Source organism: Electrophorus electricus, chromosome 14 (genome assembly GCF_041902795.1).
Source record: "Electrophorus electricus isolate QZ-2024a chromosome 14, ASM4190279v1, whole genome shotgun sequence".
Lineage (NCBI taxonomy): Eukaryota > Metazoa > Chordata > Actinopteri > Gymnotiformes > Gymnotidae > Electrophorus > Electrophorus electricus.
Genome location: NC_137510.1, coordinates 13048056 through 13187787, shown reverse-complemented (window position 1 = coordinate 13187787; position 139732 = coordinate 13048056). Strand labels below are relative to the sequence as shown.

General features: G+C 38.8%; 12 protein-coding genes and 1 long non-coding RNA gene across 28 annotated transcripts; 8 read left to right on the top strand and 5 right to left on the bottom strand.

Moving 5' to 3' along the window:
* The first annotated feature begins 159 nt into the window (after positions 1-159).
* pogzb (pogo transposable element derived with ZNF domain b) lies at positions 160-15850 on the top strand. 2 transcript variants are annotated; one of them, XM_035531022.2, is made up of 21 exons: positions 160-258; positions 850-943; positions 1120-1241; positions 2622-2729; positions 2824-2999; positions 3124-3223; positions 3340-3600; positions 3805-3987; positions 4398-4480; positions 4569-4846; positions 5020-5174; positions 5537-5637; positions 5769-5915; positions 6099-6233; positions 7613-7818; positions 8466-8606; positions 8797-8850; positions 8929-9041; positions 10802-12442; positions 12694-12727; positions 13253-15850. In XM_035531022.2, exons 3-21 carry the CDS (start codon positions 1124-1126, stop codon positions 14940-14942), a joined length of 5724 nt encoding a protein of 1907 aa, XP_035386915.1. In that variant the 5' UTR covers positions 160-258; positions 850-943; positions 1120-1123; the 3' UTR covers positions 14943-15850. The 2 variants fall into 2 exon arrangements, with proteins under 2 accessions (XP_035386915.1, XP_035386920.1); XM_035531027.2 differs by lacking the exon at positions 10802-12442.
* Positions 15851-18853: 3003 nt separating this feature from the next.
* On the top strand, positions 18854-24087 carry selenbp1 (selenium binding protein 1). Its single transcript, XM_027002978.3, has 12 exons — positions 18854-18986; positions 21010-21066; positions 21168-21280; positions 21439-21624; positions 21801-21921; positions 22154-22336; positions 22468-22649; positions 22768-22846; positions 22931-23052; positions 23195-23287; positions 23507-23625; positions 23719-24087. Exons 1-12 carry the CDS (start codon positions 18983-18985, stop codon positions 23879-23881), a joined length of 1422 nt encoding a protein of 473 aa, XP_026858779.2. The 5' UTR covers positions 18854-18982; the 3' UTR covers positions 23882-24087.
* Positions 24088-30567: 6480 nt separating this feature from the next.
* On the top strand, positions 30568-47353 carry pi4kb (phosphatidylinositol 4-kinase, catalytic, beta). 2 transcript variants are annotated; one of them, XM_027002299.3, is made up of 12 exons: positions 30568-30694; positions 33159-34207; positions 37484-37528; positions 40541-40768; positions 40976-41203; positions 41286-41395; positions 43236-43340; positions 43420-43543; positions 43835-44100; positions 44473-44605; positions 44790-44910; positions 45401-47353. In XM_027002299.3, the coding sequence occupies exons 2-12, from the start codon at positions 33179-33181 to the stop codon at positions 45580-45582; spliced, it is 2571 nt and encodes an 856-aa protein (XP_026858100.2). In that variant the 5' UTR covers positions 30568-30694; positions 33159-33178; the 3' UTR covers positions 45583-47353. The 2 variants fall into 2 exon arrangements, with proteins under 2 accessions (XP_026858100.2, XP_026858109.2); XM_027002308.3 differs by lacking the exon at positions 37484-37528.
* Positions 47354-47524: 171 nt separating this feature from the next.
* On the top strand, positions 47525-61902 carry myo1eb (myosin IEb). 2 transcript variants are annotated; one of them, XM_027002440.3, is made up of 27 exons: positions 47525-47790; positions 49499-49636; positions 50196-50285; positions 50904-50998; positions 51101-51188; positions 51504-51593; positions 52777-52908; positions 53070-53204; positions 53338-53470; positions 53784-53980; positions 54470-54550; positions 54645-54731; positions 54849-54935; positions 55086-55253; positions 56380-56465; positions 56608-56689; positions 56789-56994; positions 57085-57229; positions 57647-57761; positions 57891-58060; positions 58234-58379; positions 58632-58778; positions 58944-59101; positions 59326-59400; positions 59491-59686; positions 59862-60037; positions 60176-61902. In XM_027002440.3, the coding sequence occupies exons 1-27, from the start codon at positions 47788-47790 to the stop codon at positions 60250-60252; spliced, it is 3303 nt and encodes a 1100-aa protein (XP_026858241.2). In that variant the 5' UTR covers positions 47525-47787; the 3' UTR covers positions 60253-61902. The 2 variants fall into 2 exon arrangements, with proteins under 2 accessions (XP_026858241.2, XP_081552841.1); XM_081696715.1 differs by lacking the exons at positions 47525-47790; positions 49499-49636; positions 50196-50285 and adding an exon at positions 50463-50615 and having other exon boundaries at positions 60176-61901.
* On the bottom strand, positions 50297-70747 carry LOC145651219 (uncharacterized). 2 transcript variants are annotated; one of them, XR_014117025.1, is made up of 4 exons: positions 70416-70747; positions 69799-69965; positions 67585-67695; positions 50297-50476 (listed from the first exon to the last, which is right to left on the bottom strand). It is a non-coding gene; the product is annotated as an uncharacterized LOC145651219 (long non-coding RNA). The 2 variants fall into 2 exon arrangements; XR_014117026.1 differs by lacking the exon at positions 50297-50476 and adding an exon at positions 57086-57655.
* An 8117-nt stretch (positions 70748-78864) lies between these two features.
* prune (prune exopolyphosphatase) lies at positions 78865-86597 on the top strand. Of its 2 annotated transcripts, XM_027002964.3 has the most exons (8): positions 78865-79056; positions 80774-80881; positions 81035-81228; positions 81543-81727; positions 82720-82878; positions 83053-83147; positions 83695-83853; positions 83976-86597. In XM_027002964.3, the coding sequence occupies exons 1-8, from the start codon at positions 79018-79020 to the stop codon at positions 84384-84386; spliced, it is 1350 nt and encodes a 449-aa protein (XP_026858765.2). In that variant the 5' UTR covers positions 78865-79017; the 3' UTR covers positions 84387-86597. The 2 variants fall into 2 exon arrangements, with proteins under 2 accessions (XP_026858765.2, XP_081553136.1); XM_081697010.1 differs by lacking the exon at positions 80774-80881.
* Positions 86598-86614: 17 nt separating this feature from the next.
* LOC113572529 (uncharacterized) lies at positions 86615-91819 on the bottom strand. Of its 4 annotated transcripts, none has more exons than XM_035531087.2 (4): positions 91402-91819; positions 89453-89514; positions 89173-89251; positions 86615-88951 (listed from the first exon to the last, which is right to left on the bottom strand). In XM_035531087.2, exons 1-4 carry the CDS (start codon positions 91658-91660, stop codon positions 88242-88244), a joined length of 1110 nt encoding a protein of 369 aa, XP_035386980.1. In that variant the 5' UTR covers positions 91661-91819; the 3' UTR covers positions 86615-88241. The 4 variants fall into 4 exon arrangements, with proteins under 4 accessions (XP_035386980.1, XP_035386981.1, XP_035386982.1 ...); XM_035531088.2 differs by having other exon boundaries at positions 86615-88948; XM_035531089.2 differs by having other exon boundaries at positions 86615-88912.
* Positions 91820-92448: 629 nt separating this feature from the next.
* Positions 92449-95987, bottom strand: LOC118242173 (uncharacterized). 2 transcript variants are annotated; one of them, XM_081697009.1, is made up of 4 exons: positions 95619-95987; positions 95210-95262; positions 94718-94841; positions 92449-94392 (listed from the first exon to the last, which is right to left on the bottom strand). In XM_081697009.1, exons 1-4 carry the CDS (start codon positions 95902-95904, stop codon positions 93347-93349), a joined length of 1509 nt encoding a protein of 502 aa, XP_081553135.1. In that variant the 5' UTR covers positions 95905-95987; the 3' UTR covers positions 92449-93346. The 2 variants fall into 2 exon arrangements, with proteins under 2 accessions (XP_081553135.1, XP_035386979.1); XM_035531086.2 differs by having other exon boundaries at positions 92467-94392; positions 94760-94841.
* A 455-nt stretch (positions 95988-96442) lies between these two features.
* ssr1 (signal sequence receptor, alpha) lies at positions 96443-102204 on the top strand. 2 transcript variants are annotated; one of them, XM_027003214.3, is made up of 9 exons: positions 96443-96598; positions 98157-98284; positions 98374-98470; positions 98618-98880; positions 99358-99434; positions 99573-99651; positions 99849-99942; positions 100391-100405; positions 100915-102204. In XM_027003214.3, the coding sequence occupies exons 1-9, from the start codon at positions 96529-96531 to the stop codon at positions 100980-100982; spliced, it is 891 nt and encodes a 296-aa protein (XP_026859015.2). In that variant the 5' UTR covers positions 96443-96528; the 3' UTR covers positions 100983-102204. The 2 variants fall into 2 exon arrangements, with proteins under 2 accessions (XP_026859015.2, XP_035386985.1); XM_035531092.2 differs by lacking the exon at positions 100391-100405.
* Positions 102205-105369: 3165 nt separating this feature from the next.
* Positions 105370-110982, top strand: twsg1b (twisted gastrulation BMP signaling modulator 1b). The gene is made up of 5 exons (XM_027003200.3): positions 105370-105528; positions 106210-106352; positions 108232-108331; positions 108744-109007; positions 109472-110982. Exons 2-5 carry the CDS (start codon positions 106215-106217, stop codon positions 109651-109653), a joined length of 684 nt encoding a protein of 227 aa, XP_026859001.1. The 5' UTR covers positions 105370-105528; positions 106210-106214; the 3' UTR covers positions 109654-110982.
* A 775-nt stretch (positions 110983-111757) lies between these two features.
* ppp4r1 (protein phosphatase 4, regulatory subunit 1) lies at positions 111758-125892 on the bottom strand. Of its 4 annotated transcripts, XM_081697003.1 has the most exons (21): positions 125876-125892; positions 125537-125592; positions 125260-125304; positions 123917-124052; positions 123496-123602; positions 122535-122677; positions 121986-122132; positions 121756-121863; positions 121540-121605; positions 121132-121290; positions 120465-120592; positions 119586-120331; positions 116911-117053; positions 116631-116726; positions 116285-116470; positions 115190-115351; positions 114799-114899; positions 114580-114700; positions 114182-114310; positions 113354-113495; positions 111758-112954 (listed from the first exon to the last, which is right to left on the bottom strand). In XM_081697003.1, exons 2-21 carry the CDS (start codon positions 125541-125543, stop codon positions 112791-112793), a joined length of 3036 nt encoding a protein of 1011 aa, XP_081553129.1. In that variant the 5' UTR covers positions 125544-125592; positions 125876-125892; the 3' UTR covers positions 111758-112790. The 4 variants fall into 4 exon arrangements, with proteins under 4 accessions (XP_081553129.1, XP_081553128.1, XP_081553130.1 ...); XM_081697002.1 differs by lacking the exon at positions 125876-125892 and having other exon boundaries at positions 125537-125869; XM_081697004.1 differs by lacking the exon at positions 125876-125892 and having other exon boundaries at positions 123917-124001; positions 125537-125869.
* A 700-nt stretch (positions 125893-126592) lies between these two features.
* vapa (VAMP (vesicle-associated membrane protein)-associated protein A) lies at positions 126593-133369 on the top strand. The gene is made up of 6 exons (XM_027003188.3): positions 126593-126781; positions 128282-128434; positions 128912-129015; positions 129428-129508; positions 132084-132263; positions 132414-133369. The coding sequence occupies exons 1-6, from the start codon at positions 126724-126726 to the stop codon at positions 132573-132575; spliced, it is 738 nt and encodes a 245-aa protein (XP_026858989.2). The 5' UTR covers positions 126593-126723; the 3' UTR covers positions 132576-133369.
* A 154-nt stretch (positions 133370-133523) lies between these two features.
* Positions 133524-139120, bottom strand: LOC113573082 (protein APCDD1-like). 3 transcript variants are annotated; one of them, XM_027003136.3, is made up of 6 exons: positions 138722-139120; positions 137856-138030; positions 137150-137678; positions 134505-134823; positions 133924-134250; positions 133524-133721 (listed from the first exon to the last, which is right to left on the bottom strand). In XM_027003136.3, exons 1-6 carry the CDS (start codon positions 138777-138779, stop codon positions 133690-133692), a joined length of 1440 nt encoding a protein of 479 aa, XP_026858937.2. In that variant the 5' UTR covers positions 138780-139120; the 3' UTR covers positions 133524-133689. The 3 variants fall into 3 exon arrangements, with proteins under 3 accessions (XP_026858937.2, XP_026858929.2, XP_081553134.1); XM_027003128.3 differs by having other exon boundaries at positions 133524-134250; XM_081697008.1 differs by lacking the exon at positions 137856-138030 and having other exon boundaries at positions 133524-134250.
* Between the last annotated feature and the right edge of the window lie 612 nt (positions 139121-139732).

Here is a 139732-nt window from a genome sequence, read left to right as displayed (position 1 = left end):
AAGCACTAAAAGTGTAGCATACGCAATTTAACAATATGTCCATTGTTCCAAAAATTACAGTTTTTCTTTCTGGGAGACAACAGCCAATCAGCATGTTTTGTTGAACCCAGGATATTACGTAGGCAGATATTCCACCAGTCGGATCTGTGTTCTTGAAAACGGAAAACCTTCATCACAGTGTCTCGTTGGTGACGTACCGGTGAAGCTTTTTGTTCTTGTGTATCGTTTAGAGGTCGTTTCGCAATAAGCTTTAAAATGGTGAGTATTACTCATAACGTTAAATGCATTCTATGATACGAAGGATGAGCACGCAGGTTATAAATTAGTTCTTTATCATATGCGCGTTGAACAATGCGCGGAGTGCCACAATGTAAAGTGGCTGCTATTTTCCGCCATGCGAATCAATTGAAACCGCCCAGTTTTTGGAAATACCATGTCTATTTCAATGAAATACTTTGTTAGAACAATAATTGACACCAACTATTTTCTATTGCACTGTGTACTTGGAAAAATACGTAGGCGTTTAAAGCCAGTTGCAACAGTTTGAGTCATGTCTTGGTTCAGCACAGGGACTACTTTTTTCTCCGCCCCTTTTCAGTTCACTGAAATTGCACCCGTTTGAGAATTTCTCCAAGATTATTTTAACGTCACTGTCATACGCAGCGTGAGGCTCGTGACCTTGTATATCCAATGAATGTTTTTGGTGTTTAGTATAAACTTATTGACAGTAAAAGCTGGTTTGCATACTTATTACCTTTTTCATTTTGCAGGTGCATGTAAACTGACCATAATGACAGCCACCAACGTTACCCTTGTTTGTACACTGGCCTAACTGAGTATTTATTTCAGGCCCTTGGAACCTGAGAAGGTTCACAAACGTCGTTTAGACTACAGGTCTGTTTCAGCGAGGTAATTTGGAAACTATTTTAAAGAAACACACCAGGTAATTTATTTAATTCACTAAGGATATTTTCCAATCACAAATGATCACTTTGGCATGTTCTAGGAGCAAAACTAAAGTATTAATGTATAAAAGTAAATGTGAGAATACAATAACCTTAAACTAATAACATTTCTGTTAAAATGAATATTCATTAACTGTTACAGTATTCATTGCAGTAATATGGAGGATGCTGATTTGTTTATGGAGTGTGAGGAGGAGGAGCTGGAGCCATGGCAACAGATGAATCAGAATGAGCCAGATGATTCACTAGCCACTGTTGAAAGCAAGACCTCCACTGGTAAATATTATTTTCAGCTAATTTACAGTGATGTATTACACACGGACATTAACAATAATTGTTTTCAGTGTAAGTTTTATTCCTATTTAAGGGTGACATTTTGTAGCGGTCTCACAGGTAAACAGCCTATTTGACAATACTGCATAAAATATAATTTGATGATTTGTAAGACAAAAGCCATCATTAAAATTCAAATGTAACGTAAGCTTGTTTTTGATGAGTAATACCAGGATATTATGTTAGAATTATTACATTCATGTATAATGCATACACCTTTGACCTATATGCTTGTTCTGTACCACTAGAGGTCAGGTTAGGAATATACACAAGCAGATGCCCTCTATGAATATAAATAGACACTTGACAGTCAACAGGTATGTTGAGTAAATGAATGCTGTAATTCTCAGCATTCATTTAGTCAAATACGGTGACTACTCAGTCACCGTAACGGGTGGTTATTAAACTGATAAAATGCACTACAAACAAAAATGTGATGAATATAATTAGAGAAATAATTATAGAGAAATTAGCATCTCAGATGCGGCATGAATAGCACATAGCACCTCTCACTAAAGAAACAGCAAAGCGGTTCTGCTAAGGGTACAACTAGCATTACTCTTTTGCCAGCAACCATCTGAATTTTAGTATTTTCTACTAATTTTCTTCAGTATTTGGAAAAATATGCTGAATTGGGAAATATTTCTGGGTCAAAAAGAGAGGAGCAGATGAGTAGAGAAGGCCAAATTGGACATTTTTGCATCCATCAAGAGTTCTTGCCACAATTTATGATTTCCTAAAATTTGGTAAACACAACTCACTTTTGGGATTATACTGTGTTGCAGTCTCCAGTCTGGAAATAATCATCATCAAGTAGGATTTCATCATGCTGCACACAAAGATTTTGTTTACAAATCTTACAGACATATGTTGTAACAATAGATGAAAACATTAAGCAGTAATTTTCAGTTTGGATTTTTTTTGTTTAGGTAACTACAGGAAACTGGTTTGCTTGCACAAATAATTACTAAATCCTAATAAAGTTCAGAGGGCCAGTCTGGCATTATCACATATCCAGAACTGAAGCAGAGTTAGTGTGGATACACAAATACAGAGAGAAAATAAGTGCAGCAGTGATGTATGTGTTTTTGTTTCCTTGTTTGTTAGTTTGTTAATAAATTAAGTGATTAAGTGGAAGATTACCAAATTGCATGAAATAAATACTAATAATTGACTCTTTGTTCCATGCCATTTTTGTTAATATGTAACAATGGTGACAGTAATTCCAGAGGCTTCCTGAATTATTTTTTGAAGTTGAAGTTTCTTTTTGTGTTTTTTGCACTGTTCTAAAACTGCATATTTGGCTTTATCTGCTGTCTTCAGGAGGTGTTCCTGAAGTTGAGACCCCACCTGTGTCCACACCAGTTGTGATTTCCAGCATGCCGGCATCCAGTAATAATGTGAACACTGTTCCCCTGCTCGCCAGTACATGTGAGTGTCAATCGTTTTCATCGTCCCACCCAGTCTGACTTTCTACCATGCCTTTTAAGCCTCTAGAGTCCAACATCCTTTCATTCTCTTTTAGTGCCTACCGCTATGCCTGCTGGGATACCTAAGGGTGCACCTGGTCAGCAGCTGATTCTAACGCAGGGTGCAGGGGGACTGGCACCTGTGGCTTTGTCCCAGGTTATCCTCCCCGGCACATCACCTGCTTCCAGTGCTGCTGGTGGTCAGCCCATCTACTTCACCACACAGATGCAGGCTGGTCGCCATTTACTCAGCTCAAATGAGATTCGGCGGCCATTCTCTTGTCACTGGCTGTTGAACACTGTACCATATATCATGTGATTTGTACTGCTGTCTCATTTATTTTGTGCCTTTACAGGGGATCCCTGTTCAGAATATCCAATCAAGCCAGAGCCCAATGGGCATTGTGTTAAACGTCCAGCAGGGCCAAACTGTTCGACCCTTCACTCTGGTCCAAGGTGCGGCAGTTCTATTACTAACGACCTTTTCGTCATTGTTTTGTTTCAACCAGTAGTGGGATTGGTAAATACTAGTATTTGTGTCTGCTTTATTTACCTATTTTTTTCTGACAAAGCTGGGACACCTGGCATTTTTAAACCAGGAGTAGGAGCAACTCAGATAATCACACAGCAAGCTCAGATGAGGCCTACGACTCCAGTTGTGAATCAGGCACAGGCACCCAGCTCCTTCACCGCTGTGCAGTTCCCAGCCACCCTTACCCTCCACAGCACTGTACCAACCAGCCAGCCCAGGGCCCAGCCTACACCTTCGACTGCAGGCCCCCAGCCTTCCACCCCTCCCAGGGTGCTCCCCGTTAACACAGCAACTCAAATAGGTGAGGAAACGCTGAGATAAGCTGAATTCAGAGTTTCAACAGTGAAACAGCATTGAGAACTGCAAATTAAAATTCTTGCATTTACCTTTTCATTGATTCTGATTGTACAGCAATAGAACTGAAAACAGTATTCAACATTTGGTATATAATGTTTGAAATCCTGTGTTGGTTACTTGTACATGGGTCTCATGTTGTCCTTGGCAGTGACAGTAAAGCCAGAAGGAAACCTAGATGTTCAGAACATGATGAGCATCGTGAAATCGGTCACCTTCCCTGCTGGTAGTCCGCAGCAGGCCTTTGTTGTCATGAGCAATCAAAAGACTGACAGTGCTTGTTCAGCTGCTGTCCAGGCAGCCGTTCCTATAACTCAGAGCAACACTGTGCAAGGTACGCTGAGAGATGGTAATGCATTTTTAAACAGTTAATAGTTAGGAGTTGACATGAATGGAAAGAGTTGAAGTTTTTGGTATTGATGACGTTGAGAATCAGAAGAGCTCACTTACAAATGATATGTTAGATTAGTAAATAATTATAATAATGATCTGTATTTATATAGCACTTTTGTAAACAGGCTTACAAAAGTAGAGGTGAAATGAAATAAATAAATTTAATTATGAAATATCTAGGCAAAATTGAAGAAAATGTGATGCAAAGTTGAAATGAAATGCATAAAGATAAAATGTATACAACAAAGAATAAAATACAGCACCATATATAAAAAATTGATGGCACAGAAAGAGAGAAATCCTAAACTAACTTAAACATCGTATCAGTAGGTCTTTCTTTTTTTTTTATAGCTGCTTCTGCAGTACTGTCCCACGTTTGCCCACGGTGTGGCGCTCAGTTCAAGATGATCGAGGCACTACGAGGACATATGTGTGTAAGTACATAAATACGTGGACACAACACTGATTCTATCTGAAACCATAGGGATGCTGGAGAGTGAAGTGTCTTTTTCTGTCCTATAGTTCTGCTGTCCAGATATGACTCGTACTGTGAGCACAAGCAATATTGCACCTGCAGCAAAACCTCAAACGGTTCAGGACAAAAGCTTCTCCATGCAAATAAAGAGCGAAAGCATGGATGTCGGTCCAGAAGAGACCCAGTCCAAGATTGTTATGTTGGTAGATGACTTCTACTATGGAACCTTTGAGGGAAATCGAGTTTATGTGCCCACGGACAACTTAAAAGAGCCTATATCATTCAAATGCTTCACCTGTGGAAAGAAGCTGAAGAACAATATCAGGTCAGGACCAAAACTGAATATTTGAATAACCTGTGCTCGTTATATTAAGTGCAGTACTTTATGTACAGTAAAGGTGATTAAAAGTTGAAGATGACACTCAATGCCACTCTTTAGAGTATCTCAGACCTGTTGGTTTGTCAGCTCAGTCTGGTTAATTGCTGCACCTTGAATAGGCTCATGAACCACATGAAGTTTCACATGGATGTGGAGCAGCAGACTGGTGAGGTGGACACACACACATCCTGCCCGCACTGCTTCCGCCAGTTCCCAACACCATTTCGCCTTCAGTGCCACGTGGAGAGTGTCCACAGTGCTTCAGAGTCGACTTGTAAGAGGCACTTGTTACTAAAGGACCCTTTTCAAGGCTTATGAAAAATTACTGAAAGCACAGAATAATGCTGAATGTTGATCACTTTCACATAGCTGGATACAAAGTTCTTAAGATTACTACTTTATGTTGCAAGCAAGATTTGCATTTCAGTTCTGTTTCACTGTATAGGCAAAGTTATGAGATGTTTTAAACTAAAGGTGCCTCTTTTATTCAATATATAAACTAATGCAGCTGGTGTAGATATTGTAATGTTTTACCTTGTATAAGTAAAATAATTTTGCATGTACTTAAGCTGTAATTCATTGTATTCTGTAGATTTTTCTTTTTGCTTTAATTTGGGTGGTACACTTTCTGTGCAGCGAGATGTAAAATCTGTGAGTGGGCCTTTGAGAGCGAACCTATTTTCCTGCAACACATGAAGAACACTCACAAACCTGGCGAGATGCCATATGTCTGCCAGGTGAAATACCTTACATTGAACACAGCACAGTTATTAAAAACATTAAATCTAGAAAATGTTTGCTTGACATTCTGTTGATGATGCAGATGTTTTTGCTTCCAAGTTGAATGTGGTTTTGATCACTTTCTCAGGTGTGTCAGTATCGATCTTCATTCTACTGTGATGTGCATAATCACTTCCGCACATGGCATGAGGATACACGTTATCTGCTGTGTGTTTACTGTCTAAAGGTTTTTAAGAACTCCAGTAGCTACCAGCTACACTTCAGTCGTCATCAGGTAAATGAGGTCCACATCTGTTTATTGTTGTCGATTTCAGACAAAGACTTAAGATTCTTGATGGAATGGAATGTAGCCATCATCTGTAGGTGTTTACATTTGTAAACAAGTATCAGACTGAATGTCTTTTACAGACACTTCTGCAACAAAATGTTATTAATTTGTTTTTGCTTCTATTTGCAGAATTCAACAGTCTACAACTGTAACAAATGTCGACTTCAGTTTCTCTTCACAAAGGAGAAGGTTGAGCATAAAGTCAATCACCATAAGACGTTCCGTAAGCCAAGTCAACTAGAAGGGCTTAAGGCTGGAACTAAAGTAAGTCTTCAATGCTAGTATCAGCTTAATCTCCAGAAAAACACATGAACTCTCAAAGAAACCTCATGACATTTTCAAAAGAACATTTTTCTGTTAATGTACATTGAAAATAATGTTAATATTCTGGCTGAAGTGTGTTTTAATATACATTTACTGGCCTTATTATTATTATTATTATTATTATTATTATTATTATTATTATTATTGTTGTTATTAAGAATACTTGCACACCTGCTCATTCAATTATCCAATCAGCCCATCATATGTCTGCAGGGAGATGGTAAAATCATGCAGACACAGCTTCAGTCAGTGTTCGTCAGATATCAGGACTGGGGGGTGGGGGGGGGGGTCTGATTTTGACCTTGATATGACTGTTGTTGCCAGACAGGCTGATCTGAGTATTTTAGAAACTGCTGACATTTGCCACACAGTAGTGTCTAGACTTTATACAGAATGGTGTGGGAGGAGATTTTGTGAATTGAAACAAGTTTAGAGAAGAATGGTAGACTGGTTCAAACCGAAAGAAGAGGTAACCTTAATCAAATCAAAAGAGGTAACCTAAACCACTCTTTACAACTATTGCGAGCAGAAAAGTATCTCAGAATGTATAGCACATTGAACCATAAGACAAACTTAAGTAGAAGACCCCACCAGATTCCACTCCTGGCAGACAAGAAAAGGAATCAGAATCAGAAAAGAAAAGGAAAAGGAATACAGTAGGCACAGGGTTACGAAAGTTGAAAATATTGCCAGTTCTGATTAATCATGATTTATGTTGTGCCTTTAAGATGGTGGGGTCAGAATTTTGCATAAAGAGCAGGAATCCATGGGCTCAACCTGCATTGTATATGTTCATGCTGGTGGTTGTGGTGTAATGGTGTGGGGAAATGTTTCCTTGGTACACATTGTGTTCCCCAATACCAATCATACTTGAATGCTACAGTTCATCTGAGTATTGTTGCTGACCATGTGTATCTTTTTGTGGCCATGGTATCTTACAATATCTACTTCCATGATAAAGTCACAAAGCACAAAAACATTTAAAACTGGTTTTGTGACCATGACATAGTGTACTTTAGTGGCAAACCCAGTCATGAGATCTGAATCCAGTAGAACACATTTGGGCTGTGGTAGAACAGATTCACGGTGTTAATGTGCATCTAACAAATCTTCTGCTATTGCGTGATGCAATCATTTAAAAATCTCAAAGTTTCCAACACCTTGTGGCATCCTTGCTGCCCAGAATTCAGGCTGTTCTGAGAGCAAACTGAGTCCTACTCATTATGGTGTACACTCACTGGTCAATTTGCTGGAAAGTTTTACGTAATCATTTTTGTGGGTGTCTCATTCTTAAATTTTCTGTATGGTTTTCTGTATAGGTAACTATAAGGGCTTATGCAGGGCAGAAAAAAATTGCAAGCCAGATGCCTTCTAAGGCCAGTAAAGATCCCTCTGAGAGGAACGTAAACCCTGCTCTGCATGTCCAAGCTTCAACACAGAAATTACTGGTCCCACAAAGCAGTGGTACTGGGAAGAAACAGGTCAGAAAGATGTATGACTTTCTATCCAAGTTCCAGGAGCACAGGTAAGTTCTTATATAAAGGGTGTGTCACCATTTTGTGTCTGCTTTTGCAATTTCTGTCCTTAAGGAGGCGCTGTGGCGGCATCATTTTAGCCCTTTACAACCACACTTTTTTGTCTGAACAATTTTAACATTTTTAGACACAAATTTGAATGTGTTTTGACTTTTTAAAAATGTTCCATTACGGCACTTACTCATTGGCAACTTTAGTCCATACAAATTGTAACGTCAAACATTAAAGAGTGAAACTTCCAATGGAGAAATGATATTAAAGTAAAACACTTAAAAATATAAGACCTGATTATAGCAAGCTAATGCTAAGGTCCTGTTGGTAAAAATATTTTATTTTACCTGTTTAATAATCAAGGAGCTCTACAGTTTTCAACACTGTGTATCATACCCAGGCTTAGTTACAGGCTAAGTGGATTTAAAATACGACACTAATTTTATCGCTCCAAAACTGAAATTACCTGTTTCTTTCTAACAGTAGTAGAAAGTTTGACTCTACTGTTCACAAACATTTAGAAATTTTAAATGTGATTGATTCATTTTGGGGTTTTTTCTCTAAGAACTGTTTTTAATTCCAAGTATATACTTTTGACCCAAACTCATGATTTTAAGGAACCATTTTTGTGTGTTTCTTTACTCAGAGCACTGTTGGGGAGACATAAGTGTGTGGAGTGCACCTTTGACATCCCAGACTTTGCCAATCACTATCCTACATATGTCCACTGCTCCTTATGCCCTTATAGCACATGCTGTTCCCGTGCATATGCTAACCACATGATCAAGTGAGTCAAGCTCAATTATAATAATTATTATTATTATGAAAAATGTACCTTCACATTTGACCTTGTAGCATAAATATTAATTTGCATTTTGTGTTTTAGCATTTACTTTTAACACAATGTTAATAAAGAACAGTGACCTTATCTAGGACGTCACTCAGTGGTGACTCAAATGTTTGTACTTATATTTTAGCAATCATGTTCCGGGTAGAGCTCATAAAGCTCGTTCAAAAAGGACATCTCTAAGGTAACGCGTTTTCTGTGTTCATGGTTTCCAGTTTATTTCCTCTGGTATTTTCTGTTGAGATCCAACTTTTTTTTGTAGCTGGTTAAGGCTTACATGTGAATGCTGCAGCTACAAGACCAGTCAAGGAGACTTGATGGCTAAGCACCTTGTCCAGTTCCCTAGTCACTCTTACAGTATCTTCACTCTGAAAGGTGAGTATGTTTTTAGGAATGACCAACAATTGGCATATATAGTGCAGTCTGTATATAACTGGACAGTGCATTTTAGTTCTTTATTCAAGCAGATTGAGGGCATATTTGATATTTATATCTATATTGGGTGAACCATATCCTAGCCCATTATATATATAGTTTCATAGTGAACTTAATCTTAAATACAGTTGTAATGTTTAGTACTTGTAAATAATTTGTATTTGATCCCTGCCTGAAGTCTGAGAAATCTGTGCCAGGCAGCATTTTTGAGTTCCTGTTTGTTTTGGGGGATTTTTAATGTCAGTTTTGTCTTCAGTAAGAGAATTGCATGGAACTTTGGGTTGGGTGATTGACCTGTGCTGCCTCTAACATTCCCCTGTTTGTCCCTGAAAAACGCTGTACTTGTATGAGTAGAGAATTTTTGATCACTGGACAATTGTAAACTAAAGTGCTATTTATTGATATTTGAGGTATTGTTTTGGATCAGAACAGATAATATAATATGCTTCTGCACACTTCAAAATCATCATGCTACTGTGGAAGAAAAGACTTTTCCACTTCTTATTCAAGTGATTTGCATCTTGTACTAAACCCTCAAAAGTCATGCTGATATTTTCTTCTTTATGGCAGATCTTCACACATCTATGGATACATCTTATAAAGCGTTTTTTTGTTCAACAGTTTTTCTACATGATTGAAAATATTAAATTAGCAACCATTTTACTCTTCTAGGGTCTGCCAGGGTGCTCTTGCTAAACTCACCAGTGTTCCAGGTTACAATACATCAAATAATTGATTTTGATGCAACTAATGTTGTGACTAAGGGATGGATTTTTTTTACCTTGTAATGGCCAGCTTGACAGGCAGTGACACTTTATTCCTTGTGTTGAGACAAAAGATGCCAGACTCTTGTGCATAAACAAAGGATGCAATGACGCAGCTTGTTGGGTAACAACTGAGTATCTATATGGTTCACTGAATATAGATTTAAAATTTTATATATACACTGTAAATGCACGTATAAAGTTTTATTCAAACACTAAAAAAGTCTAAAGTATGTAATGTATACCTATGGAAAATGTCCATCCAGACATCACCTCCCCTTCCAATTGAGTATCTTCACTTGCATTGATGGTAGTCATGCAAAGAAATTTGAGGCAGCCACTAAAATCAAGTGCCATTTTGCCTCTTTCTTTTTTCCTCTTATATAATACACTTTTTGTTTCTTTTCATTAATGGTCTGCAATGACTGTAAAGAAAAAAACACTGTAGATGTGTTGCAGGTTTTAATGATTCACCTGTCCCAAACACTTTCCACAAACTTGTACAGGACTATCGGGTTTATAATAAACTTGCATCACAGGATTTTATCTTGAGTTTTATATTCAAAAGACGTGGTTTTTTTACCTGGTGCTACTTCACAGAAATTATTGTTACGTCACAGCAAGTCTGTGTCAGAACACTGTGGGTGGGAGAAAGAGAATAAATGCATACACAATTCTCTCTGTGCAAAAGCTGAATGGAGATATCCAGGAGTTCTAACACAGAGAAGCTCTATTTTTAAAAAGACAAATCACTTTACGAAAGGACTGTAAGCCAAGGAATTGCCATCTACTTCTGAAGTCCTTTCAAAAAGCTAACTGGCACATGGGACCCACTTAAGCACTGAGCATATTATTATAAAGTGGAGTAGTATTGGTCATCAGACTCCAAAAAGAAGACTAACTGTGTATTCCTATGATCCCTCCCCTCCCCTACAGAGTGTCTGGAGACTGATATTGAGTTCTGCCAGGTTGAGGAGGAGGTGGAGGGTCCACAAGTGGAAGGAGCTAGTGATGTTGTGGCAAAGCCTGACTGGTTGTCCATGGAGCACTGGAGGGTTCCAAGTGATGGAGGATCTGTGCCAGAGTTCACAGACAGCTATGGGCCCCAGCATTTCATGGCCAAGAGCAGCGATGTCCTTGACTACTTCCAACTAATCTTCCCTGACAGCCTCATAGACTTAATTGTGTGTGAGACCAATATTTTTGCCAAATATCAACACTCTATTGGCAGAGGGCACCCCACCTGGCATCCTCTCACAAATGAGGAGGCAAAGGGCTTCATAGGCCTCTGTATCCTGATGGGCTTGCAGTCTCTTCCAGAGCCAGAAATGTACTGGTCTTGGGAGCATTACCATAACTGTTGCATCTTCTACAGAACCATGTCTGCCACACGCTTCAAGCAAATCAGCTCTCACATTCGGATGAGCAGCATGCTTGCAGAGGAGAATGATCACAGTATGAACAAACTGTCCTCCTTCCAGCCCCTGTTGAAAATTTTGGAGATGAACATGCAGATGGCCTACAAACCAAACAAATATTTGACTATTGATTGTGCCTTGCTGCCAGCCCAGGAGAAGGGAACCTATGGGGAAAAATGTAGAAACTCTCAGCCACAAATATGGCTTTTGTGTGACTCCAAGTCTGGTTACTGTCACAAACTGCTGATCCTGACCCAACAGGAAAAGAACAGAGACTTGGGAAGTTTGGTTGTGCCTAACCTCATGGCAGGCCTTGAAGGAAAGCATCATCAAATTTTCATATCCAGCCTGTTAGTAAGTGTCCCCCTCATGAAGGAGTTAGAAAAGAAGAGCATATACTGCTCCAGCTCCATCCCCGCTCATAGCCCAGTCCTTCCTAGAGATGTCTGGGATCAGCCTGCATTGGAGAGCCCTGGATCATTCGTTCAATTTGAGTACCCCCCACTGCTGCTTACCAGGTGGAAAGATGCAAAAGAGATGGTCTGCCTTTCAACAAATGCTGTGGCTGGCCAACCAGATACAGTTTGGAGGAGGTCCACCACAAAGGTAGGTGAGCTCTCCACCATCTCAAGACCTCTGGCTTTTAAGCTCCTTCAGGATAACATGCGTGGTGTGGACATTTGCAAACAGCTGCTGGCTTGCAACCAGCTAGGTGGCTTGGTCCTGGACACAAACTGGCGGCAGCTGTTTTGGTTCCTTGTCAACTTGAGCATCATAAACTCTTTCATTGTACTACGAGAGACTCGGAAAGGCAACCCACCCACGTGGCTTCAGGGTGGCCACTTCTCACAGGCCAGCTACCGTAGACGTCTGGGATACCAGCTTGCCAAATGTGCTGAAAGACAAGCTCTCCAAAAGCAAATGAACAAGGACCGATTTCATCAACAGAGATATGAAGGTAGTAAAGAAGATACCAGTACTTTTGAGGTGGTCAGGCACCGTTTAGCCAAAATTACTTTTAGGACCAGAAGATGTAAGAGTTGCAACCTAAAGAATCGGCGCCATGAGAGTGTGTATGGCTGCACTGCATGTCGTGTCAACCTGTGCAAGGGTTCCTATTGCTTCTGGGATTTCCATGGTTTCTCTGCAAATTTCAAAGGTTATAAGGCCAATTAAACCTTTGCGCGCGTGTGTGTGTGTGTGTGTGTGTGTGTGTGTGTGTGTGTGTGTGTGTGTGTGTGTGTGTGTGTGTGTGTGTGTGTGTGTGTGTGTGTGTGTGTGTGTTTGCATCGTAGTTACAAAGTTTCAAAGAACTTAATTTCTTTCTTCTTACTTAATTTCCTACATATGCCCACTTTGTAATAAAATATCACTGAATGTAATCTTACTCATTTCTCTTTTCTATTACAGGTAACCCCAAAACTGGATTTGTGGAGCATAACAGGTATATCTTTATGTATTTATCATTTACATATAAGTGTGGAGTTTGTCAATGCAATATGTCTTCACTGTGACTTTGAGTATGTGGAGAATGTTTCTTTAAATTCTTAAAAACAGCTAATGTAACTCTAATGTAAACTGATTTTTATCTATCATATATTTTCAGCCACTAGAACTTTTTGACAAGGTTGAGCCTTTTTCATAGATCAGAAATTTGTTACAAGAAAGTCATTGCTTTTTTTGTTTGCCAATAAATAATATTGGTATAAGCAGTATGTAATATAACACATCTTCCTGGTATCTGCCATTATTAAGAAATGAATATCAGTAATTAACATCAGGCCATGAAATCAATGGCTTCTAAATATCTATGGTCTGCCAAAGTAAATAAAATTACTCTTGTGAAGTGTTACTACTTAAATTATACAGATATGCCATAAAGAACAGGGCCCTATTCCAAATACTGTAAACAATAATCTCTACCTACATCTAATGTTTCTTAATATGTAAAGCTTATGGTTTTCTTCAGGCAATATCTTCAGCCTATCCTGAACTCCAGTACTTTCGGAAGCTTTCCCCATGGATCTTCAATGGATGTCTCTGCTACATCATTGGAGGACACCTCTAGAGTGGAAGAAGACCTTGATCAGGAGATGGCCCCCGTGGATTTATCAGATTCAGATTTGGAGATTGACGACAGTAGTCAGCAGAAGGCCCTTAAGACAGAAGATGGATACAAAGTCAGCAAGCCTACTCCAAAACCTAACTCAACAAAAACCACAAAGGAAAGAGAGGAGACACTGTCTGTGCGGCAGCTACGGATCCTGCTTTTTGCATTGTGCTCTGGGATCCATAAAGCAGCCAAAGAAATGGACACTAAGCCTCAGCTCATTAGAGCCTGGCTTCGTGACAAAGAGAAAAGACTGAACGATGAGAGTCTTGGCACTTACAGCAGTGGAGAGGCTGTTGACAATTTGGTGGAATGGGTGTTAGTTGAACGTGAGCAGCAACATCCCATTAGTGAGAAGAATCTATTTCAAAAAGCTTCAGAGATCCACAGTCAAACTACTCAGAGCAGTTCCTTCCGCATCTCGTATGAGTGGGCAGTGAACTTTATGCTTCGGCACAAGCTTGCCCTGCACAGTGTTATGTCCAGTTGCCAGCTTCCACGCAGCATGGAGGAAAGCTGCCTCCATTTCATTGAGTTTGTTCACAGACAGATTAAAATGCACAGTATTCCTCTTTCTACTATTGGCGCCATGGATGAGCTTTCTGTTTTTGTTGACTTTGATGTGCTTGTTGAAAGTTCAACCACATCCAAAGAGACAGTCTTTCGCTTAGAAGGTACTGGGAAACCTTGCATAAACATTTACCTTGCAGTACTGGCGGATGGCACGATGTTGCCAACAATGCTGTTTTTTAAAGGCACCCCTTTAGAGAATATTAGCAAAGAGCTACCAGACTCGGTTCTACTTGAGGCAAGAGCTGAGGGTTTTTCTGAAAAAGAAGAGCTTGAGCTGTGGACTGCTCGTGTATGGCGACAGCATTTACGCTCCCAGAATAGGGATAAGGCCATGCTAGTTATGGATGGCCATCATGGTCACATGTCTGAAGACTTCCTGTCTACTATGAGTGGCACCAAAACATTACCTATCATAATTCCATCTGGGTGCACTAGCCAGTGTCAGCCTTTGGAGATGTGTGTACGTCCTGTGCTGCAGAAGTTCTTGCTAGCTCGTTGGTCTCAGTTGGCAGAAAAGGGTAGAGTAGCAGAGGTCAAGGCAGCAGATCTGGTTTGGCAACTTGTGGCTTGGCTAGAGGAGGCTCTTGCTGCTTGTAGAAGGACTGAGCTGATTGAGTATTCATTCTTCTTTTCTCATGTGATTACTAAGCAAAAAGAAGATAAGAAGGAAGCTATTACACAGTTGGAGTTGATGAAAATGCTGACAGAAGCCATGCTTGGAACAGAGGCAGCAGACCCTAAGCCACTAGCAGAGGAACAGTCCACAGAGAGCAATGATGGTGTAATGGAGACAATGAAAAATGCATTATGCAAAGAGTCACACTCAAAGGAGGATGTTGAAGTAGCAGAGAGACAAATAGTTGATGAAATTCATGTTGAATCCAGAACAGTGACAGAGAGTAATAGGACTGAACAACAAGCACAGGAAGGGATGAATAAAGATTTGGAGACATCCAGTGAGACTTCAAAAAGTTGATTTTCCCTTCGCCCTTATGTCAGTCACAAGCCCTACCCAAGATTATTAAGAAAGCGAAGCATTTAGAGCCATATTTAGACCTTGACTGAAACCCAGCTAGATGTTGGACTCAACGGCTAGTCTGCTGTTTGTTTCTTCAAAAGGACATTACCATATCATACCGTATCACATTACACAAATGTAAAAGAATCAGTAAATGCTGTCTAAAGATTTAATATATCTGTTTAATTTCACAACAAGGCCACTTGCATGACTAATAACTTATCTAATATTGTAGGGTGAAATGTAATCTTTAAAACCTGAAAAATTTAGAAAATGTAGCTCTTCATTTCTTCACACAAGCTGCATTAACTGAAGATATTCATAGGTGATTGTGACTGGTGGGGGGGGGGGTTGTTTTTTGTTTATTAATTTATAATTTTAATAATATACATTCTTAAAGAAAAAAGACTCACTCCGAAATTGTTGCAATTTTCATTTGTGTTTATTAAATGATATGTCTGGTACATAAGTGTTTAATTTCATCCACTCAGGTAAAAGTGGTTGTCATTGCCTTTATGTCTCAGTGATGCTGAAGTGATGGTAATAATGGATTTGGATACATTTGTGTACTTTACAAAGCAGAATTTTACACTTGCCTTAGAATAACTACAATGCCAACTGCAAACTGGGGGAATAGGGAAGGTGGGATCCCCCCCCAAAAAATATGGTTTATGCTATGTTGAATTAAGACATGACATCTTAACTCATCTTGTTAGAGTTGAATTAAAATCTTTAAGAGCAGGGTACTAAATACTTTGCTCAGTTATGTGTGTATAAGTAGAGTTTTGGATTTGTGCTTTTCTGACACTTTTTTTATTCTTAATGCTTGCATGTATTTCTGAGTAAAGTAATTATTTTTTGAATTATTTACATTCGTCATTCGCGTTTAGTTACTAGTTCTTATGTGTGTTTCAGTATGTTCTGTTGAAGACACCACTTGGAGTGGTTACAAATGGTCACACCTCTCGCCTTTGAGCTTTATTTTACATTATACTATTACAAAAACCAAGAAAGATGCCTAACTACAGCTTCTGTGCTAATAGATGTTGGTACTAAGAAATATGTTTAAATTTCTTAATTTCAACATTAATAACTAAATTTGCATCGATGATTTTTATTAATCACTTGTATCGAATCTTCTTTTAATCCATATAACTATATACGATATTAATATGCCCCATTGTGCCTTGTGCGAAATATGTGCAAAACGGCCATGAGGCCGAAAACAGATTCAGTAGCTTAATACTAGGCTCGCTAACAACAAAAATGCGCGAACATACCAAAACAACATTAAAGCGAGGTGTTATTGTATTGCTTCTACTTCTAAGGACGAGAGGATAATATGAAGAAGCCAAATGTGACTTTTTTTAAGTTTGCGTATTTTCTCAGTAAGCGACGGGGAGGCTGTGAATAAGATCCCAGAAACCAGTATCTTCATAGCAGTAAGGTCGAGCATGTTCTATTGAAGACGGTAGACGAATATGTTTACTTAAAAGCCGACATCGAGTTTTGCCAGAGTCCGAACAGTCCGTACCATCATCCTTGGGTTATCACTGCAGTGACAGGAGAGTTTCACACAATAGGGTTATCGTGCATGACCCGAGAGGTCATGTAGTCCTCTCACTGCTATTTTACGGAAGGTTAGCTTGCAAAGTAGCTAGTTCACTAACCGTCAGAATGTTGAATTGTACTGGAGCGATTTCTCATGTTTATTGGCAGATACGTCGAATTTTACGTTTTTAATCTATGTAGTAGGCATTATAGTAAATGGACTGGGGTAAGATGCATTACATTCAGTTTTATTTGGAACGAATTAATGAATATATAATGAAAATATACTGTTAGGGGATAACCTGGAGAAATAATAAATTCCTCCAGATACACTGGAGAAATAAATTGCTCTGTGTTCTGATAAATCTATCGTTAGCTACTGTTTTCAAAAACTACTTTCACACAAATGTTGATGCCCACTGATTGTCCTGTAAAGGTTAGGGAAAGAAGCAAATTACTTGTTTGGTTTATATTTTTCAGTCTGTAAACACACATCAATGTGAAAACACATCAATAGTTTGGTGTATAAACGAAACTATTCTGTGTTTGCAATTCTTATCAAGAATCACTTAGCATCATTACACCAGATTTGTCAAAATTAACGATTCCGTTCACACACGGATGTTCTGCACGTCTTTAAGAAAAACACGTGAAAAATGTGGATATCTTTTTTTTTTTAATTTAATGTAATTAATTTATTAAATTAATATGGCACTAAAATATACTAAAGTATGTTTTGTTTTCTATGCAATTATTTACTGTATGCAATTTAAGCAATACAATTTGGATTGTTCTTAAATAATAAATTGTATATTTACTATTGCTCGTTAATAAAGCAAAAGTATTTGTATCCGATTACTCCATTAATCATTAATCGATTAATCATTGGAGTGATTGAAAAAATATTCAAATACTAAAATAATCTATTCTTGCAACCTTAAACATGAGTCTGGTTTTATACCGTATACCCACTGAACATCATTTTGATGAGAAAACTAATACAGGAGCAACATTTTTTTGCAAATAGCTCAGGCAGCAATGTTTCAGCATTGATTTAGTTTGCTGTGAGAAGATTGGATCCTATTGAAATGAAAACTATAGATCTATCTGTAACAGCTTCTTTATTCCTACATTCTTGTTTAAGATAACGTAAATGAAGCACATAGATCTCTTGGGGATGGAAAATAGGGAAAAAACGCCTTTTCTAGATAAACATGCATGTACAATTTTACACTTTGTTTTTGGTGCCTTCAATTAGAAATCTTAGAATTTGTCTATGAGCAAGAACTCTTAACTGAAATAACTCGATCTTCAAAGAAGGCTTGATGGTGGACCAATAGACTCCTCCTGAAGGTTAGTTTACACTTCTGGGAAGATCCACGTTAGAGGGTAGGCTTGAACCATAAACAAAATATTCCAGCAGGCTACTCTCGTGAAAGTCAAGGAGGTTATCTCGAACAAGCCTAATAATACATTCTAACTGTTTAGTAGGGCTATTCCAAACGTGTGTATAAACCTAAAGGTGAATGATTATTCTTTGATGTTCAGTTATTGTTCAAATGGCAAGTTGTCGAAATCGATATACAACACAAAACCCAAATCGACAGTGGCTTCCTTTGCCCACCCACTAAAATGTTTACTTATGGTGGGACGATGCTCAGCAGTGATTGTATAATAACTGGCCGGCCGGATTGAACTGTGTTGTTTAGTTCGCTCTATAGCTTAAAGACCGTTGAGTATCTTAATGTCTTAAATCTAACTACATGGCATTAAAATGTTTATTGTAAAAAAAAATGGTTAATAAATGTCTGTTTTGAAAATTATCAAAATTCGCTTAGTCTTGGTTCAGTCAGTCAACCTCCTGGAGTGTTGCAAGAGACTCGACCTCAAGGATATATAATTCATACATGCAGTTGTCAGGTCTTAGAATAGTTTGAGTTTAGTTTCACACCTGCAAGGTTATATTGTGCTTGACAAGCATTGTGGTTACAAACGTACAAATAACTGACTCCTCGCACAATTAAAAAAGGGTTTGCGGGGGTATCGGCCTTATAAAAAATACCAAAGACTAAAGTTTATCATAAAAGATGTAGTGAACTCATACCGTTTATGGTTGTAATAATCTTTCAATGAACAAAAAGCAGAAGCATGCTTGCTCAAACCATGAACAAAAAAAACAGAAGCACACCTGCACAAATCGTTCTTAATGCTTCTAAAGCACTGGCCGTGTTACACTGAACTAATGGAGATTAAAGTTATATGTTCTCTTTTAATCTGGGGAGAGTCCAGTTGCCTTTGGCATCCGCGAGGAGTCGCCACTGGTTTATCCTAATTCATTGTGTGGCGTCGTAAATTATGTAACTGCCGGTCCCCTCCAAGAGGGTTATATAATTGTGCACTGTTTCTTCAGTAGCTTATGCGAGACGGGTTTGATCGACTCGATCAAAATGGGTAAGTGCAAATGTTTTGTTGTGTAGGCTAATGTTCTTCATTTAGAGCTTTAGTGTACATATAACCAAAGAAGAGCGACAATGGCGACTTTCTGGTTAGGCAAGGCTGTATTGTTTTGTACTCTGTATGTTTAAGAGACATAAAGATGAAAGAGTTTAAATAATCAATTTTACTAATGTTGAATTTGAAAGAAAGTAACAACTGTAAGCAGTGGTGGCTGGTGAAAATTATTCTAGATAGAGCTGTACGTGACAGTTTCAGCAACAATCCCAATACAACTTAACACATGCTCTCTTGTACTTTAACCTCACAAAAACAATGCTGTTGCCCAACTGCTCACAGGCTACACAGCGGTTGTCTACCAAATCCTGGAAGCATAAGCCAACTCTGAGTGTTAGCAGAGTTTAATATATTTGAATATACTTGCCAGAAGAAACGGAAAACCGTATTCTGATAGCTAAGAGCTGATAGCCAGTCTTTTTTGATAACCATAAACAGTAGAGCATATGGCCAAAGAGTCTGATTAATCTCTGCAGAAGGTGTACTAACCCCTCTAAATCATAATGGAACTGAATTAAGACGTTTGAACAAAGATGGTGGGAAGTACTTATAGATTTTAGTCGACACAAAAGGCAGTCATTCAGCTTTGGTGGAAGATTTAACTAAACAATACTCTCTAATGGTTATTCTTATCACAGACAGGATGTTGCTAAATCATTGGCAATGCTCATTCTCTACACTGTTTGTGTTATTGTGAAATCTCATATGTTTTGTGCAAATGAAGAGGCCAATGTACTGGTTAACCGTCATGTATCTGAATAGTTAAGAAATTATGGATTGCAAACAGTTGGATATCTTGGATGTCTTTGTATTGTAACCACATCAAATTAAATGTACTCAGCTTTGCATGGTTGGACAAATCCACCTATCTGAAATTCTTATATGGCTTGCATAGCCCATTTTGCTTATTAAATTCCAAGTCAGTCTATTTTTAAACTTATTTTTAATAAAAGCTGGTTTGAAAATGTAATTGTTCAAAATCTTATGCAGTGAGTCACATGGAACATCCTCTTATTGAAACCTAAAAAATTTAATGTACATGCGCAGTTTTATATTACTAAACATGGGGTTGTTAAGGTGTCAGGATCAGGGTGACTTATAGCTATTTGGAATTAAGTAGCCTAATACAATCTAATATAACCTGTATAAAAAATAGAATTTTAATTTTATACAATTTCATTAAAATTGGCTTTAAATTTACATTTATATTTCATTGGAATTGTTCAATGGTCTACATAGATTCCCCACTCACTGTAGCATTACTAAATTGTGTATAAGCATCTTTACATGTGTAGCACCGCTGTCTTGAAACACCAAGGAAAGTGGACAAACTAAAGCTACAGGCTATGGGTTCATATGTTTATATTAGAAATACTTGGAGGATGACAGATACCACTAATAGTTTCTCAGTAACCATTTTGCAGCACAAATACTCTCGACTTCAGAAATAAAGTGGAAGTAAAAATGTGAAATGCTCATGTAAACTTAGTGTTCCAGATTGGTTTTAATGCTAATCTCATCATTCCTCTTGCATCTGATTGACAGGGTCTGTCGCCGCCTCCTCCATACAGACTCCCTCTTTCCCTGATTTTTCTCTAAGCCCTGCCCCCAACCAATGAAGTTGGAAGTTTTTGCATGGATACTGCATATACCCAATCGCTTTTTTAACCATTCACATGAGAAAATGTTGTCTCTCTCTTCTGAAGCTCTATCTAATGCAGCATTCTTTGGGTGACTGTACTTTAATTTATGAATTACATGTTTCTGAAGTACCACTATATGTGTGTATTTTAGATATGCATACTAGTTTATATTCATAACTATCTCTGATTTTGTATGTGTTCCTATAACGTCTGCATTTGAATTGATTTTTGTCATTGTGTCACTTGGGCTCTGGAAAATGTATTCTACCAAGTGTGGTATATCAGTAATAGTGTCTTTGTCTTTGTTTTTCTGCTCTCAGCATCTAACTGCTCAGGATGTGGGCCAGGATACAAAAGTCCTCTGGATGCCATGAATGGTGAGTGCAACATGGAACTTGATAAAATTAAATCTAAATATCAAGAGATTCCACTTAAAAGCCTGAACAACCTGAAGTTAATTACTTAATAATTCTGCAAGGGCCTCGAGAGAAGATTGTTTACCTGCCCTGCATTTACCGGAATACTGAAAATCGAAAACCCGACTATCTTGCAACAGTTGATGTTGATCCCAAATCTGCCACTTATTGCAAGGTAATTGACACAGAATAAAGAGTTGGATCAGACTGTTTTGTTTGCTTTGTTAATTCATTTAATATTCAGATAAACATTGGCGTATATAAAATTAGTATCCTCCTTAATTCTGCAGCATGCAGGGTGAATAATGATCACTCTGTTTTGGGTGTAATCAGGTCATTCACAGGTTGCCCATGCCCAACATGAATGATGAGCTCCACCACTCTGGCTGGAATGCCTGCAGCAGCTGCTATGGCGATACCTCTAAAAAGCGTAACCGTCTCATCTTACCCTCACTCATCTCCTCCCGCATCTACATCATTGATGTGGGCACAGATTCCCGAGCACCTCGACTTCACAAGGTAAGACTAAAATAGAGGGAATTCTTTATGCCCCAAATTATAGCCCTTTAAGAAACTGACATTATTTGGATGGATATCATAATCTTTATTTGTTGCATTTTGGTAAGACTAGTTTGCAGCTGACCACATTCTAAGCACAAGCATCACTTTTCCCCTTAATCTTTCTCTTCCACTAGACAGTGGAACCAGTGGAAATGTTCTGGAAATGTGGCCTGGCTAATCCTCATACCTCGCACTGCCTGGGCAGTGGCCAAATTATGATCAGTACTCTGGGTGATCCCTTAGGAAATGGCAAAGGTAAAATGAGACACATGCATACACTTTGGATGATTAGCTACAGTCTTGGCTGTTTCATATTGTGTATTACCTAATCTATATGGTCAAGTAGTCCCCTTTTTTTTTTTTTTTTTTTTTTTTTTTTTTTTTTTTTTTTTTTTTAAACCAACAACCATCTCTTACCAGTGCCATTTTAATAGTCATTATTAAGTTTAATAAATTTGCAGTATAAATTTCTTTTATATGTTCGTAGGAGGGTTTGTGCTGTTGGATGGTGAGACATTTGAAATAACTGGCAATTGGGAATTGCCTGGTGAAGCAGCACCATTTGGCTATGACTTCTGGTACCAACCACGCCATAATGTCATGATGAGTACTGAGTGGGGAGCACCCAAAGTGCTTGCGAATGGCTTCAATCCTGCAGATGTCAAAGCTGGTGGGTATGGGTGCATATGCTTATTGCATATATGCTTACTCTAATTCTCTAATGATTTACTGTCTTTTTTCAATGTGCAGTCATCGTGTTTCAATGGTGACTAGAAATATAATTTACACTTCTCTTTGCAGGTCACTATGGACAGCGCATCCATGTGTGGGACTGGACCACTCACAAATGTGTGCAGACTCTGGATCTGGGAGAAGAGGGTGCCATCCCTCTAGAGATTCGCTTCCTGCATGACCCTGCTGCAGCTGAGGGCTATGTAGGCTGTGCACTCCAGGGCACTGTCTTCCACTTCTCCAAGACTCTGGCAAGCAAATCTTATAGGCATCCAGTTATAAAATTCAGTTGTTGATCATTATTTAAAAGTTATAGTGTATGTTCTCAGAAACAGTTAATTGCCTTAAATATATGTATGGGTTTTTAAGAAAGGTGACTGGACTGCTGAGAGAATCATCAAAGTACCTACCAAAAAAGTAGTGGGCTGGATCCTACCTGAAATGCCAAGTGAGACTGTATTAGTCTGGAATTAACCATTTCCATAGTGTTTTGTTGAGACCCATTTATAAGTATAAACTTGTCTTGCTTTAGGTCTCATCACTGATATTTTAATCTCTCTGGACGATCGCTTCCTGTACTTCAGCAACTGGTTGCATGGTGACATTCGTCAATATGACATCACTGACAAGAGGAATCCCCATATGGTGGGCCAGGTGAGAACCCTGACAAACTTCCAGACATCAATATGCTTAATAAATCAGTAGATATCTTTGTGGGCGTTTACTTGGTTTACATATGTTTACAAAGTTTCATATGGTCTTGCTTCCAAGCTGTATAATAACTATTTGCTGTAAGGTCTTCCTTGGAGGCAGCATTCAAAATGATGGTCCTGTCAAAGTACTGGAGGACAAGGAACTGAACAGACAACCATCCCCAAGGATAGTGAAAGTACATAGTGTCTATTTCATTGTTAACAAATTCTTGCATCTGGGATGATTTTTAAATTAGCATTATGTGCCTGTTATTGAAATGGCTGTGTATGTTTTAATATGGAATGAGCTACCTGGTAAAATTATCAGCTCTAAAAATGTATTTGTGGACACACAGCTAATCAATCCACCACTGCTTGTCCCCAAAATTGATCGGTTGTCTGTTCTTGTCCATCAGGGCAAGCGAATACCAGGGAGTCCACAAATGCTACAATTGAGTTTGGATGGGAAAAGACTTTATGTAACCACTTCTTTGTACAGTGCATGGGACAAACAGTTCTATCCTGAGCTCATCAAGTCAGTCCCACTACAGCCCACTTCATTTTAGTGCAATTTACTGAACTATACGTTATCCTCGGATTCACAAATTCATTATTTTCCTGTCATTAGGCAAGGATCTGTCATGCTGCAGATTGATGTAGACACAACAAAAGGTGGCCTGAAGGTCAATGAGAATTTCTTGGTGGATTTTGGGGAGGAGCCTGAAGGTCCTGCACTTGCTCATGAGGTCCGATACCCTGGAGGAGACTGCACCTCAGACATCTGGCTGTAAACAGCGAATCACCTTGGATTATCTTACAAAATGATCCATGAAATATTACTCATAGTTATCCCTCTCACCTAGTTATTATATTCCTTGCACTGCCAGCCTTTTGTATTTCAAGTAGCCCTAGTATTTTTAAACAGGTACATTTTGTATGAAATTGCAGTACGCAGAAATTAAATGCAAAATAAATAAATCACTGCATATGAAAATAACATGAAGATTCTTACATGGCTCACAAATTATATATGTAAGAACTCTTAAATGAAAGATGTTTGGTACTTTTAACCTCACAAAAAACTGCTGTTGCTCACAGAGTCCACTGTAGGTGTAGTCAAATCCAGGATTGTACACAATTCATGTGGACTGTTTGAATAACATTTACCAAACTGGTGTAGTACCTACACTATCTTTGACTTTGATAGTGTAATCTACCTGGACCAAGAAAGCTGCATAGATATTATGCAATAACCTGAAACATGAGAAAGGATCTGTTCCATTGGGTGGCCTTACAGGCCCCCAAGGGGTGTGGACTGCCATAATGCTAAAACAGCATTCTGCTCAGTAACATACACACCAGTAGCCTACTGGAGGTCACTTTGTAAGGCTCTGGCAGTGCTCCTCCTGTTCCTCCTAACAAAGATGCAGATACCAGGCCCTGCTGCTGGTTTAATACCCTTCTATGGACCTGTCCTGTGATGGAGAAGAGCATAAATATATAAGGGGAAAGAGAAACATCCTGATTGGAAAACCTAACTCGCAAAGCAAGGCTATTTGGACAAAGTTAGGCTAATGGCAATAAATAACATCGATCCATAGGTGACTTGGCACCTTCTATTAAAGCCCATTCACGTAAACACACACTGTAAAGCGGCAGTTACCAACTTTTTTAGGAATAAGATTCTCTTTAGAAACGTGAACAAATCTACCAGCATAAATGTTCAAAAATGTAGCAAAAACGTGTAAGCCTTCATTTAGGCTACGTGAAACGTGCAGTGATACAGTTGTAACTGCAAGAGGCAATTTTCTCATATCTTATTTCATCTTTGTTTTTGAAGTATGTGTATGGATAAATAAGGAGTCAGCAGCAACCGCTATTTCCTCTTCTCCACCTGGGAACGGTTTTGTACAACACGTAAAGCTTCAGTGGGTTATATTTCCCCTCACCCCCTTTGTTCTAGCGATCTGGTAAAAGATTTCGATTCTTTAGCGATGGTGCTCCACATTACTTACCTCTTTTGGGCAAAGCTACACTTTCCATACGCTATCACGCAGTTTGGTCCTTAAAGGCCCTGAACGGTTGTTATTGTTTTTTTTTAATCGGGGAAAAGCAAATATTTCCGCCAATAATTATATATTTTCCAGTTACCTTCCATTTTCCCCTGAAACGACATTTAAAGGAGTATTTTGAATTTTCGTTTTTCTTCGTTGTCTTTTACCATTCTGCTGTGTGGGCGTGGAGACCAGAGGATTGATTGACAGCCTCGGTGTGAAACGTAACTGCCCAGTTAGTCAGTACAGCGCAGGCTGGAAATCGGATCGCAAAAGCACGGGTTTGCTTGTCTGAACCTGAAAGGTGGGAAGGCTGTTAGAGCCTCGGAATCCGTGCCGTGTTTAAATAGTGGCTAATACAATTCTCTGGTTAAATTAGAGGACGCCATAAAGACGTATTTATAACAGAATCGTGTACATTTCTTACATATTAATCAATGACTATTGGCAATTTCAAACATGCCAGTGTATCGTAACGTTATAAAAAATCATTTGTAGCTTAACTAAATTTCATAAAATTAACATACATTAGCCTTCACATTGTTATATTTTGCTTGCTACGTTATTGAATAAAGTGGCAAATAAAAACATTAACTGTTAATTAAAAATAAAGACTTGCCAAGTTATTATCCACATTTCCTTCAGTAAGTGTTCTGCATTAACCTTTAGTCGGCAGGCAAATCCGGCGGTACAGTGACCTCAATTTTCAAATAAATTTGCAGGAAAATGCCTGTGCGCAATAAACAATGAAAAACAGAGGTATGAAGACAATCACACCCTTACTGATAATATATCATTTGAGTAAAGAAGAAAAATACTGTGCAGGCCACTTCACAAAATATATATTAATAATATATATATTTTAAAAAACCTTCATTCTCCCACTCTGGGTGAAAGGAATATTTCTTTTTCAAAGACCTCTCAGACATTTTGTTTTCTGAATAAAGCTGGAAGAGAGAGAAAGAGAAAACACACTGTAGTTGGGATATGGGTAATAGCTAATAAGCGATTATGCCAAGGGATGCAGCTAGCTAGCTATCGAAATATAATAACGGCTTAGAAAATTAACCTGAAAGATTGATTGGTTGAAGACCACTATTATAACCTAGGAGTGTTGTGATATACCAATATATGCGGATAAACGCAATATTTAAAAAAATTATAATACACATAATGATAATATCGTAAATAATCCAGCGTCAGTAATAAGGCAGATGTTTGCGTGGTAAACATGGAAATGTACTATGCTTGAAAGATCATATGATTTTAATACAAGGTAGTGATAGTTGAGTCTGTTGTGGTCTGAAATAATAGAAGAAAGAACAAAACATTAATTATTTAGCGTTGGTTTGCATTAGCTTAGCATATTAGCCTACCACTTAATAACTAATATCAGCAAACAAATTCATGTAAAGAATTGTTTCAGTTATGAACAGGTTTTAATTATGAACACTATACATAGAAATGCTACTGGTAAATCTGAGATGAGTAGTGAACTTTCAATACCACACCATGTATTATAGGCTAATAAACATTTAACTCTAGCAACATACACTGATATTTAACTAGTAGGCTATGTATTAAGTAGACAAACATCAGTTACTGACCTTAGGTCATGTACACTATGCACAACACAAAAGTATGTAACATTGGCAAGCTGCAAGCGCACAGTCATTCAAAACGTGGCACTTCTCTATTTAGCCAAATTATTAAACCAAACAAAATACAAAACACCCAAAAACATTCAGAAATGTCATTTTAGAGAGTCATGGGCAGTGGGTTTGATCAATTGCATTATTAATAAAAAGATCTGCAGTTCTTGATGCAGCAGCACTGATCTACTGACTTGTTGATGTTTTATGGAATGTCAAGTGCTGACCCCCATTTTGGAAGTTTTTTTTTTTTTAATTCTCTAGGTCTCTGTCATAGCTACATGACTAAAAACTGTTTGGAGGAGTATTTCCCATAATTTCAACGTTTTGGTGGTTGACATTAATTATACCACTGAATCTCTTAAACTCATTAATAATTCTGATCATATCAAGTTCATAAAATAGTATGATCTTCTGGTATGTAACCATAATTTGTGAATTCTACTTTTTTCTGGTAATTATCTGTTCATACATCTGTCTATGTTCAACACCACATATTTTCATTCCCTTTTCATTGAAAAAAAAAAGGACTTTAGCCAGAATTCCTCAGTTGCTGTGTTTCTGAACGAAATAGACAAGCTGTGGCCATATGGGTTTGTGAATGGTACTAAGTGAATGGTAATAAGTACCATAAGGGTGTGTGCTATATTCTTAAAGGTATGGGGGGGGGGGGGGGGGGGTTACATTGTTTTTCAACTGAGTGCATAGACACTACTCAAGGCCTCCATCTAAAATATTTGGTCATTTAGGTTAAGAGAATTTTTTTCCTGTTTTTTTATGTTTTTACTATGTTACTGTTTGATTTTAATTATTGTAAGGAAAAATACCCTATTTTCTTGAACTTGTCCTGCTAGTCCCACCATATTCCTCGCCCTATCTGGTTGTCCTTCCTCAGGGCCCTGAAGCATGTATCTCAGTATAACTGACTCTGAGTTAGAGATGCTGAGAAGCACACACACTTTATACAGAGATACATGAGTATATATAGATGGCTAAGCAGATGTTTAAGATGAAATATGTATGATATAGCAAGTGCAACATGTTCAGACTTGATAAAATATGCAGTATCAAAAATGAGACAGCCATCTGATACTAGCTCAGACCATATTTGACATAGCCTTTCAATTATCTAAAAATAGAGAGAATAACATTATAGAGGACAGAACTTTAATATGGCTGGATAAAAAAGACTGTCCTGTACAGAAAAGGGAGTCCCATTGTAGGAAATTCTAACAATTATCTATGAGTGCTCCTGTCATAGACATTTTGACAGTTTTATTTTACAGAGAAATCCTAAACATATGTTATCTTACTTTTGTATGATTTTAGCTTTTTATACCAGTAGAATATTAAGAAGCTACTTTTGTCATCACTGTTCTTGCTGGGGTTTTTTTTTAATTATCTTTAGGCATAGATGATCAGTATAGTATTCTGTTTCTATGATGAATGTCTGCAAACAGATTTTCATTCTGATATAGCTTTGCCACCCCAAAATAATCTGATGTATGTGGGTGTAAATCAGGGAACACCAGTGAAGAGACATGCTTACCTGATGACCCCTGAGAAGAACTGGCAAGGCAGTGGGTTCTTAGTAGCTATTATGAAGTAAGTGAACGCAACCATATTTGAAACCCTAATGTTTTGGCCGATTATGTTTGACATCCTGTGTATACATTTGGAATAGCCACTGTCTCCAGCTTTGTCTTATTTTCATTAGTAACTGACCAGGCCAAAAGAGGCAATTATACATTAAGTATGACTTTAGACCCTTTCACTAACAGATAAGAACTTTTCCTTTGTTTGTAAAACTTGATATACCATGGCATTACTGATTAAGAAAGGGGAAAACAAGCCAGGGTCATTCTCTAGTGTTACTATTGTACAAGCTTTGAAGTTACTGCTGCTACTATCAGTTAAATCAAAATTTCCAAATAGACCTTTCAGGTGATGCAGATGAAACAAATTTAACAGAAAGAACGTTACCTGTGCTGTCCAAACAATCAGCCCTATGTTTAAGGTCTGCTTTCTTTTACTCTCTAATTCCATCATGTTTCATTTCTTCCATCATTTGCATACACATTTAAATGTATTGTATCCAAGGTGTTCCCAAAAGGATAGGACCAAAGCCTAAGGGCAAGATTGTATGCCTTTAAATACTAAACACTTAACCTTCCCAATCTGGTTTCCATCCCATGCACAGCACTGAGACAGCCCTTTTACAAGTTCTCAATGATCTTCTTCTCTCTACTAATTCTGGTGACCTGGGTATTCTCCTCCTTCTAGATTTAAGTGCCGCATTTGACACAATTAACCATAACATGCTCATACTCATGGTTCTCATCCTATATTTCAAATAGAATACATTTTGTTGTTTTACGTAAACACAAATAACACACTGATACCATCACTCAAGGTGTTCCCCAGGGATCAGTCCTTGGCCCTCTCCTGTTCATTATCTATTTGCTACCCCTGGTCAGATTATTCGCAGGCATGGTCTTCATTTCCACTGTTATGTGGATGACACTCAGAGTTATATTACTAACACTACCCTACCACCTCCTGTTTTACTCTCTTATATCCAAGATTTCAAACAGTGGATGAGCATAAACTTCTTAAAACGAAACTCTGATAAAACAGAATATCAACTTATTGGTGCAAAGTCCAAAATCTCAAATTTCTCCAATTTTAAATTAAATCTAGATGGTCTCTTGATCAGTTCCTCATCCACAGTTAGGAATCTTTATGTGCTTTTTGACTCCTCACTCTCTTTTGAACCCTACATCGAGTCACTGGTCAAAAATGCCCTTTTTCACCTCCGTAATATTGCTAGGCTTAGGGCCATGTTCCCTAAACAAGACGCTGAGACACTGGATCATGCCTTCGTCACCTCCCGTCTTGATTACTGCAACTCTCTCTTTGTTGGTATCCCAAACAAAACCATCTGCTCACTTCAATATGTCCAAAACTCAGCCATCAGAATCCTCCTTCATATAAGGAAATCAGCCCACATCACTCCTAGTCTACATCAGTTACACTGGCTCCCCATCCCTGAATGCATTCGGTTTAAAATCCTCCTCCTTACATTCAAAGTTCTGCATGGTCTTGCACCTCCCTACCTAGCTGAACTCCTACAGTCATACTGCCCCACCAGTACACTTTGGTCCTCTGATTCAGGTCTTCTTTCCATCCCCAAGTTTAGATTGGTCTTTGTATGAGGCAGATCCTTTAGTGTTATGTCCCCAAAATTATGGAACACTTTACCTCAGTTTCTCCGTCTCTGCTCTTCACTTTCCTCTTTCAAATAACAACTTAAAACGTACCTCTTTTCTCAACATTTCTCATAACTTCTCTTCCTATTCATAGTTGTTAATGTGTTGAGTGTGTCAATGTCTTTTATTCTCTCCATCTTTGTCATTCCACCTTTAGATTTTGAGGTATTATAACCGTTAATGAAAAGGTTATAAACTACAAGCCTTTACTGCCACATACACCAGACCCATACACGGACAACGCTGGTCCAAATTCACTTTCTTTTCACTTCCCCTCGTCGCTACTTTTTGGAAAAGTCCATTCTTCTGCGGTAAAGTACTTTCTGTTCAGAAAAATGTTGTTTAAAACTACAGTATATTGTATATAGAATAACTTGTATCTTACTATGGCTAAATTTATACTCTCTAACTATGGCCGCTACTTTAAATAAGTAAATAATTTGCTATTCGAAAGGGGTTTGTGCATGGACTTTACCAAGTTCGAGAGAGTAGGGAAAGTGTGCCTAGCTCACTTAGGACGTCAACTAGCAAGCCGGTTATTCGGCATCCGACGGGGAATTGTACCTTTCCCTAATGGGGATGTTACACCAGAGATAGACGGAATAATCATATCACCCAGTTTACATAAGGTAAAATAAGTTCATTGGTGTTGGTGTCTATCAGTTAATTGGGCTTTTACTATTTACTGACGAAAAATAGATACTTATTTTATGAGAGCTTTGTAGCTGCTTTGCTAACCAGACAGTCTTGCCTCTGAGCGAGCTAGCTAGTTAGCTAACTTAGCTAGCTAGCTCTCCAGCTATTTAATCCCTTTCGCCACCCACCTAACCTTAGTTAGCTAGGTAGCTAATATAATTTAATCGTACGTTACCTAGCTAGGCTAGCTACCTATCCGTCTTAGAACTTGCACTTGCTATAATCGTGAAACAACTGTCGCGATCCATGGTAATTACAGCTAGTTAGCTGTGATTCGTACCGACTAGCAGTGTTTAATGCTTAGCTAGCTAGGTTAGCGAACCCCGATCATCAGTGTGCTAATCCTAGCTAGCTAGGAAGATAGGTTAGCTAGCGTTAGCTACTTGGGTAGCTAACCTAGCTATCTGCCAAATTGTGGACTTTAGTTTGCTAGCTAGCTAGCGTTAGCTAACTTATTTTGTTCAGTGTCAGGGTTAGCTGTTGTGGCGAAATTGTGTATTGGAATAATGTGGATGATGTTTAATATTAGGTAACTTGTTCACTATGTACCTAGTTAAGGTTATTAAACATTAAGGATGTTCGTTAACGTAACGCTGATTTAGCTGCATTAAAATATTTGCATGTAAACTAGCAAAAGGTTAGACAGCTATCTATGATGTGTCGTTTAGCTAGGGTAAGTTAACTCGGGAAGCTATCTGCATTGAAAATTTCATAGTCCTGACATAGCTGCAACTACTTTAGCTCGATAGCTATGCGTGTTCTAATACATTTATTAATAAGAGATATGTCACATCTACAAAATCGTTTTAATCTAGGCCAAAAGACGGATAACGTTATTTCGGTCTATTGTCATAACCCTGCCCTACAGGCGTTATTGTTGCCCATCAGCAGAAACTTTTCTAGCTAGCTAGACTAGGAAAGATAATACGATGCAGGCTGTGCTCCATCGGTTCATTGTTTAGTAAGGGTGGCTAGCTAAGCAAGGTGGAAGTGGTGTCGCCTGTCAGTACTGGATCCAATTGAAGCTGTTTCCATTGCAATCGGAGATGCAAGTTTGCTTTGTTGCAACACCAATAAACAGGCTTTTGGTACCACAGCAGCTTAGTGTTAGGTAAGGTGAATCTTATGAGTTGGTGCAAATTAATGTCACAGACTTCACTGAATTTTTCAAGATGTATAGAAGGAGTTTGCCATTGGACTCAGAGAATGGGCTTGTGCTGGCACTTACAGCTAAATGGAAAATTTCATTTTTATGACTTTTTGTTGTGAAGTGTTGATTTCATTGCCAAAATTGTCAAACCTGAGCAGCTGCTGTCTGAAACTTTGATGTGTTCTCAGGCCTTTGATTCTTGTCAGATTTGTTTTGAACATTGCTTGCGGAACTTTGGATATGATGCTTAAAATTAACTATTTTATACTGTTTTTGTTAACGTTACTGCAGATTTTAATTCCTCCATCCACTTTTATGTTCACACTTACAGTGTAGCTTGAAGCATAGATTCCTCCCTTTATCTCAAGCTGGCCCTCTGATGGTGTAACCGGCTGAAGAAGTTGATGACTATAGGATGTAGCTGTGGCTGAGGGAAAGTGTCCTTCCTCAGTCATGGTAACAGACATTCATATGAAAGTTAAGATCGCATGGAACTTCTCTTTTCAGGATATCAAGGGACAAGGGATGAGTTTATGTTTAAAAAAACATTAGGTTTTCATATCAAAAGTGGTTGGCCTATAAAGTCCTCAATAAACAAATTAGACCTACACAATAGTTTAGAGCTTTTCAGAAGTGGTCCTTGGTACCTCACTATAATTTAGGCTAAACAACAGTTCTTTTCATTTGGGTTTGTAATCATACCATGTGGGGTAAGTTATTACAAATTATGAAAAAAATTGCTATGTAGGCTTGGGTAATACCATAGAAATTGCACTCCATAAATGCTTTGCAACAAAACAATGAACAAGTAAAATTAAATAAATAAACACTTAGTCTGATTTTTGTAGAGAGTTCATTTCTGTAAAGAGCATTTTGTTCCTACCCCTTTATAAGGCTTTTTGCAGGTGGCAAGTTAAATATGGATCAGTGAAATCTGCAGTTCTTCACCACAGTTTAAAATAGCACAAGGCTCTTGCTTTTAAACAATAATCAGCTGCCTCTAAGGATTGACAGTCTAGCTAAAGGTTATGGGTTAAATTGTCCTTGGGAAGTGCTTCAGTTTAATTGCTATCTGAGACGCAGATCTGTTTGTGGACAGCCTCTGTTTTGTGAGGAAAAATAGCTGAGAATTTACTCAAGAGCTGTGCAGAATGTGTCCATCAACAAAATCCAACTGTAAGTGTTATAGTATTGTTGATCTTAACACTGTCCTCCTCTTTTTCATGCTGTTTCTGTCTTTTGTGCAGTGGCCTGTGTGTATGTGGCCATGGGTGACACCGAGCTGGAGGTTTCCTCTTCCCAACAGGAGGAACTGCAGAAGAGCCCGTCAGCTTCCTCCACCTCCACTACCTCGTCTCTCTCCTTACCCTCCTCTCCATCCTCTGGGCCAAGGCCTCTCACCAGTTCCAGCCCCAGTGCCAGTGAGGGCCTGTCCACCTCCAGCCCGCCACTGGATGTGATATCTGAGGGTGTGGGAGAATTGAGCCTGGTCATAGATACTGAAGTAGCCAAGAAAGCTTGCCAGGAGGTGCTGCAGAAGGTCAAGCTCCTCAAAGGTGAGGGCCAATCAACTTTGGTCACCACTAAGCCAGGGCTGGTGAATGGAACCGGGCACATAGGTTCCTCAGATAGAGATAGCAGGAGGTTGTGCACATCTCAGAAGATTGGCGAGGAGGAGGCCCCCTCGGACACAGTGAAGAGTGCGCGCCGGCGCCAGAACAACAACTCCTCTAAGCAATCATGGCTGCTGCGGCTTTTTGAATCCAAACTGTTTGACATTTCCATGGCCATCTCCTACCTGTACAACTCAAAGGAGCCAGGGGTACAGGCTTACATAGGCAACCGTCTCTTCAGCTTTCGCTATGAGGATGTGGACTTCTACTTACCCCAGTTGCTTAACATGTACATCCACATGGACGAGGATGTGGGTGATGCCATCAAGCCCTACGTGGTTCACCGCTGCCGGCAAAGCATCAACTTTTCGCTGCAGTGCGCCTGGCTACTAGGGGCCTACTCCTCTGACATGCACATCTCCACGCAGCGGCACTCGCGTGGCACCAAGCTGCGCAAGGTTATCCTGTCAGATGAGCTGAAGCCTGCTGGCCAGCGCGCACGCAGGGAGGCCCTACAGCCACCCCCGCCCTGCCACCACGGGCAGGGAATGGGCGAGCACGGCCTCTCACCCTCCAAACGCACACACCAGCGTTCCAAGTCAGATGCCACAGTCACGATCAGTCTCAGCAGCAACCTGAAGAGGACAGCCAGCAACCCCAAAGTAGAAAGCAGTCAGGACGAGGTGAGCACCTCTGTCATAGCTGGAGTATGAGAGTTTGATTGCTGGTTATTGCAGAGGCTTTATTTTGTCTTATTCACTGCCAGTACTGTGTGCACTGAGATGTGCATTTTGATCATCTTCACTGCTGCAGAGCTCATTTAGGGGTATATCATATGTGTTTGTAATCTGCATATTTTCTAGCTCTGGTCATCTTATGATGGCATACTGTCAACTTTGCAAGCCACACTAATAAATGTGGCTATATACATGCAACTGCAAACTATTAGCTTGCAAACCCACACACTATATCATTAGTTATGTGTTTATGCAATATTGTTTTCAGTTTTCTGAGTGGGTTGCAGAATGCACCCTATAACAGATTCCAAACCTTTTTATGCGCTGTAAACATCAACCTCACAAGTTCATAATGAGTGTTTTGATGAATCAATTCAATTCTGTGACAAGACTAACAAGTTTTATTACCATTAAAAAATTATCTGATCGTGTTTAACTATCATATTAAGGATTTTATTGCAAGATGTAGCAATATATTAACAATATGATGTATTGTCCATATCACGCAGCCTTCTTTTGTCTCAAAAGTGTATAAAAGTGAAGGTCTACTTGATGAAGAGTAACATTTTGGCACATGTTAAGGAGTGCTCTGTGCAGTAACTGGGCTGTGAAGTTATATTCCCTGGTCAGAATGTTAATCTCATTACCTCTTGTCTGGCCTCAGTCTGTCAAATGTTTGCAGTACAGAAATATCAGTAGCACAAAATATAAAATATTGCTTTTTTGTAATGTATACACATGACATTTCTTATTCTTTGCTTTTCTTGAGTGACTAGGAATTGTCAGTTTACACCATAGTTACAGTGTATTTAATGCCAGGCGATGCTGATTTTGTGCTGAGTGCTCCTTTTTATGAGCCATATGGCCATATAAATACACTTTAATCCTGGTAAAGGAATAAGGCACAAGCCAGTTGGTCCTCGCCCAGTAAACTTCTTTCCACTCTGAAAACAGATCTTTTGTGGACCACTGAGTAGAATGACATCAGATGTGTCCATGGCATCTACCATTGTTGGGGTCGTGTACCTCACTCGTCCATTAGCTCAGTTATACCCCACATGCCACCTGTACTGTCCCTCTGTCATGCATAATGAGTCACCGTGCTGATAATGTAACATTACACCAGAAGGGCACCAACATAGTCAATTTTCTATTGGCTAGAATGCTGGACATGAAATATCTCTTCCTGTTTCTGACCTTAAAAAGAAATTCCACACAGAAATTTTAGTGCATGAGAGAATGACCACAATACCTTTGTCACTTAGGCCCTGCCTGACAAAGAAACAATGAATGGGGTTTTGTATTACCTGAACAGATCCCTATTAGATCCCTAATAGTCTCTATTTACCTACATTAGAATAGACAGCTTTCACATAGTCATATTCTTTTGTGCTTTAAGCAGAATATAAGTTCAACTAATCAGTCTCCTCCCATTTTGTGTAGGTGGGTTGTATAGTCTGTTTGTTTGTTAATATTTCTTATTATTTTTACCCTTAGCAGATCCACCCCTCCTCTCTCACAGGCATCTCACTGTGATGTGAAATTTGGCATTCAATCACTGGTCAAGATTATTACCTTTCATTATTTGTCTCACTATAGGATGCTCTTTGACCCTAACTCCTTTTTTATTTGCATGTTTGAGTTTCCATAGAATCAGTGGTAGCACTACTTATATTAAGAGCCTGTAGCTGTAACACATGGGCCAAGGATCAGTGAAGCCTTGTGAATATACATTTTGGATTCCTGAGAATTAACTGTGTCCTGCGAGAAAGACGCTTCAGACTGTAATGCTTATGGGCTTTATATTGATTTATATTAGGCAATAAAGCAGTTCAGATGATGCCTGGAATCCACTTTTCAGTTACCAAAAGTTAAATATTGATTTTATTTGTTGAGTTTGATGAATATTTTGGGTAAATGTATGTAGTAGAATATGTCGTACACTATAATGTGTACCATAATGGGGTGCCACACCTGGTTCGAGCATTGTTTTGTAGTGCAGAGTGTTTTATGTTTTTAGTATCTCAGAGATGGCAAGAAATTTGCAATCCTCTGAAACTGAACCTTCTGTTCCAATTCATGTTTTCAGTGGACTGCTAATGTTGTATTCAGTTTATTGTTTTGAAGCAGCCATAGTCATTATCAAGGAGGAATGCCTTATCTAACATTTTCTGTATAGCTCCAGCCGCTGTCATTTTAGGTATACGTGATTGGCTGAACAATTAGTTCTTCAGGAAGTGCATTTCAGTGTGTCAGATCCCAAACCTTTGTGTATAGCACAAGCGCCTGGGAATCAGGTTTTCCCAGAAGAGAATCATAAAAGTTATCACTGAGAAACAAACATGGTGTGGTTGTTGCAGGTTGTTTTTTCCACAAGATCCATGAAAGTCCAGGGTGACTGTGGGTTTCTGAATGGTGATTAGTCTTAATATGGAAGAGTTTGGACTTCTGCTTCTGTTTGCCTAACAGCCACTGCCTAACCACATGCTTTTGTAAACAAGCTGAGCATGCCTAGGCATCCTTCTGTTTCTGCTGTTTTGCCTGTCTCTAGTTTTTCTGTCCTATGTGTTTGGAAACAACTTGTATCATGTGAGAGAGTAGATGATCAGCAGATCTGAGGTATATGTAGCGAAAGGATGAGCTGTAAGGATTGCAGAAATTGTCAAGGGCAAATATTGGGCAGATTAGACTTTGCCTTTCTGTGTTATTTAACTGTCAGTGTGATAAAATATAAAGTGATGATTCTGTACATATTTCAGAATGGCAGACATTAAATGTTTTTTTCATGTTTAAACATTTCCTTTATGAGATCAATTCCATACTGCCAATAAGCAATGAAAATGTTAGAAGGTGGCCTGTATCTGTGCAGAGAGTGTACAGGAGAGGTTAAGGGGTGCTGTGCTGCACTTATTTATCAATCCCTGGCCTTGTTCAGCATGGTCATGATGCAAGATTGCTGGCCCTCCCATATGTCTCTGAGGATTAATCACAGGCTGCAGCCAGGAGTAAACATCAAATTTTGAGGCATGCTGAGTCATAAACAGGACCATGGAGTGGTAATGGATCTTATAACTGCAAGCCTTGTGTGTGTGTGTGTGTGTGTGTGTGTGTGTGTGTGTGTGTGTGTGTGTGTGTGTGTGTTTGTTTTTGTTTTGTCTTGCTACCCCCTCCCCTCACCACTCCCCCCTGTTCTTGTACCATAACCCATCCCCCTTTTCCCAGGACATGAGCTCCAGCTCCGACAGTCTCAAGTTAGAGGCTGGTACCGTAAGTGAACCACTGTCTAATAACATCCTTATCTGTGCATTGTGGGATGATGGCTGTTTCTGTTCGCAGTTGGGGTTGGACTCCCAGATTCCTTCAGATGTGTGCCTTTTTAAGCTTTGACATTTGCAAGCATGTCATCTCAAGTGACAAGTTCTGAGGTGTACTGAACCTTGTGATATTAAAGCCGACCTTTCCACAGTGACTTCTGCCTGTCAATTATGTCTATGACCTGACATGCTTGGAAACCTGAATTCTTTGTCTTTTCCCCTTTGATGCTACCCATTACTCAGTGAATGGGACAATTCAAGAAGGGTTTCTCCTTTCTGGTATAATGTCATAATTTGTTGCAAAAGCTCAGATTTCTGATTTATTGAATATGGATCATTTAAGGAGCATTAGCATATGCAAAACCCATAATTAAATGTTTGTTAACTGTGAAGTCAGTTTGGATGATACAGGCACTACTCGGGTAAAGAAATAAATGCCACCAATATTAATAAGTAAAAGTAGATTGAAGGAGGCCATAAATTCCAGTGAAACCCATGAATTTATTAACGCAGTTGTTGTCTATTGTATCTTTGGCAAAAGATGTAATCAGCTATGCATTGGAGAAACCAAAAGAAGGTTTGCTTATTGTTTTTTTGAACACCGTCAAAATTAAGGTATGATCTTGGCAAGGCATTTTAAGGCATTCATTGCCAGTTGTTACTATGGCAACAACAAAATTATGAAATGTAATGCAAAATAATTGATCTACATTCTTGGAACTTATGTTTAATCTCCTAGAACTTCAGAAGTACTTTGCTTGCACAGCTGATGAAGGACTTCTGTCTGAAATGATCTGTTTCTTTTGGAAACTGTGTGTGTGTGTGTGTGTGTGTGTGTGTCATTTTATTCCTGTTCAATTCCAACACAGACAACTTATTCTATGTAATGTGGCACTGATAGAGATCACCTGAACCAAATCTCATTTAATGAACAATGTGAAAGACTAGTGGAGAGCATGCCAAGACACAAGAAATCTGGGTTATTTTATCATATATTGATTTCTGAATCCTTCCCAGGTTAAAACATCATTTTGTTGTTTAAAAATGAATGTGAACCTTTTTTCTTTGCTTTACTTGAGGTCTGAAAATAGTGCCAGTTGGCCAGTTGTCATTTTCTGCAAATAAATATTATAATGAATTTTTTTATTTGGTATTTCAGAGCAATGTTGTCAGTAGTTTATTGATTAAAACATTGTATTTTACTCAAACATATACCAATAAATAGAAAAAAAAGAGAAAGTGATCATTTTGGAGTGGTCTGTCTATGGACCTGCATATATGTATGTATGGATGGATGGATAAAAAAGTACGCCCTTCATCAGCTTTACAAGCAAAGTACTCCTGAAATTGTAGGTGAAACCAGTTTATGTTCAGAACAGTAGATGTTTAAATCATAACATTCATTTCATGGGGTTCTAAAGTTTAGAGAATGTAGATTAGTTTTTATCCTTATACTTCTTTACTTCATTGCTGCGATAGCAGCAACTGGCAGTGCAAATGAATATGTCATTAATGCAGTGTCTATTAGTATTAAAATGCCTGTGTAAATGCCATTTTCTGTTGGTATTAAAATTTTGATGGTCCAAAACAATCAGCAAGGTGTTCAGCAAGGAAAAAATGATTTCCTGTAGGACACAATGCTATATTTGACATGACAGGAAAAAAACAATGCAAATTGTCAATAAATATGACAAATACAGACAACAGTGCAACCATAAGCTATACAATAAATTAAGCAACTTGTGATTAAACTACAGGTCACTACACATTATATTTCAATGATCATTAAACACAGGGCAAGACACTAAATCGTGGGGTCGGTTAGGTAAATGGGAGGATAGATTGCTGTTTTGCATGTGAATTCAGTGCGTGGTAATGGCTGGTAATATACAACAGCATAGAAACACAATGTCTACTGATTTTTATTTATATATATATAAAATCAGGAATTTATTGGCCGTCAAGTCATTTTATTTGGCATTCTTTTCTTTGTTTCTAAGTCTCTTTAACATTTAGTTTAGCTATAGAAAACCTGGGCATTTTTTTCAGTCTGACACCATGATCAGCAATTGAATATTAAATTACAGATTGTGCATAGAATGCTTTTTTAGGAGGGGGGGTAAGATGTAGCTAGGCTGTTCTGAATCTGTTCCTTGTGGGGTTTTTTCATTAAGTGAGCTCTGCTTTTTTTTGTCAGGTGTGTTCATTCATCACACATGTATTGATATTACATTGAGGATTTATCTTTTGTTATGAATGTTGTATCTTTTATTATGGTAAATTAATCACCATACAATAATGGGTGTGCATTTCACTTGCTAAATTAATCAGAGGGAATTCTCTTTGTGGGCATGGTGTACATGCTCTTGTTTACCCAAAGAGGTTTATGGTTTGACAGAATCTTTGCAAATTATTTGGTGGTTAGTCTTTCCAACCTCTTCTACACGTTTTTCAATCTGTCTCTGTTGGCTTGGGAGTGGTAAATAAACATGGTGATTCAACATGCGAAGAACACAGATGGAGGAGTTTGTAGAGTCTTACTCCACATTTGCCATTGTGGAATGGGCTTATTTGTTTGTGTAAATTGTCCTCTCATTTCAGGTGATGTTATTAATTTGTGTCTCACCTATGCCACCCTGTGGTCAGCTGCTGCTGCTAGAGAGCACTCTTTTTCCATTCATTTGTTTAAACTCTCATGCTTTGCTTTGATTTCAGTGTGATTTTGTCATGCATGTAGACTTTTTTTTAGTTCAGCCTATTACATCATTTTTGTTTATAGTAGTATTAATGACATCACTAGTACAAATAACTTTTATTACCTGTAGGCCATTTATAACTTCTTGATACTACAACTGATAAATCCACAGATATGAAATAATATCTGTGTATTCACATTTGTATTTCTCTCTCTTCTCCTCTTTTCTCCCATATCTATGGGATTTCTGTCCTCGTCTCCTCCTGTCAGCCTGTCCGCCTGACTCCTCAGCGGGAGTTCATTAAGTCTCTGATGGGTATTGGGAAGAGGCTGGCCACCCTGCCCACCAAAGAGCAGAAGACTCAGAGACTTATCTCCGAGCTCTCCCTGCTCAACCACAAGCTGCCTGCTCGGGTCTGGCTGCCTACAGCTGCCTTCGACCACCATGTGGTGCGGGTGCCCCACACACAGGCCGTTGTGCTCAACTCAAAAGACAAGGTGAACTTGGCTGTGATCAAATGAATAGACACAGGCCAGTTGCAGCATAGCTTCTTAATAAGTTTTGAGTTTGTGTGTCACACTGGATTGTTTTTATTTCTTTTAACAAACTGGTAAATATAATGTGGAGTTGGTGAGCTGACATTAATTAGGCAGCCTTGAAATGGAGACATCTCAGAACTTTCTCCAATTTTCTGCTATTTCCAGGCACCATATCTAATTTATGTGGAAGTTCTGGACTGTGAGAACTTTGAGACGTCGAGTGTTCCGGTAAGGATTCCTGAGACACGGATCCGCAGCACACGCTCTGTGGAGAATCTTCCAGACTGCGGCATCACGCCCGACCAGCGAGCCAGCAGTTTCTCCACCGTGCCCAACTACGACAACGACGATGAGGCCTGGTCCGTGGATGACATTGGCGAGCTACAGGTTGAGGTACCAGAGCACAGCTGTTGGCTTTCTTTGGGAGCATGCTTTTCTCACTGTAAATTCACCCATACTTTGTTTACCCCTTTAGCTGCCAGAGATCCACACTAACAGCTGTGACAACATATCCCAGTTCTCAGTTGATAGCATCACCAGCCAGGAGAGCAAAGAACCCATTTTTATCGCCGCTGGTGACATCAGGTGTGTATTTTGTGTGTTTGGTAATCTTAAACACATTAACATCTAAGGCTTTTCTGTTTGGGGATAAATCCATTGAGAGAACAGTTCCATTTTCAGGAGATCAGTTATAAAAAGAAATAAGGTAGCAAATTCAGCATGAAATGGTTTTAGAATAAGCTACTTGAAGAATGTACTTTCATTCATGAATTGGTCATCCAAAAGTGTTCTAAATTGGCTTGCTATCACCACAGACAGATCTAAAATATTTGCTCTTCTTGACTGGATTCCATGATTTTGAAAGTTAATTTTTAATGTTCTCATGCCCAAGCTCAGAATGATTGAGAACTTTTTTCTTAAAGTTGAGAGAGCTGCAGTTCTGTAGTAAAACTAAATGAACTGTAAGAAATATTGTGATGCAAGAACATACTTGTTTTTCTTTGGCTGTCTTTGAGGGTGATTTGCTACAGAAACATTCAAGTCTCGTTCTCAGTTCTTTGGATAGTTTTGCCGCATAGGTTTTGAATCGGTCATTCAAAACCTATGTTGAAGATATTAGTAAGAGGGGTCATTCTCAGTCAGTGCCTTTTGTAGGTGCTTAAACATTGATAATCAGTGGGCCAGCAAGAGCCGGTGAAGTGTGTAAATTGGTGCTTGGCAATAAAATGATCTAGAATCAGGATCGCAATGAATTTATGTCAATAATGATGACAAGCTTTTGACATTTTTACTCAAAAAGGATAGATGCAACAGCATACAGCAGAAATAAACATGACAACAACCAGTTATTCACTTTTGGCTTGCACATTAAATGATGTGCCTATTTCGTACTGCAAAGCATTGTATGAACTATTGGTGCTGAAGAAGGCTCTAAAAACTAGGAAAATGCAAGAAAGTGAACTTGCGGTATCTTCCAAAGCTGAGAAAATTGTTGAAAAAAAAGTTACCATGACACCAGTTATATGGAAGTGGTTTTGATATGTGAAAAGCAGTGAAACATTGATTAATTGCAAAATATGTCATTGGTCAGTGCAAACTAGTATGGGAAGCACAACAAATCTTTTTCATTACCTGAAAAGTTTCCATCCCAGTGACCACAGCAGTCACACCTACACCTTGAAAATACAGTCGGTCCTTCCTTATTTTATGTTGGTCCTTCCTTATTTTAGCAGCACTAGTCAGGTCGGTGCCTAAACAACAATAAATTGTTATATTTTGCAACCATTGATGTGAAAAGTGATTAAAAAGGTATAAGGATATAACAAACACAGTTTCAATGATATAGCTTAGCAAACTCAGATGTAGCATAATGACTGGTTTACAGTGTTTACATTTTGCACTTTTTTACACAGATTTCTATTTTTACACAGATTTAAAGAGATGTAAAACCTGTACATAACTAATATTACTTTTTGTTAAAATTAAGTTTTGTTAAATCAGATAAAGCATGCATAGTTAAATGTTTACATTTTACTATTCTATTTTTGGAAATAAACTAAAGTTTAACCCACGAACCCCGTGGTTTAATTAGGCTTCAGCCATTATCAGGTTACTCTTCAAACTGACAACATTATCATATTATATATTGTGATAAATATCGATATCGATGAGTGTGGGGAAAAAAATATCAAGGTCATATTTTTGCTATATCACCCACCCATAATGTAGATATAGTCTTCATTTAAGATGCACTGAAAATCAAAGATATCAACACTTCTGTAGCATGTATTACTGTTATGTGAGGATTCATACCTGGGCGTAAGCACATTATTGTCCATCTCCTGTCGTGACATGTAGCTTGGCCTTCCTCTGGGTCATTAGCTCTTTCGCCTCACCATATCTGGGTTTGTGTGCACTTATTTAGGCGGCGCCTGTCAGAGCAGCTTGCCCACACGCCAACCACATTTAAGAAGGACCCAGAGGATCCCTCAGCAGTAGCCTTAAAAGAGCCCTGGCAGGAGAAGGTTAGGTAAGTGAAGAAAAGTCACTTGCACTCTTACTTTTTGTTGAAGTATTCTGTTCTAATCTTCTCCCCTCTGCTGTTACAGACGAATCCGGGAAGCATCTCCCTATGGGCACCTGCCTAATTGGCGTCTTCTCTCAGTCATAGTGAAATGTGGTGATGACCTAAGACAGGAGCTCCTTGCCTTCCAAGTGCTGAAACAGCTTCAGGTTACCATCTTATTTTTATTAGTTGGTTTCAAAGACATTTCAAATGCCAGTTCATGACATTGGCATTGTAGGTGGTGTCACTATTTGGAATAATTTGTGTCAGTTCAGAGACTGAACAGCTTGATTATAAAAATGTTCCTGATATAGGATATAAAATGGCAAATATTTTTGTACGAAAGCTGTTAAGTCTCTTTCATGGATATAGATAGATTAACTTTTTTAACCTTCAACTCGAAGCTGAGATAGATCACTTAAATCTCATGATGACCTTCTTTCTCTTCACACCTGCAGTCTATCTGGGAGCAAGAGCGGGTTCCACTATGGATTAAGCCCTATAAGATCCTGGTCATCTCCTCAGACAGTGGCATGATTGAGCCAGTAGTCAATGCTGTGTCCATTCACCAAGTAAAGAAGCAGAGCCAGCTCTCGCTGCTTGACTACTTCCTGCAGGAGCACGGCAACTACACTACGGAGGCCTTCCTCACTGCTCAGCGAAACTTTGTGCAGAGTTGTGCAGGATATTGTCTTATCTGCTACCTGTTGCAGGTTAAGGACAGGTGGGATGGGTAGCCTCTGCCACTTTACGCTTTCTCACTGTAACTTTAAACTAGACATTATTCTCTGTACCTTTGGAGTTTGTCATTGAAAAACTAGAAAAGCCTAAATTCATTAATATTCAAAATTCCTAAAGATGACTAAAAAAAAAAAAAAAAAAAAAACTGCAGTTGATTAAACTACAAAAAGAAGCTTTACATCTGTTTGTACTATTTCTTAAGAGTGGTGCCAGTTGTGATATGCATTTAATAAATGGTCTCATTCAGTTTTAATGAAATATTTTTCCCCTCGTACCACAGATGTGTAATTTGAATGAACACACATATGTTCACCTTTTCAGTCCTTAGTTATTGTAACTCTCTTCTGCTTTCCAGGCACAATGGAAACATCCTGCTTGACTCTGAAGGCCATATTATTCATATTGACTTTGGTTTCATTTTGTCAAGCTCTCCTCGAAACTTGGGATTTGAGACGTCTGCCTTTAAACTGACCAATGAATTTGTAGATGTAATGCCATTTTATTTATTTCAGTATAAATAATGTGTGTATGTATATATATATAATTTACTTGTTTCAATTTAAATCAAATGTCTAATAATTTAATTTGTTAAGCACCTTGAATTGCCTCATGTATCAAAAGGACAACCCCCTCATGAAATTTTGGTGCATATTAAGACTGTTATTTTTCTAGGTAATGGGAGGTCAGGATGGAGACATGTTCAACTATTACAAGATGCTTATGCTTCAGGGCCTCATTGCTGCACGCAAACACATGGAGAAAGTCATCCAAATAGTGGAGATCATGCAACAAGGTACTTTCCACTTAAAAGCACCCTTCTCAGAGATCAGCATGATCACTGAAAACATTTTGTATTCAGGGTTCTCTCTAGTCATGAAATTTCTGGAATATTTATTCCAGACATGGAAAGTCAAGACATTTGATCTTTTCTGTGTCAAGCATCTAAATTGTAATTGCAATTTACTAAAATGTTATATTTTCACACATTTTCCATATTGTGTGAGTGCTCGTTATGGTTACTTGACAATGTAAAAAATATAAATAAAAATTCCTTGCCAATTTAACGAAGGGGGCCTGTTTTTCCATTCATTATAGGTCATGTCAAATTCAGCTTTTTAGTCAGTGAATGTCAGGGAATTAGACATTGATTTAGAGTGGGAACACTATGTATTGATCTTGCATGGCATAGGTATAGGAGTCCGTACCATTTCCCTCAGCTCACTTAGTGAAATTCTCTGTAGCAGTGGCTACATCATGGTTGCACTGTTATAACTGTTCTCTAGGCTCTCAGCTGCCCTGCTTCCATGGCTCCAGCACCATCCGTAACCTAAAGGAACGATTCCACATGAGCCTGACGGAGGAACAGCTGCAGGTGCTGGTTGAGCAGATGGTGGATGGCTCCATGCGCTCTATCACCACCAAGCTGTACGACGGCTTCCAGTATCTCACCAATGGCATCATGTGAATGAAGGCGGGAATCCTGGAGAGCGTGTCATGGACTGTAATGTTTGAACTGGAAAAGACTGTACCACTCTCAGAGGCCCCTCCCAAGCCCACTGTCTGCCATGCCCCTCTGCCATCCTGGCATGTTTGTAAAGCCAGACTGACTTTTGATCATGGAATTTATACTCTGACTGAAGAGGTTTCAGCTGTGAAGTTTTGCTTTGTCTTTTTTCCTCACTCTTTCCTCAGTAGCCTTCTCTCAATTGAGTCCTGTCCCCTTTTCTTTTTGGAGTATTGTGTTTCTCTGGATATCCTTTTGGAATCTTCTTTTGTCCAGTATCTTAATCCATCATTTGAAATAGTAGGCTGAGGCTCAACTGCTCAGTGTTTTTGTTTGTTTGTTTTTTGTTGATTTGTTTGTTTCTTTCATTTATTTGTATTCATCCATGTGCTCTGTACTTACTGTCTTAAATTCCCATGTGTTCCAGAGCAATTTTTGTGTCTGTAATCACTAATGATCTCTACTTTGAGTGAACAGCGTTCGGTTTTTCACATGTACACAATGCAATCACCGCTGAGACAACCGACTAGTGGTCAAACTAAGAAATGTTTTGAGGGATGTGTGCTTTGTAATATAAATGATAGGGGAAGATGGAGGGTAAACAGCACAGAGTCATAAGTGGGTTCTCCAGTGTGGTCTGATCAGTGTTATTTTAGCTATAGATTGAGAGAACCACACACTTTTCACAACTCTGAACATAATTGTTAAGATGTCGGGCTTTAACTGAGAGTTTCCAAAATTGGACCTCTCAAAAGGTGTCCCAGTTGGCTCAATAAAGCTTTATATTGGCTTTTTTTGATCTCCCAGACACTTTTAGCCCCTCTTATCAGTTGCAAGATAGTCACTCATAATTTGTCATGCTGAGGCACAGAAGCATGGGAAGGATACAAACCTAAATATGTGTAGTGACAATTGATTGGATTCTGTTTAGGGCATGAAAAAAATCCATAGATTTACCAAAAGTCCAATTCTAACCATTTTAAGTATTAAAAGTGTGAAACGGAAGACCAAGAGTCAAAACACTATTTATTTCCTATTTACAAATGCTTACTTACATTCTTACATGACAAGTCTGACTTGCTTTTACTCTTATTTCATTCTGTTGATAATTTCAAATTGTTTTGGGCATTCCAAGATGCCCCAGTCTGTATAAATGTCCATAACAAAAATTTAAAACTTACAGAATGTGCATGGTCTCTTGTCAGAATTATGGGGAGCTGTGCTTTAATATGTAATGTAGCCACTGAACACTTGTATTTTAATTGAGAGCAGAGGTTCAAATGTTGCTACATAGGGTGAAAGTGGCAGTTGTGTATATGATCTGATCAAATGATGGTAGCAAAACACAGCAAGGGCTACACATAAATGGAAGAAATCAATGCATTGTTAATATCTAGTTTTGGATAATTACATACCAGAACATGCACAGATTTAGAATTAAATTTTTATTACAACAGAAGGAAGGTATGACCCCTTTCTAGTAAGTTTTAGCTCACCTTTTTTAGATGAAGCCCAGTTCTTCCAAATTATTTGGACATATTTGAGTAAGCCATTTACCAGTATGTATATCTTTCATTACCATTTTATACTAGTTTTCTGTGTCAGATCTTTTTCCTTCCTTTGTAACTTGTAAGTCGGACCAGCTCTTACGATTATGTGAATGACCTCCCGTAACTTGTGAATGTTCCTTTGTATAATAAATTAAATGTCTGTTTCACACACTGAGTGCTAATGTTGTCCAATGTAACGTTGTTTCATTGTGTTGTGGTTACTTTTTGATAATGGAAATAATCAAATCTTTGAAAACACTTGCATAGACCACTAGCGGGCGATGTTGTAAGTTTTATAATACTCAAATTCTACCCACAATGCTCTCAGGACGAAGACGGAGGGGTGGAAAAAAAGTTCCTTACCTGTCCGCACTTGTCGCTTTATAGATTGTCAGTGACCGATTTTTCTTACAAGTCGGTTTTTCATGATTTTACATGTTTGCACTTAGTTTCGATGGACTTAAGGATACCTAAGGGTTCCAAAGCTATATAGTACAACAAATGGACACAGAATACTGATCACCATAAAATCTGAGTTTCACCTGAAATTTTCGATTTTCTTGAGTACTGGACTGTTGTTCAAGGACTGTGTTACAGGAAGTATCTCTATTTCAAGATGGTAAGTACGCTTAAATTGATTGTTGATTAAATTGGACCGGCCTGAAATGCATGCGTATTGTGCCAGTTTTATTTAAGAGTCCTACATGTGGGGGAACGTTTTCAGCAGTTTAATTTGGGAAATTTGGAAAGGAAATATTTACTGAAAGTCTGACATGTCATGAAAATTGATTTGTTGTGAGAAATGATCTCTGACTGGGTTGTGACAACTCCTTGAATCCGCTTGTGTCAAAACACCTTGTGTCAAAACAAGTATTTTTTATGCATTTGAATTATGGACATCTGGGTAATTTAGGCTACCTGCAATGTACCACTATATAAAAGGGTTGATGCTTGTGATGGGTGCGGCCTTACTGATTCGTTAACACTGAATTTTGAGTTGCCGTTAATGCGAAATATTTTTGTTTAGTGAAAGAGCTGGATATTTTGAAGGTCAAAATCCCCTGAAGTAGGGTACAAATCTCTGAAGTATTCGAAACATTTGCTTTAGAAGAGTGAGTTATTTCGTTAATCCTCGTGTTGCTGTTGGCTCATGTCAAACAAACCAAAAACATTAATTCATTCCTTCAGTGAGGCCCTTTCACCAAGGGTTTAGTGGCATTAGAAAACGTACTTTCCTAGAAAGTTTAGATCCCACATTACTATTAGACTTAAATCGCTGATAACTTGATCAAGTCCTCGATTAGATGGATCAGATGTGTTGAAACTGAATTTAACTTCATCTCAACTCAAATGTGGGGGTTGTAAATTGATGCCTCATGTTACGTTTTTTGTCTTTACATAAGCGAGCACTTTACTCACCTGCTTTTAGAGATAGCATAGTCTCCTTTTAAGGTTTTATGACTTCAGTACCAATATAAATGTGTTATTATACATTATTTTATAGTCAAGTTTAACCTGATTTGGTTCTGAACACCACATACCAAAAAATTTTCCTAACAGTACTACACTCTGTTGTGCATTTGTCTTTTGAGCCTTTTTAGTCATGATTCACAGGGGGAAAACAGAACAAAAAATAGATGTCTCAGAGCTCTTAGAACATAAAAATGTAAGTTAGAAACAACTTCACTTCTCTCTTTGTAAAGATAGTTGGAGTCCAACAAACACCATTACCTAAAAACCTTTTTTTTTTTTTTTTTAAATCTGCCTAGATAGGGCCCTACCTATACAGGGTTTAACAGGTATGTTTTGTTGTAATTTTTGGTACATTTTCCTTTGAGGTTGTATGTGAACACAGCTGTGATTGGTGTAAAAATAAACTTGTTGCTATCTGTTATCCTGCTACACATCTAAAGTCATTTTTGTCAACTTAAGTGCACATAAACCAGTGTGCAACACATGGTATCAGCATCTGGGAATTCCATTCCACAAGGCAAACAAAGATCAAATTAGCATCATTTGTGTTGAGTATGTTATTAAAGTGCTTAACATGGTCAGCTCAGTCATTTGTTTACACACTTTTTGAGCCACTCCCCAAATCTGTTTTTACTGGCTCAGAGTTAATGAGTGCACAAATACATTTATTAACCAGATGATGCCTCCAACCACATTCAGGTCACAACTGAGAAATGAAGGAGCACTAGTTTTTTTCTTAAGCAATGTGTTCAACAAGCATAAATTTCCATAAATATTGATTTATTTGTTAACCTTAATTTGCAAATAACATTTAGGTTACTCTAACAGACAATAACAAACGCTTACATTTTCAGGGCAGTAAGGAGCGATATCACTGGCAAACACAAAATGTAAAGGTCAGTGGGGTGGATGACATGGTCCTCCTCTCCAAGATCAGTGAAGATGCCATCACAGACAACCTCAAGAAAAGATATATGGATGACTTCATTTTTGTATCCTTGCGACAAAATGCATTTTGCATTATGTCTATGTCTGTATTCATATCTTATTTTTCCAAAGTGTTTCAATTTAAGTGCTTTCATTCAACATGCATGATATGTCTACATCAGGATGGTTTAATAAATAAATAAAAAATTGTTAAATATATGAAAATGCTATGAGAAGACTGTTCAAACATATACAAATTTTACAGGTATAGCTTTAAAGATGATTGGAGGGGGAAAATCCTTCTGTGGTGCTACTGTGTGACACTCATCAATATATGCAGGAAATTTATTACAGTCTGTATTACTGTTCAGTATTTAGCAAATATTAATTTGCTTTTTCAGTAGTAATTGTTTCTTAAGCAAATAAAAATAGTTTTTAAATGGTATGTCATGCCTTTGTTAGAAATATAATGGCATTCTCTTTAAAATTCTATTTTAAAAAGGTAGATGATCAGACAGCATTGCAGTAGCTATAGAAAAAAATGACTATCAGTATCTGTATCAGTTATCAATGTCTGAAAATGTATAACTATCAACTACCAAGTCCTTTACCAGTGCCTTTCAGACATATATAGGACCTGTGCTGATCTCTGTAAATCCTTTCAAACAGTTGTCATATTTTTCTGACCGGGAAGTGGAGCTCTATCAGGGAGCTGTGAGTAGACTCACCTCTTTATCTGGCTTGGCTTCTTAAGGGTTAGTGTTGCTGTCAGTGTGTGGATTAAGAAGTAGAGTGAGGAGCCAGGAGCAGGTTGCCATTCCTGCAGGATAACTCATTTAAGCAGGGATCGACTCAGATGAGATTGGCAGAGTGGTAGTGCAGCATGTTAGCACTTGCCATGGTGCCTGCACAGTGAGGGTAAAATAAACCAGTGTGTGTGGTTAATTTCAAAATCCGAAGGTGACCAAGGAGCTGCTGTTCTCTCTGAGTACAAATGAGTCTTGTGTCTGTCCCTTAAAAATATAGAGAAGAGCAAGTCTAACAGTGAGTTCCTGTATTCATACTAGTTAAACCCATCACATTGTACACTTTTATTGCATCAGAATTTTGTGTGAGTACCGGCATAATAGCAATAATAATCTTTACCCCTGAAGATTAATTTGATCTTTGTATTCTTACCATTCTCAAGCTTTGTCACAGCTAAGGTTGATGATCAGGGGTTTCACATTACATCAGAAAAAAAAGTTATTACTACTTCTCATGTAAATCTTTTTTTTTTTTTCATAATTTTGTAATGAACAATGTCTGTCTGTCTGAATGTTTCCATACTAGGCTCAATATGAGAATCCACCACACATTTATGCTTTGGCTGATAACATGTACCGTAATATGATGATCGATGTGGAAAACCAATGTGTCATCATTAGGTCAGGGACCTTTTAACCCATCTAATACATTTATATTTATGTGATGAGATGTTTATATGCTGTGATATTTGTGTGTTTAAAACCAAAGTATGTATTTTATAGTGGAGAGAGTGGAGCAGGAAAGACTGTGGCAGCCAAGTACATTATGAGCTACATTTCCAAAGTTTCAGGAGGTGGGCCAAAAGTTCAGGTAGGAACCTTTTTATTACTGTTATTTCTGTCAATATGTCCGCATGCACGCTGTGTGTTTTAAAGTATTTTTGTAGTAATTTTATTTTAAAATATTTAAACCATAGAGGTAATGGTTTATGTTAATGGTATTTTGAAAATACTTTCTAGTTTAGTGTGCACAGTAGACACTTTACTGATTTACTGTATTTGTGTCCTAATAATGTGAATTATTAAGATAAACAAATGGAATGTGTACTCTACATTAACACAGAGTGTTGCTCATGTCTCATTCATCTCTCATCATGTCCTCCAATCTCTTTCCCTCTTTGATCAGCATGTTAAAGATATCATCCTCCAGTCAAACCCCCTACTGGAGGCTTTTGGGAATGCCAAGACAGTGCGCAATAACAACTCTAGTCGCTTTGTGAGTTGAGCCACCAAAATATTTACTTTCCTTAAAAATAAGATTGAGAGGCTGTTTACACATTGTATTAACATGCATTTTTGATGATTGGATCAAGTTCGGATTTCATTTGGCCATGTGAAAAACCAGATAAACACCCCTCGGGAAGTATTATGATCAGATCACTCAAACCATATTCAGAGATGATTAGAGACCACAGGATCTTGATCAAATTTAATAAAAGTGTAAATGTCATGTGATTTGATATCCACATAAAGTTAAGTAAATGCAAATACCTCTGCTGAGTGCTGACAACGCTTGTTCTTTCTCACAAATTATACTGAATATTTGACATAGTACATGAAAGAATAACAGATACTATGTATCAGTGAAACCAGACCCAGTTCTGTCGCACCAGTCCTAACTCTTTTGTGCCCAATAAGTCCTCTGGCCAGTAATGTTAGTGGCACTGACCACAGCAGAAATGAAAGCAGCACAAGGACCATTCTCCTCCATAGATGCAAAGGATTCATTGCCTGCTTTGTATGGTTTCTTCCTATATTTGACAGCATATAATACACCGGTAATAGCAGATTAGGAGTAAGTAAAATGGAAACAATGTATGGGTGCTTTTTACGTGGGAGTGTAAATTCAGATTTCATCTGGTCATACTGGGGATGCATTTGCGAGAATCCATATATGGATCCATATATAATCCATATATGATCCAGACATGATACACATTTAATGTAAGGAATAAACATGCCCATATTAGTACTTATTTATACACAAATGCAGTAGAAAATGCCAGTAGGAACTTCACTGGTCTATAATGAGTTTTACAGATTAACAATTTTCTGCCATTGCATGCTGATTATTAGGTTGCTCATGTTTAACAGGCAGAATTACCTGTAATTCTGCATTTTCCTCTTGCTTCCACATACATTCAACTGCAGTTCATCTGTGGCCATTTTGTATGCATTCCTGTCCAATAGCCTTTAGGCTAGTGTTAACGGTACATGGTTTCTCAACAAGTGAAGACTTGTGGTGCTGGCTTTTTTGTGTATGTGAGTGTGTTTGGGTGCAGGCAAAGCTGTAAACTGCTGTGAATATGTAAGTCTGTAATGCTGGTTGTTGTACCTTTTGTACATTGGACCAACTTTAAGCTATCTTCTTGAGTCACTGTGTTTATTTCAAACCTCAGGGAAAATATTTTGAGATCCAGTTCAGCCGGGGAGGGGAACCTGATGGAGGAAAAATTTCTAACTTCCTGTTGGAGAAATCAAGGGTTGTGTCTCAAAACCAAGGAGAGAGAAATTTCCATATATACTACCAGGTAAAGTAATTGGATGTGTTTGTGTGCTGTAATAGATATGTTTTTAATGGGTTGAAATATCAGCGAGATGGAGTGTTTGTTTGTTGTAAAGGAACACGTGAACAGGTCTTAGTACTGGTGTCCTGTTAGATGCTGATCTCAAGTACTATTTTGTCCTGCAGCTCTTAGCAGGTGCAAGTAAAGAGCAGAGAGAGAATTTGGGAATTACCACTGCAGACTACTACTTCTACATGAACCAGTCTGGTACCTACACTGTGGATGACATGAATGACAAGAAGGAGTTCTCTGACACCATGGTGAGTCTCTGCAGCTTCAGAAAATGAGGAACTATACACACACCTTTACATTGTGACTAATGAACTGTTACAAGCATGCTGTTCGCAGCACCCTAACAGAGATTTTGTTTCATTTTCCCTACTGCATTTTTAGGAGGCTATGTCAGTCATTGGTTTGTCTTTGGAAGAACAAGATGCAGTGCTACAGATTGTGGCTGGCATTCTTCATCTGGGCAACATCACTTTCAGAGAGGAAGGCAACTATGCTGTGGTGGAGAGTGAAGACTGTGAGTAACTCTCACCCAGTTTATCATCATATCAGTCACATGTATTACATGTAACTCTCTAGAACAAACTGACTTGAAACAGTTGACTGAGTGAACTGATTGCTTGTCCAAATCAGGATATTAATTTTCATTAAAAACAATCTAATGTGCACCATACCTCCAGATAAAATAGCATTATACTAAAACTGAAGCTGTAGCTGTATGTTGTTGTGTTGATAAACAAAATAGGACTTGCTTAAAACTAGCTTCTTTGTGTACTTTGGTATAATTTTGAAAAGGCTTCACATCTTAGCCTTCCATCATTCCTGTGCAGTTCTCGCCTTCCCATCCTATCTGCTGGGTATATCTCAGGACGGCTTGAAGAAGAAACTGACAAGTCGGGTTATGGACAGTAAATGGGGAGGCAAGACTGAAAGCATTTCTGTTACACTGAACACTGAGCAAGCCAGCTTTTCAAGGGATGCCCTGTCCAAGGCACTCTATGCCCGACTCTTTGACTACCTCGTAGACGTACGTCTCCGGCTTTAAAACCGCATGTATCCTCTGCACATTTTGGATTAAATACAGGCACACCAAAAATTTACATTGCATGTCTTTTGTTTTGCAATCCACGAATCATATTAAATTACCATTTTAAGACTTCAATTCTTATTGTTTGATATATTTTGACCAGGCTCATCCCTTAGTTTTAATAAAGTTGATTGTTTGCTGAGGCGCTTTCCCAACGATCACAAATATATGCCGTCAATTAACATCGTAATCAGTCTCATCACTAAAGTTAGAACTAAATGCAGCACACACATATGGTGGTATGCCCTGACTGATATTTGCACTGAGTGGGGAGGATGAAGGAAAAGGAGTTAAGGGCAAAAGTGGGGATATTGTACACAAGTACAGTATCACAGTCCTTCAGTTAATGTGTGATTAGCCTAGCTCGAAACTTAAACAAGTGTGTACTTATTAAACATTTCCTTGTAATCTCTTCTGTTACATCTAAAGTCGATAAACAAGGCCATGCAGAAGGACCATGAGGAATTCAACATTGGAGTGCTGGACATTTATGGCTTTGAAATCTTCCAGGTAGAAATTTTTAGAAAAGCCCCTTTGAATTTGCACACTTTTTCTTTGCAAATGTTGCCCAAGTAAAAAAGTCAGGTTTGTCATTCACTTACAGCAAAATGGATTTGAGCAGTTCTGCATTAACTTTGTGAATGAGAAGCTCCAGCAGATCTTCATTGAGCTCACCCTGAAGGCTGAGCAGGTGAGCAGCTGGGATTCTACTTCAGAATGACAGTAGTAGTTTAGTTTTGTTTTCACTGTAGTTTAGAGGCAGCTCTGAAGCCAATGTGTCTGCTGTGTCTCACTTTTCTCTTTACAGGAAGAGTATGTGCAGGAAGGAATTAAATGGACACCTATTGAGTATTTTAACAACAAAGTTGTATGTGACTTGATGGAGTCCAAAATGGTGAGTGTTCATGTCCTTATGATTTTAAACGCTCACATTTATTTATATGCTACTTTGGAAGATAATCACGCAAGTGCTACTTTTCAAATCAGGAAATATTCCTTAGAATTGAAATGAGTAAAGTATTAAATTGGCCTGTGCTATTCCCAGAACCCTGTGGGTATTATGAGCATCCTGGATGATGTGTGTGCTACCATGCACGCCAAGGGTGAGGGTGCAGACCAGACTCTGCTTCAGAAACTGCAAGCACAGGTCGGCACTCATGAACACTTCAATAGCTGGAATAAGGGCTTCATAGTGCACCACTATGCAGGCAAGGTAAGGGGCAACACTAAAGCACCATTCACTTTGTGTACTCAAGTCATCATTTGAATGTGTGGACATTATATGATATTGATTTGATTTAGCATTTGTGTATGAAAATAAACAGAGGTGGCCTTAAATTTTCTTCAAAACCTGAAAATCCATACCTACCTGATAGGCATCCTGGATTTAGAGATCACCATCTCAAGGAGCAGGATGTTGTGCATTTGTGCATGTTATACTTTGTCCATTTTGTTGAATGGGATCAGTATCACCTTGCTGAGTACAGTGTAAATGGCAGACTTATTTCTAAACACAAATCGGTATGTTTTGTAGCCTAGACATCAGAGCATGTAAGAGCCTCATGACTAAGTCACCTATAATAATCAGCTTCATCACTCAAGAGTATAAAATGACTTTGTGTTCTAACAGGCCGTTGCACTTGGCCTGAGTTATGTGCTGAGGATGCATGAAATCTATGACTTAAAGAAAAGCTAGGAGTAACAAAGGAACAACTCTTCTGTAGCATAAGGACAAGTATCTGTGAGCCCACAGATTTTTTTTTTTTTTAATGGTGTGGATGTTTGTTTATTTTTACTCTTAACTCTTTCTCTGCAAACTGAAAGAAGGGCTTTAATGCCCTTTCAGAAACCTCTGCAACCTGAGGCCTTCAGAAAAAAACACAGCATCTTTGGGTCCCTGGTGAGATAAAACCCCTGACAGGAAAGAAACAACAACCACTGACACCCAGCAGTCTAGGCAGTATACTGATCCTGCTCTCTGCCTATACATTCCTGCTGTTTCATCACTCACTAAATGAGCAGGCAGGAATGAATACCACTGTTTCAGAAACACTTTTGCCCTGCTGCAGTGCATTCCGATCGCAGTCTGGCACGTTTGTGTTTCTTTTTCTCTGACACCCTTGATTTCGCTCATAGTAATTACCTTTGGAGGTGAATCAGGCTTTCACAGAAGCACGAAGTACAAGGTCGTGCATGGACACCCTGGAGCTGCCAGGGTGACCACCAACTCTGTGATCACCCCAACAACCAACCCTGTGATCATTTCATGTGATGTATAAATTAATTAATCTGCAATGTTCAGTTGACAGATACCAGTGATCCATTTTTTTTTTCTGTAGGTTTCATATATTGTTAATGGATTCTGTGAGAGGAACAGAGATGTGCTTTTCAATGACATCATAGAACTGATGCAAAGCAGTGAATTGTAAGTTCAGCATTTACCTCCTCTACCCCTTTATCAGGTTCTGCTTGATATTGGTTGATGGCATCTTCTAGCCAACTTGAAGTCTGAAGATTTTTTTTTAATAAATTACCAGTCCGTCTAAATTCTCTCTCTGTGTTGACAGTGCCTTCATCCGAAGCCTCTTCCCAGAGAATCTTGAAGCTGAGAAAAAGGGCCGTCCCACAACCGCAGGTGCCAAGATCAAGGTAAGGCACCTAACACAGTAGATAGAAATGACACAAGCATCTTACATTAGGTAGTGGTGTACCTATTCATTGAAACATCCTCTGCTGTGTCGCTCACAGAAACAAGCTAATAACCTGGTGCAGACACTGATGAAATGCACCCCCCACTATATTCGCTGTATTAAACCCAACGAGACCAAAAAGCCCCGGGACTGGGAGGAGAGCCGTGTCAAGCACCAGGTGGAATACCTGGGCCTGCGTGAGAATATCCGCGTGCGCCGGGCTGGATACGCCTTCCGCCGTGTCTTCAAGAAGTTCTTACAGAGGTGAGCTTGGAAGACCCATAGCAACAAGCCTCGCTTTGGTACAGTCCATGTGGTTTGCATATTGTTGTTAATAGATGCTCTAAACCACAGATATGCAATCCTGACTAAAGAGACGTGGCCACAGTGGAGTGGAGATGAGAAGCAAGGTGTCCTGCACCTGCTGAAATCTGTCAACATGGACCCAGATCAGTACCAGCTGGGCAAAAGCAAAATATTCATCAAGGCCCCAGAATCAGTGAGGCCATTTTGACTTGGTGGTGGTGATTTTCCAAATATTTTTCAACATACTCCACCTACAATACTGTTTCAAACATGATTGCACTTTTTGTGATATATGTAATATATACAGTATTTGTGATGTAAATTGTAAATACTTTGTAGTTCGGCAAAATGAGTACATGCCTCTAAGATATTGCTTTAGGATATAATTCAGCATCACAGTATGTAAATGAGGAGTCTTTGGTGGCAGGCCTCATGTGACTGCTCTTCTGCTCTTCTCAAAGTCATAGTCAAGGAAGTGATCAATTGAAGTGATCAGTGGATTTTTAGTCAGGGTGCTTTTCACAGGTGCTTTGGTCAGTTGGTGGTCTGTTCCATTTTAGCTTTTGTCTGTCTAATGCTGTCACTCATGGTCAGCCACTGTCCCCTGCAGCTGTTCCTTCTGGAAGAGATGAGAGAGAGAAAGTATAATGGGTACGCCCGGGTCATCCAGCAAGCCTGGCGCAAGCACGTTGCTGTTCGCAAATACGTTCGCATGCGAGAGGAGGGTAAGAGCCTGACCGTTTTACGCTCTCCAGTTACCTGCAATTAACATGTAGTGCTTCAAGTAATACTTAATGTAATGCTTTTGTACATAGTATGGGGATAGACTGTGAAATTGGGTTCTTGACTTTTAGCATCTGACGTATTGTTCAATAAGAAGGAACGGCGGAAAAACAGCCTGAACCGGAACTTCATGGGTGACTACATTGGCACAGACAATCGCCCTGAGATCCGGCAATTTGTGGGTCGCAGGGAGAGGATTGAATTTGCTGATGTTGTGGTCAAATATGATCGCAGATTTAAGGTAAGCGTGTTTTGTTTTTCCTCCTTTCTGGATGTGTGTGAGATGTGTGCAACACATCTGTTGCTCTTTGAGATTTAAAATTCAGTTAGTCTGGGACTATGAATTTATCTGACACATTTAACTTTTTTTAAAATCTGACATCACATTCTTGAATGTTTTCTCTCCACTCCCAGACTGTCAAGCGTGATCTCATCTTGACCTCCAAGTTTCTTTATCTGATTGGCCGGGAGAAGGTGAAGCAGGGGCCTGAGAAGGGCCAGATTCGAGAGGTCATCAAAAGGCAAATTGAGCTGGAGAAGATTCAGTCTGTCTCTCTGAGGTACATTTCTTCTGAAGATTAGAAAGTCACATCACAGCTTCACACACTATTAAATTAATGGTAAAACTAAATCAATATAATTAAAAATTCCATCATAATAAATGGTTTTAACCTGTAAAATGTGACCTGTCATTGATTGATAACATCATAGGACATATACTGGCCATGTATAGCTACTGCCATGAAGGCTGGCTTGCATCTCAACTCTTTCCTCTGCCAGGAGTCCGACTAACAACCTTCTACCTCTTTCAGTACGCTCCAGGATGACTTCTTCATTGTTCATGAGGAGCGCTACGACAGCGTGCTGGAGTCCGTCTTTAAAACGGAGTTCCTGAGTTTGCTCTACAAACGTTATGAGGAGAAGACTCGGAGGAAGCTGGCCCTGAAATTCAACAACCTGTAACTTGACTTTATATCTTCTGATTGCTTTCTAAGCATGTGGTTGTATGTTTATTTTTCAAAGTTATTTTCAAACATAGCAAGTAATAGAGTTCCTTTGTTTTTCATATGTGTTGTATTTAATGAAGCTGTATCTTGTGAAGTTTAATGTCTTGGTCTTCCCAGACTTGAATTTAAGGTGAAGAAGGAAGGTTGGGGCCCATTTGCATCTGCCGGCTCTCGGCAGATCCAGTTCCAGACAGGCCAGGGAGATAATGTGGTCCTCAAGCCAAGTGGCAAGACCCTTATTGTTGGTATTGGACCTGGCCTTCCAAGGAATTCTAGTAGGTCTTTCACACTTACCATGGATATCTACTATGAATGCTGCTTTTTGCCTCAAAAAAAATTGGGTTTTTTTGGTAATTTAACTGCAATTTGTTTTGATTTTTGGATAAGAATTAAAAATAATTTTAATTGTCTTAAGACAATAAGTGAGAACATATGGTGTGGGTGTGTGTACACATGTTAATTCTGTTTATTACATGAGTATAATGAGTGCTTCATTTAGGGCCCACTCGCCTAGACAAGCGAAAGAGCAGATTCATAGGAAATCCACATCAGGGCCGTGACAAGTATTTATGCGGTAAAGCCCGAGCATCCCTCAACTGATATGACACATTTTATTAAAAACAAAGTTAGAAAAGGTTGTTTTGAAAAAATTCTATGATGTTAGAGCCCTCCAGGAGTGCAGGTCGAGGAGTAGCTGACAAGGGCCGTCATGCCTCCTCTAGGGGCTCTTTGCTTCGTCAGCAGTCCAGTATGGATCAACCCATCCTACCCCGCCAACATGGATCTCGCCCAAGTCAAAACCGGAATCCAGTTAACACTGACATAAGTTTCATGAATGTGCCTGACCAGGGTGTATCAGGGTGAGATTAAAAGCACTCTTTCTTGTTTTTACTTTATGTACTATACAAAAGCTCCATGACACATTGGTGATGATGAATATGACATTGTGTACAAAGATCACGGCCTATATGCATTACTTGCAGCTGGATTGCAGAGATTGTGTTCTCACACTGGCCCTGTTGTCCCCAACTATAGCCTTCATCGACGACTTTCAAAAGAGGTTAAACCCATTCCAGGAGCAGGGCTCCCAAAACCAGCCCCCAGACCCAAGCCTCGATCCCCACAGTGCCGTGCCCTCTATGCATATGATGCCCAGGACACTGATGAGCTCAGCTTCAATGCTGAGGACATCATAGAGATCTTAAATGAAGGTAATAAACACTAGTATAGGACATTTATGTATAGCAAAGATTACATCCATTGTATATGTGAAGGTATTTGCATTTCTGTACATTTGCATTGCAAGGCAAATTGCATTAATGTTGTATCCCTGTGTGTTCTCTGTACAGACACTTCAGGCTGGTGGTGTGGCCGTCTACGGGGAAGAGAAGGCATGTTTCCTGGCAACTATGTGGAAAAGATTTAGATCAGTATGCTAATAGAAAAACAATCAATTAAGCAAGCACAGCAAAGATCAAAAATAAGTCCAACAGTATTAGGTAGAATCACTAGATATCAGAGGATATTACACTTAATGGCCACCATATAAATTTGAGAAAGACAAGATAAGCAACTTGGCTCATCCATTTATCTTGATAAATGGATAATTTTGTATTCGGCTTCCTGAGAATTTTTTATAGGACATTGAAGTTATTTTACATATTTGTAAATTTAAATATTACATTTTATTACATTCAGATGTACTAAAAAAAATCCTTTGATGTACAGTAACAGTCAGTTTGCCCAAATGGTGTTAAAATGCAGAAGACCTGAATGCAGCAATTTTGTTGTAATTTTTATCAGTTCCTTTTTTATTTTATATTTTAGTTCTTTTTAACTGTTTATTCTTTGCTGAAGAGAAGCTGGTATTTTGTGAAAGCTATTAACTTGTGACATCTGCTACTCCTACCCTGTGGTTTCCTTAGGGATCAATACAGTTTCTATCACTTAAGACACAAATATTATGTGGCTGATAAACATGCATTAGCTTATTACTTCATCTCAGACAATATGGAAGGGGACACTGAAAGAACAGATACATTGGCTTTTTTGACATTTGTTCATGGCCTGGTCTACCATTAGTGGAAAGACATAGTTTCACTTCATTATCATCATCTTTTCCATATTTTTACACATACACATTAAAGTTTCCTACCATTCAAACCATTCATATAATGCCTGGAAGAATATATTGATTTAAGTGCTTATCCTGAAAATTTGTGTGGTTTGCTTGTGAATGTGTGCTCTACAAGATGTAATCCCTACCCAAGGAGCATAACCGCTTAAACTGCAGAATCTGCAGTTTCTAGCTTTGAGAATTCAGCCAATCAAATTGCAGGAAACCCCTAGGAACATCATTGAAGCTTGAAATGTATGTGAACTGTTTTTTTTTTTTTTTTGCTTGTTTTGTTTTGAAGCAGTAATATCTGTATTAATTTTCTAAAGGACCTTTTCTAAAAGCCCCATTGATGTAAGTTTTTTTTTTTATTAGCTTGATAATGGCTTGATTTTCTTAATTTGCAGGTTTATCCTAGCAGGCTTTACATATAGTGTAGCATATTTTTACAACTTACTAACTTAAGCCCCAGTTAGCTTTTGGAGGTAAGAAAATGTTTCCTAGAAAATATTAGCTTCCTAACAGATGTTTATTTTATGAGTGACTGTTATAGTAATACAATTTGAGACACTGCATTTTTCAGGCATCTTAAATGTGATTTTTTTTTTCCCCAGGTTCTGTAGCACTATTAAAGGTAGTTTAAAGTGTGTGGTTTAGCACAACTGTAGCCTCCCTTGGACAAGTGGTTGGATGACACTTGGGCCACAATTTGCAAATAGTACTCAGTTTGATTGATTTGGACTTTGACCTGGCCCTTGTATAACTTTCACCTTTTTGTTATTCACCATTCCTGTGTTTCTTGGCCTTGTGCTTGGGGTCTTTGTCATGCTGAGAGATGAAGTTTTTTTCTTTTACTTCAGCAGATTAAAATAGATTGTCCTGCAGTATGTCATTGTATATGTGCCATCCATCCTTTTTTAATAGGAAGAAGGTACCCCATTGAAGAAAAGCATGGAATGAAATTTCCTGTTAAGATGGTAAGTGTTTAGAAGCAAATAAAGTTGATATTTTTAATGCTGTTCATTAGCCAAGGCCTCCTTTCAGGCTGTTTGAGACACATTGAAATACTTTAAATGTTCATTAGCCAAGAAAGACGTGCTTACAGTCAGACTAAACGAGGGTGAGGTAATATCAAATCAACTGCTAAGTGTTTACACCCTGAGAGGCAAGTACAGATGTTGAGTGCTCCAAGATATCTAGTACACAAGATTTCCTGCCAGGCTGATCAATAACCATTGTGTCAAATCCCCAATTAATGTAATTTTAAGTCATAATTCTTTTAACACTATAGTTTGGGCAAAATCAGAAAATGCATTTTAATCTCTTTTTTGCAAAATCTATTTATTGAATTTATTAATTAATCTTCATGTTAATCTATGTGGCAAAAATACAATAAGGGCATCTTAGAAATGTACAGCATAAAAGTTAAGTAGTATTAAAGCAAAACAAAAAAAAAAGTATAAAAAAAATACAATTTCAATTTTTAAAAAAAATGTCTTGAGGAGAGTGACAAAAGATGATATCCCAAACAATGTTTAAATCACACCCAACACACTCAATGCATTGGACAACAGATTTTCCAGTGGATTATTTCTAACCAGTAATACAATCTGATCTGGGTGGAAGTGTAAGAGCCCTGGAAAATGTCAACCAATACCCTTGTCTCCTATCTAAATCAAAAGAACAAGAAAACCAAGAAAAAGGAGTTGAAACTCATGGCTTCATGATGTTGGTATCAGCACTGGACATACAACTGTGTCAATTGTATTCCTTCAGTGACACATATCAAGAGTGGTTTCACTTAAGATATAGTAATATGTAATACAGAACATTATGATTGCAGTTTTACAAACCAAGTTGCATAGTCAGCACTCTGTGCAAGAATTACTACAACAAAAATGTGAAATATGCTATAATGCTTTGGTTGCAATTTATAACTACAGATAAATTAAGACATTTTGTTTTTTAATTTTATTGTACAAACTGAAGCTAGGGAGGGTAGCCTGGGAAAGGTAGCATAAGTTGCCTCTAACACCAAGTTCATGGGTTTGCTTCACAGGGACATATGCCAATATAGAGCATATTCCAAATGCTTTAAATTTGGTTATCATCTTTCCAATCCTGTTTGCTGCATGTACAGTTAAATAATACTTTGTTGCAGTTAGCCTTGCATGGCTGTGGCCTAAAATGTTCAATGTCCTTTGTGCACCTTTAGTCAACATAGCAAGTTGAGACTAACTTTTTTAATTAAAAACAAAAACCCCTAAATTCTACAGACTAAGACAAGCATACTATATTTAGTTACAGTTACTGTAGCTACATTAATTAGTGGAACATGATTAGTACATGCTGTTGGCATTTTGTTGGATTGTGAAATGTATTAATTTTTTATATATAGTTACACATGGTAATTTACAGCAATTTTAAAAGTTTTCTAAAATTTCCCAATTTCTTAAGGATTTAAAAAAAAAAAAAAAAAAAAAAAAAAAAAAGTCCAAATGGGATTTTTAAATTAACTCTAGCACAGTTCACATCTCTGCACAAAGGTTCTCGAATATAGTTTCACTGACAGTGACATTGACAATGTTACAGAACAGGAAATAAAATGTGATTGTGCACTACAAATTCCAGAAAGATGTAGGTTTCGCGGTTCCCATGTGGGGTTACCTTTATAGTTTCTGCCATTGTCTCGTGTTTTGTACATCTCCGCTATTCACTGGTTTCACCTATGTCTCGTTTCGCCTGACTTGGTTGTATGAATATGGCATGTTCTCCTGACTGCTTTGTCGGTCATTGTTTCTGATGTTAATTCGGTCATCATTGCTGCGATTGTTATCGGTGTTGTAATCCTCGTGTTTCGCTTTGTCTTTTGGTTTGCTTTGTTCGGTATGTTATCTGGTTTCGTTTCTCTGATTCCGGACACGACTATGGGCGGTAAGGATAAGGATTTGGGACTTGCCCTCACTAAACATCTCAAATGCAGCATGCCTCGCCTCATTCTGCATTACAATAGGACTTAATTTAAAACCTCCCTGTACTTTATTTTGCATCAACATTTTTGCGTTTCCCCCCCTTTTAATTTCTCTCTCTTGTCCAAAAAAATGTATTTTCTTTTGAATGCTCTGCCACTGTACTGAGTTAGTGCACAATTCTGAATTACTTAGGCTTGAGAGGCTCTCCTGCATCTACTTCCTCCTTGTAACAGATTTCCAACTGTTTTACAAGAATCAACCACACAAACTTTTCCATGACTAACAAGCCAGAGCATTGCATGTCCTCACATTTACTATGGCTATGTGGCCATCATTGTGCAACTGTTGATTTGTACATACTCAATTTGGAAATACAGGAAATTTGTCTGTGGTTGTTGTAACTGATTTACTTCTACCTGGTTGCTTACTAACATGTATTTTGAGAGCATGACCTACCCATCCTGGGCAACCAAGACCAGAGCATAGAACGGCTTAACCAGGTCTGGACTCACCTTGTTGGCTCCCCAAATCACCTTGGTAAGAGGTTTATGACTGTATGGTTCTTTGACCTCTCAAATGTATTTAAATGACCACTTGGAATGTGAGGATATAGTCTGCATTTTAAATTGTTAAGATTTACAATGTTTGTCAAAATTCCATATCCTTGGACAAATACCAGAGTATAACCTTCCCTAAGGAATGTCCCTGCCTGCCTACATCTCAGATATCAAACTCCACACTATTTGATCAAGAACTCTACAACAATACTACTGCTTAATGGTCTTTATTTTGTGAACCCACAGCAAGAGGCATGTAAAGAGAGCTTTATGGTTACACCTCTCAAGAGAGAGACTTCAGTCAAGTAGAGCAGGAATAGAATAAATGGTAGCCATGTGGCCTGGCTTGATATGGTCCAGTAAGGGAGAATATGACCAGCCCAAGCTGTGGAGAGCCATTCCTGGTGGCCAGACAATCCGAGGGAGAATATCGGATCGGAAACACAACGTCCTTATGTTGAACCCGGTAAATATGGTAGATGGAATTGGTAATGGTCCTAGGCTGCAGTTCACTAAAGTACACACACAGGGTCACTGGCATACCTGTAGAAATAGTGATAGGGCTGCAACACCGGGAAAAAGAAACACTAAGGTATATAATTATGATCAAGTCGACCACAAAGCAAACGTATGCCCTATGCTTGAGAATAAGTTTAGACTTTCATCCCTAAAAAGGAAAGAAGTGCTGAGCTAAAAGGAAAGTAGTATAGATGGCATGCCTGTAAAAAAATAAATGCATTTAAAAAAAAGTAAAAATCAATGCCCTGAGACTCGTTAGTGCCTATGATTTCAGTGGACTGTTTACAAGACTGAGGCGAACTACTCTGGTACAATAAGGGTAAAATGTATACATGGGGACGAGCAGGTTTATCCAGCATCTGATATCAGTATAGAAGTTAAGGGTCATACATCCTTAGGGTAGGGGTTATGCAGAGCTCCCCATATGCTGTCATTCTAGGAAGAGACATGCCAACCTTAGTAGATCTTTTAACTGAGCAACAGAGAGAAACTGATGTGATGGTAGTGACCAGGCTACAAACTAAAAGGGAAAAGGCTCAGGAAGAGAACAAAGCTTGGCTGAAGGAAATGCCATTCAGCACAGAGCATAGAATGAAGAATACTAAGAGAAAAAAGGCAGGACAAGGTAATGGGCACAGTTTTGGTTGAAAAAATTAGAACACCCAGACATACAGATAGAGGCTCTACCCAATATCGTGAAGCTGCAGAGCCAAGATGAGACACTGAAACCACTGTTTTAAAAATGTGGCAAAGACAAGGCAACATACAAAAGTGACAACTGTTTAGTTTTAAAAGGCATCCTCTACAGGGTTAAAGGTGATCAAGTATAGTTGGCAGTACCAAAAAGCTTAAAAGGTAAGATGTCATAATACTAGCACATTCAGAAACTTGGGCAGTACATTTAGGACACACAAACACTTGACAGAATGGCACAGATTTTACTGGCCCAGTCAACATGTAGATGTTTTAGAGTTCTGCAGGACTTGCCCAGAGTACCAACTTGATGGGGGGGGGACAGAACCACTGATAAACCTACCCATAGTAGAGACCGTTCACACGGATTGTGATGGATACAGTCGGTTGCTTACCCAGAAGCCAGTCAGGAAACCGACACATACTAGTAATCTGACTATGCAACTTGCTACCCAGAAGCATTTCCCCTAAGGAAAGTTAAAACACACAAGTTGGTCAATGCTCTGATGCAGTTAATTTCCAGAGTAGGCATACCGAACTTCAGGAAAGTATTTAAGCTACTAGGGATAAAGGGGATAAGAGACCGATGGCCTTGTTGAAAGATTCAAAAGATACTAAAGGGCATGCTGAATTAGTTTGTCGCAGATATGAGTACAGACTGGGATACATGGCCACAAGCATCCACTGGATTCTCTCCACTCCAATTGCTTTTTAGCAGAGAGGTTAGGGGTACACTGGATGTGCTGAAGGAGGCGTGGGAAGGTCACAACACCAACCAAAAACTCAACAGCCTGTCCCATGTCCTTAAGATGAGAACATGGCCTCACTGAGAGACAGGGTCCGTGAAAACATGGAGAAAGCCAATAAGTATCAAAAGGAGGAGTATGACAGCAGTGAAGAACAGAAAGCTTATTCCAGGAGAAAAAGCCTTCGTTCTTCCGCCAACATCAGACACCAAGTGGCAGGGACCATACAAGGTCTTGCAGCAGATTGGACAGACTTCATATGATCTACTTCTCCCTAACAAAAAGAGGAAGAAACAGGTATTGCACATTAACATGCTCAGAGCATGGAAAGAGCCCAAGGAGGATGCCAAAGAGTAGATGTGGACTAGAGCTTTGGTAGAAGAGGAAGAATCATGGGAACAATGCTTTCCATCAAAAGGAGGGGACAGCAGATCACTTGACCTGTCACACCTAGAGCCAGAACAGCACACACAGCTGGAGAGTCTCATTCCATCAGATCTCTTCAGAGGAGAGCCAGGCAAGAGATTTCACATGCTGGCACTCTGCAGTTTGTCTGTCTGATAGACTCGTCCTTCAGACAGTCGAACGGCAGCGTGCCAGCACAACTGATGGCAGTTCTGAAGAAGGAGGTGGATATGATGCTTGAGCTGGGAGTTATAGAGCATCACAAAGTGAGTTGTGTAGTCCTGTGGTACTGGTCCCAAAAACAAAGAGGTTTGTGTGATTCTGCATGGAATTCTCAAGATTGAATGCATTATCAGCTTTTGACCCATATCCAATGCTAAGAGTTGATGAGCTGATAGAGAGACTGGGTAGAGTGAAGCATTTGATAACATTAGACCTGTGTAAAGGTTATTGGTAAGTCCCACTCATGCCAGCAGTGAAATAATTGACAGCATTCTGCACACCAAGTGGTGTGTACCATTTCACTGTTATGCCTTTTGGCCTTCATGGAGTGGCAGTAACATTTCAGTGGCTAATGAACAAGGTGCTCAAAAGCACAGCAGACTTTGCTGCTGCATATATTGATGATGTTGTCATCTACAGCACAACCTGGGCTAGGGGTGATTAAGAGACCGGCCCCATCACTATGTCACCTGCCAGCAAGTAGAGATATTTGTTATAATATGCAGTGACTCAACTAAGTAGACTTACCTGAGAGCCTGGTTCCAAAACAAAATGGAAGCAGGAGCAGCTCAAACCTTTGTACATGACAGAAGGGCCCATGACCATACAAGGGAAGTGTGGAGCTGCTGAAGAGAACACCTATAGAGAGAAAAGGACTGAGTCAACAAATGTTCAGATTTACTGATAACTGTATTAATGTAATGGCCATTGAACTGTGCACAGGACTGACATTGAAATATTGTAATATATTGGGCTGATTTTATTGTTCTTCTGTAGAGCCACCTGCCTGAGATATTGGTTTAGCCCAGGGCGGGGCTTCCTGTATTTAAGGAGTTGTAGCACAGATAGTGGAGATTGAAGAGATGAGAGTTGTAGTCATTTAATGGCTGGTGGGCTGGCTTCACAATTTTTACTAATAAATTGAGAACACTAAACTTATTTGGAGGTGTTCTGTACTCCACCCTTGACACAAAATCCATGCATGATTCCTGTGGATTATACCATCTGACGATGGGGTGTCACAGTAGGCCGGTCATCCAGTAGGAGGGACACACCCAGTCTTGCTCAGAACTGCACCACACACCTGCCATGGTCCCAATCACCTGCATGTTAACTAGAATTGCCTGTTTCTTATTTTTCACTCTCACTATTAAAGCCCACAGGTTCCTGAAGTCAGCACTGCATGTTAGCAGACCAAAGAGCCATGCGCTTTGCCTGAGCTCCACTATGCTGATCCAAGCCAAATGCCTGTTTAGTTTACCTATGTTCCTGCATTGCTGCTAAGTGGGGGGCTTTTGATGGAAAATAAAAAAGACTTTATTCCAGTCTTGCCTCTCGCTCCCTCTGTGCCTCCACTGTCACATGGGGAATCTTTCCAGAATAAAAGAGCCTTTCAGAGTGCCTACAATAGTGTCTGTGTCACTCCATGCTAACTCAATAGTTTAATCAATCAAAATCAATTATCAAAACCAAACACTTATTCATTAAATTGGTCATCATGGAAAGTATATTTTAACCAACTGTATTAAGTCACTTCACATTTTAATTTCAGAATGAGACTGATTAGGTATTAATTAACCTTCAGTAATTAATTATTAATAATAAACAATAATTTCTATATGTTTAAGGTGGTACCCCTTTGTTAATAATTAATAGATTTTGCTACATTACTATACACCAAATATACCACATACCTACAGCCAAGTTTTATCTCAGTAGTGCCAATTTCACACTACATGATTTTTACTCTGATTTTCTGCCCACTGGTTTTGGAGGTCACTGAGAAAAGCTCCTGATCGGAGGCAAATCCGCGTTCTGTATTAAGCCTTATTATTAACTTGTAGAAATGCCACATTCAGTTCATTCATTATCTGATATAGACAGGATAAAGAAACAAATGAGTAGCCTTCAAATTAAAGTCCATGATCAAAAAATAGCATTATAGAAAGCAATAGAGCTGGCAGAGAGACAATAACTTAAAAGTGACATTGAGAAGAATGAAAATCTACACTGCAACCAACTGCAAGAGTTGGATGATGGTCTATAACAATCCTGCCACGCACGAACACTCATGGAAAAGGGAGTAGAGAACACTTATGGAAAAGGGAAGAGGCACAAAGATGAGAAATTAAACTTTTATCTAAATATGAACAATGGCAAGTTTCAGTCCAGAAAGCAAGAGAGGAGTTCAAGTCTAATATTTCCGAAACTCGGGAAACTTGGGAGTTCGATTGATGAACTTGAAAAGCAAAGAGGAAATTATAAGCATGTATGGAGAATTAAGACAATCTACTACTCCTTCAGATTAGACAAGTAGATGGATAGATGCATGTCAGGCTGTTACTGCAGATATTATAAAGGTGGCCTATGAACACATCTTGGGCATTGATGATTTTGATTTTTTAACAAGTTGCCAGTCCCAGAACCTTTCATATTTAAGGGTGATCCTATGCATAACCGGTCAAACACGTAAACCTCTTGATGGCAACCTTTATAGAAATGACAGCAATGTGTATCTAGTTGCTTGTCATCACTTAAATAAAATATGGCCATCCCTTTGTTATACAGAGGGCCTTTAGGGAGAGATTAGTCCAGTGACCTAAGGTCCAAGATAAGGATGCAATCAGATGAAAAGAGTTGATGGACCCTGCAAAACATTCTGTTTCTCTGGAGACTCTTTGTACTTTACTACAATTTTGAATATCTCTACACCTCTTACTATAGTACACTGCAGTTTCTCACCTGGAGTCTTATATTGTCACGATTGGCCACCCTCCTGGCGTCCCTGTTTCCATGGTTTCCCTGTCGCGTCTCTGTTTTCCTTTACTTCCTAGTTGTTCCGTTCCTTGGTTTCGGTTTGTCCGCCCCCTCGTCTGTTTTTCCACGCCTGTTATTACTTTCACCTGTGTCTGGTTTAGAGTTAATCAGTTCATACATTTAAACCCTGTCTGGTACTTTCTGTCTTGGTTGTTAATTGCATGTATGTTCGTTATTTATCCAAGTAAAACCGCTGTGTGTATTCCATGTATCTAAGGTCGTGTTTATTTTCACCTCGCCTTCGTTTATTCAAGCTCACCGTTACATATATGGATAGATATTCAAAGTCGTAGTGAAGTACACAAGGTTTCAGAGAAACAGGATGTTTCGGACAGAGATTAGGTTTTTTATACCAACTACCAGGACCATATAGCCTAAATAATGGTATGAGGGCGCCCGTAAGTAATTAGTGTTGTGAAAAATACTAACTTATGCTTAATCAAATTAACTTACAAATTAACTAACCATTCATAGGGACAACAATTGTAATAACTTTTTCAGTGGTAATGAAACTTTTATCGTACACATTAATGAATACATACTACAGTAGGCTCCAAATTGATGAGGAAGGTCACTTATTTATCAGAAGATTCAATCCGTGTTGAATTAGCTTGATCTTGTTCAACATTGTTCAGACAATGTTCAAATTTATTGGCTGACTATGCAGTTGGGAGTTCATTACTCTATTCGTAACGGCCCGAGTGCCGCAGGGCGAGGAGTAGGACACAGGCTCTCTTGACGTAGAGGGACATGTCGGCACGCACAGAAAACCAGGTAGGTGAGTACGGACAACAGGTTATAAACATAACATGCGATACTAATATGAACAAAGACCTGAACTTTCCTGCAACGGTTTAAATGCATGCAAACATGGGCGTAGTTACAAACGAAGAGACAAACTCCCACATCACGCGGCATGCCGTACCACGTGACCAGTGGGACTGGGAGCAGTCCGTGACACTATTAGAACGCCTCTTTTGAAAATGAAAACATTTATAATTTATGGTATTTAACAATGTTTTTAAATGTTTATGTAGGAACCCTTTAAAAAGAAAATGAGTGGGAACACTTTTTGTATCTGTTGTCATGCAAACTTCAATTCCCAGTGTCCTTTTCGTTGTTTTCGCACCATTTCACGGGTGGTTCTTGGTCAACCCCCATGGGAGTTCACCTATCAAGTGACTGACAGGCTACCAATCTAATCTAGGCTACCACATTTTATAACTACAAAGGGTTTTTTTAAAAGAATTGGGTGAGAAGCGGAGTTTGGAGTTAATTTCTTAAGAGCCGATTTAATAAGAAATAAGATTGGCATTAAGCTAAGCACAGAGTTGTGACTGAACAGCTATGGCGTATTTCACGTACCGACTATTTCACGTACCGCATCAACTTGCTGTTAGTGGTAGGGTTTTGTTTTTGTTCCATAATCTTGGGTCTCAAAATAAATATATTAGCCTCCCCTAGTTTTGGATTTACTGAATTAACAGTTCATTTTAAGAGTTGAAATTTACAAGCATTAAGATATTAATTGAATATTAGATTATTTGGAGGCACCATGCTAATTACTATATAGTGCATGTAATTTAAAGGAACACAATACAATTGCAGGATTACATATCTTTGAGATGTACTCCTGCCCCCCAAATGTCATTGGGCAGGGGTAAAAAATTTTGAGGCACCACTGGGATCATTTTCTCTGACTTTCTTTTACTAGATTTGTTTTCCCCTTGACATTGAGGTATAATGCTGACAACATGGACTTTAAGCTGGTGAATGGAGTAGACAAGAATATTAGCCCTTCCAATTCCATGGTGCTGAGTAAGGTTCCCATTGATGTGGCAGATTATTTCAAGTGTGTTGGGAAAAGTTAAATTGTTTGGGCATACTAGGATGAGGTCATTGTAAGGGCTCCACAGGTAGACAGGTATTTATTCTAGTGGAGAGCAGCATGGTTTCAGAGCATGGTACTGTGCCTTCTGAGGTTGGCATTGAAGGAGAGTTCGGGCCCTGGGCTGTGCTTCTAGTGAGTAGTCTATTGGGGGATTTCAGCTCTCCAGTTTTTCATACAGCAGGAAGGTAAATCTATGGACGATGTCCTGGCCATTGCCAGAGCTAATCAACCCCCTTAAGCCAACCTTAGTGTAGATTTAGTTAATATCAATGGCAAACTCATTGACAGGTGTGGCCAAGTACCTGCCACTGGGTTTATTTAAAGAAAATTAAGGCCATTTTCAGGGGTTAGACCAGTTCACCAAGGAGAAGAGGAGCATGATGCCTATATTACATTTACATTTATGGCATTTGGCAGATGCTCTTATCCAGAGCAACTAACAAAAGTGCTTTGTCATTTACTCATGGAATACATTCTAGCCAGTACAGTAGGTTAGAGTCCAAGATACCAATGAACTAGAATGTTGTTGAAATACAGGGATCAATGCTGAAGCCTAGAAGTGCAAAATACATAATACTTAAGCTCTGTTTCAAACAACAATTTGTGCAATAAACAACAAGGTCTAGAGTTGGTCAATATAGGAGCAGTCAACATCAGTGTAATAAACAATACCCTACAATAAGTAGTAGGGTCCATGGTCATTCAAATATTCCACAAACAGATGGGTCTTCAGTCTGTGTTTGAGTACTGCAAGAGACTCTGCTGTCTGAACAGCAAGCGGAAGTTCATTTCACCATCTAGGAGCCAGGACAGAATAGTCTCAATGCTTGTCTTCCATGAGATTTGAAGCATGATATTTCAAGCCAAGCCACACTTGAGGTACAGATCAGGCTTTGACCAACGATATCATGTATGGAGGAGCTGGTCCATTTTTGGCTTTGTAGGCAAGCATCAAGGTTTTAAATCTGATGCATGCAGCTCCTGGAAGTCAGTGAAAGGAGCGCAGCAGTGGAGTGACGTGAACTTCAGAAGATTGAAGACAAGTTATGCTGCTGTATTCTAGACAAGTTGTAGAGGTCTGATGTCTCTTAGACAGCAAGTGGTGAGTTGCAGTAGTCTAGCTTTGAGATTACAAGAAACTACACAAGTACCTGGGCAAATAAATTGGCAAGACTGGGTCGGATTTGAAACATGTTTAGAATGAAAACTGAATGTCCAAATTTTTATGCCCAGGCTACGAGCAGCTTCAGATAGAGATCTCGAAGGAAATTGAGGTCATGGGCTGGAAATTCCTGGGATGTACAAAAACTGTTTTACTGGGGTTGAGCTTCAAGTGGTGGGCTGTCATCCATGATGCAGTGTCAGTCATGCCTGCTGGAGGTTGGGAAAGAAAGAAATAATTCGGTGTCATCAGTTTAGCAGTGGTAGGAGAAGCCATATTGCATCACCAAGAGAATGAATGGCAGTGTATTGAGGCCACAAAGAAGCAGCATATTAGATAGAATTTAAGGGGACCAGCTGCTGACGTTGTTAGATTCCTGAAGGTTAGCAATCCGTTGGCTACTGCTACCAACTGTTTGGTTGCCCTTGATGCTGCATATGGCACTATTGAGAGTAGGGCAGATGTACTGCCTAAGTTTAGACATATCTACCAAGGGGGAGAAGCTCTCTGTCCTCCTATACTGGCTGGATAAACTTCATCAAGCACTTATGAAAAGAGGAATTGATGCTGAAAGCTTGAATAAAGCCTGTATGGATCAAGGGGCCCTTACCAGTGATATGGTTGCTCTTAGGCTCTGAATGACCAATACATTATGAGATCATCCTCCTTTTTCACAACTGCTTAAGGAAATTGGAGAAGTGGAATGGCTCATGGCCTGAGAGGGGGTGAGGGCAGTGGTTGCTACTGCCAGCTGAAATGCCTCAATGAGACAGTTTTAAAGAAAAAGGTAAAGGAACTGTCAACTAAAGTTGCTAAATTGTTGAATGTGGCAACTGTGACGTCTGTACTTTGTGGGGTAGTGGAGGAAGCTAGGACTAGAAGTCAAATAGTACCTGATGAAGTTGTTTCAGAGAAAAACAAAATCTAGACCCAACATGGCAGGAATTTTCTGTTAACAGTGTGGGGAAGATGGACACACCTGGAGAAAATAACACTCCTGAAGACTTGAGTAAGATTAATCAGAAGCTTATTAACATGAACCGGCAGAAGGGAAACTTCATGGGAGCTCCATGAAGGAGCGTCATAGAGCGCCAATTGATGCATGTTCCACTAAATATTCACTTACGGCAGTAAGCACCACAAAGATACCTGAGGGTTTAGTGGGTCCCATATCAGATGCAACAGTTCAGATAGAGGGGATTTATGCCAGGGCATGGTTTGCAGTTCACCATTTTGTGCAGGAGTTTTTATGAAGGCCATTTGAAGCATTTGTGACTAGAGCCAGTTGAGGACTTTGAAATATGGGGGTTGAGTTCTCTTAAGTATCCTTATGATGAGTATCTGTCAATTAAACTCGAGTACTGGGGGAATTGCAGGAGTAAAGGAAACCATAGACACATTAGTGTTTCTGAGTCCCATGTAGCCCTGTTAGTGGAAACAAACACTCAGATAGTGAGGAAGCTGTTTAATTCCAGTAGCAATCAAGGTGGGGGGGGGAGTACTCTGACTTAACAACTCATGATCAGGAAAGCTTATGAGTCTTTGAAAGAGACCAAAGAACCAGAAAAAAAGGAACGATGTGGTTTGTTCAGCATAAGCCAATTGCTTTGCAACCAAGTCAAGTTTGTTGTGTTGCTGGTGTGCTCAAGTTCCCTGGTAAACTTACCAACTCACTTTTACTGGTAGATCAGCATCAAGAGATATGATCTTCAGAAATACAAGACATGAAGTTCACTCAGCATCTGTCCTGTCTCAGAAGAGTGAAATTATCACTGTAACAATCATTTACAGCAAGCCTGTCCCAGAAAAGGGGAGTGCCTCTTGCCAATATCTTTACTATCACAATGGTTTCACTGCTGGAGACATAGCCTAACTCTAAACTGACAAATACATTGTCTCCTGATTCGTTTGATTTTAGAGACTCTCAATGCCAGAGGAGGACAAGCAATGTTTCTGTAAGATGACAGAGAGGGGAAGTGTTCTCTCGCCACAAGTGGGATGTTGGTTATTCTAAAAAATATTATGCATGAGATCAGATTGACTCACGCAAAACCCTTCAGAGAAAGATCTTGTCGCCTAGCTCCAGCATATATAGAGGATCTGCACAAAGATCTGTGAACTTCAAGAGAATGGGATTAACTCTGGGTCAAGAAGTCCCTAAGCATCCCTGATAGTGGATGTCCATAAGAAGTCTGGGAAAGTCAGGAAGTGTGTGGATTACCAGATACTCAACCCATGAACCAGACCAGTATACCATCCCGAGAATCGAGGATGGTCTCCATAGCTTGTCAGGGAGTAAGTGGTTCACAGTTTTGGATTTGAGAAGTGGGTATTACCAAATTCCCAGGAGTGAAGCTGATAAAGAAAAGATGGTTTTTATTTGTCCTCTAGGCTTTTACCAATTTGAGTGCATGTCTCAAGGAATTTGTGGAGCACCTGCAATCTACCAGAGAGTTATGGAACAACAGCTGGGGACATGAACTTTCTTAAGGTATTTGGATGACCTTCAGGTACATAGTCATACACATTATAACTCGCAGTGAAATGGTTTGAGAGTGCTCTGTCCAAACTGAGGGGAAAAAAACAGGGGTACATAAGGAAATTTTATATATATATATATATATATATTTGATATCCAAACTGCACAGAGTGACCTGTGTATTGGAGAAGCTTGGTCAGCTCTTAGTCAAAGGAAACCTGCTGTGAGTATTGGGACTTAACATCCAGACATTAGAGTTTTGAAGAGAGAATGGAAGAAATTGTCTCTTAACCGAGGACTATAGTACCAAACAGTTTAGCCCCATGACGAGTGAACAAAACAACAACTAATGTGTCCCAAGTAGTTTCATAGTGTTGCTTTAAACTCCTTGGACGATGACTGTGGACATTTGGGTTTTGACAACCTATGCCCAGGTGCAAGACAGATTTTTCTGGCCCCTGCATGAAGCGTGAGGTAGATACCTATTGTTAGACCTGTGATTGTTGCATAAAGAGGAAAATCTTACTTCAATGAGATGGTCCTTTATCCCATCTGAGTATCCCTGGACCCATGGACCTTATATGTATCGATTTTCTTACTATTGATCCAGACTCCTGCAATGTCCTGGTTGTGACTGATCATTTTATGAGGTATGCACAAGCGTTTCCCACCAGAGATCATAAGGCTGAAACTGTAGCTAAAATCTTGTGGGAGAAACATATCAGTCACTATGGCCTGCCCAATAGAATTCATTCAGATCAAGGAAGGGACTTTGACAGTAAATTAATTTGAGATGTTGACCATGTTGGTAGTAAAGAAATCTAAAAACATTCCCATATCGTCCTCAAGGTGATCCCCAGCCAGAAAGGGTCATTCAAACCCTGCTGGATATGCTGGGTACATTGAATCTACAGCAAAAGTAAAAATGGAGCCAGCACATTATTCACCTGGTGCACACCCAATGAGGCTACTGGCTATTTCCCTATGTTATCTTTTATTTGGACGAGAAGCAAAACTAGCCATTGATGTTTGGTGTCTCTGCTGATAGTGCATCACTCATATCATATATAAAATGTGTTAAGCATGAAGAAGGAAATGGAAGAGGACTATCACCTAGCTCTGACTATGGCTGCAAAAATTACCCAAAGAAACAAGGAGCAATATGATCAAAAAGTATGGTATCACTGTCTGAGTCCAGTGGACAGAGTTCTCATTAAAAGTCTTGGTCTTAAAGGTAAGTAGAAACTTGTTGATTGGTGGGGGTTAACTCCTTATGTGGTGGAGAGTAAATTGCCTGACCTGCCTGTATATCGCCTAAAGCCCATAGTTGGGATGGAGCCTGTGAAAGTAATGCACCATAATCATCTATTGCCCCTTGGACAGGAAGTTGGGTTAAATCCAGAAGTTGACTCTGAGCCAGTAATTTCAGTAAAGGCTCTCTGTTGGAGAATCGCTAAAGAAAAGAAAGCAAACACTGACCCAAAGACATCTAATTCAAGTACTGAGCCATTGCATGCAGCCCAGTGTATATCATGTAGTGATTCTGAATATGGGTGTTATGCTGAGGACATTGGCAAGAGTTCTCAGAAAGGTGAAGAGGTTAGGGAGGAACATATAGTAGAGTCTAGCCACTTAGCTGGTATGTGAGACCCGGAAAGCTTTACCGAAAACATCTATATTCTCTCCCGAAAGTGAGTGTAAGATGCAGTCATCTCATTAAAGAGCGTATAGGGGTAACTGAAAGTCTAAAAAGGTCTGAGAGTAGTAAAAGTCTGCTGAACTTTTAACCTATGATAGTTTGGGTGAACCTAGTAAGGAGCCTGTGGTAACAACTAAAAGGTGTGGTGCTAGATGGCTCCAAGTGAAAAGAGCCTGTCATCATGCATGGTGGTGTGATCCCCAAGCATGACTTGTATGAGTGCATCTGTTGGTATTGCATTTTCCAGTTGTTGTAAACTAAATATCATGATGAGATCCTTACGTTTTAACACTGAGGATTTTATTTCTGAGCAATGTGAGCCCAGAATGGTGTTGGAGAGCTTCAATTCCCAGTGTCCTTTTCTTTTTCATGCCATTTGTCAGGTAGTTCTGTCAGCCCCTATGGGAGTGGACCTATCAAGTGAAAGTTAAGATAGACAACATATCAATCAATCGGTAATGATAAAAATACGTTTTAAAAAATTGGAGAAGAAGCTGGAGAGGGAAGGGGAGTTTGGAGTTAATTTCTTTTCTCAGGAGAGATTTTTATAGGTTTTTTGACTGTTATTGTTTGGAGACTTAATATACAGTCGTGGACAAAGGTTTTGAGACTGGCACAAATTTTCGTTTTCACAAAGTTTACTGCCTCAGTTTGTTGTTAGATGTTTATATGGTATAGTGAATTACAATTATAAGCATTTCATAAATTGATACCATTCATTATTCATAGCAATGTTCTTAGGCAAAAGTTTTGAGCAAACCCTCTTTGTTAAAACCACAAAACCTTGCTTTTTGTGTCACAACTTTTGGCCACAACTCTACATGGTATATTGCCCCAAACTAAAACATTCCCTTTTTGATTTATGTGCTAAGCTGTTTGTCAGTGCAGCCACCCCACTGTTGTAGGTTTGTTTGTTTGTTTTTTATTTTCTCTGAAGTTCTGTAACTTTGAGGAAGTACTGTTCAGCAAAGGCTGTCTGCTGAAGTACTCAAGCATACACCTGAACTCCTCCATGTGAAAACTTCCCACTGGAAGAGCAGACTTCATAAAAGAAGGTTGACATTGAGCTAAGCATGGAGCTATGCACTGAGTTGTGACTGAACTGCTGACACATTTCACATACTGACTTCAAAACTCAAAATCAAAATGTATTATATAATGCTTTTTGCAAAAGATATCACAAAGCAGCTTTACAAATGTCCACGTCCAAGACTTGCTCAGATCTGCATAAATCTCAAGTTCATACTGCATCTTCAGTGAGTTGTGTATCATGAGGACAGACTGGGAGGACTGTTGCTCCATTCACCGTACTTGTGCTTCATGAATTGAATGTTTGAGTACTCTTCTGCTGTGCAGTTGGGGCGGATGCTACGAGGCTGCATTGAATGCTTTGTGGAGCTGTGAGTATTCCTAAACATCTCTACCTGGGATTCACCACTGTGCACAACAAAATGGGCCCTAACTAGTAAAAAAAAAAAATAAATAAAAAAAAAAAATCCAAGCGCTTGTGAACACTTTCAGATATCATTTGTCACATTCTTTGCATTACCAAGTACTTCTTTTGGTTCTTCTGTTCAGTCAAGTGTTCATTCACAAAGTAAAGTCTTTAAGCGATTGCAGGTGTAGAAAAAAAAAACATGCTGTTAGTGGTAGGTCTTTTTTCCTCACGAGTTTGAGTTCTGTGTTCTTTGTCCTTTCTGGCATTCCATATATAAATGTAACGTTAGCGCACAAACGCGTGACTTTCTGCGCATGTGCGGTCTAAATCGGGCAGGTTTGCAGATTTGACAAACGTTGGTACAATCAATTTTGTGAAGGGAGATTGTGAACTTGTGCAAGACAATTTTCAAACAATACTTTCATAAGCCGTAAGGATATTTAGATACTCGAGTAACCTCAGGTTCCGGGTAAAAATGGAGACATATCTACGGAGCTGTCCCGATGTGCTAAAGGTAAATACAAGGGACGTTAACGGCGAGGGTCACCCATTTTAGTTTGTCGAGTTGTTAATGTTAGTTCGCACGTTGTGCAGATTCTAGTTTTGTGTTATTGAAGCAGGCCAGATTTAGACATTTGTCAGAAAAATGTGTGCCTATAGTTAGATTGCGAGACAGGGTAACTACTAAAAAGTTGATGAATGGCGGTTGTACTGTCACCAGTGTTGTATGGCGTGGCGTATGTCGGTATGAATTGGTCTCGTGCTGACGGGCGCATTGAGAGTACTGAGCGGCAAATATACGGTTTCCTTGAATACGGTGGCTGTGTGTGTGTGTGGGGTTTTTTTTTTTTTGTTTGTTTGTTTTTTTTAATTGTACGTCGTAATGGAAATATCAATAGGCTGTTTATTGCGATGTTTCTCACGGTTTCATTATATGGCAACTTGGTACCGTATGATGTAGCTGTATGAATATGCATACATCTAGCAATGATGTATACAGATGTATGAATTTGCATGCATCAAACAAATTTAGATGTATACAAATTCTCTGGTCAGTTGGCTTTCGCTAACCAGGTAGCTTTTTCAATGGGTATGTTGGCCATAGACAATATACAGTCTATGATGTTCGCTAGCTAACTAGCTAGCTAAACGACTGAATTCTGGTAGCTCAGTGGTAGTTTAGTAGTTAAGGTTCTCGCCTAGTCATCATGAAGGTTGCCAGTTGGTCCACCAGGTTGCCACTGTTGGGGCCCCTGAGCAAGGCCCTTAATTTCTTTGAGAGATCCTTCACTATGGTCCTTAATATGATCAAATAACAGTACATCTTGTTTTTTTTACTTGACTACATTACTGTTGATTAAATTATTTCTGTAAATGCCTATGTGGGTGCAAAAGTCAAACTAAGTTTTAAAAAGTCCATCAATCCAAAGACTGTGCCTGAGCATTCAGCAGAGTGCTGTAGCCTAGGCACAACTTTGGTGCTGAGAGACGAGGAGCATGTCCCAGTGTGTATTTCCACTCTGCTTCACTTAAAATAATAAACACTTGTTACTTTCATTTCTTTGCAAAAATGTAGACAAACATGGAGGGGCTAAACCTATGAGCATCATGTGTTTCTACAAATTGTTGAAAGTAAATGTTTTGTTAATTATTGGTTATAGCAGCTATCTAAAGCATATAATTTAAAAATTGTGCAGAGGGCACCCATATGTATTAAGTATGACATAATATTCAAAACTGCTTAGGTAGTATATGACCATAGAATCATGCTTTCTTTGGAGAATTAGCAATCTATTGAGGCAAATGCTCTTATGGCAGTAATTTTCTATTCTATTCCACAAATTCACTGCATATATCTGTTGAGCTCATACCAGATATGTGGTAATCGGTTGATCATTCCATTTATAGTGGAAAAAGGGAATTTTTAATTGGCTTTGATTCATTAATTTTTAGGAAAGCAAGTTTAATTTCTTTATTAACCATTTCCAGTGGCAAGTATTTTTTGCCAGTTCCATGGTGTACTCTTGTCAACATTCTGCTCTCTAATTTTAAAATTCCTATAAGGGGATCTGAGTCTTGGTTTTCAGTGGGGATTTAGAATTAAAATTATACTAGATCACTAGAAAAAGTGTCTAAGGAAAGAGAGAATCAATGTAAGCACAATTAACAATAATATAGTGCTTAATAATAAATTGATATTAATATGATCCATTGTTCTACACTACTCTTAGAATCATATGAAGAAAAGCTCAGAGTTGCTGCATGTGGTGCTGGGAAATGAAGCATGTGATATTGACTCCATGGTATCAGCCCTCACCTTTGCCTATTTTCTGTCAAAGGTGAGTTAGACTCTTTTTTGTTGTTGCTGATTTGGACTAAGTGTATCAGCTTGAGTGCTCTATGTGCAGAGTACTTAGAATCTCCTATATTATTGCAAAGATGCTTTGAGAAGTTGTGCATTGTTTAAGGCCTTGGCCTTGTTCTGGTCCTAGACACTGGGCTCTGGGGAAGCTGCTGTCCCTGTCCTCAACATCCCACGAGCAGAGTTCCCCTTGCGCTCTGACAGCATTTTCCTGCTGAAAGAGAGTGGCCTGTCTCCGGACTACCTACTGTTCAGGGACGACGTGGACCTCCATGGCCTGCAACAGCTGGCTATCACATTAGTGGACCACAATGTGTTGCCTGAGTATGTTTCCTCCATGTTGTGCTTCACTACATAATGCACTGTCAGGATAAGTCACAACTGTTTGTTTGTTTGTTTATTTGACACAGGCATATTTTTGCTCTGCTTCAGTTCACTGCAAGTACATTTGGAATATATTTCAATGTAAATACAAATAAGGTCAAAGTGATTCCTTTTTGAAGTCATCCACGCTTAGCCAAGGTTATAACATCTGTCTAGGAAGCAAATGAGTGAGAATATTGTGATGAAATATGGCTCAGTAAGCATCCACTGGGCCTTTGTGCTCTGTGTTGTAACATGGCACCACTTTCCTGCAGAGCTGACAGTGCACTGGAGCCAGCTGTGGTGGAGGTCATTGACCATCACTATCTAGAAAGGACTCCTTCTCCATCCTGCCATGTCACCATGGAGACCGTAGGCTCGTGTGCCACTTTGGTGACAGAGCGCCTTGTGCAAAAGGCACCCGAAGTGTTGGACCAACAGGTGGCACAGCTATTATATGGTAATTAGCATAGTCTAGCATACACAAAATATAGGCTAATTGATTTTAAAGTGCACTGCTCATGCTTCTAAATATTACCCGAACAACCATTTTGTCCATTATTAAATAATGTATGTAAAAATGATTCATGCTAAACATGAGAGGTTGAAAATCATTTATCTTGTTTGTTTTTATTTTTATGTGCTGATGCTTAGTGATATATTTTCATGAAAAGAAAGAGCTTGCTAAGCAGTGCAAGAAATTTCAGGTTTTATTATGAAGACATGATTTGTTAATATCATGTGATGCAACTTGTTAAATTTGGACTTGTGCAAATCCCCAGACTGTTTGGTCTGTGAAGCTCACCACAGCATGGCCTTTTACCAGGCTAAGTGGCAGCAATTTTCAACATGAATGCGTGTCCTCAGAGCTCAGTATGTTGTTTACTTTGTGTGCAGCCAACTGGCAGTGCCTGGAAAGCTTGGATGCAAAACACAGATTTAATGTTGTCTTTTATTCATAAGTTGTTTGTGCATATATACAGATGTTTGTGAAGCTACTATTTTCAAACAAACTAGGTTTCCTGTAAGTAATGTAATAGTAACCAGTTTATTTTGTAAAAGCAGATGTATTTTAAACATTTATTTTGTAATTTTTATTTAATTAAATCAATCATACCTTAAATTAAAAAAGTCTATTTTCCTGAAATGTACAATACAGGAATGGACTCTACAAATGCACTTGAATGAATAGAGCTACTCTTGCAGTCTGCCAATGCAGAGACCTCCCTACTCAAGCACATGTGTGCACACAAAAACACAACAAGTTTAATAGATTAAAATGCATTCAGTGACACAATACTGTGTACTTTGCTAGTGGGAGTGGAGGGTAAATTTTGCAGATTTGCTTTATCCACTAGTCAATTTCTTAACCTCAAAATGTAACTAGGAGGAAGAGATGTCAATTTGATCTTTACGATTTAAAGATTCATACCTTTTGCTTTTTGTTGCCAGGCTCTATTATCACTGACTGTGTTAATATGGCACCCGAGGCAGGAAAAGTCACACCCAAAGACAGCCAGTACGCCGTGCTTCTAGAAACACGCTTTCCCAAGCTCCCTCCTAGGAGTGTTCTCTTCCAGTCCCTACAAAGCGCCAAGTTTGATGTATCAGGTAAGTGGGATGTGATGGGGAGAAAATCCTGCCTGTTTCTTGTCTCCAGGTGTTTAAATTACATGTCCCTTTTGCAGATGACTCATGAGTGAGGTTTTTTTTTGTTTGTTGTTGTTTTTTTTGTATAGTGTCTGCTGAAATTGTAAATAGAAAAAGTTTTGTTCTATGAATCAGGCCTCACCACAGAGCAGATGTTATTAAAGGACATGAAAGCTGTATCCGGGGGAGATCTGAAACTGGCTGTCAGTATTATCTACATGACACTTGATGTAAGTGATGAGAGAATGATTTCACTCTGGTTTCTGCCTATCCTTTTGCATTCTTTTGACCCAATGCCTTACTGGAAGATGACTGGATACCAAACAATACTTTGCATGAAGATATTATTTTATATGGGTTTTATTCCAAGATAATTATAAAAGATGGTGTGATAATTTGATTATATACAACACAAACTGTATAACTTCCTGTTTACAATAGCTTTAAAACGACTTTGTTGGGGTGTGTTTAAAACATGAGATTTATTCAGGGAAATATGTGCCCATTCTTAAAAAAAGTGTAAATTCCTTAGCAACCATAATCCACAAGATGCAATACAGGAAAAAGTCTGCAAATAGTCCCCTTACCTCCTAATGCTTGGAAGCTTTTACACATGCACTGATAACAATAAAACCTAACTCTGGAATTCCTTTTATCCCACATATATGAACTACCATAATAGGAAATATTTAAAAGACAGTAGACAGTTGCTTCTCCTTTATCCCAGCAGTAATAGTTTTTCTGTGATGAAATGCTGATAGGACATGTGTTTTATAGTCTTTCCTTCAGAGACGATGTTTACAGCAGGAGCTTTGTGAATTCTGTCATAAGCACAACTACAACCTGGTGATTGCCATGACTATCTCTTTCAAAGACAATAAGGAGCCTTTCAGACAGCTTGCTGTTTATAGCTCCAGCACACTCATCAGGGATGAGGTATCTCTACCCCTTCAGTTTAGTACATATGAACATATGAAAAGGAGTATGCATGAATGATTTATTTATTTTTTAAAACTCTTTATAGTAATCTTATATTTTATAATTGCCTTACTGAATAGGTAAGCAAAGTTCTGGAAAAAGCCAGAAACTCCCTTCTAAATCTTAGTCCAATGAGCACTCCGTACCCCGATGTGAAGACTTATGTTCAGGGCAACACACTGGCCTCTCGTAAGAAGGTACTGCCAATTATTTTGGACTTCCTTAAAGAGAGGGAAAGGAAAATGGCACATGGTTGCAACCTGGAAGACCTGGAGCTGGAGGAAGAGTGCCCACTGGAGCAGAGTGACTGTCAACAGTGCTTGGAGGATGCTGGCATGGAGGAGGACTCTGGTGTACCCCCAACTCCTATGAACAGTTTGGTTGAGGGCTGTCCTTTGGACAATGGCATTCCCAAGATCAATGCAGAGGTGTTGGTGGAAAAAGTCAGCAAGATAGCCAGTGAGGAAGAGGTGCTCTTTGAAGGACAATGATATTGTTACTGAACCTTATAGTCTGAGGATTTGGAAAGAAACAGTGTATCGTCTTATTCAGAAGTATGCATTGAATATACAGAAATTACAAGGTGCAAACAGGAAAAAACTTCTTGGGTCTGCAATCTGACAGTTTCGATGGAAAATGTATCCACTTATTGTATTGAGTATGGTAATTTAAAAAGACAGACTTGGTAGAACATGTGTTCGACATTTGGACACAATTACCTTGCTGAATAATTTTGGAATTATTTATAGTATAATGTTTCTCTAATAAGACATATTGTTTTTTATTATTGTTGTTGTTGTTGTTGTTGTTTTAAGTCCAGGTAGTCATGCTATAGGTTCTTCAGCACATAATCTTGTTGATAAAGTTGATAAAGCAACCTTTGCTCAGGTCTTTGTCATAAATTATGGTCTGAAATTGTGAAATGCAACTAAGTGGGAGGAGTGTAATAATGGGTTAATGAGAAAATATGCCATGGTGACGCGAGTGGCACTAAACAGATTTTTGGTCTTTCAGTGGCTCTCAAGGTTAGGCATGAGCTGTCTGATATTTATTTTAGCATGTTACTTGCAAATATGATCTTTCATACACATTTTACCTTGGGTTTGCCTAAATGCACAAATGTGATTAAAAAAAAAATGCATTTGAAAATCTTATGCAATTTCAGTATTATGGCTTGCATTGTGCATCAATGCAACTTTGCTTCTGCTGAATCACAGTTAATCACACACCTCATTTATATGTGTAGGATTTTTGTTTTGGGGGGGGGGCTATTGCTTGTTTATTGTTTTGTACAAATATAGCCATTGGTGTTCAACACTTCTCATTTCTCCCTGGAAAGAAATTTTTTTTTACACATGTAGCAATTTTACTTCAATCAGTCTTTAAATTTAAATTAAATTCTAAGTGGTTATGCATTGAATTCATGACTACATTGACACCACTGGCAAATTCTGTAACTTCTCCTATACTGGTAAAAAGCTGGTTTCTGAGATATGCATTAAGCCTAGTCTTGGAGTAAATTGCAATGCCTATAGTGAATTGACACTGAATTGGATTATTTTTATTTTTTAAATGTAGTGTTTGGTCTGGAAACGTGGCCTAGAAACTAAAACTGCTGCTAAACTTCTATTGTAGGTAGGTTAAAATTGACAACACATTTTTAGAATTATAAGAACTGTTAAATTTGTCTATATTACTTAACATCAGTCTCCCCTGAGAACCAGTACAATTGTACAAATGGGTATAAGTCATTAGTAAACTATAATGCTTTGATGCAAATTGTCCTTTTTATTACCTACTTGCATGTGATGCAGACGATATCTAAGAATTCTTGTGGTTGCAAAGAGATTTCAACATTTAACACCAAAGAGTAGTAATGCAAGCTTCAGCTGCTCCCATCACATGGGGTCCCAAATGGGAATCTGCTAAAGTTGATTTTTATGAAGCTTTATGTTAATGCTGTAGAATTATTTTTGGTGTTAATTCAACAATTGTTTTTTCGATTTTAGTGGACCAGTTGGCAGCAATTCAATATTTTGTAACTTTTGGTTTAAAAAAAAAATCAAGTATTACTAGCATGTCAAGAGTGATTCTGGCATAATCTAAAGGACCTAATTCTGCAAATGATTAAATATAGTAGTTGTAATTAAAGAGAACTGTGTGTTTGTTAGCCTTATATGATATACAGTTTAATGGTGAAAGCATTTCAGTAAGTTTGCAAGAACTTGCTGAAAGACCTTGGTATGAGTTGTGTTTTCTTAGTTGTAGAGGTACAGATATTAAATAGTTTTACATGATAAATTTAAGTTTTATCACTGTGTATAATTAAATGAAGACATGGAACTACTACTGTGTATGTATTTTGGTTAGCAAAATCTTTTAATCTGTAATGTATATGCCAAGTTCTCTGTGTATTGTGTTCTCCAAGTTCAGGAAGATTTGACATCTCAAGAATAGCATTCAGGTAGTTGATATGTAACATTAACATTAATAGAAAACCAATTTAGTTTATGATCAGAATTATACAAGTTGACTTTCACATGAAGTGTATTCATGAAATGAAATTGAAGCTGGACAATCAAGAGCACATGCTCCTTTATACTCATGCTCCATGTGGATCTTAAGGCCTTTTTTTACATTTAAGATCTCTTGAAACTTTGTAATGTAATTTGTTACCAATAAAAAGGTTTGATTTTACTAAGCATGGACTAAATTGCATGTTTGGACAGATATTATAAATAAGTTATATTAATCAATCTCTCTCTTACACACACATGCACACATATATAAAATTGTTATTGTATTAACATTTCTTAAATGTAAACATTTGAAGGCAAGAGTACTTTTCTTCAGGACATCCAGTGTATGTCAATGAACTGTATAGCCCCCAATTAAAGATCTGCCATATTCCCAAAACTCCATTTGTGTTTACTTTAACAAAGAAAACCTTGCAAACATAAGTTCGATATATTTGTTTTAGAACTGCAGCCGTGTCCCAGACTTACTGCATTCATTACTTATTGTTACCACATGGGGGCAGTGGTAGCTCAGAGTTTAAGGTACTTGACAAGCAGGTTGCCACTGTTGGGGCCCTTTACCCTCAGTTGCTCAATTTGTGATCATTCAGAATTGTAAGTTACTTTGGATAAAAGCGTCAGCTAAATATTTTCTTCTGTTAATGGCTACTTCAAGCAGGATAACACACCATGTGATGGCTCAAATGATCTCAAATTGGTTCCTCTAACATGACGAATTCACTGTACTCAAATGGCCTCTAAAGGAACTAGACTTTCAATCTAATAGAGCACTTTTTGGTAACAAGCAAATGCATAGAATGTTTGATAAACACACATTTAGTCAGAATAATTTACTTTTGGTGCATTTAGTACATTTTCTTACAATATAAAATGTTTCTTAGCTAATGTTCATGCATCAGTAACTTAGGGGGTAATAAAAGAAAACTAATGCATTTTCTTCAAACTACACACACACAAAAAGAAGCAAGAGCCAATATCAAATAACTAACCTAACCTTCCACCCCGATTTCTGCTATTTCCAACACCTACTCTATGAAAACTGATTCTCTTCATTTATAATCACATAGCACTTTGCCGAAAGCTTCAGTATTGAGAAACTACATGCCAACTATTTGGAAACGTATGCACAAATATGGTCAATAAACAAAAAGAAATATGACTATCCTCCAAGTTTCCTTAAAGTGAATTTCCAGAGACAATAGTTTTAACACATTTCACTGTACTTTGAAAATAATAGAAAACTTAAGAGACCAACAACTGCCATTAGGCTTCTGATTTATCTGGAGTTCTTTTCCATTCATAGCCAAGGACTGGGAATCATACTGAAATTATTGACTGTTAATAATACAATACAGTATGGATGCTAGAGACTGGGATTGGGTTGAAAATGTTGAGATACTGCTTTAGGGTTAATACCTGTTAACATTTTAAAGGATTCATTTGTTTACATTTAAAATGTTTGTGGTACATTTTTGTCTTTTTCAAATGGAAATGGAAACTACTGGGTACATTAGCTGAGGCATAATAACTTATTTAAACTCAGGTAGTGTAGTGATGTGGTTATGCTTCCTCTGTGGTAATTTCTGTTCGTCAGTCCTTTTGTTTTTAAGAAAGCTTAGGTTAGCATAAGACACTTGACAGAGAAATGCTAAATAATGTTTAGGTCCACTGTAGACATGGTAATAAATCTGTAGTGCAATTTTATGAACAAAACCCATTCAACTCTCTGCAGTGTGCAAATTAAAGAGTACTAAGTAATAAGTGAGTACTGTCCACATTACAAACATTCACAGTTATAGGTGTTCTTTTTTAGTGTGTTCTCTTATGGCGTCCAAAAGCACTGGGGTCAGCAAACATCTTGGGGCAGAGTGTACAGGCATAGGGTTTTGCTCCAGTGTGGACATTGTAGTGGATATCTAGGTTAAATTTCTTGGCAAATCTTTTTCCACACTGTGCACATGTAAAGGGTTTCTCCTTGGTATGCAATCTGTAGTGAGCAGCAAATGAGTATTTTGTTGAAAGTTTTTTGCCACATACATTACAAGTATATTTTTTTCCTTTCTGTTTCTCACACGTCAGAGAAATACTGGTTCTTTCCAGAAAATTTAAATGCTTAGCATTTGGAGATGTCACCATGAAATTAAAGTCTCTGGCTAAATTTAAGGACATTCTATAGTCTGAGTTTATCATTTCTGCATTAGTGTCTCTAAGCAGATGTGTGGAATTATGCTGCAAATCAGATGTCAGCAAGCAGGAGATGTCAAACTCTTCCTCTTCTCTTTTAGGCTGAGGGAAGTGTTGACTGCTTTCTGTTTCACACTCTCCAGTCAGCAATACAGTCTCCTCCGTCTCATCTTCACAGTAACCATGGACATCTGTACCACATGCCACTACAGAGTTTTGAAGATCATGTTGCACCTTCTCTGGTTCAGTCTTGAGGTCAGGACTGATGTCATAAAGTGGGCATCTTATTTCTGGTTCTATGCAAACAGGAGCATAAACTACATCACTGGATTCTGCTGAGAAAGGAGAATCAAGAAGGTTGTTTATACTGTGATTAAAAGCTTCCATTTAGTCAAGCATAGAAAATATACTGCAACACTGTAATACTGTGACAAAGTTACCAATGCCATACATGCATTACTTATTTTCTAAACAGTAATTTAAATAGTCCTTTTGAAATGTTACAAATGGTGGCATGATATTCTAAGGCCAATTTTTGTATTTGCTTTGCTGTTACCATCCAGGCTTTGCTCCACTCTTTCATTAGCAGATCTGTCCATCATCTCTGCTTTCACTCCTAGTATCAGGCCCAACTTCTTTACAATGATAAGAGCAGAGAAAAATCATGGTCAGAGTCAGAACAAATGTGCTATGTCTTATACTGAGTACTAACTGACAATCCTATAATAATATTATATAAATATTATACATGGATATAATCATTTACAATATGAATATTATAATTAGTTTATTTAATTAAATATAAATCAGTACCCCAATTATCTAAATTCACCCACCGAATGTCCTCTTCTGGGTGTTGCAGACTCAGCTGCTGAGTTTCTAGCCATTCTTTTAGCCTCTGCAGAATAGACAAGCAGTGATGAGTGAAAATCCGTTGATCAAAATAAAATGTTTAGCAGTCCACCAACAGATTTCATTAAAATGTGGCATGTGTTGTAGGGATGTGTATTAAATATGATTGGAGAATCTTTTGATTTTTATAATTTTCTAAAATTTCGTGCCATTCCGAATAATTATCACACTACTCGCTTTTGACACCATTCCTATGCATCTATTCTTCTGAAGGTTCTTACTACTAATGGTGTGATTACAAAAAGGACATCTTTTGGTCTTTCCATGTGCCTTTTCACTATAAATATACAGTCCTTAGTAGGAAACTTCTAGTGACAGAACGTACGCTTATAAGAGAAGATAATTATCACACTACTCGCTTTTGACACCATTCCTATGCATCTATTCTTCTGAAGGTTCTTACTACTAATGGTGTGATTACAATAAGGACATCTTTTGGTCTTTCCATGTGCCTTTTCACTATAAATATACAGTCCTTAGTAGGAAACTTCTAGTGACAGAACGTACGCTTATAAGAGAAGATAATACTTTCCCAATAAAATTTCCCAAAGGAAATTTTCCAAGTGTACTCAGAGGTGACCTTTGATTTCAGCAGGCCACTTTTACTTTAAAACGTTTTCTGGCATACATTTCACGCATGCTTAATGCATGAAGGTTTGTACAGCTGTCTAGGATAGGCATTCTTTAAAAAAAAATAAATTAAAAATTTGGGGTAAACTTTATCCGTTGATAGTCACGTCATATAGATTTTGAGTCAACCCAGTTCTTTACTCATATATAACAGCAAGACTGTCTTCTTTCACCATTCTGAAAAGTAATTTAGGTCTGTATCCCCAACCTTTTTTTTTTTCAGAAGCAGGAGCCAATATCAGATCATCCTATTGATATCATCAGAATATCCCTAGAACCTCAAGAGTGTTTCATTCAACTCTGACACTCCACAAGATCCTGTTCTGTTGTTATGTTATGACTGAGATTTACACGTCCATCTTAGCTGCTTAATCTACTACTTGTTAACTGATCACATCAAATCATGTCTTTATTTGTATCCTGCATGTACAAATGAAGATATGGGATCCAAGGTATACTAAGGAATTTATGATTGTTCATTGGAATTTTAAACAATCACAATGTGGTCACCAATAAGTTACTGCAATTACCATTGTAATATGCAGTCATATAACTACAACATGAAATTGTCCTGTTATATAGCTTTATGTACCATCTAAATGTTGATTCACTTCTGGTGCCTCTGCAGATGAAACCTTCCCAGTCAACTTTTTTTTTTTTAAAGTTCTATTACAAAATGTGGACAGCACAATAGCAGTGGTGACTGGAAATGGGAGCCATAAACATCGAAATAAAGATTTTACGTGAGTGAAAAATTCTTCAGTTTTGTTAAATTAGCAGAGTCAACCAAGATGATTTTTTAAAATGATTACCTAGAAAACAATAGTTAAATCCAGCCACCAATCTTATAATGTTTGTTGCAAGATATGTACGTTTTAAAGTTACTATCCAACCTTTTAAAATGTCCAGTTAAAGGAAAGTACCGACTAGGGTAAGATAACGCCAAATTTATAATTCGGTTACAAGTTAACTATCTAGCTAACCTACGTTACCTGTTGAAGTGCTGTTGACACTCGTATTTTCTGTGAAATACATAACTAGTTAGCTAGTTATCTAACTAGCATACATCCTTTGTCAAGAAAGTGGCCAGAAAAACAAGGTTTAGTGCACGCACGATAGATAGTTAGGTAACGCTAGCTAGCTCAAACACCAAATTAGCTAGTTAAAAGCACAAACAAAGTGCCATGTCCAAACTAGACTCGCTAGTTAGCAAAAGTTTCATATTGGTGAGCAGGGTACTAACCGGCGGAATTTGTCATTTCACTGCCAGTGCCAGCTTTCCCACCTTTGGTGATCTCATTCTCCAGCTCAGGTTCAGGCGGAAATTGTTCCATTATGTATAACTTCTGCCTTAACTCCTCGTTTTCCTTCTTGCTTCTAATTATTTCCATCTGTAAAGACCTAAACCAGTTGTCCGTCAGAGCGCAAATGTCGGCGACTGCTGATTTCATCAATACCTCTAGAACAGCTGTAAGCTGAACCTGAAAATGTGAATCAACCATACTTTTTAATCGATCACTCTCCACTGAATAAAGAAAAAATATCACAATTAATATATTTTCCAACAACAGGTATTTCGCTAACAGGTGACAATTAGCTTCAGTCAACAAGACGTCAGATTCCGCTGTTGGGATATTCTTCGATGATTGTTTCGCTTTCACCCACTCTTATGGTTACCGACATCTGCTGGATGGGAGACGCAGCAACTGAAAGAATATCATACTATATATTCATATATACATTTATGAAGAAAACGAGTAAGAACGCCAACTTTAAGATTCTTCTTTTTCTGGTGTAGTGTCGATATTGTGTTATGTGGACTTTCACATTCACGCCTAATTTGCGTACAACAATAATCCCGTTTCATATTTTTAACCAAATGTTTTGTACAGCAAATATGTCTAAAATACTATTCTACGTCAGTACTCAAGTATGGAGGGTTTTTTGTGGTCAAAATTAAATATGTGTTAATGTGGCAATAAATAAAAATAGACATTTTAAGTGAGTTTAAATGAAACGTGCCATTTTTATATACTTCCATGACACCACAGACTGACATACAATAAGATTTGAAAATGTCACTTTCGCCAGAAATTGTAATTTTTCAACATAAAGCGAGTGTTCTGGAAAGCGCAGCGTCTGCGGTCTAGAGCAATCGAATACTAACCGGGAAAACGCGAGTTTAACTTTTTTTCAGATTTATGTAAATTTTTATAACCGGACAGTCTAAGTAATTGGGTCCAGCTGATTTCTAGGACCAATCACAGACAGGCATTGTCTGACGTCACAAGCATCCACTCCCTAAACATAAACTTTATGTATAGTAAGTATAGTCTATAGTATATACGGTTTAAGGTTAAGATGCATTTATTTCACATTTGCTTATCGGGAGCTACACAGTGTACACGCCCACACACAACAACACGAGCAGCCTCGAGCGCGCCCACAACAGACAAACGTGGGGGGACATCAGCAACTTGGCTGCTAGTGAGAACGTACGGTTAGGTAGACAAGGCCATAGACTGTATATTTAGTCATACAGTCCATAGACCTTTATATACACACATTAACTGTACAGGGAGTATAGTATAGGGTAGGGCGAAAGTAAGGTTTCATTTCAAGACTCCAGCAATCCCCGAAATAAATACATACATTTATATGCATATAATTACATAATTGCAATAATTATTGAACAGAAATTTTACTGTGAATATTCAATTTTCATTTTATTTATTGCCACCTTGTCATACATTTGATCAATTTTTTTAATTTTCATACTCCATACTCTAGGAGCACTGCAGCACTTTATCAAAGGGCACTGATACAGAGCAATACATAATTTAAAATATATATTTATATATTTACTATATTTACATGCCCAAAGGTTCTAGGTCAACTCCAAGCCCATGTGATCTTAAGTTTTCAAACACTTTACAAGATAACTTTAATTAAAATTATAACATCAAACAGTTCACAACTATGAAAATAAAATTAAATGCACCATATATTTTTAATTGGCTAACCTTACAAGTTTGTAAACTTTGAGATCACTGTCCTTAAACTTTAAGGCATCATTGAATGTTGCCTTTCTACAGTGCATGATTTGTTTTAAAATGTCATGTCAGTTTTCTGAAATTCCAAATGTATTAGTCCACTCCTGTTATTTGCAACTAATTTTTTGATACCTACTACATGTGCAGTCTTTTATGTTTTTTAAGACTGCTGGGGTCAGCAAATGACTTTGAGCACAGTGTGCAGGCATAGGGTTTTGCACCAGTGTGGATATTCTGATGAATTTTTAAGTTATGTTTTTGAACAAAACTTTTCCCACACCAAGTACAAGTAAAGGGCCTTCCGCCAGTATGCATTGTAAGGTGGTACGTTAATCCTTGTTTTGTTGAAAGGCTTTTCCCACAGATATTACAAATAAATTTACATTTTGGACTGTGGTTGCTCTGTTGTAATTCTCTGCTGTGCATCCTTTTATGTCTTCCAAAAGGGCTTGGATCACTAAATGACTTTGGACAGAGAGTGCAGACATATGGTTTTGCACCTGTGTGGATATTCTGGTGGATCTGTAGGTTAGTTTTGTTAACAAATCTCTTTCCACACTGAGCACAGGCATATGGTCTATCTCCAGTATGTAGTGTGTAATGAACAGTAAGTGAATATTTTGATGAAAGACTTTTTTCACAGATATTGCAAATAAATCTAGGTCCTTTCTTTTTCTTACCACTGGAATGACCAACAGTTGTCTCAGATGCATCAGAATGTTTAGTTTTTGAGGCTGGTGTGGATAGGTCAGCATTTCCTTCCAGTATTACAAGTACATTGCAATTTGAGCTAGTAGATTCTGAGTTAAACAAAGCTGTGTCGTCAAGTAGACTAGGTGTCACTAAGTGTGAGATATCACACTGTTCTTGCACGTTGGTTCTCTCATCATCCCCCCCCTCTGATACCTCCTCCTCCTCCTCCTCCTCCTCCTCTTCTTCGCTCCCTTCTGTTGTTGGAGAGAGTTGGATATTTTGAGTGCTCTGATGCTCAGCCTTATGCTCTCCATCCTCAGCCACAGAGTCCTGAGTCTCATCTTCACAGTCTACGGTGATGCCTTCATTGCACTCAGCTTCTGGGTTTTGGGACCCATGCTCAGTAATGCTCTCAGATTCAGTCTTGAGTTCTGAAATGTGGTGGTTTGTATGTGTATGATGAATAGTATGAACTATATCAGTGGATGCTGTGGGCAAGAAAGAAGCACATGCACTTGTTACATAATTTTTCAACAACCAATCACTGCAAACAATGTAATGTGACATCTATGCTACTTTGATGGAGAGCCTGGGTTTTTGTTTTGCTATCAAATTTCATATTATCTTAATGGTAAACTCATTGCTACATGGGCACTTCCAAAATGTAGGGTTTATTAACATTTGAAAACTCTTTTTGAATTACAAAAAAACATATATGAAATTATCAGTTTAAATAAATTATGTAAGCCAATCAATTGACAAATAAAGGACAAAAATAATTGATGAATAAGTAGATAATTGGAGTTTTCTGACCTGATATTGAAAAGCAGCTAACATTCTTAGTTCTGATCTTACCATCCAGTCTACCCTCTGCTCTTCCAGTAATGGATATCTCCATCTCTTCCTCTTTTATTCCTGCCAACACAGGGCTCCAGTCCTACAAGACCAAACAGTAAGATGGAAAAAATATGCAGGAAAAAAAACAGGACTTGCACAAAAAGCTTCAGACACAAAGACAGAATTTGTAGAAGATCTGTGATAATTTCAGAAGTTATCATATTGTATGATTCCTAGTTTTCCAAAGATTACAACACCTTGTGTTTATGAGGACATAAAAGATAGGAATGTAATAAGAAGAAACATAATGGCTTAATCAAATAAGCAAAAAAAAAAAAAAAGAATCACATCTACATATGCATAGAATACCAATTTACCTGTTTTGTGAAGTCAGCAATACACAAAAGCTCTAAAAATATTATAATTTTAGATTTTCCAATGACAGCATTCAGAATGACAAATACCTACCCATTGACCTCCTTTAGGATACCTTTCACTCTCCACTGTCCTTTGTCCACACTCTGAAGGAAATGAATTTATACATATATATGAATATGTTCTCTTTCTTCATCTCTCTCTCACACACACATACATATACATATACACACACACACACATACATACATACATTATATATATATATATATATATATATATATATATATATATATATATATATATATATATATACACACACACACACACACACACATTATATATATATATATATATATATATATATATATATATATATATATATATATATATATATCTTCATTAAGCTCTGCCTACATATTCTGAGCCGTGTAGGATGGTTCGGATTCTAGCTACGTTTGTACAGTAAAACGATGGAAGAGAACATTCACTAGCCACTGACCGTAGAGTTTTTTAAAACAATCCGCACTACCGCTCTGTGAGAGTTTGGTATTTGTGTTCGGATTTTCTCCAAACCCATTCAATCCCACTCTGTGCGAGAGATTCTCCTCCATAATCTGCAGTTTGCGCTTTAAATCCTCGTTCTCGGATTTGCTCAGGGTTATTTCCATTTGCAAAGAAGAATTCCACTTGTCAGCAAGCGCGCAGATATCTGTAACAGCTTTTTTCAACAGCGTATCTAGGATAGCCGTAAGCTGAACATGAAACTGTGTGTCATCCATCGCCATCTTTATTATACAGTAAAGAATTAAGAACAAATTTGTATATACAGGTCATACAGCAAAGATACTTTTTTTTTTTTAGTCTCCACCTCCACAACACAAGGAGTTCTTCCGGGTAAACTCCAAACACTAAAGGAAACTTGTAGACAGGCGTGTGTCTGCCACCTGCTGGACCGGACCGGCTAACGTAGCTGCTCGAGAAGTTCTCGTCACAGGAATAAATTAGTGCCAATCATCACCGTCGCCTTTGGCTTATTCCATTAGTGTAAGCCTTTTTATTTTCCTCCATTCTACCTGATGTTTTCAATGTGCAATGTTAAAACAAAGAGGTTGTCGTTGGCAATGTCTTAAAAGTATTTAAACATTTTAAATGGCTAGTGCGTATTGTCCAGGTTCAGTTTCTTGATCGTATTTAAACAAGATATACATTATAAGCATATTATATGATGTGTAGATCGTAAAATCTCGTGTCGGGGTTGAACACGTGGTTTCTTTAATATTCGACGTCATACTTCAGCGTGCAATATCCTTACGCGACGCGTGCGCAGTGTTCAGATGCATTTCTAGCAGGTTAAGGACACTGTTCGCTTTGCTACTGTTGGTTAGTTTGCGATATTTTAAATAGCTCCAATGCTCGAGTTCCTTCCAAAATTATTGCTGCTAGTATTACTAGCATTTCCGGCAACAGTTTTCATGAAAGGTGAGTTCAGTGTAAAGAAGGTATTGGTCATTGCAATTTACCGGTTATTTAGCTAGGTTAGCTAAAAAGCTTACATTGTTAGTTAGTTAGCGTTAGCGTTAGCCTAGCTAGCTAGCCTATCTTTAGAAGTCCATGTAGCCACGTTGAATTTTCCTAAAAGGCACCACGCAGTTGAATGTGCATTTAATTTTTTGCATAATATGTAGGGGTCTGTATGGCAATTAGGTGGAAATTATTTTCTCATGTTTTTTGTTTTTCAAATAAATTAGATTCACACTAAACTTGAGCACGTCTTTACTGACGTGTCCTTAACCGAGTAGTTAGCTGGTAACAGCTATCTTAGCTAGCTTTTGGTAACTGCAGAAGCAGTTCGCTTTAGTCAGCTATTGGCACAATGGTTCAGAGCTGTGTTGACGTTGTCAAATTGCGTACTAGTGTTTGTACAATGAATGTGTTATTAAAAAAAAACATGTCTTATTAACAAAGATATTAAGCATAGGAGTTGTTTTAGCCTGACTTGTTTTTCCCACCATCCCCTGGCTTCGGCGCTAATATTGTAGCTAATGCTAGCAAGCAAGATAAACATCAGGTTTTTTAATTAATAATGACACTACGCGTTGATGATAAATGTGATTGATTGTTCTATGTAATCTTTGCAAATGTCTCCTTGGATTAGACTGCTTCTTTCGATGACAATTAATATTTAGTTCTCTCCAATTTCTATGCTTTATTATGCGGAAGATAAATAGTCTTGTCTATAAGGGAATAGCGAAGGCCGTTGCATAATAACGAGAGCACGAGAAGGCCAGAAGGAGTCAGGCATGCAGGAGTATGTGAATGCGAGAAATAGAGATTAGAGCTTTTGTGTAAGCATGCGACTAGTACTATATAAAACAATGTAAATGGCAATGTAATACTTTTAGTTGGATTATTCTTGACTTGCAGGTTTTTGATCTGAATAGGCATACATAATCTTAATAATCAAGCCTTATGTGAGATTACATTATTAAGAATTTCTGAAATCTGAGTTCATAAGACGTGCTCTTGTCCAAACAAATCAGGTGGCTATTTGGCAATGTCCATTTAACGTGCCTTATTTCCTTTTCAGGAACTTTTGCTTTTCATTATTAAATCAGCCTTTACCTTTTAGATATTCCAACGCATTCTATTTACAAATTGGATGCTTTTAAAATCTCATTGGGTATTTAATATGCCACTAAAACATTAGTAAGTCTACAACAGTCGTGGATGATGTCAATAGTAGTAGAAGCACTGCCTCTCAGTAAAAGATGCAAATGGAAGCTTGCCTGTCAGTGTTTTCCTTCATTTTAATTTATAATCCCAGTGAAAGTAAAAATGTACATAGGAGCCAAGTCCTAGAATACAACATTTAAATATTATTTTTATTATTTACATTTATATAGTACACTTTACTGAGATTTTGTGTGTGTGTGTGTCTGTTATGTATGTATGTATGTATGTGCTTTTACAATAACTCACACTAATATAGATTGACTATTGATGTATACAGATTCACCATATTGTATGCTCCTTTCAGGTCCATTAGTGGCAGCACAAGATGTAACAGAGGATGAAGAGGCAGCTGATGAAGATACTGCTGATGACGTGATTGCTGAGGATGAGGATGATGAGGCTGAGGTGGAAGATGATGACAACACAGAATTGGTAGGAGCCAGTGTTTAAGAACATATATTGTAGGTTTTATGTTTATTACTGTGCATAGAAATGTCTTTTGGCTTTTTTGTGTGTGTCAGACTGAAGAAAAAGATGAAGAGGAGGAAGAAGCTCTAGCAGGGGAGGTAAAGCCTTCCCCCAATGCTGATACCACCATTCTTTTTGTCAAAGGAGAGGGTAAGATGCACCCCTATTTACAAGCATTACTTGTATGCTGAATTTTCACAATGTTTTGGCTGCAACTTTATTATTGATTGATTGCTTTTGCGTTATGTTCACTCTTGTTCACTTTTCACACTTTTTCAAACTGTTCTTTGATCCTAGATTTTCCAGCCAACAACATTGTGAAATTCCTGCTGGGTTTCACCAATAAAGGGAGTGAGAACTTTGTGGTCGAGTCTCTGGATGCTTCCTTCCGCTACCCTCAGGATTTTCAGTTTTACATCCAGAACTTCACTGCTCTCCAACTGGGAACAGTGGTACCGCCACAGCGCCAGGCCACGTTTGAGTACTCTTTCATCCCTGCTGAGCCCATGGGAGGTCGCCCCTTTGGCCTAGTCATCAACCTTAACTACAAAGACAGCAATGTAAGTCTTCACCCTTGTAGCACAGTGTGGACAGCATACTGGAAAATCACTTTATGCCCAGTTGCACTCATGGTGTGTGGTGGTTAAAGGTGGTGGTGCTTGGAGGGGGGTTGATTTGGACTTGGTTGAAAATATCCTTAGGGTGATTGAGGAAAAACACAGCTTTTCATTGAATAACTGCTAGTCCAGGCCACTTTGAAATCTCAAAACAGTTATTTCGCTAGAACATGCTTTCCTGCTTCATGCATGCATGCATACACACACACACACACACACACACACACACACACACACACACACAAATTAATTAATGCCTGACAACTTTGGCTTGCAACATAGACCTTTAAGGAAAACTTGAGTGGTGGTCGTTGAATTCACTACAGTTGTTAGTATTTTGGGAGCCTGTTGTAGTAGGAGACAGTGATGTCCAAAGTTCTCACACACTTTCACTCTGTCTTGCTCTCTTTGTTGCAACAGGGTAACATTTTCCAGGATGCCGTGTTTAACCAGACTGTCACCATCACTGAGAAAGAGGATGGACTGGATGGGGAGACGTGAGTGAACTTTGAAAAGATTTTAATTCTGTATGCTTTACAAGTGGATATTTCACCTCTTAAACCAATCTTTATTTATTTACTTATTGACAGAGCCTGTTGGATAACTTTTTTTTTTTTTTGGTTCTCTTTGTACAGAATCTTTATGTATGTCTTCCTTTCGGGGCTTGGACTGCTGGTTGTGGTTGGTTTGCACCAGCTACTGGAATCTAGGAAGGTAAAATAAAAATGCTTCGTATACTTTATAAAGTATTAAGTTTAGCTACCACTTATTTCTAATCGATCAGCAGAAATTTAAATTCTTAAACAGAACATTGAACTAGTTGTATTACTGAGATGCGTGATTGTCATTGAGAACCTACAGTATGTTAAACACAGAAGTTGAATGTGGATGCACTTGGTATCTCTCTGCAGAGGAGGAGACCTGCGGCAAAGGTGGAGATGGGAACCTCCAACCATAATGATGTTGATATGAGCTGGATTCCTCAGGAAACACTCAATCAGATCAGTGAGTTCTGCTGTTTTTCAGTACAATCAGAAAAGCAATCAAAGCTTCCAATTTTCCCACTTTATTTTTAAATATGGTAGTAGTGATTTGGTGGGATGTTGTGCCACAGAAGACAAAGGTCTGCATGGTCTGGCAAACTAAATAGCAGATTTGCTTTATTGTTTTTGTACCATTTAGTTGTAATGTCAAACCAGATACTCAGTAGTTTCTATTCTATTCTATTTTGTGTGAAGAAATTACTTTCCTGCCTGTTTCTTTATTTTTTTTCCCCTGTCTTTTACAAAGATATGAATGTCAGAACTGTTCTTCAGAAACACCTTCTTGGCACTTTTTTCCCTTTATTTTGTTTTGCATGGTCTTGGCTGATGTTGCTAATTCAGTGGTGCTCTTGCTTGCTTTCTGGATCACTCATTCTCTCCTCCTTTTTCCTCTCCTCTTGCAACCTCAGTGCAGAGTCGGCGAGGTGAGACTTCCTTTCTCCTGTCAGGAACATGTAGTAGTGAAGTCATATGTAATCCTGTAATGTTATATGCTGGACTTGAGAACTTTCACCTTCTATGTCATTTTTAAACACAAATTTGAGCATGACCTGTACACATTTGAAGATTTTGAGAACTTAATTTCATCTTAATTTCATTCTCACTGAGGCCAGAACTGCAAACTCATTGAGGCAGTTTGCAGTTATAGCCTTCTCTTCAGATCTGGTGTGGACTTGGATGTGTTTTCTCATCCAAATTATTTTTGTGCTACAAAAGGGAGGGATTATTTCTGATGAACACTTACATTCATCAGAAATATGTAAACCCACTCAGACCAACATTAAAAATACTATTACTGATATTGTTGCAGAGATCTAGTTTAAATACTCAGTGTAGACACAGATATTCTGGTTCTTGGGATGCTATATTGGTGCAGGTGGTGAAATGAGAAGACTGTAAGGCTAATGTAGTTACCTGATTTTCCTCTCCTCAGATAAGGCCTCCCCAAGAAGATCACCCCGTAAGAGGACGCAGAAACGTTCGGCTGGGTCAGATGAGTAAAGAAGACTCCTGATCCTGTGGCTCTTTTCTCATTGAGCAATGCTATACAGAGCTCAGTCTGCTAAGGGACCAGCATCCCTGTCCATCCTGCAACACTCTGGTCCGTGACTGGTCCATGCACACATGCATTGTAATTACTCAACAGTATGGTCATCTTTTTCAAACATAACAAAGGAGCAAATTATCAAAGAGTTTGACAACAAAAAGCTACTCCAGTCAATGTAAAAATAAATAAATAAACTTTAAAAAAAAAATTATTTTGCTGACTGGATAAATGCAGTAGAATTTAAAAAAAAAAAAAAAGATTGATTTGGTTTGATTACTGATCAGATTAAAAGGTTAGGGCTTTGTTACCTCTGCTTTTTAGCCTGTGGACAAGTTGGAGGCATAACTGCATGAATTTTATTTTTGGTCTAGAAAGCCATGGCATTGGACATGCTTCTTGAAATGTTTTGTTTTTGTATTTTTTGTGAGGTTTTTCCTCTCTCTCTGTGTGTGTGTGTGTGTGTGGTGTTTTGGTTTTTTTTGTTTTGTTTTTTTCTTTTTTTTTCTCTCCCCTTTGGCACCGATTCTTGTGTATAGTAGGCTGGGTTCACCCCAGTGCAGGGTTGATGACCAACTCTGATTCTGCCACGGTTTAATGTACACTGCATTTTTATGGGCCATTTTCTTCTGCAATTTTGTTTATGGAGGATTATTGACTGTATGAAGAAAAATTGTAATAATGGACTCATTTGCTCTCAGAATGTGCCTGTTTTTCTTCTGGTTCTCCTTTGTCCTCTTTCATGTATAGAACTATCCCCAGACTAGTTTACAAGTGTGTGTTCAGGATTTTGAATCTTCTCTTATGATTGCAAATGCATTGGTGTACTTACTGGGTCGTGCTTGGAAGGTGGGGGGGGGATCTGTAATTAATTTATTTCTTGTATTTGTTAGGCCTATGAGTTTTATACTGTCTCATGGCATGAATTTGGATACCCATGTCTAGTACTTGTGTGCTTTTAAAAGCATAGTACACTACTGTACCTAAATGGGCTATCATCTTTAAGATGCTTTGGGCTTTTCCAGCCCGTAGTAAATCAGAAATCAATGCTTTATACCTAGTTGTACATGCTTTTTATTAAGTACAATTGATTTATCAACCAAGTTTCCTACTGATGTTTTTAGGCTTGACCGATATCTTTAAGAATCATTTAAATATTAAAAAATAGTTGTCAACTCATGAATGGGCTACTTTATGCTTGAGCTGAATTCAGACTGCATAAGATGTCAATTCATGGTTTTCTCTTATTGGGATTGAGTTGACTTCAGTTGATTGCTTTGTCATTTTCTATGGTAATTAGTTGTTAGCATTGTCAATATGGCTTTGAAGCAAAGGCTGAGTTCTAGCTCTAAATTGTAACATTCATTAGTAGCAGACATGAGCTTGAAGTCAGGCTTGGGCACGTTCTGCTCTTCTGTTTTGCAAAAGGAAGGAGATATGAAGTCCATGGGCTCCTGGACTCAAAGCAGCCTGTTTTATAGAAGCTGGAGATGAGGTGGGAATTGACATTGCCACTGTTACATTTTTTAATAGCTCAGGATAGAAATAATCCCTTCTAGTATTCTGTTTATATCCGAACTATTTGAAGAGAAGATGCAAAAGTGTCTTGGGAAGCTTTGAGTTACATTTTACTGTTTTTTCCAGTCCTATACAAATAATGGAGTTATACACACAATTCTAAAAACTAAAAGTTCTTGCATCAACATTGCTCCAAACTGCTAAACTTTATTCAGTTTTTTTCTCACTCAGATATTCTCAATCACAGTTTTGCGAATCTCAACACGCATCATTTAGCTGATTTTAATCACCTAGAATCACTTTCCTTCAAAATGCAACACCCTGATAACCAATTAGTTTTACTCATTTTGAACCTGTTCAAACTCAGTTGACAGAACACTTTGAACATTTTTCACACAGTATGAAAGAGGCCTCAAGTGATTTATACAGGTGTTGGGCAAGAAGATGGAGCAGCAAGAACACAGAAAAAGAAGAGTGAGAGTAAGGAGGCCTAACAAGCTACAGAGACCAGGGATCGAGGAAGGAAAAGGCATGCCGATATTTCCAATGAAATCTATACAGCTTTGGTGGATTTCAGTTAACCAGACCTTTAGAGAAGAGAATAGGAAAGTAACCACTTGAGTAGTTTTACACTACATTAATTGCAGGATACCATAGCTTTATGGTTTCTGTGGATATTATCAACAGTGCTCAGAAATGTACCCCATAGTGTAATGTTCTGTTTATAAGGAGTGTCACCATGTGTGTTGCTGTTGGTTAGCGCAGCGTCATACATCACAATGCTAAATGTATAACACTAGCACTGTAACACTCCACATTTGGTAGCAATTTATGACAAACTCAGAAATGCCCTCATCCTCCTATAGGAAGAGGAACAAGAGCAGTCCACATTGTCATGTGGGATAATGTAAGTTTTCACCAGGTCGCTTTGGTCCAAGAGAGGTTCGCCAACAACCCACATTTTGTAGTGCTGTACCTTCCATCGTACTCCCCATTTCTAAAGCCAATAGAGGAAATGTTTTCAGCATTGCAGTGGAGAGTGTACAAAAGCAGACCCAACTAGCGTGTGCCAGTTCTCTAGGCAATGGAGGAGGCAGGTGATGACATCGAAACAGATGAATGTGAGTGATCGATCCACCATGCTAGGCATTTTCCCCCTGCTGCATGGTCAAGGAGAACATTGCAGCCGATGTGGATGATGTCCTCTGGCCTTCAGGATCAGAGACAGTCTGCAGAGTAATGTGTTTCATTGTATTTTGCTTTTTTCTGTTTAGTTGAACATGTATTTCTTTTGTTACCTTTTTGTATCTTTCTCATTGTACTTACATAGGAAAACATTTTTTGCATATACATGTGGTACTGTAAATACTTTTTTGGGCAATGCAGCAGATGCAGAGCATTTGAAATAATCTCCTGTAGATCACCTGGTAGAGCAGATAGAGAATAGTTCTAGTAACACCAAAGTTGTGGTTTGAATTCCCAAGGAACACACAAACTGTTGTTTAAATACATTTGTCTCTGTGGATAAGAACATCTACCAAAAGTAGATGTGGATAAGACCTACTCAAGTGTACATGTACAGAGGCTGAAAATAGGTGAGATTTTTGCCTTCAAAAAATAATAGATAAAATGCTGAAGATATAAATTATTAAAAAATGTAAAATTAGTGGAATTTTAAGACTTAAAACATGATTCTTTTTCAGTATCTATTATTTTGATGAAGATACACAACTGTCCACTGCAGTGGACACCACAGATTTAAAATGCAGTTAATTTACAATAGTAAATGCATTTTCAGTAGTAATATTGGCTGATCTGGCTATAAATCATTTAGATCTGCTCATTCAGATACTCAAAGACAATCACTACAGTAGCTATATTGATCCACATCCAATTGACTTTTCACTTTGACAACACAGGAATGCATAAACTCTTAGTTATTTCCCAAAGATGCCAATTACACTGTATATGTCTAAGAGTTTTCATTGCTAGGTAGGTCAGTCAGATTTGAAAATGGTGGGAAACCAGGTGTGTGGGAGGAGCATTAGCTTCATAACTGTTGAGATTACATTTTACAGAAGCTTTACACAACATAAGGAACACCCATTTTTCCTCTGAAGCAGAGAAATTCTGGTTAAAAAAAAAGAATACACTCTGTGTATGCATTTTGCTTGTCCAGGAGCATCATATTTATACAAGAAAATACATATTTAGATTCCTTGGGTCTTTAAGTGATTATAGTGTTTCTTAATGTAAACTACATCTGACTGAAACCAGCCTAAAACTATGTGCTGCTATAACTCAGTTGGAGAAACACACATCTGGGATGACTATAGGATATATATTTTTTCAAACCTTTGTTCCACAGGGTATTCATCCTTATCTACCTGTAAAATGTCGGCAGAGAAAAGCACCTTCCTTCCCATGCAGACAACTACAAGCTTCAAGCAAAGCTGTTATAGCAACTAATAACATTTTAGCAGTACCAGTCCTGCTTAAACACTGTGGTGAGATTTACTTTCTAACTCCCATTTTACCTTCATCTGATACATGAAACATTATAACAATGTATCTCTTTGTCTTGGGGATTAACGCCGAGTGGGTTAGTCATTATGATCTCACTATTTTTTCTCTTCTTCAACAAAACACTCACTCACCTTTGCTAAATTTTCCTGTCTCCCATTATTATTTCTGGCCATTAACCGATCTCTTGCTCATGCAAGTAAAATCAGAAATAAAATGCAGTCTGTGTGTGTCTGTATTATTTCAAATTTATTAGGGGAGGGGTGGGCGTATGACTTCACCTGTAGTTAGCTGGTGCCTGTGTCTTTAAGACGCCTGACTACTCCTGTCTGGCTTTGTGTAGAGGAGAGGGGAATCACGCCATCGAAACAGAACATGCCTTAAATTACAAAAAAAAGTTCAAGTAAACGAGGAAAAGATAGAATATTTAGAACAATCCGATAGAGTTTTTATCTGGAAACGGTAAGTTTGTGTTACTGATTTCGTTTTGTAATCTGCTTTTTGTGTATGTGTGTTGGCCTCTTCTAAACTTCATGGAACAAGGGAGTTTTCTTTTTTTGCTTCTTTTATACAAATGGAGATACGATATTGCTATTTATTCTGTGCCTAGAAAGAATACTGCAAAATTCAAGATCGTACCCAACATGGCTTGAAGGGTATTTCGTAGGAAGTGATGATCACATTGTTGCTATTTATAAGCCTAAAAATCCTAAAATGAGTGTGCTAATTCCACTGCAATAGTAGTGGTGAAAGGTCCCACAGACTTGAGGGACGAATGATTGGAATGATATTATACCGTGCACTTTAAAAGTTCTGAGGAGAGACTAGGCATTAACTTGGTTAACAGTCATACTTTTCACTGTAAAAATGATCATGCTGCGAGGTCACGTATGTGAGAGGGCTGTGAAGAAAAGTTCCAACCAGATTTGGTTGAGGAGCCTTGTGTGCCGTTATGGATCGCTCCCTCCTTTGATGTTGTAGCCTATTCTACCACAATTGCGAGGGAGGAAACTGGCCTTTTGTCTACTTTGTGTGTCTGTGCTGATCACTGATTGTTTTGTCAGTGCTATTGTGCTACCAACCGCATGCACACTGGAATATATTCAAGAAATGTCTCGTTTTCTTACTCCTCTGTCCATGCAGGTTGGATGAGATTTGGCCGTGGCGGAATGCAGAAGCGAATCTCACCGTTTGCGGCGTTTGTGTTTCTTTTGCCGGGACTCTCCCTTTCAGACGCCTGTAATAAAGCATTGTGTGCCAGTGATGTCAGCAAGTGTTTAATTCAGGTAAGAAATCATTAACGCACTACTTATACTTCTTGTTGATCTTGCTTTGTCTTTTATGAACAGTAAGCTATATAGAGTACTGTTCAGATTTAATTTGATTGTAGTTTTAGAATTATGTCATACTCTTGACCTATATTATTGTATACCAGGATAAAGGTTTGCATCCTGCCTTGCAGTAAATGTGTCATTTAGGAATGTATGATTTGAAGATCAAATATTTTATTTCTAAATACAAATACATAAAAGACAAAGGTAGACAAGACATTCTGAGCTCTATGAACGCCAAGAGGAAATATTTCCATAAATCCCTTTTTTTTTTTTCATTTTAGAAAGCTAGCAGGCTTAAGTCTTTTTCATGTACAAAGTTAAAACGTACTTAAAATGTATTGAGCTGAAATGGTGTGTGTGCCAGAAGACAGCTGTGCAGTACTAGTTTGTGCTTTGCTTGTGGTGGTCAGGCTTCGTTTTCTGTGTCTTTGTACACATCTGGAATGTGACTTCTACTCTTGACTCCTCCTGCTGTTATAAAGGCGGCCTGGGGTTGTGCAGTCCATGTCAAACTACAACACTTGTACTCAGTCAGTATCAGCTAAGTGCACTTCATTAGGAAAATAACGACACTTGCATTCAATTAGTATCCACTTTCCTGTAGAACCTACTAGCTCACTAGCATTTAATAGCCATCATCTTTTTGGCCAGGTTTCTCCAAAGCAGAGTAACACAGCTTTGTAAAGATCATGTCAGTACTGTGGAAGTAAATTATTCATGAACACAGAGTGAAATTAAGGGAGATTGTTGAGAACTTGATCCAGTTTAAATAAAGTGGAAGGGAAGTGTGGTAGTTTTGGCTTTTGGTATCATTTCATCATGACTACCATGAGTTAGGGGTCATTAACACAGAATTATAAGTCTTTACAGAGATGTTTGCTTCTGATATAAAAAGCCATGTAGAATGTAGATATTTTAATGCACCTTCTTTTGATTAGAACTTGATGTAATTCAACTTTTATGTTTAGTTTACACTAAGTAAAATTATTAAATAAGGTTTCGATGATGGTAATGGGATATGAAGTATATCTTCAGTGATTGAGCCTTTTTGCTTTTTCCATTTTTTTTCCCCTTTTTTTCCCCCTCAGTATTTTATTTTTCCAGACTGTCTAGGCCGGCCTAGATGAGGTATTTTTGTTCACTGACTGACCCGCTGAGTCCCATTCTTGAAATGTTTGTGGAATCTTGAGACATTTTGATTAAGCTAATGTTACCTAGCAAGCACTGATCCATATCAAAGTGGGGCTTCATATGGGTGTGCTACTTTTGTTTGGAATATTGTAATTCTGTATTTGCACATGAATGCATTTGTAGCTGTACACTGGCTGTATTTATATTTACCTTGATGAAATTTACTTTAGCTTGCTTGTTGTGTGTAAGAGGAACATACAAAGTAACTATCTAGTCATATTTAAATCTAGCAAACATAGGATTTATGAGTAACATCCTCCCCATTGTTGAGATGCCTGTGAATAAGAGATCCAAGGGACTAATTATTGATGCTTGTAGCTATAACAGTTGCAGTGTACAAAGTGGGCTAATAGTTTGGCACGTTATGCAACAGTTTACCTATCAAGATACCATGTCTCAGGGAACCAAGGCTTTTTTCTTAGGAGTAGAACACAGAAGACCACTCATTCCTTTTCTGATATTTCCATCCGTTTCATAAATCGTGCTGTTGACGCTTGCATGAAAAATGCTGTACAGTAGATGGTGGTCTGGTAAAACTAGACTTGCCTAGGTGTCTTGTTTCTTTATATTAGTGACTGTTGGAATATGCTTAATCACTGCTGAAGAAGACCACGGTATGCAATTGGGTTCTGTTTTTTAGGAACTGTGTCAGTGCAGACCATCGGATGGCAACTGCTCCTGCTGTAAGGAGTGTATGCTGTGCCTGGGTACACTGTGGGAGGAGTGCTGTGACTGTGTAGGTGAGTGTGAGCCTAGTGTTTCATCCCAGAACAGATCTATTCCCCCATTCTATAGGGCTTTGAACATGGAATAGGCTATTAAATGAAGAGCTAGTTCTCCTTTTGGAATCATTATCCAATGTAAATTGGCTTTTTTTTTTTTTTTTTTTTTTTTTCCCCCTTCACCCTTCCTGCATGTTTCTGGAACTTGGTAGGTTCATGACCAGTATGGAGCTAGTTATTTTCAAAAGAATGCTTTCAGACTTGACTGCAAGTACCAGCTCCAAGTCCATGTTTCCTTTTTCATCTCTCTTCTCTTCTGGGAATGAGTGTTGTAATCCATTGCATGTTCATGGCTTGATGCTGTTCATGCTCATTCTTTTCTGTTTGGGAGAATCTGTGTTTTGAATTCCAGCTATGTTTACTTTCTCAGGCATGTGTAACCCGAAGAACTACAGCGACACTCCGGCTACCTCTAAGAGCACAGTAGAGGAGCTGTACAGACCCATTCCGTCACTCTTCAGGGCCCTCACTGAGGGTGAAGCTCCCATCAATATGATGGTGGTGTCTTTTCCTGTGGCCGAAGAGCTCTCTTACCATGAGAACCTGGTCTCCTTCCTAGAGACCATGGAAGAACAGCATCAGAACATCTCACTCCCAGGCAACAGCATTCATAGCAGTTATGATAACACCCAAGGTAGGCATGGAGTTGAACATTTAGACCTGACAGTGCCACCAGCTGAGACCTTCTGATTGCAACTGAAATGGGTCCGCTTCACCCTCTAATGTTCACTTGCTCCACTAAATCTAAAACTCACTGCTGCACTGATCATAACTTGCATACCAGATGTAGATTGTTTTCGGTCATTAAGCAGATCACCAGCTGAGAAGAGTCATCACTCTTTGGAAGGAAATCAAAACTGATGTGTAGTGTTCAGTGGGAAAAAAAGCTGCCGTTTAATTTACTCTGTGTATTTCTTGCCGATTATTCATAACTGAAGTCAGGCACTTCATAGTATTTTGTATTATTTATACCGTAATTATTCTCATAAATTCATTGCCTGGAAACAAGAAGCTGGAAAAAAGTATACTTTCACCCCAGAAAGATGCTCATCATCCAAATCTGTTCATGTTCTTTCTCTCCCTCCCTCCCCCCGCCAGACAATATGTGCACAGTGGTGTATTTTGATGACTGTGTGTCGATTCGTCAGTGCAAGCAATACTGCGAGTCCATGGGGGGATCAAAATACCGCTGGTTTCACAACGCGTGCTGTGAATGCATCGGGCCAGAGTGTGTCGACTATGGCAGCAAAGCAGTCAAGTGTATGAATTGCCTCTTCTGAATGTGGACCACTCAAATGCCACTCGGATGCCACTCAGAGTGATCTGTGTGGCAACACTTGTGCCAGTAGAGGGTGCCATTACAGGACTGCAGTGATAGGAGGTTGACCTGAAAAAAGATGCTTCAATCATGTAAAACCCTGTTTTGTTTTTCTTCCCTTGTGTTAAATTTTGTGTTTTTTAATAGTTTCTTGGCAAAGATATATGGATTGTCCTTTTTAAGATGCTTTTCTTAAATGTAATTTTGCATAGCTAGTTGCTCTTCAAATGATAGCAGGTAGTATGTCAAATGCTTTTAATCATGTAAGAGAGACTTCCACACAGATACTATTACAAATGTATATACTTAAGTCATGTTCATTCTAATTTAACCTAGTAGTCTACATTTGGTTCATAGACAATATGAATACCTTAACTTGATATAGGGGCCTCAGCCAGAGCTAGATCAGAGCTCCTGTTGTGCAGTGTAACTAGACCAGTAGGTTCTATGACAATCCTCAGGGTGAGACTTTAGTTCTAACTAAAACATGCCAATGTCTGATGCTTCTAGCCTTCTTATACTGACTATTTTATGTATGTATATCAAGGATGCTGTTTACAGCATTGTATTAGAATGCTCACTCATTTTCTGCCACTCAGTAATGCTCATTTAAAAAAAAAAAAAAAAATCAATTCTGGTTATAGAATTGTGTGAGAGGAATGATGATCACTACCTACAGCCTAACATTTTCCTCCTGCTATGATGGAGTTGATTGAGTAAACAATAAATAAAAGCCTCACCAAGAAATCCATTACAAGTTAAGTAGTTTCAGGGCATTTTTAAAACTGCTTCAATCATACTGTTTAGGTACACCATCATTAGTTTAAATGGCCATAATTTTTTATATATCATGTTACTTTTTTGTTTTGTCTGTACAATGTTCAAATCTATTCACTTGATCTATTCATTCTAACTAAAATACAGTTTGGATCATACATATGCCCCATATTCAGCTAGTTTCAGTAAGTAGGTGTCAGCCCAGCCTTAAAAAGACAACCAGCTGGATTGCTTGATTCTGGGTCACATTTATAACCTTTACCTACACTTTTCTGCCCTCTTAACTTTTTTTTTTTTTTACTTTCGATCTACAACTGCATCTGCTGCACACTGCACTCAGCAGTCTTTAACAACTGAAGCTGGATGCACATTAAGTTTTACAAGTATGGCTGTATGTGTGGTAGAAATGTCTCTTGTACTGCAACTGTGCAGTACAACGCAGTGAGCTTCTGTAACCAAGAACAAATTCTTTGTATGCATGAGCATACTTGGCCAATAAATCCTGATTCTGACATATCATGGCTAGGCCCATTTGTGGGAAAATGAAGTTGTTGCAGGCTCCTCCTTCTGCTGTGCCTTCAAGTCACACAAAGGAGTCTTTCTCCACTGGGGAAGATGGGTACAGTCACATGACCACCCTGCACTGGCATGACACAGGTGGTGTCATTACTAGTTAGGAGACAAAAGATCTTTGCCAGGAACCTTAAATAGGCTATTTGTATTATAGGAAATAATTTGTCAAGTTCTTACAGATGAGGCACAAGGAGCACCTTTAAGTGCCTGCACAGCAGAAACTTTGTAGTGTTCTGACCCCAAACTTTATGAAATTACAGTCAAGTATGAACTGCCTCACTGTTCTGACAAAACTCATAAAATACCAGCAAAAACCATTTGTTTATGTATACACTATCCCATGTCAGCTCAGTCCTTAAAATTAATGCCATTTATTTATACTGTCTTGTCTATGCTGACTAATGTCTTGTCTTGTGCACTTACCTTTATGTATACTGTATATTTGCACATCAGAGTTTGGAGAAACGCAATCTCATTCAGCTGTGCACTACTTGTATAGTCTGAATGACAATAAAGCTGATTTTGAACTATAGAACAGATCCTGAAATATATGCAAAGCAATGTTTATACTGCCCTCTGCAGTACACATGGAGTTTTTCCTTTTCTTGTAAACTGGAATATTATGTGTAAACCTAGAAAGGCAAAGTTCATGAATGTAAGAGCTCCTGGTTTTAGCATGAACCCATAAGGAAATTGAAAAATTTGGGAATTCAAACTAATTTGTGCAATTTTATTTTACATTAAATAAGACTATGTCCAGATGCTACAATGCAAAGTGAAAAAGGAGCAAACTAAGCAACTGCATCTGAACTTTTATTTTGGACAGGTTAGAACATTATATCACATTTCTATATGATCACTGATCAAAATGGAAAAAATAAGAATATGTACAGTACAAGTGATGCATGGGTCATGGTGAAGCATTTAATATTTGTGTTAAAATATTGCAGGGCTTGTGTGTGAGAATCACACTCAATTTCCATACACTGCAAAATGGACCACTCATGGTTTTGGTTTAAAAAATACAATAGTTCTTTTTCACCATTAGGACATGGACCCCTGCATGCCAGGGGAGGCCTGTGTCCTACAGGTACAACAATGTGCTGCACTAGACTTTAAAACTGGCGACTTGAGCCCTTGAGAAGAAAACCATGCTTCATCATTCGTCAGCTCCCAGACTGCTCCAAGAAGGAAGACTGAGGTGGTTACACATTTTCAACTCTGACTATTTTTGCAGCATATAAATAGCTCACCCCATTCCAGAATCAAAACAGAAAAAAAGATCAAATGAGGGAAACACTTGGCACCACAGATTTTCCTGGTAGAATGGTTTTGTGGCTTCCTGCTACTATGGAGAGAGAAATGATGACGGTCCATCAATATCAGAGAGAAAGAGGGATGGATGTAGGAAGCTCATGATCACCTACTGCCTGGATTTGAGATGACATTGTGACTGCTTCATTTTAGTTTGTTGATATTCTGACAGCTCCAGATATTCAAGTATTCTCTGGTTTTAAGGAAGACACTTTTAAGGCTTCTGTGGCAAAAAAACAAAAACAAAGAATGCACAAAAACAAACTATTGTAGTGAGTTACCCTCAGGGGAATGAGTGTTGGTTGATGATGTTCCCCGAGCAGCTGCTTATCAGTTTTTGTGCCTTGGGTAGAGTCTGGCCCAAGCCCCTCAACCATTATCCAGCATGAAGCTGCTGCTGCTGGTGGTGGTGGTGGTAGTGGTGTGCGCATACACTCAGTAGGTGGAAGAAGTGGTGCTCATGGCATCCTCGTTAATGCGTGTGCTTCCTGGGTGCACGCTGGCAAAGTATTTGACATCCTTGTCCATGTCCATCTGCAGGGCCACCAGCGTCTGCTCTAAGGCCTCTTGGTGTGAGTTGGATGAGTGTAGGAAATATTCTAAGGAGGGCAGCATGGAAATGTTAGGACTGCATCAAACATTCCTAGAACTATGATTTTTGCGTGTGTGTGTGTGTAATTTTATTATATATATATATATATATATATATATATATATATATATAAAAATAAAAATAAAAATCAAATACCAAAGTGGTTTTTAAAATATCTTTCAGGACTGCAGTTAAAGGGGCCTACTTGACTGAAATTTTAGATTTAGGAATATTTGTGTTTGAGCATCTCCACAGAGACTTTGTAATAGAGCAGGAGATTTTATCTACTGACCAGGCTACCAGTCAATATATTGTAAAACAAGACCAATTTCACACATTCAACTACATATATTAGTCTTCACCAGAGCCTCTCCTGCATTAAATGAGTAATTAGACTGAAACTGACCTCGCTCCATGAGGCTCTGGCGGAGGGTTTTGGCCAGCAGCACACGGACATTGGGCACGGGGTCGGATGCCAGCTGCAGCAGAGGAGCCAGCAGGTGCTCTGAGAATTGCTCCAATGCCACACAATCCTCCTCTATAGCTAGCTAAAAAGAGGAAGGAGAGAGAGCGAGAGAGAGAGAGCGCGAGGAGTATTTAGGACATTAATCTTAGACATGAATTGTGGAGAAAAAAAAAGAGGCAGAACATGTAGTGACCTCCAGGTTATTGCAACAAAGCTGATGAAACAGATAAGCACATGGTAACAAGAACATCTTGTGCCATTGTCCTTGCAAAACGAAACTCTCAATCTTGCCCTAATAACCTCAGCCTCCAGCAGGTGGCTGATAGGAGACACTATACTTCCTCTGTGAAACGGGGTAGAGTGGAGAGGGGCCCATGGAGCAACCCCTCGCCTCCTACCCACCCCCTGCACTGACCATATGGCACCGCTGATCCAGTCTTAGCAACTCTAAACTGGTTGTTTCCCCAAAGCATGACTCTCCAATGAGGTGTGTATTAAAAGGGAACATTTAAAATATAATGGAGGGGGATGGGAACACCTTTTTTTGCTTGGCAGTTGGTCAGGTACAGACCAGTTAAATTTTTGCAGGGTTAAGTTCTTTTGATGAAAATGAACCTGCCATTGCATCATTTCACATTGCACATGTAGGAACTACAAAATGCCATCATTATCATAGGACAATATGCAGCGCAACATTATCTAGACGAACTACTCACTAACTGGTCATAGTTTAAAGAAACTGTGCAGGGTGGTCATTTTTGTCCTTACCTGACATACGAAGGCAAAAGCTTGACGCCCTGACCATTTTGGAGAGTGACAGAATTTATCCACCAACTCGCCAAGGAAATCCACCAACAGCACAGGGCATGTGGAAAGCTTACGGATAATCTCACTGACCTAAACAGAGAAAAACAGAATGGGAATAAAAATCTACTTTTCACTTGAAGCAATGCGACAACATTTTAAAACCAAAGAGGAATTGCAATAGAGCGTCTGTATTTGAGTTTCCAGAGCCTTGATTAGCCTGTCAACAATAATGTCAGGATAAGCAAAAAGCCACTGCTTCCCCCATTTGGGGAAGGACTCTGCCCTTAAAATACAAGTACAGTGTAAAAGATAAAGGCAGAACAGACTGTGTATGTAGGTGTGTCCATAGCTACTTATACCAGTCTATAGGAAGTCCACCGCACAGAGGAGACTCTGTCTGTGCAGAGGCAGAATGCTAGAGGCCGCAAATAATCATACACATCCTGCCCACTATACAGCTCCAACAGTAGGACCAGCTGTCTGTCAGGAAAAAAAATAAAAAATAAAAAAAAGCAACAAATTTATACAATAAAACAGCCTTGATACAGATAACATCACTGCACAATAACGTGTCATACTCAGCCAGCTCAGATCTGAATCTCCAGTTGCGGCTGTTATCTGTGACCAGGAACTCCTGAAGCTGGTATAGGTATTTGCGCCTAGTTTCCTGATGCAGCAACTAAATAAAAAAATAAATAATAATTAAAAAATAATAATAATAATAATAATAATAATAATAATAATAATAATATGCTGACTTGACACCTGCGTATTAACACACATAAAACTAAACCAAACCATCAGGACAGCACTCGAGAGTTACAAACCTTTGTGCAAAACAGAAAAACTAACAAAAAAAAAAACAACTTTCCAATATGCAGAGTTATGCTCAGTGCCCTTTTATAGCAAGTGCTGTCAATTTCAGACCACTTAACTGTCCTCAAGCAACAATGTGAACTTGTGACTCACCTTGAGAAAGTCGTAGAGGTGTCGGAGCACTCCTATGCGCACCTCATCCAGGTCCTTAAGAAAGCCATTGAAGATGGGCACCAGATCCTCAGCAGTCAGCTGGTCACCCAAAATCAGTGCCAACTCATGGATGGAGAAAGCCAGTGTCCGCCGCACCTTCCACTACAGAGAAGAGATTTACGTTATGCAAAACAGTGAGAGACACAAAGGGAACCGAGGGTAAAGAGGGGCAATAGGGCTTGAGAAGGGGAGTGAATGCTTGGGTTCCATAGTTCTGTATGAAATATTGTTTATATAGATGAAAATGTTGCATAAAACTAAATGCCTGATTTCCTGCTTGTCTTGATACATGACTGATATGATTTTAAATAGAAAACATTTACCAAGAAATATATATTCTAGTTTTGATTTGGCTAAAACTAACCTTTAAAATAAGGCAATAAAACTAAATGGCATCAAAAACAAAAAGACGCAACTCAGAAGGTTCATTCAGCGTCTATAGCAACCAGCCTTAAATGTCAGAAGAATGAAAAGACTGAATTAATCTGAATTACAGGCTGGAAGGCTGTGTGATGGATTATGGAATTATGGACAAATACAGCACAAACATTTTGGACTGAAAATACCAAAACGAATGAGACAAAAAAGGTGCAAACCAAAATTTAAGAACCTAGCCAGGAAAAATAACAACAAAATAAGAAAATGTTCTAATAGACCGAGATGTAAGATTCTCAGAATCATAAAGTGCCAGAGAAAAAACACAGAGGAAGCAAATCCTACACGCTACCAAAAGCACATGTGCATCACACCTGGTGAAGCAGCAGGTGTTTTTTTTTCAGTTTTTTTATTGCAAGTGTCATTTTACATTTAGAACATTCAGCCGACTCTGATCCAAAGGACTGAATACAACTTGAGCAACTGAGGATTAAGGGGCCTTGCTCAGGGCATCCTGGTGGTGGTGGGGCTTGAACCTTCTGACTACTAGTGAAATACCTTAACCACTGAGCTACCACTGCCCCAATCAGGTGTGTTACAGAGGACACACAGCAGGGTGTGTTGTGCTGTGGTGCATCGCACAGTGTAGTCTTAAGTCACCTGCATGTCAGAGGCCAGCGTCTCGAAAGTGTCTCTGAGGCAGTGCCAGTTCTGGCGGCCCAAAGTAAGGGCCACCCCTGGCAGGCTGTAAGCACAGTGCTTGGCAATCTCCATATCCACTGTCTGAGCCCGGGATGGGTCTGTCATAGACAGGTACTGATCCAAAAGTACCTGAGGAACCACATCCTGCAGTACACAGAGAAGAGAGTAAATAACGTAAATAAGTAATAAACATTGTGAGTGGAAAAAAATGAAACTGTGGTACAAGTGTCTTTATGGCAAAGATTAAAATGATCTCTCAAACTGTAGGTTAAACTGAGCTGTTGCTCCTTGTGACAAGTTTTACCTGTTGCTTGGATTTTCTCTCATCTTCTGGACTCATACTGCTGTCACTTAACTCTGATTCATCAACATGACTCATTGGAAGAGTGGATTCCTGGCTCTGCAATGTACAAACACCTCACATTTACTGGGCATGACTCCAATTAACTAGTCAAGCATCTCAGATCAGAGGAAAAAGAGGTTTAGATAAGCAGGCTCCTAAAAGACTTAGGATCTGCGATCTACCAGCATGATCATTATGACACAAGATGATGCAAAAATCTTAAAATCAGTGATCGGGGTACCTCTACATCAGAAGCCTCTATGAGAGGGACGTGGCAGGAACTGTAGGGGTTGTTCTGGGCCTGCCGAGGTTCCAGAAATGCCTCATCATGATGAGTGTCTAACGAAGTGGCTCTCAGAGCAGCAGTCAACACATCTACTTGTGCTGTTGGGCAAAAACAAAATGGTATGTCAACACTGAACCAATTTCATCCCTCATGGTATGTAACGTGTGTGTAAACAATATTTGTTTAACACACAAAATGACTGAGTACATGTTATTGAATAGCACAACATTCAAATACACTATAATTTGAATAGAGGTTTCTGCAATATGCATTTTGGAGCAGAACTACCCAATTTGGGCAGCATATTGGTAAACTAGTACATTCTTAGGAATACTGAAGAACAAGAGCCTGAATAGTGTAACTGTATATAAAAACTGGTGGATGGAAACCATAGTCTGTTACACAGGCCTTTGGGCTGATATAAACGCAAGTCTTAAAATGACCATCATTGTACCTCTGCAAGAGTAAAGAAACCCATGATTAACACGCATGCCTGCTGTTATGCACTATGCACTCTACCTGTTATTGTGCAACACTGTGCATTTAACTTCAAGCTTATAGCCATAAATCTTCACTTGGTTGCACAATAGTTTTAACTAGTGACAGGACAGTTCCATATTCAACAAAAACTAACTGGTTTAAATACTAAATGATTATTAGATGAACATTGCATGATGCATTTCTCTTACTGCACACAGGGTATTCTAGAAGCCTCACAAAGTTGTGCATATAGCTTTAAGAAAGCTGTTGCATTATCACAGTGCAAACAAGTCACAGCAAGCAATGGCAGCTACTCTCCAATCAAGCAGCCTATTCCAATTCAAAACATTATGCTTGGAATGTGAGAAAAAACAAAACAAAACAACACATCACCTTGTATAAATTACAGAATACTGATTAAAGAACACTGGTTCTGTAAGTGACCAAACATTTTGTAGTCCTTGCTACTTTGCTAGCAAATGTTTGCAGCCAAAAGAACCCATGACAACCCAAGACACTTTTCACAGCGAGACTCATAGCAAAGCGAGATGTTACCACTGCTTCTTAGATTAATTCAATTATACTACTACTGTAAAATGCATTTTCCTCAAAAGAAACAGCATCTGAACAGCATGGTGAAATATATAAGCTGCTTCCATGATAATACAGCCCAGTTAACAGAGCCATTATGTAGAGTCTCTGCTCTTTCAAGGCCACTGTCAGTGAGGAACGGGTCAACCACGTAAACCAGCAGTGTTAAATCAGAATACACCACACAGAAGGGAAGGGAAACACAGGGCAGAAGGGAAACATTAAAAAGAGAAGGAGCAGAGGGGTGTCATTAGATCCATCGGCAGAGACACGCAGTATTAGGCCAGGCCCGGCATGAAGCAGATGACCTTGTGCTGTTTGTGACAAAGTAGGGATAAAGCAACACTGTAGGATAATGAAAGAATCAGAAAACATGGATTGACACAATCATGCACACAACACTTACAGCATGAACAGAGGCAGCACGCAGCCACCCACACAACAATATCCACCATTTAACAGCAGGATTTAATGTCACCATGATCTTTCCTTCAGAGATGTGTAAAAGGCATATACAGCATAGTAAATTAATATAAGGCATGCATCACAACTAAGATGGAATGACGGTATATGCATTCTAGTTTACACTACTTTTGTTGGAAATACTGTTTTAACTCAACATTTTCATGCACACCCTTTTCTACTCATTGTTTGCCCAATTTCCCAATCTCATTTCCTTCCACAAAACACAAAGGGATCAGAGCCTAACTGCCTCAGCCATCCCTGGCAGCAAGAGACTGTTTCTAAAATCTTTCACAGACAAGTGCCCATAACACATCAAGTCCATACAATTAATTTGAACTCCCACAACACTTGTGATACATCTGTCCTCTCACAGGAATGGACCAACTGATCTTTAATTGGCTATGTGGTAAATATTTATGTACGTAATAGCCTGAGAAAAATACTGAGTGCCCCATTGCAACCAGCATTGTTCAAAGGCCCTAAATGCCAAGCACAAGTCTTCAAATGTGAAACACTAGGCCCAGTTAAGATATTATAACTGCACATTCAGTAATGACATCAACAAAAACCTTTAATACAAATGATATTTAAAATCAGTCATTCCTGGAGAATAGATGCATGTTTAGGGCAGGTATAATACTTGACTTTGTCTGTGCAAATGTTTAAGTCACAAATTATGAAACAAGGTGCTGAGATTGTGGTGGCGCTACTGTCAGCAAGCCTCTGGTTCACTTACAAAACAGTTCTACTGGAGAAAAGGAACTGGGGGTGGGGGGTAATTAGATAAGCAAGGTGAAATCCTATAGCTCATCATCATATGTTGCATTTTGCTGTAAAATCCTTTGTACAAAACCTAAGAGAAAAGCAGCATGCTCATGGTTATACAGTAGTGTAAACGATACCTGCAAGATGGATTTGTGAAACCACATTCACATCCCACCATTTCACAAACTTTGACAGGCATAGTACAGAAGGAAGAGCACTGCTGTGAAGCAGAAACATTGAGGTCATTCTAAACTGCTGTATGTTCATTTAAGTTAAACATGGCTCTTTTTGGTGAACTGTTTTAAATGAACTAGGCCATGCCTACTCACCTTTGACATCAGGGTCATCAATGTGAGGCTCTAGGTTCTCAATGAGCTCTTCTAGCTGCTTCCTGCCCAAAGTAGGTGTGGAAACCTGGGTACAGGAGCTGTTGACAGAAGCCTCACTGCTACTGTTGCACTTTGCCTCCAACAGCTCCAGATCGAGGTCTATCTGCAGGATGGGTGTCCTCCAGTAGTGGAATGAGTTATATAGCTCCTGCTCTGGAATCTCCACTTTCACTGCTTCTGGTCGTGGTAGTGTTGTGCAGGTAACATCTGTACTGCCGACAGAGGCACTCTGCTCAGGGACCTCCACAGTGGTACCCTCAGGTGAGTGTGTGGGATTTTCTGCCACTGGGATTTCTAACGAGAAGCTTTCCTGTACTGCTGGGCTTGCTTCTGGCAAAAATGTATATTCCTCCCCTGTTGGATCTGGGTCTGGATCACTTGGCACAAGAAGGCACTTGGAACTAGGTCTGTCTGAGTCGACACCACAGCAGGACTCGTCCAGAGGCAAAGCTTCAGCAACCTGCTCCCCTCCACCCTCCACAGCCACATCCACAGCGTCCCGGGCCGGCCTGCACAGCTGGCCCTCGCAGTGCTCCTGAGTGCATGGAGAATTCTGGAAAGTGCAGTCCTGCTGGTGGGAGACTGCTGTCTCCCCTTGTGGAAGGCTCTTAGCACTGTCTTCTGTGGAAGGGGTGGGAGAGCAGTCTGCAGCATGTGTGGTAGTTCTTGGGGCTCTCTCACCATCCCTGGAAGGGAGGAAGGGGGCAGGAAAAGAGAATAAATATGCCTCCTTCAACACAGAGGAGAAGTTTAAAAAAAAAAAAAAAAAAAAAAAAAAAAAAAAAAAAAATTTCAGTGTGCAAGAAAGCAGATTCTTACTGGTTGTGTGATTGCTGGTTCCAGTTGGTGTCCTCTGTCCCCTCTTTGAAGTACTGGCCTACATTAGTGGATGGGCTGGCAAAAGTGGAGATGAATTGGCCCAGAGACTGGAACGCAGCCTGGCGCACCTGATGGACACATAGCATGGAGTAATTATCTGTTCTTTAAATGCAGCCAACAACTATGTCACGTAGGTGCTTTTTGCGGCATAAAAGGGGCTATACATATATTCTGAAAGATGTTGGACACATTTATGGCATTTGGTTGACACTTTTATCCAAAGCGACTTACAATAATGACTGAACAACTTGAATAACTGAGTGTTGAGGACCTTGCTCAGGGGCCCAACAGTGGCAACTTGGCAGAGGCAGGGCTTGAACTGGCCACATTTTAATTACTGGTCAGGTCCCTTAACCACTGAGCTACCAATGCCCTACGTCATGAAATAAGTACTTCAGAGTTCAAAGCATTAAAAAGAAAATGAAAAAGAACCCAACTCCTGGTCAAAAATTAAAGACATGTATATAATGTAACTGACCAGGTTTGCAGAAACAAACACACAAAAATCATACTTATCTAAAAATAAACAAACCAATTTGGCTGATCAAATTCAAACCTAAGCAAACATCCTGAGAGGATTAGCCAAGGGGAATGGGAAGTCACACACCCAGCGGGAGGGGTCACTGATGAGGTTGATGAAAAGAGATGCGAGTTTGGTCCTGCGCACTTCCTGAGAGGTTGCAGAGGACACGGTCATGAAGCATTCTGCGCAGGCCTTCCGTACTCCCCACACATTATCCGAGCAGAGCTGGAAAAACCGTGGCAGCTGCACAGGAAGAGAGATACACGGGGGGGGGGGGGGGGGGGAAAGCTACATTTGAAAATGCAAATCTGCCTGCCTCATGCCCTATTTTGAAAACCACGTGTGCATTTTGAGACATGACCACAAGCTAGATGCTTCCAATATAATTTGGAAAAAAAAGGTAAGACTTCTATAACTAAACTAAAACTGGTTCTATTCAAGCAATTATATCTATACATTGTAGGTTTAAGAGGACAAGAAAGTCATACATACCAGTAACTCTTCTGTTGCTTCTCCCCCAACAACACTACAAATATCCCCGAAATTTGCTGCACACACCTATCAAGGCAAGAAAAATTGAAATATTACATTATTGGCACATTGTGCATTACTGAGTTAATCTTCTCTATCCATGAGCAGTCATAAATGACTAATTAAAAATGCGCTTCAGTCCAAGCATCTTTGAGAGGGCCAGCTAGAGATCCACACCTTACGCACATGGAACATCCTACAGTCACAGCACATCTCACAGAAACGTGAAAGGAAGAGGCGTTCTGTGATATCCTTCCCCACCATTGGTGACATTTTACAAATGATCTGTTTCCAAACAATGCAAAAACAAACAGAAAATTTAAACCTAAGTCAACTGATAAAAATCCAACATATGGTGCTGAGAAGAGGCTAAAGCTTATACCGCTAAACCATGTCAAGAAACTCACTGCCATAGCCTCAGTTTTGACATCATCATTGCTGTCAGGAGCAGTAAGGTCCACAAGGACAGGACAGACCAGATTCTCAATGTCTGTTCGTTCTATCAGCTCCTGCTCTAGAAGCATGAGGAGGGCTGCCTGGCTGGTCTTCCTAACCTATAAGGCAGTAATGTCAAAGAGAAATTTAGATGGCACTGTGGTAAAACGGTTCAGCAGGAACAATGGTTTCATGTTGTCAAACTGGTATACCAGCAAATACTATATTGCTAAATCTTTAACAGCACTGAGTCATAAGCAGGTTAGATAATATTAGCAAACAAGTGTATAAAGGTGTAAAGGTGGACATGATGAGAAAGCAAAGTAAATTTTGTGATGCAATCCCAAATGTTGAAGCTAAAGACTCAAGAATAACGAAACAAACAGACTTTCTTCAGTGGTAGTTGCTACTATAGGCCTTGGCTTATACAGTTGTGGAAACTCACCAGCATCCTATAGAACGTAGAACACACATATGTGTAACGGAACATAGTCAAAAACTATAATGATGAATGCACTTACCAGATTGTTCTGGTCAGCCAAGTATCTCACTACAATGGGCAGCAAATATTTTGAAAATGCAAATGGAATGGAAGGTCTGTTCTCTTGGCAGAAAATGGCAATATGAGGAATTTGTTCCATAAGCTCTGCTCGAACTGTGGACTCTAAAAAGAAACAGACAGCCTGGTGTATTAAAATACTCATGATTAGTGATCTTATCTAAGTCATATCATCAATATTGGGTCATGTTTCCGAGTCGCAATGCTGAGGGATTTACCAAGTAGGAAATGTCATCATGGCATTTTGCCACTTGACAATTAGATACACTACAGCATTGCAACTTTCATCTTCCTTCAGAGTTGGGCAATTTGAATCAGGTTGTGAACAAAAGGTGTACTGGAATGTCATGCACAGTCATGCATACAATTAAGATATTAAAAGTGAAAAAACACATGACGTGACAACGATAACAGGACTCGTCATTTTGGCTGCAGTACCAAATGTAAGGAGAATGTTTATAGTGCCTACTAAATGCTAAAGAGCTCCCACAAATATTCTCTGCAGTGTCTAGATGGGACACCATGCTGTATTCAAAGAGCTCTATAAGGTATATTGCAGAGCTAGAAGGATGGATGGATTTAGACAGCAAGCCATGTGAGAAAACTCTTAAATGCATCAGGCCTTTACATTTTGTTTTTGTAAAATAGTATGGTGAAAGCCCTTTAATAAGTCACACCATTCCCATCAAACATTAATGTATCCATTCTGTCTTGGTACCCTGCCAAAGGGGCACACTGCTTTCCATCACTGAACCTGAGACACAGCAAGGACATAGGATACTCTGAATACAATATAATTTCTTAGGGGATTATACACGGATGCAAGCGCACCATTCATATATACAGAACTACAGAGTACATTCAGAATACTTAAAAGAAAACAGACAGGCAGGCAAAGATGATGCATCAACATTCAAACTTACCCGAGTCATCAGCAAGCCTGCTTACTCTCTCCAGTACAGCAATACAATCCCTCTCATCCTCGCTAACTGCTTTCAATGTATCCAGCAAACTTCGGGCCACCATTTGTCTGCAGATAAAACACTAATGAATTATCGCATGGCATTGTTAAATCAGTGAATCACAATATTAAAAAGAACAGCCCGAGTCTCAAACTGTGGAAGACAATGAAATGTTGGTTCCATAGAAATTTGAAACTTCCCTCCCTCAGAGCAAAGAAACAGATCCTCATAATGAGAGGATACTAATTTACATAGTTACATAACACACGCACAAAAAAACTAGCAGCCATGAACAACTGTGAACTCCTCCATGAAACCAGCCAAACACACAACAATTAGGTAAAGTCAATAAACAATAAATCTAGTGCAAATATTTGCATACCTGTTAAATATGTTTTCACTCGCAACGTATTTGTCCAGCCTCCCCAGTGGCGTCAGCATCTCATCTTGCGATACAAAATCCAAGGCTGAAGGTATAATAATGACGTCAGACTCTGAGTTGTAGTCATCCACACCAACTATTAGAGACATTGGAAATACAGTGAGCAGAACCCACCACCCTAGCATTATGGCAGTGATGAAAGCCTTTACTAGTTGATCAAGAGAAGCCCGACTGGACACAGCAAGTTCACCAAAAATATTTAAAGACATGCTGCATGCATTGAGCTTTTTTTTCACAATTATCAGAAAACACCAGTAGAAATGCTGAAAAAACACCAGTAGAATGCTGAAAAAAAAGGAAAACACATAAGCAGTTTAACACTGTCACAGCTACATAAAGCATCACTGAAAATGAACCAAGCCACAGATAGGGCTCCTCCATTTTTATAATTGTGCGTGTACTAGTAGATAATGATTTTCAAAACAGCTGTATTCTAATATCTCCATCACTAAAGGACGTGCACACCGGATTCATGTTATTGCTTTACTCTGCACTTCCAGTGATGCCGCAACGGGTTAGCATTAGCCCAGTTAAACACCCTAAGCGTTAGAAAAGCACTTGACCTATTAACTGCGTCGAGTCGGAACCAACACTCATTCAACCAACACCTGGTAGAACAGTATCGTAGCTAACAGTCCCCGTTTAGCTTTGACAGGTGTTTCTGCATTTCATCTACACAATTAAGTTACTCTTTAAATATCACTTAATGCTAGATAGCTACTTAGCTTGTCGGTTTTACTTGCCGGACACCAACTGCACCTACTATCATTTAAGACAGTTCAGACACATCCCAGCTAACTAGAGACCAGTTTAATGCAAAGGAATTAGCTACCAATTTAGGTAGTTAAATATTACTTAGCGATGTAGTTGGAAATGTATTTATTATGGACCAGTATGGGCCAGCGATTGTACCGGGGTTTTTAAGGTAGCTAGGTTAACATTGCCTAGCTAACCTAGGTTAGCTAACGCCAACCTGTGTACAGCTCACCAGCTAGCGGAAAACCAACATCAGTGTGAGATTGGATATTTAATATAAATCAATACAACTTAATATAAACAAGATATGAAACCGAAACTTTGTAGCCTTAAATTCAAGATAATACTGGACTGAAATTAATAGTATGCATTAGCCACACAGGCCGTCGTGCGTACCCAAGAGCGACCAAAGTTTGCGTGGTTGTAGCACTTAGCACATTAAACATAAACCAGCTAGGGTGGTAGCAAATGACATGTAAAACCAGCTAGAGTAGCTTCACACAGTCGAAACACAACACAACACTTACATCCGTCTATCTCCTCCTGGGAATCCTCCTGAAGCAGCGAAATATCTGTAACAAAGTCACAAAAACGGGTTCAGTCGTGACTGTAGCTAGCCGACATACACCTAAACTTGAAGGACTACCTAGGTTAGCCAGTTAGCATTTTTCTTTCGAATATAAAATAGGCAGTTAGCCAACTGGCTAGCTAACGTTACACTATTTAAAGGTGATGCATAAGTATGAATTCTAAGGCACGAATTGTCTTAATCTCGTGGTGTAATTTAAGATGAATCCAACATACCCGCCATCTTGTCCTGGTCCTACATTTAAAAGTGGTCTGTGCCGATGAGGCAACGACTGGAGGGCGGAAAGAAAGAGCTAGTTAGGAAGCCTGAACTCAGACAGCAACCTGGATACAGTGAGCAGACTAAAATCAACAGCAGTGTTGTACTACAGGAATCTGGGGCGCTGAGTATTACGCAGGCATGCGCGATAAATTGTCAACTAGTTGCGCGTAATTTCGCTTGAAGAAATTAAATTCAAATTTTAAAAGCTTATTTTGAACATTTCGTTTTCTTAAATATCCATATCGCAAGAAGTAAATATAAATGTCACGCGAAACGCAAGATTTTACACTGACAAACTCGTTCCAGCTGCATCCCCATGCGAAGAAAATCTTTAGTTTTACGCCACCTACGGGTTTAGGTTTGAAGTGAACTGAATACATGTATAAACTTCAGGCTCGTTAATTGTTAAATGACAATTACATTGTTATTTATCTGTTTAAATTGTTATTTAAAGGGGTGGGGTAAACGCAATTCTCATTTCCATTCAGACTGTGAACCCATTAAAACAGACAACAATCCTTGGTGTGTTCCCCTCGCTTAATCCCCTGTTATTCTTTATTTGGAAACATGGGGGCTTTCTTTTGCTCTTTATTTTTAATGTATGTGTATTAATAATAAGAAATACTTAATTGCCCTTGAGGGAAATGTGTTTGTTACAACGGCACCGTTCAGCATAGGACAAACATAGCAACACAATAATATATAATAAGATAGAAACGAAAAAAATAACATAAACTAGAATAAATACCAACAGGGGTTGAACCTGCTACTTACAAGTAAAGCAGTGCAATGCAAACATAAACATCTTCCATACGCAATATGTACGCAATTCTTAGTATGGGTGCAATGTGCTATAGGAAACATTGTTAGTCATCATATTACATTTTATACTTATGTTATTTATGTTGAGCAAGTCTATGAGTTTTTAACGGTGCCCTCTGTTTGTCAGTAAATAAAAAAGTTTGTGTCTCGCGATGACGTGCCGTGTAATGCGCGCCGTCGGTGTGGTACTCGTGTGCGCGCTCTTCGATTCTGTGTGACTCAGTGAGATTCAGTGCCGATTAGGTGAATATTCAGTTAGCTAGCTAGCTGCTTCCACGCCGGCTTTTGGCACGGGGATCTTTACTGCTTGACGGCAGATATGTCCAAACTGGAACAAATACTGATTCTCGATCCGCCGTCTGATCTGAAATTTAAAGGTAAGACTCCAGACATTCATTCTCTAGATGTAGCAAATTAGCCTACCTGTCAGTGGGCTATTGCGCTAGCGAGCTAGCGTTAGCTAACCTAGCCAATCTCCATTCAGATTTGTAGCTAGAGTTAGCGTCAGCATTAGGTAGCTAACCCGCAAGCTGATCGTGCCAGATCGAGAATAATGTAACATCTCTTATACCTTATAGCCATTACCGCCATTTTGAAACCAAGGGCGAGGATTTGTAGGGGCCTGTAATATAAACCGAGCATTAGTTTGCCAGTTCGGCACAGCAGTAATATGCGTTATATGACCAGTTAACTTAAGTCATATTAACCATCTGGGCTCAACTAACCGCTAGCTATCTTACCACACAGAGTTGAGCTAAACTAGCTAGCTAACATTTCAGCTGTTTTTAGTTTAAGGTGTCATTAAACAGGTAACATTTGTGATCTAAAATCTAGCTAGCCATACCTAGCTAACTAACATTAGCCTTCTGGGAATGTAATGATACCGACTGAAGGCGTAACATTACTCGGTCGCCGTGTCCTTACACTTGCCACGCTAGCACTTGTGATTCGCTTGCCAAATACGAGTAACATGTTAGCTAGCTGCTTGAGGAAATACAGCTGCTAACTAGGCTAGAAATTAGCTTGTTGCCTGCAAAGTCTTCATTCAATAGCATTTGATTTCTCTAGATAACGAATGTTGCACACTGTTGGCTATCTTAGATAGTTAACAGATCCAGACATTTCTGTTGTTGAGCAGGATTATTCAAATAGGTAGCGTTATGGTTAAGATGATGATGATGATGATTTAGCTAGTTAGCTAAAATAGCTAGGTTAGCTAACTTCCTTTAAAAACTTTTGGCTTTATTTGGTCATCAGCGTTTTATTAATTTCGTTATTGCAAATAACATTCACCGACTAAAACAAAATGATAGAAAGTAAGTTAGCATGGTTTGCTGTTAACGTTTCATTCGTTTCTACACTTCAGTCCTTCAATCGGCAGTCATTCATTAGCTCTGCGTTTAGGTAACCTAGCATTAGTTTTCCTTCGTCAGAATATTGTTAGCTAGCCAGATGGTAGGAAATATAAACTGCAACTTAAACGTCATCATAATTTAGGAGCGTTAGCATCTCTTTTGTTTTGAATCTGTACAAGGCAGACCGCTGCTGTATTTTTGTTTTGTTTTGTTTTAGAAAAGTCTATATATGTGCAGTTGTAAATACAGTGCTTTTTACAAACCACACACCCTAAATAGTCACCTGCTAGGATATAGAAATGCTGATGTATTTTCTCTAATGCACTTTATACCCACTGGTTGTATTGTTTAGTAAAACAGAACAAATTAAGGTAAGCAGCTTTGAGTACCTGGCCTTTTAACTCCAAAGGAATTGTTATAAACTGATCTCAACATAGTGTCTGACCTGTACTGAAGTGCTTAGGGAAAATTATACAAATATAAGTTAGCTATTTATTAAAGATTTTTTTTGTGTGTTCATAGGCCCCTTCACAGATGTGGTGACCACCAACCTAAAACTCCGGAATCCATCTGACAGAAAAGTATGCTTCAAAGTGAAGACGACAGCTCCACGTCGTTACTGTGTGCGACCCAACAGTGGGGTAATTGAACCTGGTGCCTCAGTCACTATCTCTGGTGAGAAGAAGTCAAGTGTCATTCATACACATATAATAGTTAGCCCTGTCTTGCATCAGTTACTTGGGTTTGTATTGCCCCCTCTCTTGCATGATAATAGGTGGTTGTTGTTTGTTTGTTTTTGTTGTCTTTAACTCTTAAGTTGTTAGTTTAGGAATTATCATGCACTATGACCTTTTTTTCCTATTATTTTACTTCAATTTTGACAGCCTTTCTTATGAAAGAATTTAATCTCAATAATGCATGTGACATAAGTAAAGACAATATTCAAACCAAACATTTTGGGGAATGGAATAATAATGTCTGTGAAAACCATTTTGCTCAGTAGATGCATTTAAGTTTTTTTCAATTTATAATCAAAGTCTTTGATTGTGTCAAGAATCTGATTCATGTTTAATAAACCCTGAATTAAAAAATATATGAATCTTTTACTGGCCAGTGCATCACAGTTGCTGTTTTTCCCCCTCTTTACTTTAGTAATGCTGCAGCCTTTTGACTATGACCCAAATGAAAAAAGCAAGCATAAATTCATGGTGCAGACCATTTTTGCTCCACACAATATAACTGACTTTGAAGCAATGGTAAGTGTTTCATGAATTTGTTAAGCTGCATGAAAGGATGTCCCATCTTTTGGCTATATCACTGTGATATGTAATGAGTTTAGCCATCTGCTTTCTATATTGTGATTTGTTGATAAAGCACTGTTAACACTTTTATGCCTTAACCAACAGAGGGCAGTACAAGTAAACACTTTATTCATACTGCAATGTTGAGGCCCTCCTGACCTGTAGGAAATAATATAGTTAAGGAAAGCTGTATGTTTAAAAAAAACATAGGCTAGATCAAACCATTATCAACGTTTGTCTTACAATTAACTGTGCAGAAATTGCTGTATAAAAATTGAGTTTTTTACATTAGAAATAAATATTAACAGTGTTTTAACATAGTCAGTATATAGTCAGCATTTAAATTATATTCCCACCACCATCACAGTGGAAAGATGCAAAACCAGAGGATCTTATGGACTCTAAGCTCAGATGTGTTTTTGAACTGCCTTCAGAAAATGATAAAGTGGTGAGTATTGCTATACTTTCCCTAAGAAGATATTGGGTATTCAGGATAGAGAGGTGATGTGGAGAATATTAAATGAGCAGAGAGGATATCCATACTTTATGTAGACTTGCCTTTATTCTAAACTAATATGACCATGGAGGCAGTGAGTTAGAAATGTAGTTGTAATATGATTCCCAAAGGCTTACATTATAATCCTCTCAATATTGTCTTATGTTAAAAATTGGATTAGTACATGCATAGCTATTTATTTTTGAATGTAATGAAAGCATGTTCATAGTCTCAAATAGGAATTGCTGCAAAGGCTGTTTTTGGCATTTCCTGTAAGAGAGTTGCTTGATTAAAGTTTGTGCTTCAAAACAACACTCCCCAAAATGTACAATCGGTAACCAAATACTTACTGTACTTTTTTTTTAGTTGTTCTCAAGAGTTCTGGGTTGAGCTTGGAAAGTTAGCTAAAGTAAAATATTCATTGAGGAAAAAAAAAAGAATAGTGACTATGCAAATATCCTCTTTGGAAGTCATGGTTTGTTGAACATATAAGTGCTTACATGGCTTTTTCAAATGAAATGGTTTCTCTGTGCTTGGTGCTACATCTGCCATGCTCTGAGAGTCCCCTGGGATTATTTCTTTCCTGAAGCATTTGCTAGGTACAGTGATCTCAAAGGACATTTTTGTATATGCATGTTTTTAATGCTTAGTTTTTTTCTCTCTTCTTCTGAGAGGATACTAATATTAATTTGATCCTAACATGGTTTGTGTCAGTTTGTAGGTTAAATGTTCTTTGTGAACTAGTTCACTATATATATATATATATATATATATATATATATATATATATATATATATATATATACACACACACACACACACACATACACACACACACTTTGCTTGATGGATACTTTCACTACTGGCTGTTCTTTTTTTTTTTTCTTCTTTCTTTCTTAGAGTAATTGGTAGTGTTATCATTTATATGAACCTTGCATTGCACAGAGGTTGTATTCTTGTCAGTCATGAGGAGACTCCCACCTATATTGCACAATTTTTACCTGAGTAAAGTATCCTAAATGTAAATTCACCTGCCTGATAAGAATGTGGCCTTTTCTGTATGCATGTCAGTGGTATACCCCTCTGCTCTGCCCTTTGAAGTCAGGTATTGGCTGCCAAGAGCTGCATGCCCATGTAGCCAGGCTCAGCAACCCTGGGCAGACCACCAGACTGCAGAGGTATATGGATTACTGGGCAGCCTCCACTCCTGGAGAGTACTGCACCCCTCTAGGCAGCTTGCAGCTGAATGACCAGCAGGAAACATTTGACTTGGCCAGTTTCAGGCCAGCCCAGAGAACAGGGAAGGGCAGACAGAGTCAGGTTTGTGAGAGGTAGCCATAGTAATATGTCATGAGCAAGTGTTGCAGGTAATGGATATTAACTTTTTGGTGGTTTGTCCTTTGGGAGGAAGAGACCATGTTTTGAGTAATTAATGGGTGAGTTTGTCTACATGGTTCTCTAATAGCAATTAGTATTTTGTAATACAAGCACTGTTAGTGTAAAATATGTCCTGAATTTGTGTAAACAGCCTGTTTACATGTAGTATTTTTTTAGTAGCTGAAGCAATGCCTAGAGCCTTTTTTGTTCCGATATGAAAAAAGTGGCTCATGTAACATGCACATTGTAACCATAACAACAGACCACTCAGTTCTCCTTTATATCTAATCATGTTGGCTAGCTATCTATAAGTAGATACTGACTTTTTTTTTTCTTCTTTTCAACATTATAGCCTTGGCAAGGAAGAGGCTTCTTGCCTTAATATACCATGAAACCGTGTGTACTTCACTACAAAATTTAATATCTACATCTCTTATAGTAAACTGCAGTTACTTACCGGAAACCTTAATATTTTCTATCTCCTTATACTTGCTCCCTGACTACTCTGAGCTGGCCAGTTAATTAAAAAAACAAAACAAAAAACACAAAAACGCTACCAAACAAAAAAAGAAGGAAAAAAACCAGTTGACTCAACACAACACTTTTCAGAAAAGTTTTCACAACTTTGAAAGCACTCTGCTGTACTAAAAAAGCAGCCGGCTGCAGTATGTTTTAAAGAGTGTCTGCCTTTTGAGCGCCTTGCAGCTGTTTCCCATAGGATTCCATGTAAAGTAGATGGTGGCTGGTGTAGGGGGAAAAGCACTACTTGTGAGCGCAGGCTAAGATCTTTATGGGTTGGGGCTTTTCTGTTTGTCATCTGGGAGTTAACATGCAAGATTTGCAGTTAAGAAGCTGGTGTTATCTTGCTATCGAGCTGCTGAAGGTATAAGATCATTAGCATTTCAAAAAAGTAAATAAAAATTAGCAAAATCCTTCCACAAACAAAATGTTAACATCAATGGCAGTATAAATCCCAAATAACTAAGTAACTAATTGCAAACTACCCTAGACTAATATTAGCACTCATGGAACCCTATCTTGCTGTTTAATCAGTCCTGTATTATGAGAAACACTGCACTGTTTTGCCTGTTAATCCTCCTCGGTTTTGGCTCTTTGTCTTACTAAAGCTCTTTGTGTCTTTTCCATGTAGAATGACATAGACCCAACCAAAGCCGCACCAGTCCTTAACACCTCCAAGGCAGAAAGCACATTGGGCACTAAGCCCAGTAGCCTATCCCTGGATGATGCGGAGATGAGGAAACTGATGGAGGAGTGCAAGAGGCTGCAGTTTGAAATGAGCAAACTTGTAGACGAGAACAGGCAACTTAAGGTACAGAAAGAAATCCAAGCAAGACAGAGCAAAACATTTATTATATCAACAGAAACTATGTAGTTTGGATTCTGGAAACATTTACAAAGGCTTAACAGTTGATTGAACAAACTTGCTAGAGGTATGACTAATTCTCTTATCATTTGTTAGGACGAGGGTGTGCGGATGAGGAAGGCCCAAAGGTCAGACAACATGGTCTCTAACACAGGAGCCATGGTGAGGAAGGAAACCAGTTCCAAATCGCTCCCCTCACTGCTTGTGGTCATTGCGGCCATCTTCATTGGATTCTTCCTGGGGAAGTTTGTGTTGTAGGATAAATGCGTCTGTTGCCTCAGCTCCTTTAAGTCTGTTTGGGGCCTGAGGGGCGAAGCGTGTTTTCTTGTCGTTCAGCATCGCATCAGTGCTAGTGTGGCCTAATGCGACGGGATAAAATGCGTCTGTGTACAGAATCATTCAAACAGGCCTTGCCTTTTTGCAATCTCACACAATTAGTACACATACACTCAGATACAAGAAGAACAAAGTCTCTCCACTTTTTTCTGTTTTGTTTTGTTTTTTTCTCCTTGTGGTGAGGGGTATTTCTTTTTGGGGGATGGGACAAACTACATTTATCAAAACATCAGTTGCAGTCAGATTGAGGCAGTGTGTAGAGACCTTGATAAATTGGGGGGGGGGGGGAAATCGATGATGAATAAATAAAATTAATTGTTCTCTTTCTCTCTGTGGATTTAATAAGTGTTGGAATGTTTTATTTGTCTTGTATGTTATTTTAACCCTTATAAGAAAACAATTTAAAAAAGGATTTTGCTACATCTTGCTGGATGGCCACTTGACAGTAAAATAATCTTATTCACAATCAATTACTTATTTTAATTTCTTGAATGTGAAGAACTTAGCTGGGAAAAATGTGCCTCCTTCCATATGCATTATTTTTTCCTACTGTCACCTGAAAAATACACATCTTACTAGCATTTTCTTTATGCAAATTATATACTCATTTGTGAGGCGACTATTGACTGAATAAAGATCACTACTCTTACAGTCCTGTCCTATGGTATTTAACATTGAGGAAATATGAAAGTTAAATAAAATATCTAACATTCTCATTGCAGTGTTTGTGTGGCATCTCTGCACACCATTGTGCATTTTGATGGAAATTCAGAGGTGGTCCCCTTGGTAGACAGTTCAGTGGATGTCATTGTAATCAACATGCATACCTTCCTATGGATATCGGATAGTGCTTAAATGTTCGTCATCTATTTTGCTCATGTACAGCACCTAATGGGCACAAGCTGCCTGTATTTGGATATGTTCAAGTAAATGCCACAAATTCCACAACATAAAAATTGTTGTATGTCACTGAAATACTTCCACAATATCCTTGACAATAGGTTCACAGTCCAATGAAAGTTTTCAGCATCTGTATCTAGGACCACTTCACCACCGCTCCAGCTATTCCTGTTATAATGAGCAAATGAGTAGAATGATACCAGATCTGTGTCATGGGGTACAACATGCACCATATTGAAACACTCCCTAATTACTTCCTAAATGACAGAGAACACAAGTGTAACCAAAGAGATAACACAGAACAAGTGCAGGTACTGGGTCTTGGAGCCATTCCCAAGCCTGAAGTGATGGTCTCCTTCTTTTCCAATACCTGAACTGCCTTCCTGGCTGGGGATACAGTGTACCAGTGGTGGCTGATAGGATGTGGCACGCTTGTGAGGACGGTCCGGGCTGGAGCCATTGGTAGGTCTCTGGCCATTGAAGAGGAGCATGTGTCCAGCTGAATCCCGTTCCATGTGGAAGAGCTCATACTCTGTGTGGGGTAGACGGATGCCTAGGGCAGCACAGCCTGAGGTGTATGTCACATCCTGCTGGACCCCCAGCTGCCATGAGCCCTGTTTACCACACTCGTCCCCACTGAAGATATTCAGCAAGGATGTAGTGGCCATGTCCATGGCAGTGACCTTCATATGGGTCACTGTAACAAGATGGAGAACCACTGTAACCACTCAGCATTCTGGGAACACCAAGACTAAAGAGCTACTTTCTATGGATGGTTTATATGTTGTAATGCTAATATACTCTTCAGCACTTCAGCAAGGTGAGGCAATATGTATAAATAGGAATGTTTGTCAGAAAACTGTGTCCAAGGATTTAAATTTTGTATGGAGCAAAACACCACAATTTTAATTTCTGAGTTACAGTGGATTAGCACCTCTAGTGAATGTTTACCTGTGAAAGTGAATTCAGTGCCTCCCATGACTTTTGTAGATGGAACCCCTTGGCTGTAATGTCCTCTGGCAGAGATGCTAAAAGTAGGGTGCCTGCAGAACGGATCTGAATAGTGGTAGTAGTGGCCCTCCCAAATGTTATCCTCATGGAAGACAAAATGGCGAACGAGGAAGAGGACCCCTGGGCGAACCTCACAACGCTTGCTAACCCAGTTACCATAGAGCTGGAGATGGTGATCATTCTGGGATGGCAGGATGGGTGGATGGTGAAGATCAGCTGCAGAGATGAGCCGACACGTAATACAGGTGTGATCGTATGTCTGAAACAACAAAGAATTTTCAAATGTAAAATGCTTTGAATTAGAATTTTTTGGTTGTGGTATTTTAAATATAAAAGAGGATCATGAGAGAGAACATAATTAAAGCAAGAGTTCTGTTGATGTCAAGAGATACATTTAAAATGCCATATGTTGAAAACAAATGGTCATATACATATTTAGAGGGCTAACTGCTCAGCTCAGTCTTGTTTACAGACCCCAAGATTGCATGGTATATCATTTAGACAGACAGGAGAGAAAGAAATGCTGTGTTTTTCCCAGCCAGCAAGAACCCAAGATGATGTATTGGTGTGATGTATTCGACAGAGAAAAGGCAGGAATTAGTGGCTCCAAGTTATGGGGCTATAACACAAGGCCATTCATGAGTAATGGCAATAAAGCAATTATCATGAAAAACCAAAGCAATTCTGACTTTGGCAATTTGAAATACCATATATAACCACTTTTGAGACTGGGCTAAAAAGCATCTCTTAAGAATGTGCTCAGGAAGACACATTCTTGCTGAGTTTTATTATATACATTTTTTACATGTTCCAGTTCAAGCCACATGTGTATTTTTCAATAAAGAGTCTACATTAACAACATAATTCAGACAAAAGCAAGGTTTAATCCATGTCTGTGAAATAAGGTAACATTAAATTTCAATCCACCACCTATTCATTTGGGTTTACCCTGCACCTGGTAAGTTAAAATGTGTGAGCCTAGTATACTTATTGGAAGCAATGATTTGACTTCTGATCTGCCGCCATTGCTTGACTGCCATGACTCAACATCCGTCCCTTAAATTATTCAGCTTCAAACCAGAATTCATTAACTTTGCATTACATTTTTCATACCACTTTTTTGTAGGCATCAGAATGAAGAGCAGTGCGTGTGAGGATGGGGTTGGGAGGGGGGTGAGTGCACACACATAAAAGGCATTAATCCACCCGAAAGCCCCCGTTCCACCTCTCAAGTCTGGCTGCAGCTTTTCCTCAGCCCTGCCTTAGTGCCTTAGGCACGCACCAAGGCAGAGCTGGAATTTCGAGTGATGCCCTTTGCAGCGCTATTTCCCCATTCCCTTTGAAGTAGACAGGGGATAGCAGTGGATAAGCAGCCTGGGTATGCTCTAACACCATCTGAAATCACACTAAAATGGCAGGGGGAATGCTTCTATTTGTTCTGTATTGGCCTTGTTTGAAATAGTTGAGTGGTTGACGTTAGATCATGGTAATAGTAGGGCAGAACTGCATGACATGGGAAAGAGCAAGCCAATGAATACCTAATGCATTCACCATATACAAGGAAGGGCATGCCAACTACCTGAAGCAAGCACACAGAGGAAGATGAGGCCAACCTAATGACATGAATTAATCATATCACATTGCCACATCTGATGTCAAGCAAAGCTATGTAAAATACAACCTTTTACATTACATATAACTTCATAAATTAAACAGGTTTCTATCAAACATCTCATAAATCTTTTAGATTTTGTGCACATTTTTGCTATTGGACGAAATGCAGGACATGACAGAAGCCTACAGTGAAATAACTAGTGCTAAAATCTTTGTGGTCCCAAGAATCACATTAATATTCAAAGGCGAAAGGACCCTTTGTAAAATCTGGTTTATAGTGCTGTTACTCATTTTCAGTTAGCCATTTTTTACTTAGTTGTAATTGCTGGTTGGACATAAGCTATGTGTTGTGAAAACATAAATATGAATCATAGCCCATTTTGCTGTATCCCAGCAGGACGTGTTTATTGTTTCTAGACGAGGCGTGTTGTGGAAGAAGAGTCTTGCTATTACTCCCAGGGTGACCCAAACTGCTGTGGGCATGCCATGGTAGGGTGCTGATATGCATCTCTGTTGGTGATCTAATATTGAAAGGATCCGGCTTGATAGTTCTAATGCTAGAACTGGAATGATAGTTCCAGTTAGCTGGGGCTGACAGAGGATTCGGCCATCACCTCTATTAGTGTGATATGTGACTACATGAGGCTACTTTTCTTGACAGTTTAAAAATGGTCTTTCCTGCTGGGGGCAGCATATAAACATCCACTGAAGAACACAAAGCCCAGTGGGAAAGATCTAAAAGGCAACTTCCTGTTCCCAAAATAATTCTCCATCCTTTTTCCTTCAGTTCTGTTCTACTGAAATTGAATAATAAAACTATGAATGATGGCACCATGTGGCAGCATTAAACCATTTTCAAGCAGTGAAATTAAAGATGTCTTCTGTTTGGCAAATATCAAGCTTTGGGAATGGCAAGGTGTTCTCTAGAGCTCTGTCCCCTTCCCTGCAGTATGCTGAGGCAAGACACTGACCTTGACACTCAGCATGGGGGGTTGGTAGCCTGAGGGCTTGTGGAGTCTTCTCTGAGTGTGCTCTGTGTGCACGTCTCCCAAGAACAACTCCTCCCCCTGTCTGCCAGGGTCGCCATGGCGATGGCGCCGCTCCACACGCAGTAGCTGCAGCTCTTGCATGCTGAAGTCGAGGCTGCGGGTGCAGTCACGACCGGAGTGCTCTGGGCCCTCAGCCCACACCTCATAGCTGAGCGCCGGCTCCAGGTGTTCCTTCAGACCACAGCTCCATGCCAGTTTTGCCTGTAGCTCTCTGGCCACTGTGGGGCTATGGCTTACCAGCAGCACACGACTCAGCTGGTAGTCTGCCTCTGTGCCCCCGCGGACAACCCAGGAGCCTTGCCTTGGGTGCACGGTACCTTGGATGAGGAGCGTGTAGCTGGGCTCTGTGCAGTAGTTGTCCTGGTAATAGAACTGAAAGGCCTGGAAGGTGTGATTTGAGTAGAAGTGGTAGGATCGCATGAGGAACTCTGGTCCAGGTCTCACCTCACAGCTTTAAAGGAGATTAAAAAGTAAAACTTTTATTTACCTTTGACGTAACATTACACCACTATACATCATAATCCTCCAGGTGGGAGTAAAACTTTGGTTCCAAGTCAATTAAAACAAAACCCCATAAATAAAGTAGTACACATACGTATGACATATGTCTGACAGAAGCAGAGATTACCTTTCCGACACCCAGTGACCCACTATATCAAGAGGCATGTGCACTCTGATCTCATCACCATCTTGAAGATGTTTAAGCATATAGTGACAATGATCATGTTTGGAATGAGTCCCATAGCTCTTCATCAGCATTGGGGTGGACCTCACCGGTTGAGGAGGCAATCTCTCACACCAACCTGCAGCCATAGGACAAGGGTGGAGGTGGTGCACAGTCTCAGGAGTTCAATTTTTTATCCTTTCAGCCACACATTTTAATTCACTCTTCGGCTAAATAGGCTACTGAGATAACGTTCAAGCCCAAGGGAATTTAAATATAAAATGGCATATAACCGTCATCACAACCATTTTGGGCACCACAATACATATGTTTCAAATACTATAAATAACCCAGGATTATATTTTTGACTTAAAATATTCTTTCGGATATACATACAAATTCCATAATTATTAAAAAAAACTGGGCGGGGGAGGGGGTGGTGGTTATATCATTAGATCTTAGTAGAGCTGTGATTTCACGTACAGTACAAATTTAAGTCACAATACATTTTAGTGCTCTACTTCGTATTCAGTTCTTGAAAAATTAAACTTAGAAACATATGTAGTAATCAAACTTTTGAAAACGAATGAACAGATAAAATTCTTGCTCGGCTAAACAAAGAAAGTCCAAATTAAACACACTCCACTAATACAACGCTGAATTTAAATACACAACACAAATCGCTTATCGAGTTACATCTGATGCTAGTGACTGTCTTAAAGAAGAGACACGTTATAGAGGTTACAAAATAGACGCTGGGCTTACACGTGAGTACTGCTGAGAGAGGCGCTTCCACAAAAATTAATATATAAAGCCATTAAGATACTTACCGGTGTTCAAAATGAAGATGATTGTGGTGATCATTACTGTGAATGAGGATAGAAACATCGTTCCAAAGTGTCTTTAAAAATCAATTACTAGAGAACCAAAGTTTCGACAAATTGACAAGCATACGCGACGTCTATAAAACGATTTCCTTCGGTATGGGCGTAAGCGACCGCAAAGCAAAGTTGCTCACTTGACAGATTTTCCCCTAAATCCTTTTTTTTAGGTCAGGCATTTTAAATAAAAGGACAGCCCGCGATACAATATCCATGTATGGGACAATGAATGGTCTGTCCTTCCCTCATGCATCCCCAAAAACGTGACTTAATCCTAGCAGAGAATCAAACTTCTGAGCTGGGTCTTTGCATTCCTCAGAGGCAACGAAGGATGAGCCTCCGTTTCTATGACCAGAATAATTGTGACTATTTACGCCCGATCAAATGCGTGCCTCTTATCGCATGCGCGCGTCATAGCCTCCTACTTCTCCATTTACTAATAGCGCGGTCTTGGAGGAGAGTGCACTGTCACGACCATTTGCCTTTAGTTAAACCAGTGAGTTTGATATATGAATTTTCCTGCGTTTTAGGTTCAGTAACTGTGGGAAGTTCTGTTAGCGGATGAGTCACTGTTATCAGCAGGTTAATTGTGACTTTTAAAATGGAAAAAGCGCAAAACAAGTGAAAGGGACAATAACATATGGCCCAGGGTGGTTATTAAATCTGTGGTCTGTCAGCTTATCAAATATTATACTGCACAGTTAAGATATTATAAATCTATCTTTCTCCTTTTGTACTTGAATAATTGCAAGTGCTGTTCTTTCATTAATATCAGATTAACTATATGAGCACGATAAGTTATAGTCTGCCAGCATCATCTTTAATTTATATCAAAGTTCTTTTCATAGTCGCTCTAAAATTATTATAGTTATTTATTTGCAGAAATTAAAACTGTGAAAAACAACTCAGGTGTGAAGAGAAAATCTGTCATTGGGTGAGAAATTTCCTCACACCCCAGCC

What these genes read in the sequence shown, in the direction of transcription:
- pogzb (XM_035531022.2), top strand. Translation starts at nt 1,124, where the DNA reads ATGGAGGATGCTGATTTGTTTATGGAGTGTGAGGAGGAGGAGCTGGAG. An exon ending in TCAGAGCAACACTGTGCAAG is followed by an intron (nt 3,988 to 4,397) that starts GTACGCTGAGAG and finishes TTTTTTTTATAG; the next exon opens with CTGCTTCTGCAGTACTGTCC. An exon ending in TTTCTCTGCAAATTTCAAAG is followed by an intron (nt 12,443 to 12,693) that starts GTTATAAGGCCA and finishes TTTCTATTACAG; the next exon opens with GTAACCCCAAAACTGGATTT.
- selenbp1 (XM_027002978.3), top strand. An exon ending in AATCTGCCACTTATTGCAAG is followed by an intron (nt 21,281 to 21,438) that starts GTAATTGACACA and finishes GGGTGTAATCAG; the next exon opens with GTCATTCACAGGTTGCCCAT. An exon ending in TCCTGCAGATGTCAAAGCTG is followed by an intron (nt 22,337 to 22,467) that starts GTGGGTATGGGT and finishes TTCTCTTTGCAG; the next exon opens with GTCACTATGGACAGCGCATC.
- pi4kb (XM_027002299.3), top strand. Translation starts at nt 33,179, where the DNA reads ATGGGTGACACCGAGCTGGAGGTTTCCTCTTCCCAACAGGAGGAACTG. An exon ending in ATCGCCGCTGGTGACATCAG is followed by an intron (nt 41,396 to 43,235) that starts GTGTGTATTTTG and finishes GCACTTATTTAG; the next exon opens with GCGGCGCCTGTCAGAGCAGC. An exon ending in TGACCAATGAATTTGTAGAT is followed by an intron (nt 44,606 to 44,789) that starts GTAATGCCATTT and finishes TTATTTTTCTAG; the next exon opens with GTAATGGGAGGTCAGGATGG.
- myo1eb (XM_027002440.3), top strand. An exon ending in ATAACAACTCTAGTCGCTTT is followed by an intron (nt 51,594 to 52,776) that starts GTGAGTTGAGCC and finishes TTCAAACCTCAG; the next exon opens with GGAAAATATTTTGAGATCCA. An exon ending in TTCAAGAAGTTCTTACAGAG is followed by an intron (nt 56,995 to 57,084) that starts GTGAGCTTGGAA and finishes TCTAAACCACAG; the next exon opens with ATATGCAATCCTGACTAAAG.
- prune (XM_027002964.3), top strand. Translation starts at nt 79,018, where the DNA reads ATGGAGACATATCTACGGAGCTGTCCCGATGTGCTAAAG. An exon ending in GCTGTCCCGATGTGCTAAAG is followed by an intron (nt 79,057 to 80,773) that starts GTAAATACAAGG and finishes CACTACTCTTAG; the next exon opens with AATCATATGAAGAAAAGCTC. An exon ending in CGCCAAGTTTGATGTATCAG is followed by an intron (nt 82,879 to 83,052) that starts GTAAGTGGGATG and finishes TCTATGAATCAG; the next exon opens with GCCTCACCACAGAGCAGATG.
- LOC113572529 (XM_035531087.2), bottom strand. Translation starts at nt 91,660, where the DNA reads ATGGTTGATTCACATTTTCAGGTTCAGCTTACAGCTGTTCTAGAGGTA. An exon ending in CACCCAGAAGAGGACATTCG is followed by an intron (nt 89,252 to 89,452) that starts GTGGGTGAATTT and finishes ATCATTGTAAAG; the next exon opens with AAGTTGGGCCTGATACTAGG. An exon ending in AGTGGAGCAAAGCCTGGATG is followed by an intron (nt 88,952 to 89,172) that starts GTAACAGCAAAG and finishes CTCCTTTCTCAG; the next exon opens with CAGAATCCAGTGATGTAGTT.
- LOC118242173 (XM_081697009.1), bottom strand. Translation starts at nt 95,904, where the DNA reads ATGGCGATGGATGACACACAGTTTCATGTTCAGCTTACGGCTATCCTA. An exon ending in TTGTTTTAAAAAACTCTACG is followed by an intron (nt 95,263 to 95,618) that starts GTCAGTGGCTAG and finishes CATTTCCTTCAG; the next exon opens with AGTGTGGACAAAGGACAGTG. An exon ending in ATCCTAAAGGAGGTCAATGG is followed by an intron (nt 94,842 to 95,209) that starts GTAGGTATTTGT and finishes TTGGTCTTGTAG; the next exon opens with GACTGGAGCCCTGTGTTGGC.
- ssr1 (XM_027003214.3), top strand. Translation starts at nt 96,529, where the DNA reads ATGCTCGAGTTCCTTCCAAAATTATTGCTGCTAGTATTACTAGCATTT. An exon ending in GGCAACAGTTTTCATGAAAG is followed by an intron (nt 96,599 to 98,156) that starts GTGAGTTCAGTG and finishes TGCTCCTTTCAG; the next exon opens with GTCCATTAGTGGCAGCACAA. An exon ending in TCTTTTTGTCAAAGGAGAGG is followed by an intron (nt 98,471 to 98,617) that starts GTAAGATGCACC and finishes CTTTGATCCTAG; the next exon opens with ATTTTCCAGCCAACAACATT.
- twsg1b (XM_027003200.3), top strand. Translation starts at nt 106,215, where the DNA reads ATGAGATTTGGCCGTGGCGGAATGCAGAAGCGAATCTCACCGTTTGCG. An exon ending in GGAGTGCTGTGACTGTGTAG is followed by an intron (nt 108,332 to 108,743) that starts GTGAGTGTGAGC and finishes TTACTTTCTCAG; the next exon opens with GCATGTGTAACCCGAAGAAC. An exon ending in CAGTTATGATAACACCCAAG is followed by an intron (nt 109,008 to 109,471) that starts GTAGGCATGGAG and finishes TCCCCCCGCCAG; the next exon opens with ACAATATGTGCACAGTGGTG.
- ppp4r1 (XM_081697003.1), bottom strand. An exon ending in TCAAAACTGAGGCTATGGCA is followed by an intron (nt 121,864 to 121,985) that starts GTGAGTTTCTTG and finishes GTTTGGAAACAG; the next exon opens with ATCATTTGTAAAATGTCACC. An exon ending in TGATGACCCTGATGTCAAAG is followed by an intron (nt 117,054 to 119,585) that starts GTGAGTAGGCAT and finishes TTTGCCCAACAG; the next exon opens with CACAAGTAGATGTGTTGACT.
- vapa (XM_027003188.3), top strand. Translation starts at nt 126,724, where the DNA reads ATGTCCAAACTGGAACAAATACTGATTCTCGATCCGCCGTCTGATCTG. An exon ending in TGCCTCAGTCACTATCTCTG is followed by an intron (nt 128,435 to 128,911) that starts GTGAGAAGAAGT and finishes TCTTTACTTTAG; the next exon opens with TAATGCTGCAGCCTTTTGAC. An exon ending in TAACTGACTTTGAAGCAATG is followed by an intron (nt 129,016 to 129,427) that starts GTAAGTGTTTCA and finishes CCACCATCACAG; the next exon opens with TGGAAAGATGCAAAACCAGA.
- LOC113573082 (XM_027003128.3), bottom strand. Translation starts at nt 138,779, where the DNA reads ATGTTTCTATCCTCATTCACAGTAATGATCACCACAATCATCTTCATT. An exon ending in CCCCCATGCTGAGTGTCAAG is followed by an intron (nt 134,824 to 137,149) that starts GTCAGTGTCTTG and finishes TTGTTGTTTCAG; the next exon opens with ACATACGATCACACCTGTAT. An exon ending in CACTGAATTCACTTTCACAG is followed by an intron (nt 134,251 to 134,504) that starts GTAAACATTCAC and finishes ATCTTGTTACAG; the next exon opens with TGACCCATATGAAGGTCACT.